General features: G+C 36.2%; 2 protein-coding genes and 1 non-coding gene across 4 annotated transcripts; 2 read left to right on the top strand and 1 right to left on the bottom strand.

Moving 5' to 3' along the window:
- The first annotated feature begins 31,596 nt into the window (after positions 1–31,596).
- On the top strand, positions 31,597–101,960 carry LOC149072367 (SANT and BTB domain regulator of class switch recombination). Of its 2 annotated transcripts, XM_089246552.1 has the most exons (15): positions 31,597–31,662; positions 32,981–33,142; positions 33,756–33,898; positions 42,808–42,868; positions 45,935–46,155; positions 47,449–47,602; positions 56,929–56,988; positions 65,546–65,689; positions 67,652–67,696; positions 72,925–73,210; positions 81,469–81,684; positions 82,986–83,055; positions 87,384–87,456; positions 91,265–91,338; positions 99,586–101,960. In XM_089246552.1, the coding sequence occupies exons 3-15, from the start codon at positions 33,781–33,783 to the stop codon at positions 99,672–99,674; spliced, it is 1,611 nt and encodes a 536-aa protein (XP_089102678.1). In that variant the 5' UTR covers positions 31,597–31,662; positions 32,981–33,142; positions 33,756–33,780; the 3' UTR covers positions 99,675–101,960. The 2 variants fall into 2 exon arrangements, with proteins under 2 accessions (XP_089102678.1, XP_089102679.1); XM_089246553.1 differs by lacking the exon at positions 32,981–33,142 and having other exon boundaries at positions 31,606–31,662; positions 99,586–99,759.
- Positions 101,961–103,436: 1,476 nt separating this feature from the next.
- Positions 103,437–103,508, top strand: TRNAA-GGC (transfer RNA alanine (anticodon GGC)). Its single transcript has one exon. It is a non-coding gene; the product is annotated as a tRNA-Ala (tRNA).
- An 18,823-nt stretch (positions 103,509–122,331) lies between these two features.
- On the bottom strand, positions 122,332–136,625 carry LOC149072365 (uncharacterized). The gene is made up of 2 exons (XM_089246818.1): positions 135,329–136,625; positions 122,332–124,364 (listed from the first exon to the last, which is right to left on the bottom strand). The coding sequence occupies exons 1-2, from the start codon at positions 136,351–136,353 to the stop codon at positions 124,019–124,021; spliced, it is 1,371 nt and encodes a 456-aa protein (XP_089102944.1). The 5' UTR covers positions 136,354–136,625; the 3' UTR covers positions 122,332–124,018.
- Positions 136,626–144,179: the final 7,554 nt, after the last annotated feature.

The raw sequence follows: 144,179 nt of genomic DNA, 5'->3' as shown, positions 1-144,179 counted from the left end.
TTCGATATCAGTAGCAAAAATGAATCAGACTGTAACTAGTCTGAACTGCTGGTTGGATGGACTAAATACTGTTTCATCCTTTCTCGATTCATCCACTAATCAAAATTGTGCCATTTCATCCTCCTATCACCCGATCCGATTCATCCTCTAGTGAAGACAATGCCTGTTCTGATTCATCCTCTAGTGAGACTAAAATGGACTATTATATAGGTATGAAACAGAGGTGGAGGCACTAGAAAAAAACGAAACAATCATAACTCTCACAACATATAAATGCGTTAGGAGTCACGCATACAAAGTCAGGCCGCACGTTCCGATATGTACTGATTCGTTAGAAATTCCGTAGAAGAATGTGTACGAAGTGCATGTATGGTTAAGGAGAACTAATAAAAATGGTGCCTTTTTTAACTCTTCTAGTCAAAATGGTGCCTATTCTGATTCATCTCCTGGTCAAAATGGTGCCTATTCTGATTCATCTCCTGGTCAAAATGGTGCGGTTTCATCCTCTAAATCAAAGTGATGCCGTTTGATCCTTTCCTGATTCAGGTACAAATACAAGGCCATAACAGGCAAAATGCCCAACGAGGTGGCTGAGGAAAAAGATGACCATAACAAATATGGATGTCATGTATTTCTATAAAGTATGTTTCTTTCATCTTTCCATATATCTATAGAAAGATATATTTCTATATCTTTCATCATCTACTCAGAACAGTGCCTCTTCTGATTCATCCTTTAGTCAAAAAATAGTGCCCTTTCATGCTTCCCCGGTTCATCCTCTAGTCAAAAAAAATAGTGTCCTTTCATGCTTCCCCGATTCATCCTTTAGTCAAAATTGTGCCTTTTCTGATTCATCCTCCAGTCAAAATAATGCCGTTTCATCCTCCAGTCAAAATAATGCCGTTTCATCCTCCAGTCAAAATAATGCCGTTTCATCCTCCAGTCAAAATAATACCGTTTCATCCTCCAGTCAAAGTGATGCCGATTAATCCTCTAATCAAAGTGATATCCGCTAATCAAAGTGATGCTGATTCATCCACTAATCAAAGTGATGCTGATTCATCCTCTAATCAAAGTGATGCTGATTCATCCTCTAGTCAAAATAGCGGCGTTTCATCCTCAGTATATACAAAGTGTCCTGTTTTATATATAATTCTTTTTGTTTTTGCTTTCTTTCCCCTCTTCATTTTGTTCTACCTACCCGTCAAGCTTTTAAAAACCTAAAACAAGCCCAACTCGAAAAACAATCATGATCACATCGGATACTTCGGATACCATTGTGGAAAGTCTGTCAGAGGAATGCTTGCAACGTGCATGTCTGGATTATTAGTAATAATTGACGAGAGGAGTTCAAACAAATGCTCAATAAAACAGGACGTTTCCACTAATTCAAATCTAATGAAAACTTTGGTAAAATAACCAAATGTAAATCTTTACTGCGTATATCAAACCGCTTTTAGTAGATTCTACACTGGATAGAGTCCAACACCGATACAGAAAGAAAAGAAGTCGCAATAGAGGGAGTATTACTTAGAAGAAGAGGGCTTGTCCGAGTTTTCTTTTCCGTCTTTTATAGCGCAAAATTGTGTATTTGCTAACGAAAAATTATTTATTGCTCGGGTTTACAAATCCCGTGACAGTTGGAATAGCAGATGAAGACTCGGTCTGCAGAGCACGGGCTATCCTGTCTTTTTTTGCTAAAAAAGATATAGCCCTTTGCCATTTTTCTTGCTTTTTCTTTCTGTTGTGTTTGTTGGCTGATTTTTCTGCTTCCTAGACCTTTTTCTTTTAGGGTTCTTTATTACATACTCTACCAAATATCCAACGGATGTCATGAGTAATATTTATGTATGCTTTTCATACTTCGGACATGAATTCTTAGTCATAATAAATAATATGGTGTGTATGTATGTGTGTGTGTGTGTCCGAATAAGAAAAGCGTCCTTCTGGTACGGGGACACATTTACTCGCCCCAACTCCACCCTGGGCCCCTACCTCCTCATGAATACACACCCTTCTTTCTAGTGTCCAATCATCGCCGTTTATCGAGTGTGAACGCTTCATATTTATAGGTCATTTTTTGGAACAAAAGCAGTTGGAAGAAAAAGATGACGGGCGCGGGGGGAAGAGGGGGGGTTGGAAAAGACAGATTTGAAGAAAATTTGCTTAAAAAAACCTCACTTGAACCATGAGATGCGCTTGCGCAGCAAAGCGTGTTAAGTGACGTGATGGACCCCTGTCCGAAACAACAAAAAATATATGCGCAAGTAAGAACACTAAAATTGTGTGTGTGTAGAAAGGACGTCGTAGAGGTGAAGGAGGGCATTTTTAGGGTGTCTGAACAGTAAAATATCTGATTTGTTTGCTGTAGAGGTGCTTCACTGTCTCCGTCTGTCTATGTTTGAAATCGTATACCCACCGCTACCGTTTTGTATTCCGATAGCACAATATGTGTCCCGTAACCGTCAAGTTTTTTGACTAAAACACAATGAGGCCTGCATCTATTTTTGAAACTTAAATAATGCACTTATTCTTGACCATTTTAGTACCAATATCCAGTGGATACGACAAATAGAACTAGAGATATGAAACGATATACAGTAAAACCTGTCAACTTCGACAGCTCTTGTCCCTACATCGGACAGTTTTAAATGGAACCGGCCATAATCCTGTAACACAGAATGTCCGCAATACAGAATCTCAGTGGTTCTCAGACTCTTGTCACCCGTGACTCCTACCCTATTAAACAATTAACCGCTTCAAAGCACCGAACTAACACCCTATCGCCAGTTCACCACGACGCCCCTGGAAAAGGTTTTAAATTCCCCAAGGAGCCGCGACACACACTTTGAGAACCACTGCTGTGCCTCTATATCAGAGGTCTTCGACCTTTTCCTACTCGAGAGCACTGCTTGTATCCTTCATCAAAAGAAGAGCACTCTTTCTTTCGGCGAGTTTCACGTACAAATGAATGAAATCAGGATGGTTTTAATCTTTGAATGCAGTTTGTACGAGGTGTTTATTCGGGACGTTGATTAAGTGCTCAAGAGCACGAAATCGAACACAGGTATCGAGCACTATGGGTGCTTCAGGGAGCACCGTGGTGTTCGCGAGCAAGAGGTTGAAGATGCCTGGACTAGGGTGTCCTTTCAGTAGGTCTACAAAAAATATATTAAAATAATCTTTCACCTTTTTTTATTGCACAAGAATTAGTTAATATCAAGTTGCGTGCCTTTACATTCTATCTTATTAGTGTGTGTGTGTAATAATGTATTACATATAAATTTCCCCCTTTTTTTATCATAAGTCAATTCCTTGCAATATATATACAATAACAAAAAAGATCAATAATATTTAGAAAGAACAAAACACTTTCTTTGACAACAATCAAAACTATATATTCATCAATACTGTAAAAATAAATTACATCAGCTCTTGTTACTGTTATCAATCATCTGCATTTATTACATGATTTCTTCATAGTTTATACCTTTTGCAAATGAGTAAATGTTGAAATGTGAGCTGATTTTTTCTAGGGAAACGGAAGCATTGTGGGACGAAAAATTTGTCGTTGTACCTAAGTTAGTCAATGCGTTTTCATCGACATTATAAGCAAGGTTCATTTCCATTATTCCCTTTGGAAATCAGCTGGGATCATTGGCGTACGCAGGGGGTGGGGGGAGGGGTTAAGAACCCCCCCCCCCCAAGCCGAGATTATAGTGTTATTTTGCAGGAAAAAACTTAAACCCTCCCCCTTAAAAAAAATTGAAAAATTGAAACCCCCCTTGAAAAAATAAAATTCTGCATACGCCTATGGCTGGTCACCAATTATTGACGTTATAGCCGAGGTATCGAAACGATCGATTAATTTTTGTCGATTAATAGCTGTGTCGATATATTATATTAATATTTTTACGCGGACTCTCTCTGTTTTTCCATTGACATTTCAAATCATAAACTGTTGTAATATTGCCAATGCTGAATCACGATTAGCAAATATGTAGATGATGCGACGCATTCTTCTGAAATAATAGACAATTATATTGTGAAAACATCGATTGCAACCTTTTACATAAAGAATAGCCCATTAACACGCAATTTCTTGTGAAATTTTTTCCACGAAATAGACACATTACCTTTATCTTTTTTCACTCATTTCTTACCTTAGACGATGCAATGAAATTCAATTATTCAGTTTCATTTAGCTGTATTGGACTCTCCAGCAGAAGAAAGAAGATTTCGAGTAAATTTTGCCCTTCACTGTGTAATTCTGTGCTCAGATGGCAAAATGTCATAAGTCACTTTTTCCAAAAAAAATTGAGTTGTTCGCATTCCGGAGTCGCATTCGTCAAAGTTTTGTAACGCGCCAAAATTTTGTCTTTCTCTTTCAGTTTATGAGAAAACAACGGAGGCAAATTGAAATCAATCGAAAAGCAACGGTATCGCATTTTGGCAAAATATGGTTCACAAATTTGCCATTGCGAAATTTCGAAAAAAAGTGACTTATAACATTTTGCCATCTAAGCACAGAATTACACTGACGGAAAATGAAATCCCAACACCAAGAAGAAATTATACTAGATAAACCTAAATTAGGAGACACGTTTGCATTTTTAACGTACCACGCTTGCTCTGCAACATCGCATTCACGTGTGTGGCATCTTTTGAATGTGCAAACGTGTCTCCTAATTTTGGTTTTTATCCAGTATAATTTCTACTTGGTGTTGGGATTTCATTTTCCGTCAGTGTATTTTCTTTTGACATGTCCTTCTTTTCCCCCGTAAAGTACATTTTAAATCGCCGCAGACTTGCAATGCATTTCTCGCCAAGAGTTATTTATAAGCAACGTCTGGCAATTTTGCTTACAATAAGCAACATTTTTAGCGGTATATGGTAATGCTCCGTATTTATTATCCGTATTTCCAGTATTTTTGTCGATCAAATTTGGTCACCCAGAGCACAATGAAATTACTTCACGCACAGTATTTGATTGCATCCGATTATTTTTTCCGTCACAAATAGTTCTCGAAAACGTCAACCTCGGTTATAATGCCACCTCAGTTACGTTAACAAAATTTCGTGGAATCTTCGCGTTATAACCGAGTTTGACTGTTTTTTGAACATCATTTTGAATTATTTTGGATTTCATTCTTGTATGAATGGATGGAATACTGTCCGTATTATACTACAAATATTTATAGTCATATTTTATTTACTCATCTTGTAGGTAAAATGAGACTTAATTTGCTCTGCTGCTTGGTGATGGTGCTTATGGCTTTGATGGCCAGAGATAAGTTTAATTTTAAATTTCAATTACTTTGATATATTAATTATTCAATCGATTTACGTTGATCCCATATTGAACTACATTCTTTTGTGACATGCCCTTTTTTTCCCCCGTGAAGTACATTTTACATCGTCGCAGACTTACATAATACAGTGGATCCCGCTTATAACATTTTTCGAAAAAAACATCGTGAGTAAACGTTGTATGAGGGAAAACGGTTTAGACGGCAAAACTGAAATGAAATCTGATGAGTCGGGTTTTCCTATAGGAGCAGGTTTTTTGTGCCGCGTGCAACGTGAATCGCTCAGCGCGATACGCCGTTTATTTACCAATAGGAAAAGCGGTGCGATAGTTTTCCTGCAGAGCGCAACGTGCCTCACGCCAGCGCTTTACGTCGGACGTGATTGACCGACTGCTTCTGGAGGAGTCAAGTGCGTCGTGCGCCGCGCGTTTCGCGGATCTTCTCTCCGAACTTTTGTTGCGTTTCCTTTCCCTTCCTTTCTGTCTCGCTCTTTTATTGTGCGAAATGGCAAAAAATACGTGGATGTGCAGACGACAGAACAGATCATGCGCCACGCTAGGGAAACGCAAATGCGTAGGGTGATAAAGTTGCACGTTTCTGCCGGCGCGAAATGGTCTTATTCGGTTCACGCGGAGCGGAAAAAAACCTGCTCCTAGGAAAACCCGGCTTAAGAGTAGGTTTTCTGCGTCGCGTGTAACGTGAAAATTCTGATTAGTTAAAAAGAACTGAACTTCAGGTCTTTTCAACCAATCATCGCTTAAACGATCTTGAAATATTCCATGGGCTACTCAAGTGACGTGGAACTGTGCTGCGGGTTACTTAAGTGATCTGGAAATGTGGCGCTTAGTTCATTTTTAACAAAATTAGGTTTGAGGTAGACGCAGGCCACATTTGATCCACCGAGCACAACTCAGGTCTATCACCATCTAAGGGCGATTTACTACCTAGTGAGTTGTGCCGGAAGTGTAACTGTGTCTGCACCTAACGGTCTGAGTGCGTATGTAGTGTTGTTTGATTTTTCAGTGCTGCCATCTATATTTCACAAGTGAAGCGAGTGATGTGTTATGATTGAATTACATGTGTACTGTTTGTAGGTCTGTTGCTATCTGTGGCGAGACTTTTTAAAGGGGAGATCCTATTTTAAAGGGGCCTGCGGGAGAAATGCGGAGTGCCAAGGAGTCCCATCCGGCCCGCGAATTATGTCCCAGTAAAAAAATATCAATACACACAGCACAATAAATACCTACATTAATCACATTTCCTTCATGAAAATACGGGAAATCGGGATCCATACGGGATATATCACCAATTATCACCAAAAAAATTATAAAGTGCAAGTGTAGATGCCATGCACACCCAAACAACTGTCAAATGCAAGTAAAATTGTGTGAACTCCCAGAGGCTCCGCGGCCGCTCGAGGAAAATTAAAAAAAAACCAGTAAATTTGAAAAAAAATAATTATCAATATTTTTGAATAATAAAAATAAGTCAGTAACTTTGATGAATAAATAGAAAATAGGCCTAACGGGGCTCCGCCATAGAAATTATATACCAGAAAGGGCTCCGCGGGTCAAAAATAGGTTGAGTACCGCTGCTATACCCCTTAGTTTGCACCTGCTGGGAAAACGGAAGAGAAAGCCTACTCTATTAAAAAATAGATACGGCATTTTAAAGGTACTTTAAGCCTGGTTTTCCTAGGAGCAGGTTTCTACAGCGCGAGCAGCGTGAAATCGCTGATTGGTCAAAAAAAAAACCTGAATTTCCGGTTTTTTAATCAATCAGCATTTTCACGCTGCACACGGCGCAAACGTTCTACTCCTAGGAAAACCCGGCTTTAGTGATTTCTGCTAGGCCGCTAAAAAAGAATTAAAAAATAAGATCAGAGAATACGCCGTTCTTTACTTTGTATACGGCCTCCAAAGGCCTTCTTCTTTGCCCACCATCGGGCCAGGTATGGCCAAATGTAGGAAAGCGATTACACAGCAGGGTGCTTCTGTGTTTGGTGATCATCTTAGAAAGAGACGTGAAGGAAAGAAGAAAAGGGGTTACACAGAGAAAACAAGATCTTATATAGCAGAACTAATTGATTTTAAATAGGCACAAAAACAAGCAATGCACAAAAATTTTCAACGCCTTCTTTTCCTCTTGATGATGATGATATCTTTTTTTTTTTTATCCTTTCCGTAAAAAATAATACGTACCAATAAAATACAGGGTGGGCGAAAAGTCCTGGGCACATTTTAAAAATTAATTAAAAATCAACCCATTGTGACACAAAAAAGTGAAATTTATACTAAAATGCAGGGTGATTGTAATTAAAGTTCCCGTACTCTGAGGAGTTTTTCTCAAAAACCTGCTTATCCGAATACAGGCAAATTTTTAGGATATCTTAAAGAGACCATGGGAGAGAGATTTATGGAATTAAAAAAGAAAAAGTTCAATGTTCGACCACCTGGTGAAAAAATAGCGCTTTTCTATTGCATTTTTCATTTTCCCATGGTTCATATAGCGCATAGCGTAACTTAAGGCATGGGCCCACCCGGGCACGGCCCGGGGCTTCGAGAGAAAAGAGCCTCAAAAAAATTAGACTTGGTTGAAATTTTCAAGAATTTGCCAGGTAGGGCCTAAGAAATATCACTCGGCCCGGTGGCCCTGATGATCTTAAGACCGCCCTTCCGAGAACTTCAGTTTGCCTGAAGACACATTATATCCACACTGCCCTGCAAAGAACCCCTACAAGAAGGAAACTCACTAAGTCCAGCCTAAGGGCCCACAGATCGAGTTTATTTCTAAAATTTTTGTTTACTATATAATTAAAAATTTACCGAAAAATTTAAAAATTAAATAAGTAAAAAGGGCTTAAGTCACGGATGAGGGGGCGGGGCCACGAGAAGAAAATATGGTCCGTAGGGCCCCTTTGGAAGTGGGATCATGAACAAAAAAAAGATTAGGATACACTACTGGATTTATAAAAGCTAGTATTATCGTGATATAGAACTGGGATTCTTAACCTATGGGTCGCCAGATCATGACCCAAACTTGATTCGCAGGGACTTTGAAGATGGGCCGTACGAATCCACTTACAGCCAGGGATACTTGAGCTATGGGTCACAACCTCGGTTTTCGTAGATGTGTAGTACGAATCCATCTACAGTCTGTTATAAATGCAGTTATATCACGTCAGTGGTTTCATTAATTTCGAAGAACAAACAGTCCCATGGGTCACAAAGCTGATCTTGTTGTTGTTGTTTTTGGGTCGTGGCTGAAAGAGGTTAAAAACCCCTGATACATAAAAGCTTATCGTACCTTAAAATGTCATGACGAGTCACCCTTTCTCTCTTTATTCCTTGAGGTTGTGGCACCGTGCCAGGGAAAGTACGCTCTATCGGGGAGGAGTCGCTCTAAAAGGTCTTGTCCGTCATTGTTATTGCGTCGATCTACATGTTTATGTTATTATTTATTTCTACTGTGTTTTGATTTTTTTTCCTGTGGGATGTTGTTTTTCTGTGTAGTTTCGTTTTTTTTTGTGAGGTTTAGTATTTTTTCTGCGTTTTAAATAATGCAATAATTTAATTATTATATTATTTATTTATTTTTCTGCCCTGTTTCTATAATCAAAGGTTTATTTATTATATTTTCTGCAAGTTTCTTCAGAAAATTCAGAATCAATGGAAGAAATAATTCCAGAAAAGTGATGAAAATTTTCACAATATCAATGAAATACGTGTAATTCCAGAACTGATGGAAATTCACAATCAATATAAAAGAAATAATCCCGGAATTAAAATTACATATGTTGGCCCAGGCCCTCTTGCAAAACCGGGCAAGCATGATAGTATCTACACCACTGGAGACATGACCCTGCTTTCCTTAACCCAAAATTGATGACAATTCAGGACCAATGGATGAAATCCAGAAATTGATGACAATTCAGAACCAATGGATGAAATCCAGAAATTGATGACAATTCAGAACCAATGGATGAAATCCAGAAATTGATGACAATTCAGAACCAATGGATGAAATCCAGAAATTGATGACAATTCAGAACCAATGGATGAAATCCAGAAATTGAATCAGAACCAATGGATGAAATCCAGAAATTGATGACAATTCAGAACCAATGGATGAAATCCAGAAATTGATGACAATTCAGAACCAATGGATGAAATCCAGAAATTGATGACAATTCGGAATCAATGAAAAAATAATAAAAATATATCGGTGAATGCCAGTAGAGTATAGGCTGGTTCGACTCTGGACCACAATCAACATTAGAGAAATATATTTCGCGTTTTGATATTCTATAAATTCTTCAGACGACTGTAATGTCGGCGACATTTTGTTTTCAAGTGAAGCAAGTACACTCTCGTCACAAGTTCGAGTACATTAATGGCATATAGCTAGAAAAAAGCCTTTGCATGGATTATCTAGAAACACTGAATACAGTGCGAATGTGGTTGAAGAATTTGTGGAAAATAATTTTGAGTTAATTAACGCTGATTCGCTTTCAGATATATGTCAAACATGCTCTAGCATGATTTTTATCAAAGAATGAACTACCGTGAATTTATTGGTAAGGAACCAGTTTTCTCTGGTATATAATGTATTCTGTTTGAACCAATCAAAGTCTGTGAGAGGGTTGCTTGCTCTATAAATTGAAAAAAAATAACCAAATCGATTTCATAATAACTCAAGTGATGGAGCGATACGTATTCATATTCTTGTATAGAGCAAATGAAAGCGATAAGGAATAAAAACCATATTTCTACAGTAAAAAGTTATATTCTACAATACTAGAATGCATCCAAGCTGCAACTACGAGTGCAATCGACGTTCCTGAAACGCTACCATTAAAGCTGGGATATTTCAAAATTCTCAGCAACTCTGAGATTGTGAAAGATTTGAATCTTGGTGCTCCTCAATTCAGCAAACAAAGCAAGAAGATGACGGGCTATGATAACGAGTGTTTGATCACCATCTGATAAAATTGAAAGAAATTTTTTGTCGGATGAAGAATTTATAGAATATCAAAACGCGAAATATATTTCCCTAATGTTGATTGTGGGCCAGAGTCAAACCAGCCTATACTACTAATGCCTTCAATAATTTGGGCCATCAAATATTCTGTAATGATTTCTTCTATTGATTGTGAATTTTCATCGATTCTGCAATTGCATGTATTTCTTCCACATTGATTGTGAATTTTCATCAATTCTGCAATTGCATGTATTTCTTCCACATTGATTGTGAATTTTCATCAATTCTGCAATTGCATGTATTTCTTCCACATTGATTGTGAATTTTCATCAATTCTGCAATTGCATGTATTTCTTCCACATTGATTGTGAATTTTCATCAATTCTGCAATTGCATGTATTTCTTTCACATTGATTGTGAATTTTCATCAATTCTGCAATTGCATGTATTTCTTCCACATTGATTGTGAATTTTCATCAATTCTGCAATTGCATGTATTTCTTCCACATTGATTGTGAATTTTCATCAATTCTGCAATTGCATGTATTTCTTCCACATTGATTGTGAATTTTCATCAATTCTGCAATTGCATGTATTTCTTTCACATTGATTGTGAATTTTCATCAATTCTGCAATTGCATGTATTTCTTCCACATTGATTGTGAATTTTCATCAATTCTGCAATTGCATGTATTTCTTCCACATTGATTGTGAATTTTCATCAATTCTGCAATTGCATGTATTTCTTCCACATTGATTGTGAATTTTCATCAATTCTGCAATTGCATGTATTTCTTCCACATTGATTGTGAATTTTCATCAATTCTGCAATTGCATGTATTTCTTCCACATTGATTGTGAATTTTCATCAATTCTGCAATTGCATGTATTTCTTCCACATTGATTGTGAATTTTCATCAATTCTGCAATTGCATGTATTTCTTCCACACACACACATTGATTGTGAATTTTCATCAGTTCTGCAAATACATGTATTTCTGCCATTGATTCTGAAACGAATATATATATATATATAATAATTTCTATATATTTAAAGCGGGGTGGGGGGGGGCTGAGTTTCGCCGCACCCCCTATGGGCGGCTCTGCATGAAAGGTATATGAGAAGGTATTTTATTGCTATCTGTTGGGTCAAACGGGTCATTTGTCTTGTTCTACGGGATCTTTCATGTTTTTGAAATAGTTTTGCCAGGTAGGGTGACATATAAAAGCAATAAATTACGTAATAGACAGGTAAACACATTAATGTACACACCACTGAGAAAATCTTCATCAATTTCTTTATTTATTTCTTCCACTGGCTGTGAATTTTCTTCAGTCCTGGAATTATTTCTTCCATTATTTGTTGACTGTTACTAATGTTCTGGGATTGTTTCTTCCATTGATTCTCAATTGTCATCAATTCGGAGATTATTTCACCCATTGGCTCTGAAAAATATCTGTAATAATTTCTTCAATTGATTCTAAATTGTAATCAATTCCGTAATTATTTCCATTGATTGTGAATTTTCATCAATTCTGTAATTATTTTTTCTATCGGTTCTGTGAATTTGCATCAATTACATGTATTTGTTCCATTGATTCTGAACTTTTCATCAATTCTGCAATTATTTCTTCTACTGATACTGAACTGTTATTAATTTTGGAGTTATTTCTTCCATACATTTTAAATTGTCATCAATTCTGGGATTCTATCTTCCATTGATTCTAAATTTTCCTCCTGGGATTATTTCTTCTATTAATTCTAAATGTTTATCGAGTCTTGAATTATTCATTCGATTGATTCTGAATTATTCATTCGATTGATTCTGAATTATTCATTCGATTGATTCTGAATTATTCATTCGATTGATTCTGAATTATTCATTCGATTGATTCTGAATTATTCATTCGATTGATTCTGAATTATTCATTCGATTGATTCTGAATTATTCATTCGATTGATTCTGAATTATTCATTCGATTGATTCTGAATTATTCATTCGATTGATTCTGAATTTTCATCAATTCTGTAATTATTTTTTCTATCGGTTCTGTGAATTTGCATCAATTACATGTATTTCTTCCATTGATTCTGAAATTTTCATCAATTACATGCATTTCTTCCATTGATTCTGAATTTTCATCAATTACATGCATTTCTTCCATTGATTCTGAATTTTCATCAATTCTGTAATCATATCTTCCATTGATTCTGAACTGTTATCAATATTCTGGAAGTATTTCTTCCATTGATTCTGAGACGAATATATACATATCCCAATAATAATTTCTATATATTTAAATCGGGCGGCGGGGGGGGAGGCCAGTTTCGCCGCACCCCTGCGGGCGGCTCTGCACGAAAGGTATAAGAGAAGGTATTTTATTGTCGTCTCTTGGGTCAAACGGGTCATTTGACGTATTCTACTCGATCTTTTTTGTTTCTAAAATGGTTTTGTCAGGTAGGGTGACATATAAAAACAACAAATTACGTAATAGAGAGGTAAAAAACACACACACACACACACGACTGAGAAAAGGTGATTTTTTCCGCCAAAATTTAAGTGTTTTTTTCTGGTAAATCGCTGCTTCGATTCCCAGGTCGCTCGCCGTGTGTGATGATGGACAGCTGAATTCTTCTGGACTCAGGCTTGCATGACGAAAGCCATCTCTGACAGGATGCGACTAAAATTTTTAAGGGCCCGTCAATCTGGACTTGAAGTGAGGGTTTTTTTTGCTTGGAAAATGAGAGGAAGACTCCCCTTGGAGACATATACAAAAAAGGAAATGGTCATTGAGCTTCGTCAATTAAATCAACGTTACTTTTTTTTTACCCGTGGGGCAACTCTTTGACCATTTTTTTTTCCCCCTCGTTGGGGCCGCCCTGTCCATAAGCGGATACAGGATTTTCGAACGAGAGGGGCGGTTGTTTAGTGAACTGGGGGGGGGGGTGGATTTTCCACCTCCACCCTCTCGCCCATGCAAATAGAGGGAAACCTCGCTACGACGATACTCGATATAACGTTAAATCCCTCTACAACGATATTTTTTAGAATTTTGTTTGGAATTTCCTGTATAGAGAGTCCATTGGCGTATTTACGGGAGGGGGGGGGGGCTTAGCGGGCTATAGCCCAGGAAGGGGCAAGTTGAGAGGGACGGCGAATTCGAGGAATGATTGGCCAAGAAAATTAGTTGAATGGGAGAAGGGCGGCAAAATTTGTATAAGCCTCAATAAATCCGCATCGGCCCAGACAGCTAGAGATCCCCCTCAGCGAGTGAGCGAAAAAGTGATCTGAGAGTTTGAAGCACGTGAGTGAGCAAAAGAGTGACGTGGAGAGTAAGCAAGCATCGTGCTCTCCCCCACATCCTGGAGCAGGTCCCCTAGGTTGGGATCTTTTGCGCCCCCTCCCCCAGACCAGACATTCGCTGGCCACTTTATGATGAATTTATAGCGTGAAAAGACAAAAAAATGATGAGAATATCGTCTCGGGCCCCAGGGCTGCAGCTCTGTCGTTCCCCACCCTTGTGGGGGCCATGGCAAGCATGTGAATTACCAAAATAGAATTACCACTTAGAGTGCGTGCAAGCATATGATGACCAAAAGAATGACATAGAGCAAATGATAAAAATAGTGACCCAGCAAGGAGCCATGTCAGTGAGCAGCCAAAAGAGTGACCTGGAGCATGTGCAAGCATGTGAATGACTAAAAGAGTGACTTAAAGAAGGTGTGAGCATGACAGTGACCAAAAGAGGGACTTAGAAACACGGGTATACTTACAGGAGTGTAGGGAGGCCAAGTGTTATAGGACAGGGTGGTGAATTCGAGGAAAGAGAATCAAGAAAATTAGACTAGAATGGGAGAAGGGCAACCAAGTGTAGCCCGCCGGTGGTAAAACTATAAATTCGCCTCTGCTATAGTCCAATGTTAAACTCCTCCCAATACGACGATATCCTTTACTACGATAAATCTCTCTATAACGATATTTTTAAGAGATTTTTGAAAAACCGCTACAAAAGGATATTTTTTTCCAATTTCCTCAAATTTGTTTTGAATTTAATTTAAACTTGGTCACTTGTTTCCGTTCTTCTGAAGGCGTCTAATAACATAACATCGATAAATTTGCTCCACGGGAAGTGTTATAAAGAATTTACCGCTATTGCTACTTTCTGCGCAAAACATATAAGTGCAACGCAGTAAACAACTTTACAGAGGCAATGTATCCACTTGAATTTTATTAATCCACTAATGCAGTGTTTCTTAACCTTTTTTCCGCCCGTGGCCCCCTTCGGACCATATTTTTTTCTCGTGGCCCCTCCTCATAAAAGTGTGAGACCCTTCTTATTATTTTTTGAACAAATTAATGTTGACGAAGAATTTCATGAGTAAGGTCAACCCCTGATTCAGTTAGGGTTTTCGGGGCGGGGTTCTATGCAGTGCCGTCTTACCTCCCTGGGCCCTCGTACAAAAAGAAAAAACTGAAGTATTTACTTATTCTCGTAAATCATAGTACCAGAGCTCATCGTGTAGGTACCCCTACTAATATCGGGGCCATGTCTAGATTGGCCCATATTGTAAGATGGCCCTGATTCTGTGCAGGGCCGTTTCAGCAGCATCAGTGGCCCCGCATCTTCCTGGGTATACTTGTGTACAAATTCGCATATTAATTTTAGAAAAGAAAAATAGTTCACCGAATCTCATTATAGTGGGGCCCTCCGACGCACTCAAGGCTCCGGGCTGTGCCTGAGTGGGCCCATGTGTTAAGACGGCCCTGCCTCTATGGGCAGTTCCGCTTCATTTGAAATCGGTCTCACACTCTTTTTCCCTACCATACTTCACTTGAAGCTTAACTTCTTTATATCTGATTAGCAGCCCATGACGGCTAACTTCCCTCAACTTGATTTTCACTCATGGGCCCCTCGGAGTATCTCAGGACCGCAAGGGGATCAGATGGTCCCAGGTTAAGAAACACTGCACTAATGATTAACAATTTTTCGCGGCGAATAAATGCACAAAAGCATATTTTCTGATAGTATAGTAACGATGCCGATTTAGAAAAGATGACAACAATAGCATAAATTTGATGACACGTGATGATAATGCTGCCTCCGGATATAACGATAATCCCTCTATAACGATATTTTTTTCTTTGTCCACAGAGTATCGAATATCGTGGTTTCACTGTAATGCAAATTTTTTGGGGAACGGGGGCAGTCGCTTCCTCCGCCCTCACCTGTAACCACCTATTCCCCTGTCTCAGGGCCGCTCAAGTGCTGACCCAGAGGAGGGGAAGTGATGGAGTTGATCACACCTCACAGGAGCAGAATACTATGGGGTAAGGCTGTGCTCATGGTGGAGCGAAGAGGTACGCGACGCAAGAATTGCGACCAAGGAAGAAAAAAGTGCATAGGGGTGGAGGAAGAGATATATCCGCACATATTAATAGAGGAGGAGGAGTAAATGGCCGGAGGGGTTCTGAAATGTAAGGGTGTGATGATGGTGATTCCCCACAGAAGAAGGAAAGAAAAAAGTGGAGAAACGGATCCACAGCAGGTAGCGAAAATCAGCAGATCAAGGTGAAAACAAACGGGTTTGTTCAAATCGCGCACTTCGTTGAGTGGCCCCTTTTTCTCTTTCGAGGATGTCAGCCTTTGCTCCATTCGCAGCTGAAGGCATCTGCTTCGACTCCATTCGCAGCCAAAGATATCTGCCTCAGCTTCTTTCGCAATGCCGTAGCGAGGGGGGCTTGGGGTCAGGTCCCCTCCCCCGAAATGTGAGAAAATTAGAGAAAAAAATGGGGAAAAGATGGCCAAATCTATCGTTCTATCACTTTGGTCCCCCCACGAAATAAAAGTGCCCCCCCCCCCAACGAAATTTCTTTTTATGGGCCTGTCCTTTCGCAGCTGAAGATATAACCGGATCGGAGGAACGTAAATTTCACCCTTTAACCTCTCTTTCAACATTACAAGGGGGGGGGGGGTGCCAAATTGGGTCCTCGCCCCGGCTGACAAAGTATCTAGCTGCGGCTCTGTGGAAATGTACCGTGGGTCACTCAGGTGATCTGAAAATGTGCCGTGGTCCACGTGAGTGACGCAGCACGGGCCGCTGAAGTGCTCTGTTAATGTGCCGATGATTTCATTTTAGCAACATTAGGTTTTAAGTCCCGGGCCACATAATATGACACCGAGGGCCACATTTGGACCGTGGGTCATGGGTTGAGCAAATATGGTTTAAAGTGTAAAGAAACAAAAAACAGGAATGGTTCCGGGTTGGAGCTCTGTCAGTCCCACCCTTGCGAGGCCACGATTGCAGAGCAGTGGTTAACGTTCAAATACCCGGGGCCACGCTCAGTGCTGTCTTAACGCATGGGCCCACCCGGGCATGGCCTGGGGACCTCAAGTGAAGAGGGGCCTCAAAAAATGAGAAGCAGTTGAATTTTTTGAGATTTTACCATGTAGGGCCTCAGAAAAATCACTTGGCCCGGGGGCTCATGATACTCTTAAGACGGCCCTGGCCACGCTTTCAATTTTTCTCGCTGGGCGGTGGATGCTATTGCCCGAATTTATTGCTATTGTCTTTTTCTTATCACCATAATATAGCAGCATTACATAGTTTGGTAGGCGTTTTCGGGTGCTAGTGTGAATCTGGCGAGCACCGGGGTGCTCGCGAATATTGGAGGATCGGGAAAAAAATATTTTAGAGGGCCGCAAAGCTATTCTTGCACCGGGCTCAGTGATGGTAACCTCTTCCAGCGAAATTTCCCTCGAAAAATTCCCTTTTGACAAAATTTTTCCCACGCATTCAGAAAAATGTGCTGCCATCTAGCGGGGGAAATACATAATCAAGTGTTTTACAATAGAAAAGTATTGCACTGCATTAGTTTCTTTATTTTTTGCAAAAATTCTTTTGTTTGATGAACTCTCAAAATTTCCCACAAATGCTAAGAAATTTCCCACTTGGGCAAATTTTGGCCAATTTTTCCCACGAAAATGGGGAATTTCCCACGAGTTACCATCACTGACCGGGCTGCAAAATACTTAAGCCCGGCCCTGTTTTTTTTATCCTCTTAATAATTCATCCACACACAGTTTTTCAACGTTTACTTGGGTATATGTGGCTCGTGCCGCCATCTAGTAGTCACGGCTATAACTATAAACTTTTAAGTTGACGGGCAAAGTTTTCTTGTTCCGTGGATTGATTGATAACAGCGGCGCCGAAATGAAGATAACATTGAGGGGAACCTAAATCATGACCCCCCACATCCTGATGCAGGGCCCCTAGGATGGGACCTTTGGCGGGGGCCCCCAGACCAGACTTTTTAACGGCCCCTTTATAGTGAATTTATGGCGTGAAAAAACAAAAAAATGATGAGAATCGTCCCAGGCCCCAGGGCTGGAGCCCTGTCATCCTCCCCCTTGTGGGAGCCATGACCTAAATGTTGCCAGTTGTCCCAGTGTCGTATTTACAGGGGGGGGGGGGCTTAGCGGGCTGCAATGCCTAGGGCGGCAAATTTGAGGAATGAGCGGCCGAGAAAATTAATAGAATGGGAGTGGGGCGGTAAAATTTCTGTGTATAGACCACCATAAATCTGCCTCTCCCAAGAGATTGAGGGACTAGGACAGCAAGTGACCAAACAAGTGACGTAAAAAGTTTCCAAGCATGTGAGTGAACAAGCAAACGTGTAAGGATGTGGGTGAGTAAAGGAGTGAACAAGAGAGTGTTCAAGCATGAAAATACCCAAGGGACCAGGTTATAGAATGAGCAAAAGAGTGTGTAAGCATGGGAGTGACCAAAAGAGTGACCTAGAGCCTGTGCAAACATGCGAATGATCTAGAAATCAAGGGATCGGGTCAATGAATGACCAAATGAGTGACCCGCAGAGTGTATGAGCGCTGGTACTGACCAAACTTGTGACCTAGAGCGTATGTGAGCGCGTTGGAGAGACAAACAGAATGGCCTGGACCTAGAGCATGTGCAAGCGAGTGAATGACCTTGAGTGTGTGCAAGCATGGGAATGACCACAAGTGACCTAGAAATCGAGGGGGTCAGGTCAGTAAGAGGAAAAAAAACCTAGAGGGTGTATGAGCATGGGTACAAAACCAAAAGAGTGAGCTAGAGTTCTAGAGCGTGTGCAAGCATGTGAATGTCCAAAAGAATGTGCGAGCATGTGAGTGACCAAAACATTGTTACAAGAGCAACATAGAGAGTGTGTGTGAACATGGGACTGACCAAAACAGTGACCTAGAGGCACAGGTCTATTTGCAGGGGGGGGGGCATAGGAGGGGAAATTGACTTGGAAGTCTGGGGGGGGGGCGAGGTCATTATTGCTGGGGGGGGGGGCACGATGATGATGTCAATTCATATATACATATATACATTAGATCAGTCGACTCCACCTTTGACGCTGGGGGAGGGAATGGATACTTGCCTCGGGTGACAGAGTAAATTTTTGTTTATAGTTGCGGCCCTGCCCGGGGATCTAGGCTAAAGAGGTTTTTAGGTTCCGCCTTGGGTGGGGGGGGGTATTACTTTCTGAAAATAAAAATAAACCAATTTTGGGCTTCTTAGGAGATTGATAAAATTTTCCGGTCACTAGATATCATGGGTATCTTAACGAGTGTAATAAAAGGGCTCCTGCGCAAGGGCCCCGACTCAAACAGGAGACGAGGCCCAAAATGTTGAATAATTTGATTAATTCTGAAATTATTTTGGTTTAATATTTTTCAGCATTTCTGCCGTATTTTCCAATTATTTACGTCTTTTTTGTATTCTCAAAACTTGTTTGATCAAGCCCCCCCTACCCCCAAGTAGTGTTGAAGAGTTGGGGGCCTTTGGCAGTGCCGTCTTAACGCAGGGGCCCACCCGCGCACCGTCCGGGGGCCTCAAGAGGAGAGGGCCTCACAAAAATGAGAAGTAGTTGAAATTTTCGAGAATTTTCCAGGTAGGGCCTCAAAAACATCATTTGATTTGGCCCGGGGGCCCATGATGCTCTTAAGACGGCCCTAGCCTTTGGTCAGATTATACGGGCTTGAGGGCCGTATACACGGGATGACTGGCAATTTTCAGCCCCCCCCCCCCCCCAATGTTTTCTTCATGTCGGCACCTCTGACTGCCAGTAGATAAGTACCGAATATAGATGATAATATGAAATAACTATATTGAAATATAGGTGGCAGCACTAAAACTTTGCACACACACACTTCCGGCACATTTTAATTGGTAGTTAATTATCCATGGCGAGATAGACCGGTGTTGTGTTGTGCTCGGTTTGAAAGAAAGAGAGTACTAGAAAGAAAGAGAGTACTAGAAAGAAAGAGAATAATAGTGTTAAGTATTAGATCAGGCATCTTCAACCCGTTGCTCGCGAGCACCACGGTGCTCCCTGAAGCACCCAGAGTGCTCGATACTCGTGTCCGATTTCGTGCTCTTGCGCACTTAATCAACGTCCCGAATAAACACCTCGTACAAACTGCATTCAAGGATTGAAATCATCCTAATTTCATGCATTCGTATGTCAAACTTGCCGTAAGGGTGCTCTTCTTTTGATGATGGATGCAGGCAGTGCTCGCGGCTAGAAAAGGTTGAAGACCTCCGCATTAGATAAATTAACAACCGGCTCTTGTACCGGGTGCTTAAAAAATGTATGCAGAAACTTTGAAGAGAGGTAGATACAGAGTCCCTACATCCTGGATCAGGTATTTAAGAAGGCCTTCCCTATATTGTGAAAACAGGTAATGTAAAAATTAAAAAAACATGTGTAATGTTGATTTCTTGCTGCCCCCTAGGCCGAAACCCAGTCCGTGGCAGGAGGCCACGGGTAGAGAAGAATGTACAAAATGTGACAAAAAAAACATCATTAAGCCTAACTTGATAGACTTTATTAGTACTTTGGCACATGCAGTTTCGAAACAGGTACTGACAAGCTAGGCCTGATTTCTGCATGGGTAAGTGGGGAATTTGACCAGGGTCCTATTAATTACGGGCTGTCAAATTTGAACAACATTGTTTCATTTTTTTCATATTAATTTAATTTCTTTATTAATTAAAAATATTCGACATTAATTTCTTTTTTTAATCAAAGTTTGTTGCCCCTGGGCCTAGAAACTTCCGAGTTGCCCTTAATCATTTCATAGAATCAAAATGAAGTAAAAAACTTCACCCAAAATTTTTTATCACTCATTTGTTTTCAATTGTTTGTATTGTATGGCCTCGGCCAATAATATTACATTAATAAATAAATTTTTGGTCAATTCTCCAAGGGTGCTTGACCCCTAAACTGTTCTGCCAATTATCGACGATAGGCGTAGCAGACCAATCATTATCTATTGATGATTTTTTGAATAGCCCCCTTTCTCTAGCCATTTACCCGAGGGCCAAGGCTTTAGCGTGCCTTCTAGGGTCTCCGGAGCAGACTTTTTCCGCTTTTTCTTTCTCTTTTTTCCCTTTTCTCTCCCTATTTCTTTCCAGGCACCCACTTATGGTTATTATTGTTATGCAAAATAAGTTTACATTTTTTGTGGGGGCTTCCTTTAAGGGCCCTTCGCTCTACGAAGTAGGACCTCGGGGAAGCAATAATTTATAGCTTTCTATACAAAAGCCATAGAATAATGACGGAATGGGAGATTTTTCTCCCCCAACAAGCGTCTTCCTTACTGGAACCAGTCAGAGTGAGAAGCGGACTTTAGGCTCGGGGCTCTAGGCAGTGCCCCGGTTGCTACAGCCTAGTTACGGGCCTGCTCCCTTTCCTTACTCAGCCGTCATTTACCAGCCTGTAACTAACATTTCTCAGCCAAAACCGAACCAAAACACCGAACCCAATCCAGGCCTCCCACTGGATAGCAGGTTACTGCCATTGTCGCTGTGGGCTCGGCGACGCAGTGATGATCGACTGAAGTTGGTTTTCTGTGGTTCTCAACTTCAAGCCACGAATACGAGCCGATTTCTCCGTCAAAAAGTCTCGTCACAGAGAGCAACTGCCCCCTAAGCATCATGTACTCGCAACGCTCTCATGGCAGTTATGCTAATAGTCGTGTGAAAAGTCTAATTACTTTCAATCACTATGTTAGCATACAAACCACACATCAATATCCTCTGCTCGGCACGATGACTATTAACCCCTTCGCGTACAAGCTGTTGGCAAGAAATTTGGATGACCTCTATTTGCGAGGGGGCGCGGTAGCCCAGGTTGATAAGATACTCGCCTAAAGTACCAAAGGATGTTTAGAGGTGTCGCTAGTTCGATACCCGATTCGCCTTGTCAGAAAACTTTCCTGACACAGGGGTACAAGAAAAATGACGACATGACCGCAGAAAAAATTGCTACCGCAGGGAGTCCCCCATCGAGGGGTTAGCGCACCAACCTCTCGATGAGCATAAAAAACGAGCCTGCCGTTCGGAATCGGCAATAAATTATAGGTCTCGGTCTAATTAGCCCTCATGTGCAGAAAATGACCGTGGTGCAACAAAACTGATCTATTCGCGAATCGGCGATAAATATGGTAAACAACTTGTTCTAACGTAACTGCACGTTAGAAAAAAGGAGAAGGAAAAAAAATAGATGAATTAGGAAGAAAAAAAAAACAAATGAAAGGAAAACAATGTAATAGATAAGTTGATAAGAGAGTACATACAAGTACATTTCTCATCTCACCCTCACCCTACCTGTTCTCTTTCGCTCTTATACTGTATTAGGTGGGGAACAAAATTCTTGTCAAAAATTTATTGTTTGGGGGGGGGTTATTTTCTGAAAAGGATTCAAAAAAAAAATAAGCAAGAAATATCTTTTCGGAAGAAAGTCATAGAAGAATATTCCACGATGATCCCACCAGACAGACAATATGACCTTCTTGTGTGTCAATGTGCGTCTGGTGGCCTTTTTTGCCCTCGCACTAGGCAATAGGGAATGCCCATAGTAGAAACAGCATCCTACTGTTCTGGCACTTACAGTGGACACTTCTAAGACGGAATTTATCGTGGTTGCAGTCCTGAAAGCACTAAGTTTGGATTTTCAGTGGAGTCAAATGATGTGACGAATTTTAGAATTTTAGACGTATTAAAAATTCGTCCCGTATTACACCTAAAAGTAGCAAACAGCGAACACAATTTTGCGTACTACTAGAACACACTTTAGAGTTTCCAAAACGATCAGGATTATGCAAATTAGACTGCAAACACGACTACTGCTGCAGCTCGTCTGGCGAGAACTTGGTTTCCCACCTCTAACGTGTATGTAGTAGAAGTATGGATCACATGTGGGGAAAAAAATCACTAATAGGAGTACAGAAATAAACGCAGGTAAAAAGAACAATTTTTTTTTCATAGGATTACAACAAAGCTTCGCGACGATGAGGAGAAAGGAAAGAAAACAGAAAGAACTTGTTTGAATCTATTCCACTGACATTTGCACGCAATATTACATCCTTGATTGTAAAGTGCTTAAAAAAGTTTGGTGACCCTTTCGATGAAGCAGCAATGCACACTTCAAGATCCACTGCATCTTCATACCACCTCACCTATAAGCACTTTTTGAACACTCTCTGTAAACACAACGACTAAAAAATATTCTCGGAACGTTTTTCTGTACCCCATCCACATGAGACGTGAACGAAATACCTACCAGTATCCAACTCAGAGTATAGAAGCCGAACAGTCCACTCTCAGAATATTCCAATTCTAATCCCACCGAAAAAGAATTCGAATACGGATTGCCTGAAAAACGATTGGTCCTCCCACTAGGGATATACACACACACACATACACAACCACACAAGAGTCTCTAGAACTTCTCTCACCCCACCCAGTAAACAACGGAATTCTCGACTATTACAGCCATAGCTTGCAAACAATCATTCTCGGACCTTCTTGTCGTTTCCCCTTCAATAGCGGTTTACTTTGTTGGCCAACCAAAGATAAAAAACAGACTTTTGGGACACGTATTCAACTACCGATTTGAATATCGATTTTTTTTGTGTTCCCGTTATCTATATAGTTTGTTAGAATCTCCTCACAGTGTCCGTAAACTTTTTCGAGTTCTCGGTCACGGTTACGGCAATCGAAAAGCATTTGAACGGGTCTTTTCTCTTAGACCCGTTCTTTTTCTTTTCTTTTTTTTTTTGTTCTTCCTCTCCAGACAGTATTGTTTCCGATTCCTTGTATTGAACTTCCTTAAAAGAGGGGAAAAAAAGGATAAGGAAAAGAATACAGACAGTACAGACGTGCGAAATCTTTGTTTTTTCTTTTGTTAACACTTTGGAAAATCTCCTATTCTGCATAGTGCTTCCCTTCTTATATCCGGTAAGTGTACAGAAGGTGTTGTGGTGTATTCCACAGACTTTGCTTCGTTATAAAAGTAATTTCCCCCGGGAAATTAGTAGCAAGTGTGTATGTGTGTGTGTGTTTGTTATGTTGTTATGCAGTTTTTTTTTGTACCCTGTACCAAACCCCTTTTACAGCAAAACCCACCCATATTCCTTTTTTTTTTTCCAATCCACAACGCCTGGATAAGCTTCACACCGGAGAGGGTGTCGTTTTATGTGTAGCTGACCGTTTAATTTGCCGGGTACTGTACTTCTTTTTTTTTTTCCTTCCCCCGTCTTCGGGTTAGATGTGCTCTGATGAGTTATCGAGCCTTTACCCTGTCTTTTTTTTTTCTTAGGAAGTTTCGTCCGTGGTGCGTGTTAACAAGAGTTCGAGTCATTAGTGAGATTAAATTACTCCTCTCTAGCTGTTCTTTTCTTTAATGTTACTACTGTAGAATCGTTTCTGCTAAAGATTGAAAAGATAAAGTTAAATAAAGAAATCATTAGTACTCCTTACTGGAATCAGATTTCTGTTGCGATTAATTAATGCGATTTTTTTTTTTTTTTTTAATAAATAGGTAGAATTTTGAATTGGTTGAGTGAGAGTCTTCTAATTTGAGCAAGATCAATTAATTATTTTAAGCAAATTTTTCTCTCTTTGACGATAATTAAAATGTTTCAATTCCAACTGAAATTATAAATAGGAGAATATGTTAGTTGTAATCCAATGGTTCTCGAACTTTTGTCACCCGCGGCTCCCCAGAATGTTCTAGAAAGGAATCACTTTGAAGCACTGAACGACTGGAACACCTGCCCGAACGTCCGGGCATATCAGTCCTCTGACCTCCACTTTTTCTCTCTTTCCTTACAAAGCTCCTGAAAGAACAGTCTCACACATTACTTAGCCTCACACATTGAGATTAACCGGTGAAGGACATTATGAAGGATAGTTGTGCTTACGCAGACCAAGGATTATAAGTGCAGCTCTCCGCCATGACAGATGAATTTTCTTTCCTGGATTTATCTTTGCATCAGCCAGCTGTCTAAACTTTCGTATTAATAGCGGAGAGTGACATCATCTTCGGATAAGTTGCCATCTGGTGGCAATGTCAGCACTGTGAGCTTTAGCTTGAGTTGTCTGGCTGTCCACGTATAGTCCCGTTCATCGCACACGAGCTCTAAGGAGAGAAGATTCATTGCCTTTGTAGCGTAGTGGTCCAGCGTGCTCATTCAGTAAGTGAGAGGACGTGGGTTCGTTCCCCGAAAAGGCAGTTGGATTTTCTTTCCTGGATTTATCTTCGCATCAGCGAGCTTTCGAAACCTTCGTAAAATGAGATCTGATTAGAATTCTCGAGAATAAGCATGTAAATTTATAGGCAAGCATTTTTAGTCAGGTAAGGCCTCAGGAAACTCACTTTGCCCTGGGACTCGGTATGTTTTTAAGACGGCCCTTTCACCGGAATAGATTAAATAATGGAATGGCGGAAAATACATTCGTTTAAGAAAACAAAAATTGATGCATTGGTAATGTATGTAATTAATCCTATGGTCCTGGATACAAATATACAGTGAAACCTCGTTTATACAACGTTCAAGAGACCGGATCAAGACATCGCAAGGGGCCGTTCAAGTATTACGTAAGCAAAATTTTTAGCCATTTTTGACCCCCTCTCCTCCCCTTGTCAGCAAAAGTCAGCAAAACGCTGACCCCCCCTCCCCCCCTCTTGTCAGCAAAATTTCGTCATCAGCTCTGCCCCTCTGCATCCTAACTCATATTTTCATAAAGGGTGGTCGATGACGTAAGCATTATCCAAACCCCCCCACCTCCCTTGTCATCAAAAGTCAGCAAATCGGAAACCCCCTTCCTCCCCCCATCGATGATGACGTAATACTTGAATGACCCCTAATCAACTCGCACAACTGAAAGATTTCTTTGAAAAAATTACCCCCCTCTCCCCACAGACATTCAAAATGTTATAAAATTCGATGTGTTTAACTGCATCTCCGATTCGGTTGTATAAAAAAATAATTTCAATCATACTTCAGAGTAAAAAAAATTGAATTTTAAAATCGCATTTCAAATCGCTTCGAGAAATAAAATTAGCAGAACATTACCTTTGCCCAGTGTCGTCTTAACGAATGGGCCCACCCGTGCCCAGGAACCTCAAGCGCGTAAGGGGCCTCGTGATAATGAGATTTAGCGCTATGATTTTCAAGAGAAATCATAAAAATTTATAAGCAGGTACTTTCAGCTAATCAGCTTCCCCCCCCCCCCCCGAATATCACTTTGCTGTTAAGACGGCCCTGCCTTTGCCTACGAAAATCTTTCACTCTCATCAGCTTGGTCATTGATTTTACTCCTGTGCTTTATAATCGTTTTCAAAGTTGACCCCCAGGGATATTCAATTATTTTCCTAGATCAACTTTCGTCATTGATTTAAAATCCTTATCGAATTCTTCCAAAATTTCCAGTTCATCGTGATACAGTACTGTGGATTGCGTTCCGTATGTCTCTCATTTAATTAACTGCAGACCTGTACCAAAGCCTCCTAGATACTACTCTAGGAGGCTTTGCCTGTACCCCTCCAAATGTTTACAATGGACTTTTTCCACCCTCTGCGGATAACGCTGAAAAGAATGGGAGAAACAATTCTGAAGAGGACACATGTGGCCCTCTTTCAAACAATTAGAACCAGTTTTTTCTTGGGAGTGGGGCTCACCACGTCTGCGTATTCTCAGTAACGAACAATAAACAAACCACGCAAGTGTTCACTCTAATGGCCATCTATATGTCAGTCAGTAATCACCCTAAAATTCATGGCTTTTGTGGTGACAATATGCAAGAACTGTTTCAGCAACGCGTTTTCACAGTCTATAGAAATTGTGCACACTTGATGGATAAAAATGATGTTTTTAAAAAAACAGATTTGGAGAGTTCGAGTTGAAATGAAATCGTCGAATAATTGAGGTTGTTTTTGCGTGGAATAAATGAATTATTTTGACCAAGGCGGATTTAATGGCGGGCGCAGTGCCCTGGGCCCTGACTTTTGAAGGGCCCCTCATGGCCTGATTAACCATTAAGCAAAATAAGTTCGTGCTTAAGAGATCAACAAAAAAGGGGCACCACAAAAAATGATCACAAATAGTATGTTTTTTTATGTAATTTTTTTTTTCCAACCATCCGGTGGGAAATTATAAAATTTGAGAGCAATCTTGATTGAGCAGTTGAAGATGTTAATCGAAAGTTGACCAGGGCTGCAACTAAGGGAGGACGGTGGAAGGTGGTCTGGTGTCCCATGGCGCTGCACCAGGAAATTGGATACAGATTCCCAAGTTGACAGAGTAAATTTTTTTTATAGTTGCGGCCTTGAGTGATAAAAAGGCAGAGAAACTCATTGCGAACAACACTCATGTTAATGTTCAGTTCTTGTATTGAGATTTCGCTGAATTTCCATAAAGTAAGCCCAGAGCCGTCTCAACAGCATCATGGGCCCTCCCCCGCTCAAAGTAAAGTTTTCGCGGCCCCCCCCCCCCATCTAACTACAAATACCCCTGCCTACTAATTTGCATGCTTACTCTCTCCAAAATTTTAGCCAGATAAAATTGTCGCGTGAGGCCTCACCAGCACTTGAGGCTCCCGAGCCGTGGCATCATACGCCTCTAGCAAAATGATTTTTCTGAAATTTCCCGCACTTAAAAATACCTGATTACCAATTAACATATTTATTCCCCAGAACTGTAAACAGATCTAATAATCGTCGTAAGGTCGCGTGCGTTTAGGTTAAAAGTGAAGGGCATGAGGATGCACCAATATCACCTGAGTGGAGTGCATAGGGCCATCATAGGGGCTAATCCCGCCCGGACCAACGCAAAACCTCAATTTTACACTTTTTTCTACTTCAAGGGGCCCAATATTTTCTTCTGCGCCAGGGACCTTTACTGACCTTAATCCGTCTCTGACTTTCACAATAAAATGTATAGAACCAATTGCAAACGAAGTCAAACATCGTATAAATGTAAAAGTCACATAACTATAAACGTATAAACGAGGTTCCATTGCATATACATTGTACCAAGTAGGCTAGAAGAATAGTCATAAAGCTTTCATAAGCTTTCATAAAGCTTTCACTATAAAAGTTTCATAAAAGATCCTTTATAAAATTTGAAAAATGTTGGGGCATGAGGGTTGGAAAGTTTAACCAATTATGTTATCGGTTGCATTTGTTCGAATGTAACCAATAACATAATTGGTTAAACTTTTCAAGTTTCATAAAAGTATTTTTATCAAACTTTTATAGTGTATGGGAAAAATTATCGTTGCGGCCGATCAGGATTGTGGCGCCATCTATTGGGAAAATTTGGCTAAGTGACGTCACTAGGGATGAGTGCAGGCGTCCTCTTTTCTCAGCTTGTGAATCTCGTAACCCTATCCATGGCTCCATAGTCTGTTAAACCAGGATAACACATGCAACCATAATCGGTTACATTCGAGCGAATGTAACAATAGGCATATTGGTTGTTTTTTTTTTCAAGTTTCGAAAAAGATTTTTATCAAACTTTTATAGTGCAATCCCGGCCGGGGTTACACTATAAAAGTTTGATAAAGATATTTTACAAAACTTGAAAACAACCAGTAAGAGCATCGGTTACATTCGAGCGAATGTAATTGATACGCTTATTAGTTGTTTTTTTCAAGTGTTATAAAAGTTTTATAAAAATGAACTTTTCTAAACCATAGTGGTTCCCGCTAGACAAAGGTGAATAAAAAATCATTCACACTCAAATCTCTCAATTCCAGCAGGATTTCACTATTCGTATGGCGCCATCTATGCATCATTTTCCCAACTAATGCTGGTAAATCTTAAAACGTTTTTTTGTTCCATATCGCCCCTTGATTCAAAAACATTTTTCTCGCATCGCCTCCAACTCAAGCCAACCAGTGAGATCATGGCCCCTAGGCTGGGATCTTTGGCGCGCCCCCAAGGCAGACTTTTCATGACTTTAGTGAATTTATAGCAAGTAAAAACAAAAAAATGATGGTATTTGTCCCCGTGCCCAGGACAATTGCCATCATTTTATAGACACCCCCCCCCCTGCCTCCCCCCCCCCCCCCCCGGTATTCCGCCCATGATCGGAACCCCTGAGTTGGAGAGGGTGTCACTTGATTGTTCTGGAGCAACTTAGATTTCGAAATTTTGAAATCAATGAATGTAACGTAAATTCAAATGTGTGCAAATGTGTCTCTCCCACATGGGGGCCGAGGGCTCTTGGTAATGAGATTCGGTACAATGATTTTCGAGAGTGAGTATGAATATCGGTAGGAAAGTACAGTATTTCCAGCTGGGTTGGGGCCCTTGGGACCATGATGATGTTAAGAAGGCTCTGGCCAGGCTTCAATACAGGGACCCAGGATGGCATCCTGGGTGCATAGGGAGTCTCATCTTGGTGTAAAATAAATTAATTATAATTTTCAACACCCACCTGGGGTTGGCTTTTATATGTTTTAGGTCTGGTCATGTAGGGGCTTTGAGCACTTCTTTGCCCAGGGGATGGCCCCTACATCCTGTAGTAAGGCCCTTAGGTTATGACCTTTCGCGGAGCCTTCAAGCTGGACTTTTCAGAGGCCCTTTTATTACATACATGTCTACATATTTATAGTATGAAAGAAACAAATATAACTGGCAATTGTCCCGGGCCCCAGGGCTGGATCTTTGTTGGGATCCGGGGGGAGGGCTATTTGATGCTGTCAAGACTGCCCTGACTCAAGAGTTTTGGTTCTCTTACCAGATTTTGTTCTTGCGATTTCATTTATAGACGCACCAATTAAACACCGCATTAATTTGTTAGCATTATGATAATTTACTTTTGGTCATACATGTCAGAGTTGTCGTGTGCGAGACCCCCAGGTTAAAAACATGGAATTTTTACGAGGCCCTTCCTAGTACAGAGCCGCCCCTAAGGATGTGCGGCGGGTACGGTCATACGAGCCTCGAGCTTGTTGGGGCCCGCACTCTCGGTTAATTATTGTGTGATTTCACCAATTCTGAAATTATTTCTTCCATTAATTCTGAATTTTCATCCATATTCTGGAATTTTTGATTTTCATCAATTATGGAGTTATTCCTTTCATAAATTTGGAATTTTCATTGGTGCTGAAATTATTTCTTTCAATTATATTTTGAATTCATCCAGTCTGCAATTTTTATTAGTTTTGGAAATTGTTTCTCTCATTAATTTAAAATTATTTTCATCAATTTTTCTGTTGATATACATTTAGTTGTGTGTTTAAAATTTTTTGCATGGATATTTCTCAGCATTTCTGTATATTATGAAACAATGGATGCCGATTCTCTTTCCCCCCACAAAATATACAAAATCGGGTTAAGGGGGTCCTAAACATTTTGATGCCCGAAATTGTTAAGTCGCACTTGGGCTCGCTATTATTTTCGAACCAGGTCCCGCTTCTGTTAAGGGCGGCCCTGTTCTGTTAAATGCACGGTTTAAAAACTAAACAATGGTTGATTCCGGGTGCTCGGATTAACACTCTATTGGTTTCTTACAATGTGATGCCCATCGCTATATAGATGCTCCAGTGGCTTGTCATCTACAGTGCTCGCGACTCCAAAAGTTGAAGACCCGTGATTTAAAGCATGGATCCACAAACTTTTCACCTTACGAGCTATGTCTCACATGCGATCGTTTTTGCCAAATGTTAATAAAAAACACTGGTAAAATAACCAATTTAAACATAATTTTTTTGTGTTTCTATAAAGGTATTTCCTGAGTACACACACGTGGGTGGGATAGGACGAATCTTGGAATTTGTTTTTTCATCCTATAAATCCACCATAAAGGGTCCCATGAAAAATCTGACCAGGGGCTTGCCAGATATCCCAACCTAGGGGCATTGCTGCAGAATGTGGGAGCCAATCCTCATTAACATACATATTACACTTAATATATAGGCGTACACATATTAAACTCAGCTTCATGTTCTGAAGCGTGTTTTTTAAAATCATCAAATATTTTTTTAAAAATTTGAACTTCTGTACTTTCTCCTTAGAATCTGGAGCCCCTAGCTCATGCGTAGTTACGGCCTTAAGGTAAAATATGGGAATGCCTATGATGGCCATATTAAAATTACTTTACCTAGCTTATAAATGAAATAATGATAATTATGACTATAAATATGAGTATTCAGCTCACAAAAATTGTCATGTTTTTTGGTTTTTTTTTAATCCACTGCAATTTACAGTATCGCTCAATTTCCAATTTTGGCAATATTTTGGTGATTTTAGTTATAATTGGCAAGCTTTTTTACCTTTGGCATCATTTTTGACGACAACTGGTGATTTCCCGTATTTCGAATCCAATTTCCTGCATTTTTCTCTAGGGAATTAGGCCTAAACATTCATGTATTTAACATAATTTTGGCCTTAGTGACATTTTCATAGAAATGTCCCATTTTTCCCGTATTTTGGACAAAGCTTACTTGAATTTGTAATTTTAACTAAAACCGTAGATGAAGATAATTTTCGTTATTAATTACATCACGGTAATCATAATCAGAGAAAGAAATTATTCAGCACACAAAATTTGCATGATCAACGTTATTTCATGAAATACATTTTAATTCACTGCGATTTGCAGTAGCCCTCAATTTTCCACTCATTGAAATTTTTTATTTTAGCCATTAACGGGTACTTTTTCTACGTTCGGGAATGCTTGGAAAAAATTAGTGATATCCCGTATTTAGGATCTGAACTTCTCACATTTCCCCGACAACATATGGTCAGGGATGTTGTATCCCGTAAAGTCTTAATCGTATGGTCACGTGTTTGTAGATTACGTTTTCTTGGATCTAGTAAGTCTCAAGTAAACACCCTTGCTACCTCGCGTACAGCACACCCGCATGCACAAGCCAATCAAAACTCAGGTTAATTCTTGTGTTTCAGTTTTGTATCATCATAGCTCTCTGTGATTGAATTTGCTAGTCGCGCCTGTTAAATCGCCGTTTGTTTTCCCGGTGTTGTGGTTGCCATGACAGTATTGACGTATACACCACACAATAGGAATGAAAGTAATCACTTTCATAAACTGTTATTTTGATTCTCTATGTTTTTATTATGAATTTTTATTAATCTTTTCAATTTAATTTGATACAATATGATGTATGATGATTGATTTTTCTTGATTGTTCAATTGAGAGAGAAAAATTGAATGTATTGGATTAAGTTTAAAGAGCTGTCATATATGAGTCATGATTTCCAACATGAGATTATGCCTGAGCACGTGAAACATTTGCTCGGGGCCGTCTCAATAGCGTCATGGGATCCCCGGGCAAAGTGATATTCAAAGAGGCTCCCTTGGTCCCCTCAAAGAAGGGTGGGGCTGACAGAGCACACAAGTCCTGGTTCCCCCCCACCGGGACAATTCTTGTCATTTTTTTCACTATATAAATTCACGAAAAAAGGTCCCGTGAAAAATTCTGCTTGGGGGCTGACAAAGATCTCAACCTAGGGACCCAGTTGCGAAATGGGGGGGGGGGGGGCATCATGACCCTCCAACCTGGCTGGAAGTACCAGCGTACTTTTGGAAATCATAGTACCAGATCTCATCAGGGCGTCCTCTTCCCATAATGAGACCGGGTAAGCCCATGCTCTGAGACCGCCTTACCCTCCCCCTCATAATTTTAGAGACTCAAAACTCAAACAACACTAATTAGCCAAATATCTTTTACCCCAGTTGTAAAGGGCCCCCTAGCAAATAGCTGCTTTGTCTCACAGTGAAACCTTCCACATATCAAGGCAAGCAAAATCAAGATTTTTTTTACATGTGCAAATTCAAAAATATATGCTGACCAAAAGAGCCTTGAACTCGCTTACGATCAAGTAAATGTCCTTCTAAAAAACAAAAAAGGGCTTTAATGTTGCACAACATATTTGCAGAATAGTTCCTATAAATTTGTCCCAGTACTGGGTTGTTTCTAAAATTTAAAAGAAAAAAAACACAAAGTAAATCTGTATTGATAATTTGTACACCAGTACAGTAGAGTCTCGATAATTTGAGTCTTAAAACTTCAAATTTCCAGATAACCCAAGATGCTGGAGTTTTTCAAAATTCCATTCTCAAAATCTTTGTTTGCCAAAAACTAGTTTCATTTTGTCTGATTTTTCCTATATTTTTCCTTATTCCTCTCTGATATAGTAATTTTATAGTGTGAAAAAAAAAATAAGATTCATATCAAGCACCTAGGACTGGAGTCCCCCTCCCCTCCACACCATCAACATTTTCTATACAAAGGCCTTGTGCAATGAATTAAACCATTGAATTAAGAGCAAAAAAGCTAAAAGTCGATACTACCTCCCCTTGAAATGTCATTTTCTATTACTTTTCAGATAGTCCGAGTTTTCAGTAATCTGAGGTGGTCTCAGTCCCATTCACTTCGGATTATCAAGACTCTATACACACAACACTGGAAGACGGTGAGATAATCGTATTTGTTCCCTTATAACACTGGTTTGCTACAACGATTGGACCAAAGACTTTATCAGCAATAAGTAATGCATTTTATTTTATAACTTTCGAAACTTTTCTTATCTAAAATGGTTAATTTTTTTATAATAATTCTTTTTATAATAAATAAGGTTCTACTATATTAAAATTGTTACCTCATCCCATCAGATGAAAGCATTTGGTATAGAGATAAGTGCATGTAGCAGACAGGCACAGATCCAGTGGGGGTGGGGGAGCAATCACTCCTCCCAAGATCCAGATAATACGGGAAAAATAATGTGAAATAAGGAAGGCAGGGTCGTGTCTCCAGTGGTGTAGATGGTAGCATGCTTGCCCAGTAAGCAAGAGGGCCTGGGTTCGAGTCCTGGCGGAAACAATATGACTTTTCTTTCCGAGTTCACCTCAGCATAATATCCAGAAAATAAAATGTTTCCTTGATACATTCAGATAGTTCAAGCTTTATATTTGCTTTTGCTACGGCGAATCTTGATTTATTAAAAATGCCAAATACTGAAGTATAGTCAGACCCGGATATAACAAATTTATCGATTTAATGAATTTTTTTGAAATTCTGATGAAAATAATGGTCAAACCCTCTATTTAAATGAAAATAATTGCATGAAATGTTGCTAATTATATTTATTTTCATATCTTTAGTTCGGCCAAGTATTTGCTTAGAACCATGTCTAACCCATCATCTTCTACGAAAGGAAAAGGACAAAAACAAGGACTGAAAAGTCAAAAAAAGGAAAGAAAATCATGCAAGAAGCATAGCCAGAAAGGCGAAAGTAGTACTGCAGGTAACTTTTGCTGAAGAATACTTTAAGTGTTATGATTATGTGATGAAAAATTGAAGTTCATGTGTATGAACTAAAATTTAAAAAAAAAGTGTCATAGCAAATGAAGAAAAGTATGTAGTTTAATTTATGCATGAAACATGAAAATATACAGTCAGGAAATTACTTCCTTAAATGTGCCAAGAGTTTGTTCAAGAGAGAGAGAACCTATTGTTAAACCTCAGTGAAGTTTGCAGAGTATGTGGCATAGTCCAGGGCAGCTTGAGTGAGGGTGCAAGGGGTGCAGTGCACCCGGCTGACAGGTAAGGGGCGTCAGCATAGGCTTTTGTTTAGATATATAGGCTACATTTTTAAAATTTTGGAACAATAAAAATTCACAAGACACCACGCACTGCCACTCTTTTGAGCCATACCTTGACAATGAAGATATTGTGAAAACTTGAGAGAACAGAGAGGGCTTGGGCAATATTTCCTAGATACTACAAGCTATGTAGGAAGTTTTGGCCTAGGGTCATAATACTAGGCTGACCCTATTTCCTCGAGGAAAATACAGGATTCAAAATATGGGAAGATACAGGATATCACCAATTATCATAGAAAATGAGGCCAAATGTAAGCAAAATTGCCAACTATTGCTAAAATCACTAAAAATCACCAATGGTGAGAAATGAAGCATTATTGCATATTGTAGCGGATGAAAATGAATTCCATGAAATAAAACGTTTAACATGACAAATATGTGACATGAATATTCTTATTCATAGTTGAAATAATGATAATATAATTTATGAGTTGAAAAATTATTTTGATCCTTGTGTGATTTCAGTAAAGAATTAAAATTCATGTAGGCTTCATTGAAAATATGTGAAAAAACGGTACTTTTCACAAAAAAGTCAGGCTGGCTAAAATTACATGAAAATATGAGAATGTCCAGGAAAATGCATGATGTATAGTCACCTCACATCAGGGCTGCAACTAGATGCTTGGTCAGTCTGGACAAGTTTACATTTTGGCATCTTCCTTGAAATGTTAAAGGGTGAAAGCTATGCCCCCCCCCCCCTGGTCTGGCATCCGAGGCACCAGACCCACCTGCTTCCCCCAAGTTGTGGCCCTGCCTTAGTTAATACCAGAAACAAAAATGGACTCTATCACACACCAGACATGTTTGCATTTTGGTTTCCCCATCCAGTAATTTTTCAAGAGTGGGCAAAAAGGCAAAGAAAGAATTTGGCTTTTCACTTATCTAGGGCCTGGAGCACCAGATCTCTCTCGCACTCAACTAGTCTCTACCCTTAGAACCTTGGAGTAGGTATTTTGGCATTAAGAAAGTTCAACTCTATGATAGAAATTTGAGATTAATTGAAAAATTCAACTCTAGAAGGAAGGGAAATATGATTGCTCATCATCTCATTGGGTAAGTAGTCGGCAAACTCATTAGTCAACAGAGCCAGATATCAACAGTACAACGATTGAAATTTGTTTTGAGAGCCAAATTTTTTTCAAACTTAAACTATATAGGTAGGTACATTGTTATTAACTTAATTAAGGTACTCCCTCAGCTGGCCCTTGCTAAAAATGTCCTCGATCTGATTGAGGTACGTTCGCTGAGGTCGACCCTTTCCAACTCTCCCATCCACACTCATTTTTCCTAACCATCGTTCTATGTAACCAACCATCTATCCAAACCATCTCAACATACCTTTTTCAATCCACGACACTACATCTTCTTTCACTCCAGAACTGGCAGGGTAGAGGTTGACGTTCCTTAGTATAGAAAACATTGCATGTTTCCCCCCCCCCCCCCATGTTCTGAGAGGAGACTCGTCTTCTTAGGAAAAAAAGCCTCGTTTTTGACAAGTTTTTTCCCGAACTTCACAGTTTCGACCCAAAATCCAGTTTTGATTGGTAGCAGAAGTGTCACGTGACAGCAGCATCAGGCTTTCACTCTTTTGTTCAGCAAAAGCTCATGAAAAAGATGACTCAATTGGGGGGAGAACAAAATGGCCAAAATGCATGTCTAAACATGATTTTGCAAAAATCTGGAATTTTCATGAGCCCGCACGTGCTATTTTGTGGAAGAGCCACACTCAAGGGGCCACTTGTGGCTCGCGAGCCGTGGTTTGCCGACCACTGCATTGGGTAAACAATGGTGAGTGGCTATGGACAGATGAAAAATCAGGTTTATCCCAGATTCCCACAGGCTAAAGCCTATTCATCCTCCGACCAGGGTCATCTTTAGGGGCAGCAGGTGAGCTCAAGCCACCCCTGGCATAGTCCAAACTGTAATTTTCATTTGCCATTGATTGGAAAACTGCATACGTTGTAAAGATGAGATGGCTTATAAAAGCAAAGTTAATTATTTATAAAATAAAAATACAGTCAGTCCAGGTGCGAAGGTCCACTTGTGAAGGAGGTGCGTAGGTGCATGCCCCCTCCCCCTGAAAATTACACCATTAATTTAATTCTTTAAATTAATTATCCAATCTTGCATCTTAAAATTAATTTAATAAATTGTAAAAGAAAATTTTTTTGGAAGCATTGATTAAAAAAAAGTCACATAAAATACGGGTCATATGGTCAAGGTTCAGCAGCGCCTTCCATGGAGAGAGCTCTGTATTCTTGTTTTCTCTTTGGCCGCTTTCCGTCGTGCACAGTATCAGATACCCTTTGGTAGCAGTGGCGGATCATGATTTTGGGAGGCCCCAGGCGCAACCTGATCTGGAGGCCCCCCTATCAGGGGCGGATTAAAGGTAGGGGCTGTCGTCACCCCCCCCCCCCCCGAGAGCAGAAAAATTAAATGGAAAAAAAAATGTTTTCTACGTTTTTGACTGAATAACAAACCAAGAAAATAAATTTGCTTAAAAAAGGGGGAAAATTCAGAATTTTTTCCAAAAAAAATCAGAACCGTCCTGAAAAATTGAACACATGGTCACAACCACCGCCCCCACCCACAAATTTGTGTTTATCCACCACTGCACCCTTTTGGCCCTAATAAGAACGAGATGGTTCACTAAAATGAACAATATTATGAAAATCGTAACTTTTTTTTTATTTTTGCATCACCAAAACCATAAACACAAAAATAAGATAAGGAAATATAATGATATTCTCTGGTACTAGATGAAAAATAATCACACTCCCATTAAAAAAAAAAATCACAGTAAAATTCTGCATCATATTTTTAGTAATCTAAGATGTCCGTCCTGGTGCCTTCAGCCACACGGCAAAAATGGAGATCCGTCATAGTTTTAGTAATTTAATATTACTGATTAATAAAGATTTGATAATATCTCAAATATAATATATTTGATTTGATATAAAGATACTGATAATATTTAATAGAAAAACATTTCTTCAATAGAGGGAATAGAGGGAAGAAATTATATCAGAGTAAATATAAGAATTATATTTTTAATGGAAGAAATTAGTTCAGAATGAATTAAATTTAATGAAAGAAATTATTTCAGAATGAATTAAAATTATTGTCAATGAAAGAAATTATTTCAGAATGAATTAAAATTATTGTCAATGAAAGAAATTATTTCAGAATGAATTAAAATTATTGTCAATGAAAGAAATTATTTCAGAATGAATTAAAATTATTGTCAATGAAAGAAATTATTTCAGAATGAATTAAAATTATTGTCAATGAAAAGAAATTATTTAAAAAATTTTTTTTAGAAATTATTATTTTTCATTTGTTTATTCTATTTTATTTTTCATTTGTTTATTCTATTTTATTTTTACTATTATTATATTAATTATTATTATTTTCTCTTTCAGCCACCTCGTTGGGCACTCTGCCTGTTGTGGCCTTTGTATTATTTGTATTCAGAGTGAATAAAAATCTTCTATATTATGCCCCCCCCCGTTTCGTTTAATAACGAAAAATGCCACAGTATAACATTGTGGCCCGCGTACTTTATAAAATGTTTCAATATGGCCTGCTATGCCTCAAAGGTTGGAAGACCCCACTCTCGCTAATCCGGTACGTATTAGACCACGGTGTGCCAGATTTTACCGAAATTGCTGGATTAACTTTGAAGAAACCCATTGAAATAATATATGAAATTTCGTGCAAAGACATAGTCAGGACTTGATCAGCAATTAAGAAATATTAGAACGTGTTAAGGGGTTAGGGCATCAGGAGAAAAGTGACACCACACACCGTGACGTGCTGGATTAGAGCACGACCAAATTCTCGAGAGACTACTGTAGTTGAATTGAAATGCTCAAATAAAAATTTATCAGATAATTTATATATTTTTAGTTTTGCTTACCATTATTTTTGGAGATTCTGCAATCTAAATCCTAAAGGAAATCTTGAGGATCGGCATGAAAATTTTTTTCATTACAATAACACACATTACAATTACATTAACAATAAACACTTTTCGGTCTGACACAAAGATGTTGTCTACCCAAGCCTCCTTGACCAATCCAAAAATATAGCTCTTTTTTTTAGAAAGAAGGAAAAGAAACCCCCTTGATTTTTTTCAGCCGGGGAGGGAGTGTTAAAAGAGAAACAGAAAAATCACGTGATTCAGAATGCATGTCATTCAGCATTCATTTCAAACCCCACTTTTTTTTGTCATATGGTCGTATGGTTCCAGTCATAGATTGCAAATGTATATGTTGTTTGAACCAGCTTATAGTATTTCATTCAAACAAGTGGGAGACAAAATCACAATAAGAGCTCTACTACATTCATTTTAATTAGTATGAGTGTCTCTTCCTGTCGATGTCGCCGCTTGCCGATCTTGCCATCCATTATACTGTATACAAAAGCTTACAAATACAAATACAACGCCACAACAGGCAAAATGCCCAACGAGGTGGCTGAGAAACCACACATACACAATCAATGATATCAAGTTTAATCTCAAATAATATTTTGAATATCCACTACGCCATCAACGTTTTCCATTCCTCTTGCCAACTATTTGCGTGTTTCGTTCAAAATGGCAGCTATTTAATGTGATTGACGGAGTAACAATGAAGTAACAATGACTTACACCAAAGCTGTCGTATTATCGGCGCCCACAAAAGCATTTAATACTGTGGAATGAGACATCTGTTTATGCCTTCACTCCAATTTTCATTTCGGACAGACATTAGGACCTGCTGTTCTCACCCCTCCTCCTGCTTGTGCCCTTAGGGAAATACTGTTTGAAAATGACCCTCCCTGAATGATCGCTTTACAATGTCTCTTCTTTCTTTGTCGGGGAAGAACTGACCCTTGAGAGCTGCGTTTTGTAAATTGTTCTTTTCTTTCAGTTCCCGTTTTTCTTCCATAACTCTTATACGTACAGTATACATAAAAAAAAAAAAATTGCGGTTAAAAAAAAAAAAGAGAGAGCAGATACTGTACTTAGTTCAAGAGATTTGTTGATGCGCATGTAAATTCATATGTAGGATGAAGCACACAACTATTTGGAGGCCCCCCGCTCTGCCGAGGCCCCAGGCGCGTGCCTCATGCGCCTGTGCGGTAATCCGCCACTGTTTGGTAGTATAAAAACCAGAGGAGGAAGAAAGGAGGATGGTCAGTACACACACAGGTTATTATGCTCATTTTGGGTGCGCAAAGAAATTGCCATGGATACTCATGCTGCCATCTGCTTTCTTTTAAATCTGTTGTATCTTGTTAGTTAGAATATATTTGAATAAAAAATATATACATTTTATAACTTTGTCATAGAAATTTATACACCTTTTAAATCAGAGTATAATATTCAGGCGTCTGTCCAGACCTTTTTTGTAAGGTCCAGTTTTTGTGAAAATTCCCATTATTTTTGTGAAAAGGATCATTAATTTTGTGAAAAATAAGTAATTTTGCTGGAATCAAAGTAATATAGTTAATCTACACAAAAGAAATGAAATTCCTAATTTATGGTTTCATTAATTTTTATTTTGTGAATTGTCCATTTTTCAGATTTGGAATTTTGTAAAGTGTCTGTTTTTTAGAAGGGTTCAGAAAATGGGCCCAAATTTTGGCTGGGAACACACCCCTGAAATTTAAAGAAGAGTATGAATTTTCACAATTTGCAAAAACCATTATCGATGGCAACTGCTAAATTTAAATTATGATATTCAATGTTGTCAATACATCGCTTAAGCTCACCGCACAAACTATTTACATAAATGTTGCATTGATAGAGTATTATTATTTTTGTACTGCATAGGTATACAGATAATGTGAAAAATAATTTGATAAACAAAAATAAAAGTTTTCAATGTAGTGCAATACTTTACTAATTGTAAATAATACATGTACTCAGGGCCGGAACTAGAGGGGGCAGAGAGGGCGATTGCTCTAGGCAGAAAAATTTAGGGGGCAGCAAGATTTTGGGGGAAACAAAGAACACCATCATATAAAATTATCAAATTTTAAATTGGAGTGGGGGGACAGCAAAATTTATTTTGTCCTGGGCGGTAAAAATCCCTGCATGTACTTTACTACATATCATCACCAATAGATGGCGGTATATTTTTGGAAATCTGCGCCTCCTCCAAAATATCTGACCACAAGTTGCCACTGAGTCAGCTCCACTTATAACAAAGTCAGAAAAGCAGTGAAACTATTCATTATACACAAACTTTGCTATATCCTTACCAGCTTTTAAAAAATTATGCGTTTAAGCAAAATAAACATTTTACATGCAGATAGGTCAGATGCAATAGAAATCCTAACATGTTTGGGTGCAACTCGTCTGTGAGATTACAAATCAAGTTTTTGCTTTGGCATAAGGGAAAGCTTATCAAACTAAACTCTTCACTCAAACAAGCTTATATTTGTATTTTCAAGTAACTTTTTTATATTTTCTTGCAATTTCCAATAACACTTATTTTTTCCCTGAAAGTTATCATTATCAGTCTGCAAGACTATATAAAAGGTTAGGAGCTGTACTTTCCCCTCCCATGTTGACAAACATTTTCATACACTGTGTTCACAATGTCCTAATTAGACCATAGTAGCAATGCTACACGTGGAGCTGCTTTTGCAACGGCGTTTCTACATTAAATACAAATACAGTGGGACTTTCCATAACTAATACTCTCCAGTAGCAGACACCTCCAATTAATGGAGACTTCTTTGAAATATTCAACAGCTTTAAAGTATTTTACTACCCATTAATGGACACTCCCTGTTAAAGAATAAAATTTTCAGTCCCAAGGATGTCCGTTATCAAGTGGTTCCACTGCAAATGTAAGATATAAAAATAAACCTTCGGTTTGGTCAGTTTTGTCTTATTGGTCAGTTTCTTTTAGTTTTCCAGATTCACAGTTATCGTCTGAAAGACTTTCTCATGGAATCTATGGAACGTACTGTACATTAAAAAAACATATTGTGAATCGTGAAACATTAGGCATCTCAGTTACATTCTAACTCCTCGTAATGGCTGAATAAAATAAAAATGCAAGATTTTAGCTCAACGGGGAAAAAATCCTATTTTAGACCAATCTGAAGAAACAGCACGATTGAGTTATGTGAAAAATAAAAATGAATATACATATAATTTTTATACATCCTGTTTGACTAATGGTCATATGGTCATCATATTGGCTTTTGGGGTTTCTCTCGGATTCAGTTATCAATTGGTTATTGTTATCAGATCTTGATGTGATCTCACTAAGCAGTGTGCATTGCATCTCAGATTTCCAAATGTTTCTAATTTGTTTCAAGGATGAAGCCATAAGTCTACACAGGATTTTGAGACGTAGGACAAGAGAAGTAGGAGTTGCATCGTTTTTTTCTGAAGAGGGGGAGTTTTGTTTTTCAGTGCAGAAAACTTTAAAATTTCAGAGGACATTGGGGTTCAAAGATGTTGTCTACATTAGTGGACAAAGCATGTTGGCAGTTTTCCAGCTATAAAATAATTTTCAGCATTTGTAATCCTAAATTTGATATTATTGTGGAGAGCACCAAACCCAAAATTTGAAATTTATTTTTCATTAACATTCCTTCTGTGATTTACCGTGATGGAAGGATTTTTTATTCACAACACTTAATTGATTTTTTGTAATTAATTAAATCTTTTCAACTTTGTTAATTTGCGAGTTCATTCCCATTGTGTGTGTTTTCTATTATTAGAAATTGATTAAAATTTGTTTTAACGCCAGCTACAGAGCAGATTTTCAATAATTATCTTTAGGTTTTTTTTTCACAAATAACCTCATCCCCTAGGTTCTAGTGCCTATACTTAAGGGACCAGAGAAACGTAAACATATCATTATAAAGGAATTATCCTTATAGATGGAATATATTAAAATTATGAAGAAAGTGTATTGGGATCAGAGAATAATGTCATTATATGTGGGTGATTATATAGGATTTTCTCACCTCACTGTATAAAGCTTATATATGAGCTACAGAATGGTGATAAATTAGCCATCATGGTTCAATTGTTGACCAAATATGGTCATCATAGTTTAATAGAGATGAATTTTTTGACATCATGATTGCTGAATTGTCTTTCTCACTGTCTCAATATTCTCAGTCTTTGTATGGTTCTTACAAGATAGATAATTTTTCAATAACAAGCCTAAAGCTCTAAATTTGGTAACCCAAGTGGTAATGACCTTCTGATCTTCAACATGATCATTTGAACTTAGCTGAAAGTTCATGGGATAATTTAACTGGATGGATTTCCAAGGGTTCATGACCAAATCACTACTTCTTCAAAAATTGTTTTTGTCATAAATGCTTGATGTATCTCAATCCACATCATGTAGGCAAATGAAAACAGCAAGGTAAATGTCCGGCTAACTGTTGATCATTGCCTAAGATCAAAGGAATGGTGGAAGTAGGAATTAACTAAGCCCCATCTGTACTCTAATGTACGTTTTATGTATTCAGTATTTTATATCATCTTCTGTTCAAAATAATTTGCTTTATTAATTTTATTTGATAGCTAAACCAGTGGAGCCAAGTATACCAGATTCATATCATGGTGATCAGAAAGAAATTCAAAGGTATTTGAAGTCCTTGCTAGGGTATTTTGAATTATATAGAAATGTCCTCTCCACTTGTCAATACAAGATTCATTGAGAGACTGGTTATTTGTGGAGATGAAGATCTTCATCTCCACAAATAACCAGTCTCTCGTGGGGGCAGTGACGAATTTTCTTCCTTGTAATCTTCATCTCCACAAATAACCAGTCTCTCAATGAATCTTGTATTTTGAATTATTGTTCCAAGTTTTTGATAGAAGAATAAGTCATGATGTACAGCAATTTACATATTTTAAATCTTGTGAATCACTCTCTGAAATCATTTTAATATTATTAAAAACAACAGTTTTTTAAATATATTGTATTTTAGATATAAAGTATTTAAATGTTAACGGCGGAACAATAAACCACCCTCCTAATAAAATGCTGGTCTTCATATATGGTTAGCTAAAAATGCCAAAAATTTAACAGAGTATGTTGAACTGTGTGTTATTATTATTATTATTTTATTATCCTAAATTCCCCCTTATTGCTTTGACAATGTATAGCTATATAGGCCTATATGTTAAGAGAAATAACTTTTGAGCAAATTACAGATGAGCAACATGTTGGAGATACAGGGGTCATAGAGGGGCATTGCCCCCCCCCCCCCAGTGTCAAAGGTAGAGTAGACTGATCTAATTCATGTGTGTATATATGAATTGGCGTCATCATCATCATGCCCCCAGACTCTTTCAAGTCTATCTCCGCCTATGATGAGCAACTCCAATGTCTTGAATACTCAAAAAAAAATAAAAAATAAATAAATAAATAAAAGAATCACAAAAATGAAATAAAACTAAAAACAGCAAAGTTTCAGGGCATAATATAGCCCCTTCTTCAGTTGAACAAAGACATATGGAACCTTTGAAGAAGTGAGATACATTAGGCCTCAGAATAGCTGTTTGGAGTTTAATTTCATTTTATTTCAGTTTTAGGCATTCAGAATGTTAGATTTTATGTGTAGTTTTATGGTTCTTATTAGAACTGAAATCTGCCTGGGCATGATGGATTTTCGATTACTCTCAAGATTAATTGAATAACAAAAACTCTATTAGCTATTAAAAGCCTGTAATTTTCCCAAAATTTTTGAGACAGCTGTTTTTTGTATTATCAGTATTATAAATATAAAAAAAAAGTGTTATTTTGTAGAAATTGTTTCATCTGTAAATGTAGAAATGCTTTGGGTATTATCCATTGAAAGGTGCTAATTGCTCTTAACAGATTTTTTTTTATATTAAAAAAATTATTATCTAAACCTTTGAGGTGGTCTGGATAGTATTGTTGTACGGTATTTTGCATTAATGATTATGTGTGTAAAAAATTCATTGTACATAATAATAAATCATAACATACTAATTAGATTGTAACAAGCAGTACAGTAATAAATAGAAATACTTGGTGGTGATCTTAATGATTTTTTCCCCTCCCTTGAAAGCATAGTTTTTCAAAAAATGAATTTGAAGGGAAAAAAATGAAAATACCATATACAAACGGCAAGGTCCCTGTCAAATTTGCTGTTGTTTACATAAAATGGATGTGATGCAACTGAAATGACCAACTAAAAGTCCCTACGATTCAAATATAATCTGAACATTGCCTTAGAAACAAAGAAACTTCTTTTCTTAAATTAACTTCTTTTGTCTTAAATACTTGTATTGCGATATCACTAAATCCTTCACTATATTCACTCAAATGCAACCTGCACCTTTTTACCACAAACCCCCCCCCCCCAAGATACTTTAAATACCATTCAGAAAAATAATTTAAGAATAATTAGTTTTAGTATACTTGTTAATTGTTAAAATAACCATTCATCTAAAACAATTGTTTTTTAAAGTGGGTAATGTATTTTTAAGCACAGGGGCAGCTTAAGCGAGGACACAATCGGTATGTTGCACCCAGGCGGCAGGTTGGAAAGGGTGACAGCTTCAGCGCTTCAGTTGGACACAAAATTTTTTAAAAATTTCCAATAGTAAAAATTCATATGACATCATGCTTTTGAGCCTTAGTCTGATGTCAAAATTGTTGAAAAAACTTGAGGGACTTGGGACTGAAATACCAGAAACAATGTACTCCATCACAAAGAGCAAGTGTGCATTTTTTGGTGCCCTCAAATATTAATTTTTTCAGACCAGTCAAATAAAGGCAAAAGAATTCTGAAGCACCAGAAACACCTTTGAAATTAATTTATTAATAAAAGATGCCTCGTTTTATACATAATCTTTACAGGAAAAGTGTATAATAGTAATGATGGCTCACCAATCTATGTTGTTTTGTGAATTGAGTTACCTGGCAATGAGTGAGAGTGGTAAAATAATTCTGGACCAAAAAGTAGAACAACCCCTTTAAAAACGGGACGGTTTCTTCAAAAGTGAGACGTATAGTCACGAACACTTTCTCAGTAAACAATGATGTGCTGCATTTTATAAAACAAATTTTTTTAATTCCAGGGCTTCCTAGGCAAAAGCCATGTCCACCTCCCACCAGGGTCGTTTGTAGGGGTGGCACATGAGCCTTTACTCTTGGGTGTCAAATAAGCTCGAAATGCCCCTATTTAAGCATTTCAAAACATGACATGAAATAAGAGGTTTTTCAATCATTTGAAAGAACAGAAATTAAAACTGAAATAGATTTTCTTGGGGAAAAAGCCATTGTCTGTACAAGTTCATTCTCTTCTTAATGTTTTCCCAATGCTTGTGGGTAAATTGAGTGGTTAATTTGTGGGTAAAGTGGTTAAATTTTTTTGTATTTAAAATGAGACTCACCATTTTCAATGAGATCAAGTATATCAGCCTTTTCTTTAGCTTTGCAAGCCTAGCTGGAATTTGAGCTGAGGCATGAATATCTTTGTCCAATCTCATTTATAAACAGCTATTTGTCGAGTGTAGTTCTTTAGTCTACTTGTATCACCTAACTCAGATTCTTCCTAACTTTTCTGTTTCAGAATCATAGGTGCCCAACTTAGATGAGTTTTACTATATTTATTTTTTTCCTTTTATTTTTCTTGAATTTGCTTATTTAATATTTCTTTTTTTTTCTTTTCAGAGAAGTCAGTATACTTGTTATAGATGATTGCAGAAAAGTAGAAGAATGTTTCACTTGTGAGCATAGCTTACTGCTACAGAAAGTTCCCTTCTTTTTTGAAGCTTTAAAAACAGACCAGCCAAAAATTACCATAAATATCCATTGTGATGTTGTTGTTTTCAAAATGATTCTCAACTATATAAAAGGCAATGATAGTGGTGAGTCAAAGAGCTTTACAATAGGTAAGCCTCACCTCTTTGGATATTTTTCTTGTTATGGTTTTGGTCTTTATATTTGCTAATTGTTCAGAAGGTTGTCAAACTAATTAATGCTCTTTTATTTTGCTGAAACATATTGTGATTTATCTCTTGGGTCTATTAGTTTTTTCCATGTGCTTGTTCATAATTTTTTTTTTTTTTTTGATTCAATCCTTGTATTTTTGAAATTTTAAATGCACACTGTCGCAAAAAATATATGCATCCATAAAAAATTGAGCTGCAACTAGGGCCTGTTCTAGGCATTTTTTTGTCTGGGGTAGATACTGTATTATTATGCGGCCCTCAAGATATGGTACATATTTTAAAAAATTCTACTTTTTTCACTTCTCTGGTAATTTAATGAATAAGATATGGTGTATTCTCAGCCACCTCGTTGGGCATTTTGCCTGTTGTGGCGTTGTATTTGTAGTTGTATATTTTATACTGAATCTGTGTGATATATATAATGTATACAACAAAAAATCAAATTAGTAACTATATTTCTATGTTTAAACATAAAAAGTTTAAAGAGAATAATCATCAAATTGAAATAACATTCAGTAAATAAAAATAAAATAAAACCTTCACACAATATATTTAATTCAAAATTATTTTCTATAGAAAATTCATAGTTGAATATGAATATCATTCTATTTTTCAAGGTGCTTCGTAGAATTAGCAATCTGGCATTACAAAAACCTAAAAATTGTCCAAATCTGCATCTTATGTTGAAAGGTCAGTGGTAGGAAATGTTGCCTCTGATTTTTTTTTTATCTGTGTGGACTTATTTTTATACACAATGTAACAATATATAGTGAGATGCCATTATATACACCAATGGTGTATGTGGTGATTTTGTGTGCATAGGATTATTTTTGTTGTGAAAAAAAAAAGCTTTATGAAGCAACTTCCACATCTCTCTGATCGAGATGGCTGCTGATGCATCGGTTTGATCAAATGGCTTCTCTTAAGCCAATGATAAAATCTTTCTCAACATCAGACAATAATAATGATTTATTACAACAGTTATTGCTGCAATGTTGCAATGTTCAAAGTAATTGATTGAAATTAAAAACTAATTGTAGCTTACCAATCCACTTAGAATATTCAAATTATGTTTCCTTAACATATTAATTAGGAACAAATATTGATTCACCGCTGTATTCTGATACCTCTTATGTGTTCTGATGTGAAAACGAAAATGTGTGGGTAGTTTAATCATGTGAAGAGGAGTTGATGCTTTGAATCTCATATTTTTTTTCATAAATTTCTTTTTAGAACCAAAGTATGCAGTTCATTTATTGGTATCTGCAGCCTATTTAGGCATGTCTGAACTTGTTGAAGAGTGCTTAGAATATTGTCATAGACACATGAATAAACTTGTAGAAAGTAATGTGCAAATAGCTGCTCTTACAGAAGATCTACTAAGCAAGTCAGTACTTATTTTGATTAATTTGCTATGTGCACATGAGAAATACAACATAAATAAACCCTAAATATGAAGAGAACAACAGCTAGATGTGTTTCAGAACTATATCAAGTTACTTATTCAGCAGCTAAGAAAAATAGAAAGATAGCAAAAAGGCAAAAACTCCATACAGTGGGAGTTACTCGCTGTTCAGGACAAAGAGTCCAAATGAAAAGACCGACCACATGAGAAGGAGGAGGAAAAAAATGGCAGAGCCAATCACAGATGAGAATATAGTAGTGGTGATGATGGAGAAAAAAATTATTGCAGAAACTGTTGCCTCTCGAAAATATGGCAACAGTTTCTACAAGAATTTTTTTCTCCATTACCACTATCACATGTTCTCGTCTGTAATTGGATCTGCCATTTTTTTTCTTCCTTCTCACTTGGCTGGTCATTTCATTTCGACTCTTTGTCCTGAACATCGAGTAACTCCTGCTATACAGAGTTTGTGCCTTTTTGCCATCTTTCCATTTTTCTTAGCTGCGGGAGAAGTAACTTGATATAGTTCCGAAACACATCTAGCTGTTGTTCTCTTCATATTTTGGGTTTATTTATGCTGTATTTTTCATGTGTATTATCTCATCCAATAGGTAATTTATTTTTAATTGCAATATGAATTACTGTAAATGGGAAATTGAGTTTTTTAATTCAAATATCATTGGGTGCAGTAGCCTAGATCCATAAGATGCTTGCCTGTATTACAGAAGGATGTTCAGAGGTGTTAAGTTTGATACCCATTCAGTTCTTGGTATAATCTTTCTTGACACAAAATTACAACCAGAGTGTCATAGCACAGGGGAATCCAACTCCTTTCTGTTCAAGGGCCAACATGATGTTCAGCTGCAGTGTTGTGGGCTGCATTAGGGTTGTCACTCCAGTGTATAAGCTGCACCTGTAAAGTGACCCAGAAAACTTTCAGATTTGTATACAGCATGAGTAATGTGGTGAAACACGGGAAGTTTAGTCGCTAAACTTTTATCCTGGGCTTTGTACTCCACAGCTTCTTCATAAACAAACACATGTCCATTGTTTATCTGATCGCATTCCTAGCTAGATATAATGCGTCAAAAATTGTATTTCATCTGCTAATTTTTCCATCCAATATCCATTACATTCATAGTCTGAATTTTACAGACAAAAAACTTTTTTTTTAAATTTTTCTCCAATTATAATTTTTTACCCCCTGATTTGACACCCTCCTATAGCGGCACCCAGTTTGGCTGCACAGATTATTATGAGGAATTGTTGGCACAGGTATACTTCAAGAGGAATTATATTATCAGGATAAAAATTGTGCAGAAAGCCAGTTTCTGTGGATCATAGTGACTATCCCCTTCGAGGGTGCCCGAATGGGTAGACATGTGATGATATATCAAGATAAGAAGGTCCAGCTTCACATGGACCGAACAGACTACTTGTACATGAGAAAGGATGCACTCATAGTATCACCTGGTACTCCATAAAATTAGAAGTAATCAGATTTGTTATGCATGTATTTTTATTGCTCTAGCTACCTTTTTCAACCAGAACATCAGTGGTTCAGTTTGAAGAAGTGCCAGTCTGTTTCAACGTGGAATGCCAACAACCTACCAGGTCAAGAGTTAGCTATGAATTCTACCGTGTTTCTGGTACAAATAATCTTGGTGTTCAGTGGAGGACTCCCTCGGTCAAAGACGCACTATGAACCCCACTATCGAATATGATAATTTTTTTCTTTTTGGAATTATTAGGGTCTACATTGCTTAGTTGGATAGTTGGTTTCCAGGTCCCCACGTCACCACAGTGATGGTTGGCTGAAGTTTGTTTTCTGTGGTTCCCAACTTTGAACTGCAAAGGCGAGCCGATCTCCCCTTTAAAAAGTCTCGCCACAGAGATCAACAGACCTATAAAGGTAAAATTATTCAGTCATTGCTCTTTACTTATAATTTGAAAAATTGATGGCAGATGGCAGCACTACACATAACAAACATTACACAGAAACAAACTTTGCATTAGGTTCCCAACACATACACTCCAACATGTACCAGTTTGTTAGATATTCCTCAGAGGAATATGGATGAGGTGCATATGTGGTTTAGTAGTAGTCAGTTTTGAGGTGCCATTGTGAGTTGGCATCCACTTCAAAATTTTTGTCCCAGTGAGAAGAACATCAAATATACATTCAACAACAATTACAGAGGCTACAACACTACTTTACCGCACATCAACTCCGGTCATATCACCATATGGCAATTTCCAACAAGTGGAGTTGGGTGGGAAATGAAGGCTCCATCTATCAGTGGTCGCCACAGGCTTGGTAGGTAAAGAACTTGTTTCTGACGTTCTATGCCCGGATTCGAACCCATGGACTTTGAGAGTAACCTTCATAGTTGAAGATGAGCATCTTACCACTGCCCCACTCAGGCACTAGAGGGCACTAGAGGTCACATAGGCAACTTGTCAAAAAAAAATTGGAGAAAAAACATGTCCATAACAAAAACTTTATAAGCAATTTGTGTGTTTGGAAAGGCAGTATGGACAATAAAACATAGTATAAATTATTTTCATTATACTAAAAATAATGAATACAAGTAGTTTATTAATCAGAAAGTCTCTGCTGTTGGTACCAATAGCTGAAATAATGATCACGAATTTAATTTATATTCATGGTATTTTTACCTTTTTTGGGGGCTGCACAAAATCACCTTGTGGGCCAGCTGTTAGCCATCCCTGACATAGCACATTGCTCTTACAAGACGTCTTCTCACTAAGTGGTTAGGACACAAACCTCTTGGTGAGAGGAATGAAAAGAAAATAAGAAATTGTGTAGTACATTGCAGTTTAGAATTGACTAACCTGCAGGTTCCGACAGGGGCGAATCTAGATCTCGCTGTTGGGAGGGGGGATTTTACAAATCGCTAAAAAGTGATCTCAGCATATGGTGACCATATGTCCTGCATTTTGTCTTGTATTTTCCGCGACAGTCTCGCTTTTGTTTTTTTTTCCTCCATTCCAACCCCTGGGTTCTGGTTTAATTAGCTCTTATATACAAAAAAATGACTGTAGTATGACAAAAATGACCAACATTTATTTTAAATACTACTACGTTTTCAATTGTGCATTTCACTTGAATTTGAAATATTAATTAGATATTGCTTTTATAAAATAATGAATAAAATATTTCAAGTATTTCATAATTTTTTTTGATTATGTTCAAAACATTGAAAATCATGTGCTTGATAGAAATGTTTCTGTAATTTGTTTAACTTTCTGATTAGTTAAATGGCCAAAAAAATATTGAAACATTCAAAATAAATGAACTTTATACTAAAATACTAAAAGAAGAGATGAATTTGATCAGCATTCTGATATTAAATATACATATATCTCGTAGAACATTTGACAATCAGCTGAACAGAAGTTAGGAAAATTTTAAAAATTAGAAATGATGCGATCAAATGAAGCAATAACTTTGGTTTAATAAAAACAAAGTTTTATTTGTTATACATGATTTTTGCATAAAACTGCTGTATCATTTGACTTAATAGTTACTTTATGATGCATCCTAGAAGTCATAAATGTGAACATGTGTGTTAGCTTTTTCTTAAAGGATTGTCTTGTATAAAAATATATCTCACTACCTAGAAAACAGTGTATTTGTTGGAAATAATTTTGTTTCCTATTCTATATGCTTAAAAGTTATTTAGACTTCATCCCATTAATTTAAATCTAATTCTGGATGACTGGGGTGACATCTTTGACTGAGCAACTCCCATGCAACATTTATAAATTATCTGCTACCCCTCTACACTCATTTGATATGCATTAACTTATGAAGATAAATACTATAGAACCACAAAAAACATAATAAATTCTTTGAAGTTTTTCACTTTTGTCACTTATTCCAATCAGTTTTCTTGTATTCATCTTTCTGGTATGAAAGTCTATGGGTTACCATGTTAATAACTGAAGATAATAACATGAGTGAACAAATATTTTAAGCTGATTTTTGAGCAGAAAAAAAAAGTAAATTATGTGAATGACTCTGCAAAAAGGATTTCATTATTGAAAAAAGTTTTCAGTGGAAGGGTTCTTATTATAGGCAAACTTGGCTAATTCAAACTTCATTAATTTGAATTTTTGAATAATTTGAATGTAAGGAATTCCCCTTCAGTTTCCAATTCAATTTAATGTTGAAATTACCTGTTTAATTTGAACTTTTTCCCCTAATGTTTTAGATAATTCAAAGTTTAATTCAGATATGTCATTTGCAAAATGTCTTTTTTCTCAGAATTCCTGGCTGACTTTCGGTCATCTTTTTCATTATTTGTGATGCCCTACAGCCAAGGGTGACTTTTTTTTTGAATCAAGCACAACTCTAGTCTATGGCCAAAGCCAATTTACTACCAAATTAGTGCCGCCAGAAGTGTGCATGTGTACCTAAGCCCGCGTTCACACTGGACTGATACAGCAAACTATATGATCCATGATGCATAAAGAATTCACCCAGATTGGTTAAAAACATGAAATCAATACCAGTTCTATGTTTTCAACCAATCCATATCAGTTTTATTACATATTGTAGATCGTATTGCTTATCGTATCAGTCCAGTGCGAACCTGATTTAACAGTCTGAGTGTGTATCTAGTGTTGTGTATACATTTTTCAATTTGTGAGGGAAGGGAAATTATTGAATAGTTGTACTGTTGTAGATTTGTTGCTTTCTGTGGTGAGAATTTTTAATTGAGAGATTGGCTTGCATTCATGCCTCCAAGTTAAAAACCAATTTCAGCTGACCACTATTGTGTCACCAGTGGATGGACCCATTCTGATGGTGATATTTTAGTGAAACTTGGTATATAGGGTATATGGACCGGGGAGGGGGGGGGAAAGAAAGATTTAATAAAAATAGTTCACTTTTTGACCGCCAGGTGCAAAAGTGGTGCTTTTTATCACTGTCATATTTTTCCTGTGGTCCAAATAATGTATATATTGAATTTCAATGACATACCTCCACCACAATGGGTAATACGTAGGTTGGAGTAGTCAGTAGTGTCATTATAATTAAGCTACGTAGTGTCCGTTTATTTATAGCCACCCTGTATAAGACCTACACACCCAACAGGAAAAAAAGACACTTGCATGTAGTGAACTGCAATTTTAAACTGAATGCTGTGTATGTGGTCAGTATTCAGGAGTCTTATTGACATTATGAAACACCCATAAATATTGATGTTTATTTTATTTTTTTAAATTTGATCTGCAGTTTGAATAACTAACTTCTTTCTGAATTTAATACTGCATGTGTACTTGAACCAGGGCTTGACAAATCAAAAACTCTAGGGATATAGGTATACCTTCTTTTTTAAACTAGTCCAAAACAATGTTTCTTTCAATTTTCTTTTTTTTTAGAATAAAATTTTATTTAGAAGTAAAAAACTACAGAATGCAAATATTATTATACACATATGTAAAACTTAGTTTTAGTTTGAAAAAAAAACAAGTATAAGTTGCCAAGGAGTAATAATACCCCTACTGTGGCAACCAGAGTCAATGAAATTTACAATCAGAGTTTAAAAAAATTATTATAGTCATATAGATACATAATATTAATAGCAGTTATAATGCAGAATGGCAAAGTTAAGACATGTCACAGTATATAAATTTGTTGTGCCAAACTGGGAATTTAATTAAGAAAAAGTTTGAAAAGGCAAATGAGAATTTTATGCTAGTACAGTTTCTGTATAGTCTATGATCAATGTCTAATAGTTTCAATATTATAAATTGTTGCAACATAATGAAATAATTACGTTTCAAATTTAGAATATGAAGTGATATTTGTTAATTCGAATGATAAGGTATTGTAAATTTTGCGAGCTAAATAAAAGAAGTGGTTTTTAAATATCTCTTTTTTTAGGTGAAGTCATGTCAAAGATTTCACCGGATACCTTTAAAGAAATTAATTTTTTAGAAGAGCATGATTTTTTGTTTTTATGTAGTGTTAATATCAGTTTATAGACAACCAAATGTCGTAAAGACAAGAAGTCTTTAACCGTTGAATGAGAAGTCAAAATCTAATGACCTAAAAGTTTGAGAGATATATTTTGAGTAATCACGATAGGAAGTATGTAGTCTTATAATCCCATCCCCAAGCTGTTAATCCATATTGTAATGAAGATTGTATCCATGAATAGTATAACGTTCATAGGAAGGAAGGATAGACAATTTTATGTAGATGATGGACCCTGTAGAGAAAGTATCAAAGTTTCAGGTTAGTAAAAAGCAACATGAGATTTCTACTTCAAGTTTGACTCTACCTGGAATCTTTGATATTTCTAAGAAAAAACTCTATCTAGATCAGGGTAGTTGCAATCATTTCTTGAGCAATCTATTCGATGGGATTTGAGTACTATATTTGAATCGCAATGTTCAGTCAAGCCAAAATAAATGAATTTTGTTTTTTGGAGATTCAGTTTCATATTGTTATTATTAAACCAATCATTGATTATTAGAAGATCATGTTCAAATTCGTTTTTAAGTGATTGTAAATCATTGCAGGAATAGAGAATGACTGAGACATGAGTGTATGTTATCATTTTACCAAAGAATTTCAATGAACAAAAGTCATTAATAAAATTAATCAGACCTAAAATAGAGCCCTGAGGGACTTCTTTATTTATAGTCAGGGCCACAACTAGATGATTGGTCAGTCAAGGCATGTACATATTTTGGCGCCCCCTTGTAATATTGAAGAAGAGGTTACAGGGTGAAATTTGTGCCCCTCTGGTCTGATGCCCGGGGCACCAGACCCGCCCCTCCCCCTAGTGGTGACCCTTGTTATAGTTGTATATTCACTGAAATATTTTTTATTCTAACTCTTGGTTTTCTTTCATTTAGATAAGACTTGAACCAGTGTAACATTTCAATTCTAATACCATTAATCTAATAATTTGTATAGTAAGATGTCATGATTGACATTTTCAAATGCTTTTGAGATGTCAAAAAAGAGAAACAGTTTGTTTATTTCTGTCAAAACTTTGTAGAACCTACAGAACTAAAATAACACATTTTTTGTACCATGACCTCCCAAGAAACCATACTGATTTGGGGCGAAAAATTTGCTGCTATTTAAAAAAAAATAAGTCTACTTTTCATTGCATAGTTTCAATTAACTTAGAGAAGATAGGAAGAATACAAATGGGGCAGTAATTATACACTACATTTCTATCTTCAGCTTTAAAAACAGGAATAATTTTAGTGTATTTCAAAGGATGAGGAAAACATTTTTGATTTATAGTTTTATTTATAAAACTTGCAATATAGTCAATATTCTTAATGCTAAAAGCTTTAAACATTTTTGTATTCATACCATCATGATCTGATGTTGTCTTACTACAGAGTTCTTACAAACAAAAGCAAAATGATCTGTTGCATTACATTAGAAAGTACCAGGGAATACATGCATACAACTTTCTGAGGGATGTAGAAACAAATGATCAATACATGTTGATCAATACAAATGATCAATACATGTTGATCAATACAAATGATCAATACATGTTGATCAATACAAATGATCAATACATGTTGATCAATACAAATGATCAATACATGTTGATCAATACAAATGATCAATACATGTTGATCAATACAAATGATCAATAAATGTTGATCAATACATGTTGATCAATACAAATGATCAATACATGTTGATCAATACAAATGATCAATACATGTTGATCAATACATGTTGATCAATACATGTTGGTTGATCAATACAAATGATCAATACATGTTGATCAATACAAATGATCAATACATGTTGATCAATACAAATGATCAATACATGTTGATCAATACAAATGATCAATACATGTTGATCAATACATGTTGATCAATACAAATGATCAATACATGTTGATCAATACAAATGATCAATACATGTTATATATGTGTAAAACTGTAACTCTGGTTGGATCATTGTGTAGGGTGGCACATATTCTTCATTCATATAAATTGTTAAAGTAATTAATGACAGGAGGTTCATCGGATAAAGTACTGATATTACCTACTGCACCAAATTAATAACAGAAATTTTCAGAAACTCAAAAATTCATCATTAAAATAATCTATTGTAAAGTCATGTGAGCGATAAATAGCTAAAACAGAAAAATTCATACACTTACTTTGCATCAAAATACATTTGGCAGGTTGGACCGGCCATTTTCAATCCGATCAAGCTTCAACCATTTTTTAAAATAAACTATCACACCACCAAATCTGGACCAATCCCTACAACAGTAAACTTTATCAAAGTTATCTGTGTTATATAAAGTTGTTTCATCTTTGAAGATCCAAATTTCAGACAAAATTTAAATATCAATGTTAGGCAAGCAATTGCGAGTTGAATAATCAAAGTTGGCTCGCTTACTTTTGATGTTTAAATGCAATAAATTTATAGAAACATTTGAATCGAAATGTGTGTAGTTAAAAAATTAATGTAAATTCATTGATAATATTGATAACAAGATTTGAGTCAGATTAACATCATCCGAGAGACAATCATTAGCAATAATGTTAATTGGTTAAACATTTTCAAGATCACTGATTGATTTTAACTCTATAAATTCTAGATGATTAATTTTTATGTAAGAATATTTTACCTTCCTTGAACCAACAAAATTGGAAATAATATTCTACTTTAAATCTTTTAGCATCGTACAGTACCTTTTTCAGATCAGAAGCCATATGTTCATTGATGTAAAATGGTAGATCCATTTGTCTGTAATTGAAAGTTTTCATGTAAGAGCTCAATGTGGCCAATCTAAGAACTTTATTGCTGAGAAATTTTGATTCAAATTGAAGCACTATATTCTTCGGGGATCTTTTCTAGTTACCGGTATGTCTGTAGGTTGTACAGACATTTTCCTTGACTTTACAGTCTATAATATCCTCAATTTTCTCTAGTACCATTGTTAAATTTTTGTTGCATTCCTGTAACAAGCTTTTAACTGTATTTTCTTGGACATCTTCCATGTTGGTAGATACACTGATGCAAATCAGACAAAATTGTCTGTTTTCCTTATACTCTAATTTAGTAATCAAAAATAGAAAATTTTGTTCTGCAATACCAATTTTTTAGTCACCATTGCAACCTGGGATTTGTAAAGCCATGATTTAAACTAGAGACTAAACAGATATTCTCTACCTTTATAATTTATACATAGCTTCTTTATCCTAACAAATTATATTTTTTGATCTGCTTGCCAACAAAATATAGTGATTCTATAATTTGAAAATTTTTTCAGGTTAGTTTCTCTATTTACTCATAGAGAAGTGGAAGCTATAAAAGAACGAGTGATCAGAGAGTAAGTATTTGAAACATATTTTTTTATTGTGTTCAGTCTCACAGTGTGACTTTCTTCTGTAACCATCGTTACTTTTCCCTGTGATTAAGATGGGCTGGTAGATACATGCTTTCCCTCCAAGGTGATTAAAAATTACTAAGTTGAAATATATAATATTGAGAAGTATTTTTCCCAACTATCAAATTATTAGGTTCATATTCAATAGGCACAAAATTTCTCATCTGAGGTAGGATTGTAGAATGAAGCAATTTTATTATTTTAATGCATTTAACCAACTTTGAGACTAAGTATTTAATAGTTGTATTATCATATTATATACTACTTATTTAACAATTTGCTGCAAAAATTTAATCAGTTACCTTTGATTTAAATGCTATCCCGACCTAACAGTGGACTGAAGGGTTGGTTTTTTCATACATCCCTGCTTCCCAACTAAATCACCTCCAATTGCCACTGTAATTAAATAGTGTCCTTCACTGGAAAAAATATGTTGTATTAATTGAAAATCTCTCCCCTAAAGTTAACAAAAAGTGTTTGTGCTGATATTTACAAAGAAATGTCAATGTTCATTGATCCCTTTCTCTTGTAAATGAAGACTAATCTCTGCAACTTCTTCTATCATAGTTAAATTATTACTATTGAAAAAAATCAACTTTTTCTCTTTAATGCATTTACCTTTTTCGTATTTGTTTGAAATTGAACATCGTTTTTTGTTTAATAACAAGACAAATTTCAATTTCAGAACTCATTCTTTATGCTTTTTAAATTCAGAAAAAAATAATAAATTTTTCAAATAGAGATGAAACTCAAAGAATCATGTTCCCTGTAAATTCATTTTAGATAGATTTCTAGCTCAGTTCACAGGGTTATTTGCAAAATATATTTTCAAGATTTGATTGGCTGAGAGGGGTGGAGGTTTGCGTGCAGAATTATACAAATATGTACCCAACAGATTCACCAATACAGAATGAATGCCTTTATCTGTTACTATGCTATCGGCTTGCATCACTCAGTCATCTATCGTGAATGAATTAATGAATTAATGACAATTGCCAATTTTGATATCACTGAACCTCCACATATACTTCCTATGTAGTAAAAGAAATTGTGAAAAATTCAACAAAAATAATTTAAAAAAAGAGTTCTAAAAATTATTTATTAAAAATAATGATAATTGTTGTCATTTTCGTGCAATCATTGGCAGATCTATAGATAACTGGAAACCTCATCACTAATTATATTATTATGAAGTGTATTTTCTTCAAGTTTGAGGCATATCAATCGTGACTGAAATGAGATTATGTATATATTGTTATATTGAAAGGTGGTATCATTATTATCATGCACCACCACCAAATCTATGTTTTTGTTTGCATCTCTTTTTTATCAGTATAATTAGTTCCACTAGTGAAAAATTCCAATTGTGAGCATTTATTGGCTGCACAAAATTATAATAAATTATTTAATTAATAAAATCAAGTTATGTTTCACCATGTGAAGAAATTTATTATGTCTTACTCAGCAAGTAGCAATATAGCAGCAATTTCATTAACACTTTCATGGAGCAGGTAATACAAAATACTAATGTCACTATATGCAGGGGCAGCTCGAGCTGACCTGCCACTCCTAGAAACGACTCTGGCAGGAGGCTGACAGGGCCTCAGTCTTGGGGGACCTCGAGATAAACCTTTTTTTTTTCAAAAAAAAGCCGCACACCATTGTTTATCATGCAAAATATTCATGACGATAAATCTTGCATTTGAAGCAGAGTTTTCTGCTTTTTGGTCCAGTATTATTTTATGATTCTTAATAATGCCAGATAACTCTATCCTCAGAACAGAACTTAATGGTAAGCCATCATCACTTGTACTTATCCTTTAAAGATGATGTATAACGAGGTTGATTTTTATTAAGAAATTTATTTCAAAGGTGTTTCTGGTGCTACAGGGGCTGGACAAGTGAGAAGCCAAATTTTTCCTTTGCCTTCATTAGACCATTCTGGAAAAAATACTAGGTGAGGGAACCAAAGTATACACTTGCCTCCTTGTGATAGAGTACAGGGGTTGCGGGGTTGCTCCTGGGCCATGCAATCCATTGCAGCCCCATGCTGTGCTGCGTTTTCCTAACAAAAAATGTTTTTTTATTAGGAATTGTTGGGTCAAGTTGTGAAGGTGGGACTGACGGGAATCCAGCCCGGGACTATTCTTCTCATTTTTTCACACTACAAATTAACTGTAGGAGGCCTCCCGCATGAAAAATCTGGTTAGGGGCCTGCAAAAGATTCCAGCCTAGGGGCCCTGTTGCAGGATGTGTGGGGGGCCATGGTTAGGGGGTAAGCAGAAAGCGCAAAAAATACGTCCTGCACTGGTAGAGATTCTGTCTCAAGCCACCCCTGGTAGATTGCTTTCTTGTTTCTGGTATCACGATTCCAGGCTCTGTCTATTCCCTCAAGTTTTCTCAACATCTCCAATGTCAAGGTATGGCAAAAGTGTGATATGAATTTTTACTGTGTGAAATTAAAAAAAATTTTGACCAAACTAAAGTCTACGCTGCCGCCCTATATAGCCTGCCACCTTTCTGCACCACACCCTTTACACCCTCACTTAAGCTGCCCTGACTATATGCCTTCAGAAGAATAGAAACTAGCAAGTTTAAAAATGTATTGAAGATGATTTTGAGCAAAATATGTAACAAATATTGTTCCCAGCACTATAACTAGGCAGGTGCAACAGATGCACCCACACAGAGCCCACTTGGAGGGTGGGCCCAGAATGGGCCCCCCTAAATTTTCCATTCTGGGCTCAAAAATGGACCAGAATAGGCCTAAATGCAAATTCTTGCAAAGGGTGCAGGAAGGGCTAGTTACAGCACTGATTATGACAGTTTCAAAATTGCTTCAAAAAATATTATAAAGAGATTAAAGAAATATTATTGTAATAAAGTATATTATTGTACCAAGAGTATTTTAATATTACATTAAAGACAGTTCCAAATTAAATTACAGATCTCACTCATAAACCTTGATAAGTCGTCACCTCATATTATCAAAAAATTATGATGGCTTAAGCGGAGTGAGAACTTAAGCGAAGTGTGTCATTTTCAATGTGTAATATTGTGAAAATCATATAAATTCATTAAAATATGAATTAAAATTACAATATTAATAAAATTTATAGATTGCAGAAGAAAAAAAAAATTGAAATTTTTATCTTTTTAAAGCTCTTATTACTTGAGATTGTGTTATCACACTGATTACACTGATTGTGTTAAAATATACTGGTACACTTCGATTTATACTAGTAATTTTTATTTTAGACCAGTCAAAGCAACTGTTAGAATCGTCAGCTTTTCTTCACAACAGAACTATTGCACATTAATTTTGCATACACATGAAATTTAATTTTAGTGTTTTAATTATTTATCAGTAGTTCATGAAACAACTACAAGGTAATCTTGGTAAAATTTATCATGGTACTCTTTCACACACTAACTACAAGGTAATCTAGGTAAAATTTATCATGGTACTCTTTCACACACTAACTACAAGGTAATCTCGAACATAGGGTCCACTTTGATGGACTTGGGTGGGGGTGGGATTCCCTGGGTAGTGAAAAGCACACATAAGAAGACCTCAACTTTGGAAAAAGTGTCTGGTCTTTCAACAAAGATAATTTGTTAAAATTTGAAGACATTAATTAGTGGGGCCCCATGCAGATGCCAGGTCTAGCTTGAACAGTCCCTAATGTTTCAAAAAGTTTAGTCATCAAATGAACTTCCCCAACGTAACTTTCGTTACTTGAACTGTTCCGTTTTGGTAGATAAGGCTTTTATGGTGACTTCTAAGCATGTGGCAATGCTGTTAACAAGTAGTGATGAGTCAACCGAAATTAGCAACGAGTAAACACGGGTTTAATAACATGATGATAAATATTAAAGAAAAGTTTTTTAAAAAGCATAGGAAATATCTCAACATACTTCCATATAAAATGAAGTATAGAAGCTGTGATAAAATTTAAAAAATTCAGATTAAAAAAGCTAAACAAGAATATAAAAAAACAAAACAAATTTATTTAATGCAATAAAAGCAAACAAAAACAATGGAATTGCACAAATACATTCGTACTCAATAAAAATAGTTAAAATTAAATACTCCCAATTCTTCATGATCCTGAAAATTTAGCAAATAACTTCAACAAGGAATTCTTGGCTCCATCTTTATCCACTGAAATTCATGGTTTTTTAAGATATATTAATTTCTCTCCTGTTTCTACTTTTATCCCCATTTATTCTTTCTGGCCTTGGTGTTCAACTAATATCTACTCCATCACTGATTCTCTTCCTTTTCAAAAGACTAACCTTGACATTCCCTACCAAATTCTTTTTCAGGAATATCTGGACTCTCTTAACCATTCATCCATTATCATTACTACAGATACTTCAAAAAGTAATGATGTTGCCATGGGTCTTATAACTGCTCTTCTAATAATATTAACACTTGGTTTATCCACAGTGACTCCTCTGTTTTTACTGGAGAAGCTTTGGCAGTTGATTTAAGTTCCATTGTTCCCTTTAATAAGTCTCTTATTTTTATTTTCTTTGACTCTAAATCCATTATCTTGGCTACTCAGAATTTCTCTAGTCATTCTTCATCAGTCATTCATACTCTGTATGTGCAACTTATGCATATGAATAATCTCTCTGAACATATCATTTTAGTCTGGGTTCCTGGTCATTCGGGTATTTCAATAAATGAGATTATTGACTCACACGTTCGGTCTGCTTCTCAATCGTCCCAATCCCTCACATTTTTTTTAATTATTTTGTTTACAATATCCTTGTGAATTTGATATCTTCTATGACTGTTGTAAATTTTTTTTGTTTTTTCTGCAACAGAAGGATGGAGGTCATCTTCTATGCCCTTATTTGTGAAAGAGCTCCCCTTATACATTTAGAGCATATTTATGTAAAATTAAGAAAGCTGATCACTATTTTTGCTCTTACTGCAACATCCCTGAAATTTCTAAACATTTTCTCTTTTCATGTCTCAATTACTCAAGCATTCAAAACACAATCTTTCTTTCACTTCTTTCCCCCATTAAAAATTGGACTCAATTCTGTTCTCTTGGTCCTTCTGTGACTATCCCATGTTTTGAGCAATTCATTTACTTGAGTTCTTGTTTTTTCTCATTTTTGGTATTGCTGCCTTTTTCTTTCTGTTTTGTTTATTGTTGTATGTTGTTATGTCTATTATTTCATGCTGTTATGTCAATTGTTGCATGCTGTTTGTCAATTGGGGTTTTTTTTTTGCGAGCTGTTTTGTCATTTGTTGCATGATACTTCATTATTGGGGGCATGATGTTTTGTAAATGGTTTCATGCTGTTTTGTTGGGGTTGCATAATATTCTGTTACTGTCACATGCTGGCCTGTTAATTGTTAAGGGCTGTTCAATATATTGTACTCATGCCATGTCAATTGGAACATGCTATTCTGTCATTTATTGTATGCTATTCTGTCAATTATTGCATACTATTCTGTCAATTATTGCATGCTGTTCTGTCATTTGTTGCATGCGTTTCTGTTTGTTGTATGCTGATTTGGCTATCATCCCAAGCAGTTGTGCCATGCTATGTAGTCAAGGATCTCAAGCTGTTTCCTGATATCATCATGTTTTATGTCCTTAGCATATTTTCATGTTTTCATTTTATACAAGAGATGACCTTGTTGCATAAAGCCTTGTATAAATAATAATAATAAGAAGAACAGGAAATGTATTGAAAGAAACTTGAATGTTAATACTACAGGATACATGTGTCAGTATGAGAACAGATATAATGTCATATACTGAATAGCAATAGTGGAAATTGACATACCTACTCTGAAAAAAAAAATGAATTAAATGAATTTGAAACAACTGGTTACAATGAATTAACTACAAAAATTATTTTATTTCATCACACTGAAGCACCTAATTAACTCATTGATCAGCAAAAGTTTCTTTTAGAACGAAAAGAACCCCCCCCCCCCCAAAGGAATATAAATGAAAATATTCCCTTATTTACCCAATTTTCACAAGAGAAGACTCTAATGATATGGCTAATTACAGACCAGTTTCAATTCTCCCAATTTTTTCCAAAGTAATAGAGAAACACATGAACAAGCAACCTGTAAATTTCCTAAATCAATATTTTTTTAACACCAAACCAATATGGATATCAACAGAATAAAAATACAGAAAGGGCAATCATCAAACTTTGTCAATATATGAATACTGGATACAATAACAATGAATACTCTATGATTATCTACCTTGACTTAAAACAAGCATTTGATAATGTTTATTTAAATATACTAACACAAAAATTACATAAATCTGGTGTTCAAGGAGAGATACTAGAATGGTTCAAAACATATTATTTCAAAAGACAATAAGGAGTCGTCATGAATCATAAAATAAGTGAATGTGTACAGATTCAAAAGGATGTCCCTCAGGGATTGGTTTTGGTCCTTATATTATTCTTATTTTTATAAGTGGAATCTAAACGAACAATTAATATCATTCACTGATGACAGCTCTGTATGGGGAAGATGAAAGTATTGAAATCTTATAAAAAAAAACAGAAGATAGCCTTGGATGTATTAGTCAATGGTTGAATGAAAACAAATTCAAAATAAATGCAAAAAAAAAAACCAGTATCAATGCATTAAAACAAGAAATATAAATACTAATTCAGTAATCTCCATGAAAATATGCATTTGCAACCAATAAACACAACAAAACTGGAACTGTCATGAAATAAAAAGAGTACATCTATATGAGTATTTAGGAATTACCATACAGGAGAATTTAAAATACAATTTTTACACATTGTGACAAATTGTTAAATAAAATCCAGTTTTATACAGTTATACTCTATAAACTTAAATATTTAATAAATACAGATTTTTTGAAAGACATTTTCTATGCTTGAATTTTTTCAATCATAATTTGTGTACTGTACTTGTAGGATGTGTACTTGGGGTGAAACTTACCAAAGTGATCTAACAAAATTGAATAACACATATAACAAAGCAAGAACTATAATAATACAAACATGTAATGCAAATGACAACAATATAAACTTATAATCTAGATATTATATAGCTATACATTTACAGCATTATAAATTTTATGATGAAAAATAACAATCGGGTATAAAGGAAAAAAATGGAACATCAGTAAGAATCAAACATGAATTTGAATTCCCAAAAACAAGTAAACAAATTTTTCAAATTTTTTTCCTTTACTGCTCCAAAAATAATGAATTCGTTTCAGTCCACAGCTTGTAATTGTAACAATAAATATGATACTTTTATGTATGCAAAAAACATAAAAAATTATGAAAATATATTTTAAGACTGATTTTTTTTAAATACACTATGTATAATCAATGGAAAATATTAAAAAATTTAATTTAATTCAAAATAAATCAATCAGGCATTTTTCACGGTGTTGTGTTGTGTGATGAGTATATATGTACTTGTATATGCATATCTCTGTATGTGTGTACATGCATGTAAAAATAGTATATAAAACCAAAAGCTATATTTACTCCATAGACTCAACCGTTTCCGACTCATTCATCTATGTAAAATATTTTAATATTTCAAGTGTGATAATTCATCAAATTTTTTGTTATGTATACATTTTGAAATATTCATAGTTTAATATACAACATTTGCTAATTCAACAAAGGTTCTGGGGCATTGTGGCAGCAATATACATAACAATTTAATTTATGGGACTCCATGGAAGGTTGTTATGTCCCTTGGGGCCTAACAGGCTTTTATGTTGATGTCTTTGTATGTTTTTTGTTTTATAATTTGTAAATATAAATGCATTTTTGTGCTTGTTTTTGCGAATAAAATTAAAAATAAAATTGAAAAAAAACAGTCATTGTAGAGATTTATTGTTATATCAAGTATCATTTTAGCAATGCTTTACTGTAATTGATTAACACAGCTGTGATTTTATAGAGCAGTGTTTCTCAAAGTGGGCAATATCATTCATTAGGGAGCAACAAAAAAAATTAGGAGGGGGTGATAGAATCTGCAGATACAACATGGGACCCTATGGGTTGATTCAGCAATGGCTGATGGGAACAATTTTTTTGTAGGGGGGGGGGGGCGATGAAACAGAAAAGTTTGAAAGACTAATATAGAGTATTATTTAGAAATTGTCAAAGAATTCACTTTCATGTTTTTGATCTTGTATGCCTTACTACAGGAAGTAAACTTTGTGAAATTATGTGCAAGTCTCTGGTTCTTGGACAAGAATAAATTGCACATGAATTTCTAATAAGCCTCATCATATGGTGTGAAAATGGTCACATATGAAATGTATTTTATTTAATAGCATATCACCAAAATGTCATGCAAGATTCAGCAGTGAAAAAGTTAACTTTTTTTTCTATTTCATGATTTATTGCTTGTTTGTTAACTGATTTGTTAATGAAGTCCATTAGAACATGTAATGAAGGAAACACTTGAAACAAGTTGACTCTAAATTATTTTCTATAGAAAATTTTACAAAGTTCTTCTTCAATTAATGCTGAAGACACCAGAACCTAAGCGTAGGGCTGATGAAATACTTTTCAAGTGCAACATATGTGAACAAGTTTTCGCCACGAAAATACAGCATGCCATAAGCTGTAAAGATAAAAAGTAAACTTTTTATGCCCATTATTTTATGTTTATTCCATATGCTCACTTTTATAAATTATTGTTCAAATTTTTTATAGTAGAAACTCTAAACATTCATTTTTATATGTAAATTTTGTCAGCTAAATATATAGAGTGACCAATCTCAATTATTAATACCAGCTCACAGTATACCATTGTACTAACTTTTCCCTCAATATTGCTTTAATCTCTTAAAAATTGACTCATTCTTTCCAGTTTTTAAGATTTGAGTACCATTTTCAGTGTGTATGTGAATTGTACTTTCCAGTTCTTCAAGATTTGGTGTTTCTTGATTAGGAGCAGGAATCAATTAATTTGCCCATACAGTGAGAGGTTGGTGGTGCAGCTCCCCACAGAAGAATGTAAATTTTCTTCCCAGAATTCATCTTTGTTTGATATCTAGGCAATTATACTGTACTTTGTATAATTGGTAGAGAGGTTCATCATTATGTTTAACTCTGTGTTTTGCGAGTGTAAGGATCATCACTGGAATTCGTCCTTTCCCATGTGTTTTGTTCTTTATTTTTGGGAGAAAAATGCCCAAAATCAGAGGATAAATCAAAGATAAAATAAAAATCATAAAGTTGCCAGAAAAAGTGAAAAATGTATTTTATATGCCTAATTAACCATGTTATATATACTTGCTATAAGCATTATATTTCTGAAATTTCATTTTTTCCCCCTCTGCTCAGTGACCAGTCAATGAGCAGTTTCTCTGGAAATGAGCTCCTCATTATAAGCGGGTTTGAGTGTATATACAGTAAAACGTTGAGTAACTGGGAAACGGATTAATCATGCTATGAAAATTTCATTTTCAGCTCTTCCCTATTCATGTTGTTGTTTTTATTTTTTTTTAATTGGTTAAAATGTAAGATTTTGTGAATGTTTTTTTGTAATGAGAACAAACATTTCCATTTCGTAGAACTGGATTTCTTTATCTTTTTATAGAATTGCCCTTCCCCCCATATATATTCTCAGAGCTTAACTCCCATGTCAATGTATTGAAACGGCAGCTCCTCCCTCCCCAATAAATAAGAACCAGACATTGTCCTGGGGCGATCAGTACTTGAAGATTTACACCCAATTACACGGAATGCTGTGAAGTTAGTCGAAATGTATTGCCTTTTTTTGCAACTGAAAGATAAGGCACAAGAACAGTGTAACTTTAAATGTGGTCATGTGACTGCATGGCTCATCAGCTGGGCCAGCACTATTCCTTGTTTGTGTCACTCTTGTAATGTATTTTATAACTGTGCAGAATATAGGAAAAGGATAACCATGGTTTTCACTGGCCTGTACTGGGCACTTCTTTGGGCCTCTGGGCAGACTTTATCTTGTGGCTCCCTCTGGAAAAGGTTATTATTATGCAAAATAAGAATTCATTTTTGTGGGTGGGACCCCATTTGTCTCGGGACACTAGGGCAGTGTCCCGGTTGCCCAGCCTAGTTATAGGCCTGGTTTTTATGGTTATCTAGTGATCACCTTCCTCAACGTTTGCCAAGATAATTGAGGTTCTACTGTATTTCTGCCATCAATGGAACACACAGTATATTAGTAGTGTGACTGTTCTTCAATAAGCATAATTTTTTATTAGATTTTTTTTTCACTCAAATAATACATATATACAGTGAATAGTCATTTTAAACAGGTAAAATACATAAATACTTTTTTTTTCAATTTTGTTATTTTAGATCGTTATTTTTACTTCAGCCCAGATAATCAAGCTTCTACTGTTGTTGAATTGAATGGCTATGAGTGGAATAGATAAATTTCATACTGGTAAAATTGTCGGGTTAACTGTTTTTATTTCACTCACATTTTTTCTTCTAAAAATATTCCATTATGATCTTGTCTGAGAATTCATGTTGAATCTAACTTGAAATTGCGAAACTACTTTTTATTAAGTAAATATTTTCATTATCTAATAGTTTTTGCTTGTCATAGATCAGTTATTGGACCACAAGGTGAATTGATGTATGTCCATAAAAGGTACGCATAGCATGTGTGCTGGAAATTAAACTTTTTATTTTGTATTTGAAAGTGGATTAACATGTAACAATTTTATCACATTATTTCCAAACATAAGTATTATAATAAAGAGATGAACATTGATCATAGGCTGTCAAACAATTAGAATTGGTCTTTTATGATCAATCATATATATTTGCATAGTGATAAAAATTAGTGAGAGACTTCAAAGGAAACAATAAAAAAAACCAAAAAGAATGTATGGATAATAATGATGAACCAAATGCATGGTTTGGAAAATTGTGTATGTATTTGTCTTCATTGATGCCTTGGTTCATTTTGTTATTTGACTCTGAAGCTTTGTATATTTTTGAAATTAGTATTTTTTAAATATTTTTTCCTGTATAAGGTAATTTTTTATCTGAAATTTTCTTTAGAAGGCAGGCATCTGGGAACACGGGTTGGCATTTTTAGTGCTATTAGACCTAGCCATCCATCAGAAATATCTACTTTTTCAAACCATGCAAGGAGTTCCCTCCAATGACGATCCATTCATTTAGTTTGACATTATTATCTATATATCTTTTTTTTTGGGTTTCTTGTTTTCTTTGAAATCTCTCACTAATTTGTATTATATATATATATATATATATATATATATACAACTGTATTTTTAGAAAGAACAAGTGAGCAGCACTAGTGCTTTTGTCATTCAAAACACCAATATTTCTATCTTTCTATGCTACAATTTTTTGATTATTTATGTATATATACATGTATAATTATATAGGCTAATCTTTCTAAGCAAATAGTCTTAGTCACTTGAGTGTTTTATCAGCATATGTCATGTGAAATTACAGTGAAACTTCCATAGGTGACTACCTCTATTCTATGGCCAACTTCCCTTTGCAACCAGTTTTTCTCGGAATGGACAATAGGCTCCATAGACATAATACAAAAATTACCCTTATTCTGCGGCTACCTCTGTATGCAGTCAGTGGCTAACCTGTCCACGATCACTTTCTTACAGTTAAGAGTTGAAAAAAACAAGTTTTTGTGCTTTTTTTCCTTCCTAATCCATTCAGAGCTCATAGCTGTCTTTGCATAGCCATATAATCTTTACACATCAGCATAAATGCATTTTCGAATCAATCAGATTTTCTGTTCATATACAGAATATCCATACAACAATACCAGGTTGGACACATTTGTAAATGGGATGGCAAAGGCTAATAATGCCATATGGTTGCTGCTAGCTGGTAAGACAGTTTGAAAATTTACTCCTGGGGTGATAGAATAAACCAGACAAATAACCTATCTTCACTAAATAGGTAAAGGATGTGGAAGATCTGACTTTGTGGATACTCTCTTCACTTTTGAGCACACAGAGATTCAGTAGAGCAACAGTGAGGGAGTGAACAAAATGTGGGGAAAGAACAGACAGATCTCTAATAATACAGATTAACGAATTGATCAGATGATCTGGTATTTCAAGTTCTGCATAAAATACAGTGAAGCCTTGATGTACATAATGATATCGCAACAAGAAAAAGTACTGTAGTTGAGGGATTATCATTATATCCAGAGGCAACATTATCATCACGTGTCATCAAATTTATGCTGCTGTTGTCATCTTTTCTAAATCAGCATTGTTAGTACCACCAAAAAATGTGCTTTTGAGCACCCTAGTATTTTAATTGATTAGCTGATAAAAAAAAATTCTGTTGGATGTATTGCCCCTGCTAGGGGTTTATCACAACATACTTTGGTGTATGGACAAAAAGTAGCGGGATACCGAATGCATTTGGTGATGCCCAATACCGATATTACTAGACATTTTTGGAAAAACTGAAATATGTGACAAGTTTAAAAATATATTGCAGGATATTTTGAGCAAAAAATGAATAAAAATAACATTAGTTTCTCAACATCCTCAAAAAATATTGCTACAGAAAGGTTTATCATAGTAAAAGATATTGAATTGAGAGGAATTCATTGAGAAGATTAACATTATATACTATAGGTGATTTTTCACAAACAAGATTTAAAAACACTCCTGTAGAGGGATTTGTCATTATATCAAAAGCAAACTTGTAACGAGATTTCACTCTATATGTATCTGGTTTTTTTTTTGGGCATTGTAAAAAAGTTAAGCATACAATTTTTTGTGACACTGAAAACCATTATTTTGAAAAAATCCTCTTTAAATATGTTTTTCGTGTCATACAATCTCTATTCGGCAGTCACCTCTGCAGATGGCTACTTTTTTATTTAACATCAAGTGGCTGTCTTAGAGGAGTTTCACAGTACTTTATCTGAGTGTAAAAGAAAACAGTGAGATCACAAAAAGTTCAATAACTTAAAAGCTATAAATGAACAATATTGCATTCAATAGAGCATTAAACAAAGCATAATATAAACATTCAGTGAGTTGAGTCACAAAATATGCACAATAGAGCATATTAATTCAAGCATAGTCCCACCTCCTTTTATGCAAGCACATTTTTGACGTGCCATTTGTTTGGTCTTCTCAAGCTACATAAATAAAACTTGAATACTTGATACTTGTTTAAAAATTGACTTCTAAAAAAGAAAAATTTCACAAAAATTTGCAAATTTTTATAGATAGTCTTACCCATTTATAACGAACATGGATATTACAAATTTTCAAAGTTTTTCCGTATCCTGTGAATTTTGTATTGCATCTCTATGTTATTTTAATTGTCTATAACAAACAGCAATTTCAGCAAAGTATGCTTGTAATGAATTTTTAGCTGGTTTTGAAATACGAATTTCTTTGTTAAAAAATCTTCTTCTAAATCTTCTTATCTGTAAATTTACTTTTCTACAATGAGCTTTTTCCTTGGAAGAAAATCTATTTGAGTGTTAAGTATTGTAGAAGTGGTAAAATCTCTTTGCTTCATTTTTTTTTTACTTTTCTCTGTTAGATCCTTAGAGAAGGGTTAGAGCCTCCTATACCTCCTCTAAAGTTAAATCCTATTTTTCTTGCAGGAAAACTTTTATGAAGGAAAGATTAAGGCTATTTGTTCTCAAGAATCCAACCTTCAAAACATCTTTTGTGCACATATGCCCATCTTTGGCTAGATTCAAAAGCAGGTTGTGGTGGAGTTATCATGTACGAGTTAATTTTGAGAATGCTAAAGTGCATAACACTAACCATTTGCTTCGAAAATTGGAGCCATATAGTTAGTTGATAGCCAAAAATTGAAAAAAAAAGTGAGGTATCAAAAAAAATTTGAGATTCAACAGTTTGTTATCAACGATTTGGGAACAAAGAGAAACTGAAAAGAAAGTTCTTGGATGGTTCAAGAAGAGGTTCAGAAAAAGTAAAGCACATTTTGAATGATTCAAAGAAGTCAGGCAAAAATATGGAAGTGACCTGGCCCTTGCTAAAAAGAAAAGACATCAAATTTTGCATGATTATTAGGCAAAAATTATTTTAGTCCAAACATTCATCTTACACAATCATATCAATTGAATTAAAAAAAACAACAAAAAACAATAAACAAATAGTTTCGTTGAATTATAAGTACGATTTTAAATAAAATTTAAACTTTTTTTTCCTAAATATATTAGTTTATTTTACTTTATGTTTATTTACTTTATTTTAAGAATGTTTAGAATATTGAAAAATGCTTATAGTGTATGTAAGTTATGCTTCATTTTGCTTGAATGCAAAATCAAAATCCAGTTTCGAAATCATTAATTCGGTTTTGAAATCGGTACGGATATAACGAAGTGTTCGCATATAATGAATAGTTTTATTGTTTTTTCCGACTTCATTATAAGCAGGTCCGACTGTATATGCATTATAAACACCAGAAGAATTATAGAAAATATCAGCAGGAAGAAAGATCAAGAGATAGGGAATCAAAGAAAACTGCATATCCAGTGCTAAGAGTCATCATGCTCAGTGACAGCACTTGAAAGTTGGAGCATTAACAAATGCCTGATGTAATTGTGTCGAGTACTTTCACAGCTTGGTTTGAAATTAACATTCATTATTGAGTGATGAAGTTCACCCATGGAAGTCAATAATGAACCACAATCATCAGCATTAATGATAATGATAAATGTAGTGAAGTCAAAGCTGTTTCTCACATGGGTAAACGAAACATATGTCTAGGGCCTCAAAATTGGCTGCTTTTTGTATTTTAGGCACAAAATATATGCCCTTCCCCGGTATGCCTTTGCCTCAAAGAACATTGTATATAAAAATTTATTATTGCCCATTTCCAAACTTATGAGGAACAGGCTCTAGGTGAAGTGATGAATATTCAAGATTTTTTGACAATGCTAATTTGTACTGTATTATTGGTTGTATAGATGGATTGGAGCTATGCTCATGATCATGTAGGGTCATCTACTTCTCTTGCCTAGACTCAGAAGCTTTTTTCTCTCCTTAAGACAATACAATCTACTGTGGAATCGATGATGTTTCAACGTCGCCCTTTGTCATCAGTGTACTCCAATGAATTAAATTTATGATGTGCATGCTTTCATCATTCTTTCCATTGATCTACTAAGATGTACCACATATATTCAAACCAAATGCTAGTGTCATGATGACTACCAGAGAGATTAAAAGAAAGAAAGGATTATTCAATAGTAGTTTGTCCCATTAGTAATGTTTGACCTAGTGGGTCATGTACGTCTCAGTAGTCAAAGGGCTATAACAGAAAAGAAAAAGGAAATGATAAAGTGAAGAGGATTCTGCAATAGCTCAAAATACTCTCTAGAGACTTATGACCAGTTTAGCAAAGCCAAAACTATGCTGATAAATGTATTCCAATAAAAAATAGGGCATTGTTTGTAGCAAGGTATTTGTAGATAATACTAGATATATACTAACATTATTCACACTAATGTTCATCATGTATTTGTAGATAAGATTGAGAAAAGCTCTCTGTTCAAATGTTTTTGGATTGAAAATCAGTTTATTGTAGCATAGTTTTTGTTACATGCATACTTCCTATAAATTAATTATTCATTAAAAAGCAATTAGAATAAAAGGCTTGCTCTAGCAAGAATTATTTAGCATACTTTTGCTACATATAATGTGAACATCTAAATAGAAATAGAAAACTTTATCAATGCCAGACATACAAAAATAAGTTACAGAGTATGGGCACTTCTCATCTAGTGAATTTGAACATTTTTTAACTTTATTTTAAATTATTTTTATTAATTTTTTTTATATTTTTGAAATTCTAATTTCTATTTTGCAGAGATATTAACTGGACTATTGATAAATATGTAGAAGATATCTATCAATGTGAAAAGTCCTGGAGAAATGCGTATTGGAAAACATGGGGCCTTGTTAACACTTTGCGTTGCACAACCTGCAGACTTGACTTCCCATGCTCTGAATTCACAAGGTGTCGATACCACAAAGAACCTATTGTTTTTCCTAATCAAGGCACAGTTGGGAATGTTCATGAAAAAGGTGTCTTTCCATGCTGTGGCTTACAGTCATTTAAGTTTGATCCTATCAACCCACTGCAGCTCTCTATGGTAACTTATATTGATTCATTCATTGATGTTTCTATATAGAGCAATGTTCAAAATTCTTTTGATAAATGCAATAATGCTTGTAGTGCCAGCTTATTTGCATGCACTGGCGTGACTTTAACATATGTAAAGCAGAAGGAAGATATTTATCAACACTTATAGCAGAAATTTGTTTGTTTGGGGTAAATGAGCTTTTATTGTCTAATTTTATTTATATATATATTTTTTTTTTGGCAGATCTAAAGTGTTTTGAAAAATGTAGTTTAATAAAATTTTGAAACAGTTAATTCTTATTTAATATAAATTTATGGTAGGATTATGAACACATAATAAACACTCTATAATGTAAGAAATAATGAGTGGGTTTTTTTTCACTGAAAATGTAATTGAGGCTTTAACCCTTTCCAGTGTGGTGTCCCCATTGTGAAACCACCTTTTCAAAATTCCATCAAATAATAACTAATATTCACACAGAAATAATTTAAATCCTATTAACTAGCTTAAGATTTAGATTTTCTGTCAGAGATGGCAGCATTATACTGGTTTTGTTTTGCAAATGGTAAAAAAATCTGCCATTTTCTCTATTTTTATGATACTTGTTTTAAAATTTATTTCCTAATAAAAAATTTCTTTTCAAAAATTGCGGATGGTTTTTTATAGTTTTTGCCCTATTTGTTGAAATCAAGCCATTCAATAAACTTAAGAATAGTTTAAAATCAAATTATGGAAGTTTTAAAAAGGTGGTTCCATACTGAGGACACCGCACACCTAGAACAATGAGATACCCCAAGTGTCATCAATATGAAACCACCACTCTGAGATGAAGCGACCTTGTTTTTCTTCATTTTCTCCCCTCTTTCTTGTTTACTATAAAATGGGTGACAGCAGCAATGGTATTGAAACATCTCAGATGTGTATTTGTGGAGGAATTTCTGGGGTTAGAATGGAAGATACAATATGCTATTTATGCTATTTTTTGTCCTGCACATAACTATTCTTTCATTCTAGTGGTTCTAGAGCAGCTGTTGATGACTACTTTTGATGCTCTCTCTCTCTCTCTCTACTGTTTTAATTTTTGTTTCCTGGAATTTCTTTTGCCGTGAGCAGGGACGGGCTTAAGTATTTTGCGGCCCTCTAAAATGAAGTTTCGCAACTCTCCAGTAACCATGGTGCACGCCTGGCTCACATTTGCACCAAATAATGAATATTAAACTACTATCTCGTGGTCATAAAAAACATTTGAGAAAGCCATTCGACAATAAATTTGAACAATAGTGTTCACTGACAATACCTTCTAGAGCAGACAGCTCTAGATGGTATTGTCACTGCCCAGCGAAATAAATTTCAAGTGTGCCCCCAGGCCTGACAGTCACAACCTTTATCTACCCAGGGCCACAACTAGATAGTCTTTCAGTCTGGCAATCATGAATAACGCCTCCCTCGTGTAATTTGAATAATTTTAAAGGAATTTAGCGTCTCCATCTGGTCCAGCACCCGAGGTACTAGATCTATCCCGCATCCCTCTTTCGGCTTGACAAGGAGGAGGAGGTTCTGTGGAAACCTTAGGCCAGAGGGCTCAATGCCTGAATTTTAGATTTCTTGGACAGAAATTTTTAAACTATTTGCTTTGTTAAAAATGTTTAAGTCGAAATGTAATCAAGGTATTTTTATCCCGTTTTGCGGCCCTAAAATTTAGTGGCCCGGTGCGCCCGCACCCTTCGCACCTGCCTAAGTCCGGCCCTGGCCGTGAGTTCCCCCTCCCCCAAATATTGTGCATTTGTTACTTTTATTGGTGATGAAATACCTATAAAATTCCATAGTACAGAGGAAGTAATATTATGCTAATTTTGGAGATTCCCTCTGATTAGGAGTCTAATGCATCTGATGATACCCCAGATGAAGAAAATAAAACAAAGCTGGATGATGATGAAAATGATGCTGATGGTGATGGTATACACTCCCCCAATGCCTGGATCTTCTTTACAATTTCAGATGGTTCCAGACAAAAAAAGCAAGAACCAAAACCCAGATTTCAAGGAAGAAATCTCAGGAAATTCTATCAATGCCAGATACATTGCCAATCTCGATGTTCTTGTTCTTTTTTTTAGTGTCACTGATAGAAAATTTGGCATTTCGAACAAATTTATACGCCACTAAAGAAGGAAAATTTACACTGTCATCTCATTGAAAGAGATGTACCAGCTATCTACCATCACTTATGTTGATCATTTTGGCCTACAAAATCTGTGGGAAAGGAATTTTTTTAAACAAAATATTGCTTTTCCTGCATTACACCCTAGAAAAGCTTTCAGTGTTCTAGGTGGGTAGTGTCCTGCTGTGTGACCACCACTGGTGTTTGCTGGATTTTGATAAAAATAAAATAAGTTTCAAAATACATTCATATGAGTCCTATGAACCGAGTATATGAAGTTAGTTTGGCCAAAAATTTTTTTTTTTATATAGTGCCCCTCAAAGGGCTAAGGAAAGGGTAAAGTCAAGCTTATATATATGTGACAAGTGATTTTGATATTTCAAGACAGCTAATAAGTGTGTGGAACACTTTTCAATAATCTCAGGAACATGTAAAAAGTAATTTTCTTTCAGCATGACTCAAGAAAACAACAGATAAGATAGATAGAATAATAAAAATGTGCAAGGAGAGAGATAGTAAAAACTCCACTAAGCAAACTACCTAATGAATTTAATTAGAAACACAGACCGAATGTGAATCGCTTGTAAAATGTCAACTGAACATTATGAGTTTCTTCGGTCATAGGCTATGCAATATATATAATACTTGTATATATAAATTTGCTATTAAACTCACACTTAAGGACATAAAAGCGGGAAAAAGAGAGAAATCGGTCCCAAAAAGCAAAAACCTTTCCACTCAACGGCGATAACCAGCTATTCAGCAGGAGGCAGGGGTTGTGTTCTGGGTTTTAATTTGGGTTCAGTGTTTTGATATCAGGGCTGAATTGTGTAAAAACCTCTGTATTCAAACTATGTGGTGTGGAATCTCTCTCTTATTCAGATTTTCTCAGATGCAACTTCCATATAGCGGTTTGTCAATAGCAGTACTTGGGAACATTATTGTCCAGTGGGATTGATTGGATTAAAATAAGTTTTTATATTTATTTAAATTTTTTGAGAGAAAAGGAAGTTCATGATTGAGAGTTTCAAATCTCATCACACTGATTTTGACTACTGATCAGGGAATGAAACTTGTACTTTCACATTTCCTCTTGCCACATTTGAAAAAATTTGATGTAAAGACCATTTTCAAACAAACCAGAAAAATAAGTGAGTGCTCAGCTAAATAGTCTCAAAATAGCTGAGGTACATCAGATTCCATGCAGTTGTGGAGAAGTTTGTACAGTAAAACCTCCCAACAATGGCCACTAATGGGACTTGAAAAATGTGGCTGCTATTGGGAAGTGACTGTTATTGGGAGCATGGCTGTTTTATTTCTGTAAGCTACTAAAATTTGTGATCTATATAACATGTAAAATGATAATCTGTTCTGCAATTGATTATGATAATTATATAATTGGTTGTATTAGAACATTGGTTGCATTATTATATTGATATTGTCATATTATAATAATTGATTAATCAACAGAGAGAGAAGGCTGTAACTAGAGGGAGATAAAGTGGGTCTGGGGGCTCTCTATGCCAGAAGGGATGCAAATTTCACCCTTTTAACTCACCTTCAACATTACGGGGGACTCCAAAATGTGTGCTTGCCCTGGCTGACCAAGCATCTAATTGTGGTCCTATTCTACAACACTATTTGGGTATCCTAAAATTTAGACTTGCAGTGCTGAGAGATAGAACACAACAGAAACAGGTGAGGAAAAACTGATATGGACCAAGACGATTTACCAGCAACCTGTAAATACTGTAGTTCTTTATTCCCATATAGATCAACTAGACCAGTGTTTCTCAAAGGGGCTAATAATAATGTTTCTGGTGGGTGATGGAATGGTCCAGGGGGTCAGTAGAAGCTACGAGTATAACATAAGATCCTATGGGTTCGCTTGAGTCAGGGGGCGATGAGAGAAAAAAAAAGTCTCTTAAGAAGGGGGGGGGGGTGATGGAACAAAAAGTTTGGGAAACTATAAAATAGACCATACATGCTCAACACATGCCTTGCAAGCCATATGTGGAAATTAGAGTCATCTGCTGTAGCCTGTGATCTCCAACCTAATTTTGAAAGAACCTAATGTGTGCTAAAGCAGCACATTCTCAGATCACTTAAGTGACACATGGCACATTCCCAGTCCAATTAAGTGGCCCACGGCACATTTACAGATCCCTTAAGTGACCTGCAGTGCATTTGAAGATCACTTAAGTGGCCCATGGCGCAACTGTAGATCACTTAAGTGGCTCTTTTTCCCTCTCCACCATCTTCAATATCCAGGAAAAGAAAGCATACATGATTTTAGCCCCCCCCCTCCCCCCATAGAGTTTTGGGAAAAAAACTTCCTTAAAATCAGCTTGAAAATTATTTTTCTCATATCAATACATATTTTTTTCCTACTCTGTGTCCAAAGTGGCCATTGTTCAGAGGTGGCCATTACAGAAGTTTTACTGTATAAGCAATATACAAAAAGATTGGTATCTGTCAGTTTATGTGAGTATGTATACAACATTTTAGACTGGGCCAAGTTGAAAAATTAGCTATAGAGGAGCATACCTTGACCAATGATCATAAAAATTCTCTTCAGCAACATTCAAGTGTTATCCAGTGACTGCAAATACTACCTGTGTATATTCAGGAGAGCTAGAAATCCAAAAACAAAAATTGTATCAAATAGGAAAGAAAAAAATGAAAATTTGCAGTGTTTGGTCTCCGATAATAAATAAGATAAAACTACACCTTGATTCTGTCCAGAGCCAAATTGTAATGAGACATTAACCAATCAAATAACTTGTGCTCAACTGTCCAATACTGCCAGAGCAAAGGGAAAGACAAACAGGGAAAATGTGATAATGCAAGCTGTGTTTCCCTCAGGCATGGTAGAAGTCCATTTCTTGAAAATTTCTGTGATCTATTTTGTCAATATAGATGGCAGCATCTAATAGACCTTATTCTATGCTTTGTTTATAATGTTCAAGTGATTTAAGATTGCTGTCTGTTCTGCTTTTATATCTCTCTTGAGTATTCGCAATCATGTAGCCAACGTGTTAACATCTATTTCTTTTGTGCTTCTTCCTTTATCATGTCTGTATGTGTATTAAATATAATAATTCAGTGTTTACTTTGTCTTCTATTGTCTTCCACTCGGACAAATGTTTCAGCAAGTATGAAACATGAAAAAAAATTTCATCACTCATACGAATGGAACGTCAAAAAAGAAAATTTTTTTACTACATCAACCTAATATCCCAAAAATAATTATAATTCTTCTTTAAATAAATAATTTCTTTTTTTGCACGTTTGTTTTCTTTTGTTTGTCTCATGGTAATCAGTACTGCTGGTATTATATTTATTTGCACCATATTCCCTTTCATAGGCCATTTTTGGCAATGATATTTTAATAATGTGGTTCTGGGGATCTGGATATATTTAGCAAGTATATTCATATAAAATTTCAAAAACTATTTATTTATTTTTTTAGTTTTTTTTTTAATTTTTTAAAGTGTCTTTTCCATTACTTGTAAGCAGTAATCGTACAAATTTATCATATACAGCAAAATCCCGTTTTAACGAATACCGTTATCGCGAAAATCTCGTTTTAACGAACACTTTTCTAATCCCTCAGATAAGTTTACATAGGAACAATGCAAAAACCTGGAATTCCTTTATAACGAAATTTCGTTGTAATGAAGTGATTTCTCCGGCTTCTTGGAGTTCGTTATAATGGGATTCGACTGTATTGTTTGATGGTACTTTGAAAAAAAATCATTGCATAGTCTGCAATGGTTTATAGGCATACACATGTTATTAGGTTATACACATGTAAGAATTCCATTCATCAAGAATGAGATATTAAGGAATGGAAGGTGTTTGTCACATTTTTGTATATACCCATATACTGTATTCCTGCCATGGCCCTCACAAGGGTGGGACTGACAGGACCGGAGACGATTCGTCATTTTTTGTTTTTCACACTATTAATTCACTATAGAGAGGCCTGCTGAGGATCCTAGTCTAAAGGTTCTACTTGAGGAGAGAGAGAGAGATGTGTGGGCCATAATTCTCTCTCTGCCGTGCAGAATCCGGCATGCCCAAAAATTTGAGGGGCAGCAGTTTTTGACTTGAAAGAGTTAGTGATTTCCAGTTGCTGGATAAAATGAGGTTTTGATATGTTTATACGTATGATATTGAGGTGTATCTAGTGCATCCTGGAAATGCGCAATGCAGATCCAGTGGTGCCGGGAAGAAGCCAAGAAAGAAGAAGAAAGATCAAGTACAATAAGGGGTTATCTGAACACTCAGCCAGACTATGCAGTCCTAAAAGCACACTTTTTATCCCTCTCTCTATTTCTCAAATATAACCTCTTTATTATTAGTAATTGTTTCATTATAAATTGTTTCTTAAGTTTAAAAAAACTTAAGAAATAATTTAATGAAACATAATTAATAATAAGGTGCTTATATTTAAGAAATAGAGAAAGGGATAAAAAGAGTGTGCTTTTAGGACTGCATGGTCCAGCAGAGTGTGCAGCTGGTTCCTTGTTGCCAGTTATTTTATTTACTTATTTATTTTGTTTCTTCCTGGCACCCCACCGGATCTGCATCACATATTTCTGGAACGCACTAGGTGTACCACAATATTAATAATGAGTTTTGATATTGTTCAATTTAATAGAATTATATTTATTAAATTGAGCTCACCTTATTAATAAAGCATATTTTGTTTCCATTTTTTTTAATTTATTTTTTAACATAAAAGTAGTAATTTCAGACAGAACTCCTTTGCATGATTTTTTAATTTTCATCCAGTACTGTCTACAGTTCATTTTATGTGACATTGTTTTTAGAAAACTTCTGGGACCCATCCATTACATATTTGAAGAATTAAAATTGTAATTAGGCGTCTATGTCTTCAATCTGCCACATTGCCACATTGCGCAGCCTTTAATATTTGCTCCAGTCAATAGTTATGCTGATTGTTTTTCCAGTTCCGGAAATTTTTGTTTTATCTTCTGACCATCAACTGAGAGAGAAAACTGGATGGAGAGCCTCTTTTTCTGGCCATTAGATCTCTCCTCTGTTCTTCAAGCATTTTTCTAATTGGTCTTTCTGTTTTGATGTATCTTGAACTCTTGTCCATGGCAAGCACTTAAGTTTGCCAATGATATCACCTTTAAATTTGCAAAATTTTAATAAACATTCAATTTGAATTTGATCATATAGCTATGCACCCCCATTCAGGATAATATAGTTATGTTATGGTTATTAATAATATTATTATGATTATACAGGAAAATATGGTACATGTTTTTCTCAGGTGTCAATTTACATGATGTACAGTAGAACCTCATTATAATAGTCTAATAGGGACTGAAAGTTGTCCATATTAATGGAAGTCCGGTTTATAACAAATAATTCTTATAGGAGTGTAATGCAACAAGGTGTATATCAATGAAAGGACAGTAGTTAGCTATAAAAATGGATATTAATCAAATATAAAACATCCTTTAACATAGGTTGAATTGAAAATGTGATGTAGGTATAACACTGCATAATCTTAATTTTTCTAGCTGGCCAGTCATGCAGCGCATCCATGTTTACGCAAAGCAACACAATGATTGATGTTTAATTGCTTGCTTGGAAATGCTTTATAAACAAGTTAATATTTTTTTAAATGCTTAAAATTAATTTTAAACTTGTTAGATAAAAAAAGTTATATGTTATTAAAAATTTTTTAACTGTCCAATATAAATGAAGCCTGTTATAATGAAGTTCTACTGTACTTATGAATGAATAATATTGAGTTTCTGAGCCAATATCATTATCAAGAAATGAACATTTTTTGTTCATTATAAAACTTCCTGAAACATCAGTGTTTCTTCTTAAAAGTATAATTGAAAATACTCAATCATTTGGGAAAACCTCTTCTTCCCGTAGCCTGCAAAAGGGTTGAAAAATCCAAAAAAAATTTTTTAATGTTTTTTGAAGTTATAAGCTGACATTAAAATTGTGAATGTATTCATTTTATCTACTTAATAAACATTTTCATTTGAACAGTACTGAAACATATAAAGCCAATGTCATAAGATAATATTTGTATTATTATCTCTCATTTCAGGGATGTGCATATAGAAATCATACTGTTAGTTCAGCAGCTCGAGCTTCAGATGTTTTCCAAGATATGTTGACCTACTCTGATCTCATATGTTTTGCAAGTGCTGATGTTCAAATACCACGTTGCGAAAATCAAGGGCTGAATAGGATTCATTTTTGCTACAGTGAACGTGTTGTTGAACAGTGGTCCCAAGCTAGCAACTTGGCATTTTTGATCAAAGTTTGTAAATTTCAAACTTTTCCCCCTGATATGCATGCAAAAACAAAAATAAAATAATTATCATCATCAATGCCAAATTTTGTTTACCTGAAAAATCCTAAAAATGCCCTAAGAATGACAAAAAGTGCTATAAAAAGAAAAACAATTTAAAAAAAAACTGATTATGCTCAAAAGTTGAAAGGAAAAAGTTTTTATAGTATTTGAAATCAGATCTAAATTTATTCTCAACATTCCTGTCTCGCAGGTGTTGTCACCTTGTCGTGGTGAGCAGGCTAGTGTGTGTTAATGATCTACTGAGCTATGCTGGTGGTAGCATTTGCTACTGGTAGGGTCACCCATGTCAGACAGGTCAGTAGTGAAGCACCAGACTAAGAGCAACACTGAAAACCCAATTCAAGGTTTGAGGAATCATGCTGATAAATGAATGGCACCTGGGTAAGGTGGTTACATTCAGTTTCCTCAAAAAACTAGGCAAAACCTCATTATAACTGAGCCTTGCACTTGCACAGGGAGGCTATGCGGGTGTCAACTAAAAAATTCCTCCTATTTTCTGGTTTCTGTATGGCAGGGTTACGATACCTCCTCATTTAAGAAGATTTATGCTACTATATGCTATGTTGTGCCTAAAAGAGACTATAACAACATGCTTTTACCATTACAGCTAAAATTTGCCCACATGAGAAGTGTTAATTTTTTGTTGTTGTTTTTTATCAGTGGAGAGAATATTTTGAGAGTATGGAGGGGAAATTAAAGAGTTGTTGGTTGGATCGCAGTGAAACACTGATATCTTGCAACCACATTTCCTGCAATTGTTTGTAAGCCATTTAATGTCATTGTCCATCATTGCAAAGCGACCCCAAAAGGAAAAATGGTTTACATACGCTTGAAGAGTGGAATATTTTAGTACAGTACTTACCCATTATTGGGGCTGACTAGTCTTTTTCAAATTACTGTACAGTACTTACTTGCATTCTCTCGAAACTACTGTATGATGCATACTTGCATTCTTGGAAAAAAATTTAACAAGTCTGGTTCTTAGAGAGGAAAAAAGTAAAAAAGGGTGAAAATAAGGTCTCTTTCTCTTCTCTAAAGAAGGAAATTCGAAATTTTTTTTTTGTAATTCTTTAGTGTAATTTTTTATTATCTTAGCTAGTGTATGCACAATGTAAAGAAATTTAAAATATTTATTTGACTGTTGCTATGAAGTATTAAAATTATGATTTTTCTTCCCTTATAAATGCTTTCATGTGTGTGCTTATTGCATCAGTTTTTTCTATGTTATTTCAATTTTCTAACTGCAGACAGGATCAAGGCAAAGTATTTCTTCTGATGGAAGCGGATCTGTAACAAAGTCATCTGAAAGCCTTAGTGGTGAATTCTAATTTTGTTCAAATATATCAAATTTCCTACTATAGTCTAATTTCCCTTATCCAAAATGAAGGGGGGGGGGGCCTCGAAGTCGAAAAAATAAACTGTTAAAAGTAAATATTTCCATTGTGCTGTGAATGGGCTAAAATAAATGGCTTTTGCTAAAAATTTTGAAAATTTGTTTGATTTATCTACACTTTGCAATACAAAGATAACAACAGCTAGACACCTTTTGGAACTGTATGAAATTCCTTCTTGGGTAGCCAAGAAAAAGCAAATACTTTATATAGCAGAATAATAAATATTGAAGCGAAATAATCTTTTGTCTGATATATAATCACAATAGGGGAACAACAAAAAGGCAAATACACAGAAAAATATTAAATTTCTAATGCATAGTGAAATAATCCTTTGCCTGATATAATCACAAAAGGAGAACAACAAAAAGGCAAAAACATAGAAAAATATAAAATTTCTAATGCATTTTGACACACTGTAGGTGCTGTCTCCAGAAGAAAAATATAACCACTATCACACTGACTGGGGATCCCACTGTAGGTTGGTTGCCAAATCTTTACTCTTCCTGATTGCTCAGTGGAAAAAAATATGTCTGTTCAAGTTAGGAGAGGTTACATTTCTAAACCCGTGTCTATCATAAACCTTTCGCAGTCTTACTGCCACCTCATTTTAGATCTTGACATACCATGCAACAGAAACTCTCAGCATTTCACACTTATGTAGCAAGAGCATTTAACTTAAGAACAAAAATGTCAACACTTCAGTTGACTTTTCAGATCGAATCAGTTCTGATCTTTTCAGATTGAAACACATTAGACAGTGCACTAAAACCATCAGAGCAATTGCTAAAGGCAGGGGGTTCAGCACCAAGATCATTGATGAAATGAGTATAAAATTCATGAAACTGACTTGAGAAACTACTTTGGAAAAAATTAGAGAGAGACCACTCAAAGAAAGTGTAGTTATACCCTATGATCCAATAGTCTCACTGAAGATCAAACCGATTCTCCAAAAATGTAATTGAACAACCATAGATGTACCTATTGAAAACTTATGTGTCAAGCCCCCAAAGATGCTATACTACAGAATAAACAATGGGCATTTATTATTCTATGTAGTGATTGCCCTCTAGGTTACAAAAGACAGACAAGGAGACCCGTATAAACAAGAGTAAATGAGCACGCTCATTGTGTTAAGAATTAAGAATTTGAGAAATCAACCATCGCCTCTAATTGCTGGCAAGAGGGCTACAGATTTGAATTTCATGAAGCAAGAATTTTTTTACAAAGTAAAGTCCATAGCTGATTTAGACTACTAGGACAGCAAATATACTCAGACCTTCAAAAATATAGTAGTAAACAATAATAAATCAACACCATGGATCCCAGTGCCGTGGCGTAGGTTCATTACGAGCGGGATTATTAAGAAAATTTGAATAGACCAATCACAAATAGCTCTATTTTGCAAGCAACCAATCATCAAAACATTGCATTAGACATGCATGCAGGCTCTCAGCTTCATTCTGACCACAATGTCTGACTTGTACAGACATATTTTTTCCACTGAGCAGCAAGGAGTTAAGATTTGGTAACTAACCCAAGTGTGATCAGCGTGATAGTGGCTATATTTTTCCTATGAAGGCAGTATCCATAGTGTGTCAAAATACATCAAGAATTTCATATACTACATGTATAAATCTGACAGAATTAGCTCATTGTTAGCACCGTTTATTCTGTCACTGACTTTACATACACCATCTCTGACCATAGGAGGTTTATTTTACTTTAAAAAAAATCTTTATTTTTTTTATATACTTTCATTTGTTAATGTACTAATAATGTTCATGTAGTGTTTTCTTAGTAAAAAAATGTAGCTCCAGCAAATAATAATAAATTACTATTTGAGATTTTTTCAGTATCATGGGTGCCATTTTCAAAGAGCAAATTGTAACTCACAGGAGAATTTCACCACGAGACAGAAAACATGCTCAAAATGAGTGTCCTTCTGCAGAATCAGTGGTGCCTGATTCTACAAATAACATTTTCTTCTTGAAAACGACTTTTTGGATGCCGGAATGATTACGGATAAAATTTATCATTATTTGCTAGTGCTACATTGTTTTCTTCCTCCATTCATAGTCTTAGGCAAAATTTTTGATTCAAGCATTTTCTTTGAAAGTTTACAGAAGTTTGTCTGCAATTAGATCCTTGCCATCATCATAAAATTTATATAATTCATCTTCATTCATTCGATTACTTGTTGTACCTATCAACAAAAAATGTCAGTGATGTATCAAGAAAATAAAATAACTAAAATTTTGTCAAACTCTATATCTTTACATTGAGATATTAAGTTTAATCACATAATTTTTTACTTTGAGGCATAAATGCCAGCTGATATTCCATTTGAAAAGTCTCTCCACAGAGAGCAGGCACACTTTCAACACGATACTTACATAACATAAAAATATAGGCATCTACCTCTTCCAATATGGAAGACTGATGGAAACAGTTTTTGAATATGAAAACATGTATAACTCTGACATCATAAATACATCAAGGACACACGCAATATACACACAAAACTTTCTAGCATGCACTAATTTTTTAGAAATTCCCCAAAGGAAAGTTTGCAAGGCACTTTGATGGCTTAGTATTATCTTTACATGTGTGTGATTTTAATTATTCCTAATAGTAAAAGCACTCACAATTTTACCATCAAAACAAATAAAACAAAAATTATGAGCAATCTGCAAAAGAAAATATTGTGTATTATAAAATAGAAGAACCTTCATGACACACACCATTATCTGTTCTCAAAGGAATAAAAATTCAAACTGAAAGCCATGAATAGAAGAGATGAAAATGAAAAATGCTGGCTATCAAACACGTGCTAGCAAAAGGAATGAAAGGCATGAGTGCTTAGAGGGTGGAGTTGCTTTCTTCACTTCTAGAATTTTCTGATTGGTTTATATTTTGGGTGACTTGAACTAACAAATTGAGTTACAAAAAATTGATTATATGGAAAAAAATAGAGTTTGCTTTCCTTCATTTCATAAAAATATAAAATAAAATATTTCGTTCATGATTGATTCCTTTGCTATAGAATCAATATCTTGTATTTAAATTAGTACTTTATGTCACCAAACGCATAAACTTGTTTAGTTCTTAACTCTATATTGGATTTTCAAATGTTATTTTTTGTTTTATTTATTCCTTGTAATACAGTGGAATTTTGATAGCTGAATACCCCAAAAGTATCAAGAAACTTGACAACTTAAGCTAATGAGGTTTCATTTGATCTCTCACTAATAATTTTTAAATATCATTTATGCATGTACGCATTAGCGTACGCAATGGGGGGATTTGGGGCTCTAACCCCCCCCCCTCAAGTCGAGATTATAGTGTTATTTTGCAGGAAAAAGAACATAAACCCCCCCCCCTTAAGAATAAAAAAAAATTGAACCCCTTGAGAAAATTCTGCGTACACCTATGCATGTACGTGTACTTTTTTTTCAACAGAAAACATGACAAACAGCACAAAAGACAAAAACAATAACAAAAAAACAGGAACATAAAAAATATATATAAATAAGGTACATTCACTTTGTATCTCAAGGGACTAAGGTGTCCTTCCAGTACATCTACAAAAATATAATCATGTGTTAGTTCAATGGCAACCGTCATACATGTCATAAAAATTTGTTAATTTATGGTTAGCATGTCATAAAAAACTTGAAAGTTTCAATCTTTCTTAATAAATCATCCCTGTCTCTAAAATTGCAGATATCATTCACACCTATCTGTGATTTTTGAAGTCCCCAGGTTGAGTTTCTGGTTCAAAACAGTGGGAAGTGTCCCTATCTTAAGGTGTGAAAGAGAATCTTTGACTAACAAAACAGTGAACCAAAAAAATGTTGAAATACTCATCATTGTGAACAATGTTGTGAAAATTTATTAACTGGCCAATGCCTGAGCGAATTTGAAAAATTAGTTGTGATAACACTGTACAAATCTTTGTCGACTTAAGCTGTGTTTAGCCATCTTGTGTCGAGTTAGAGAAATTTCTCTTTATTGAATTTAGTATTGTTCATTTATTATTCCACAGGTTACCACAGTAGGTGAGTTATCTATGAATCAAGTTATCGAGATTCTACTGTAGTACATAATAGGTTTTCCGTTTTAGTATTTAATCATGCAAAAATGTTGATTGAACCACCTAGAGTAAATATAGCTTCTATAAACATGTATTTCCTACTTCAAAATATCTTATTTTGTTTAAAATATTGTCTCAATTAATTTCTTTTCTTACAGCTGGTCTGCCAAGGAAAGAAATAAAGCCACTTGAATCATTTGTTTCAGTATTAAATGCTGTGGGAGCTTATAAGTGAGTGATTTTTTTTTAATGTGTTACAGTTCTTATGTTTACATAGTTATATTACCATGACATATTTGTGCTATTTTTGTAATTGTGCTTTACTTACTACTCAGAAGTATAGTGTGTTTGTTAAATCAATATATATTTTTTTTATGCAGAAGCCCACAGTTTTTTTTTCTGCTTATATATGTCAACCACAGTTCATGATATCTTTTTATGCTTCAATGGTTCTTTGGTTTACATAGTTATATTACCATGACATATTTGTGCTATTTTTGTAATTGTGCTTTACTTACTACTCAGAAGTATAGTGTGTTTGTTAAATCAATATATATTTTTTTTATGCAGAAGCCCACAGTTTTTTTTTCTGCTTATATATGTCAACCACAGTTCATGATCTTTTTATGCTTCAATGTACAATAAAAAAAATTATCTTTAATTTTCAATGTATTAATACTAGAAGGACCAAGCCGGTCATTTTGACTGTTTTGTATGTCCTTGCTCCATTTTCATTTCGAATCAGATTGTTTAGAATGTTGAAATTTTGTGAATTTTCCTAAAAGCACTAAAAGATTATGCTGTCCAATCATTATCAGTTTTAAAAGAAAATCAGCCGAAATATTTTTAGTTTAACCTAGAAAGACCACAACCAGTCAATTTGATTGGTAATATTATAGCAACTTTAATTGTATATACATCAAATATTTTGTCAAATCGTGACATCAAATGCCCTCTGACATAAATATACTCACTTGGGCTAATTGAAAGCATTCTCACTCGCAAACCAACAATGAAATAAAATTACTAGTTTGGTCAAAACTCTAGCAATGCAAATCACTGAATCTTATCTGAAAGCTAGTAGAAATGTGACCACTTAATGATTGTTTTACTTCACTTATACTTACTGAAAAACTGCAGCAGAATACTACTATAGATTTAATAGTAAAGGATCAAAAAGAAATTTCATGTGAAGTTCAAAACGAGCACCTTTATATGAAACACACAGGGTTGGGTTTTTTGCCGGGACAGTGGCAAAATCGGCACAAATTGGTAAAAATTATTCTTTTTACTCAAAACATACCAAGCTTGGTTTTTCAATCACAAAATGTTATTTTCAATATAAAAATTTAAACGTATGAAACTTATAAAATTACATGGTATAAAAATGAATATTCAGAAACCAAACATTTGAAAACATAAAATCCAAATAAAATATGCATCATCCAGATTTGTTATAAAAAATTTATAGGTAAAAGACTTCATGATTATTTATTTATAGAATTCAAAACAGATAAAACCAACTTTTTAATCCCATGAATTTTTGCGAAATACTGGCAAAAAATTTTTTTGCCAGGATTGGTTTTTACCATGGTTCTTTCCACTGCAGCAAAAACTTGTCAACCCTGGAAACACATAAGATTAATTAACTCATAAAAACCTTACATTGTGTATTTTCCAGGGCAAGGAAAAGAAAAATATTCTTCTACCAAGTTCAATTCATTGATATATTAGAATATATATTCTCAAAATGAGAAAAACATTTCTTGAAACAGTTTAGTTTTATAACGAAACAGACTAAAGTGTTGATCAGATGGCTCAAAAGCACTCTGTGTAAGCATTTGCCAAAATACGTTTTCCGCAACATCCAACTTGGCCTCAACATATGCTTGGTCAATTTGTCAGAAAAATATATAAAACCAGAAAGGTTATTTCCTTTTTGTATTAGCTAGAAATCTTAGAGTTTAACTTTAGCTAAAAGGCTTGCAATTAGGTAGAAAGCTTAAAATTAGCTAAAAAGTTTGGAGAACCTTATTTGTTCAGAAATTTGCTGACAACAACAAGCACTAATGTATAAAAAAAAAGAGAGTGATGTCAGATTTCGCCATGTAATAACAAAACAATTGATATATTTTCAATGAGTAAAAATTTTTTGAGTGGAAAATGTATTTTTAATTTATCAAAGGTACTGAAAAATGTAAAAAGTGTTGATGTGCAAACTGCAACTGCAGTTATAATTTTCAAAATATCAATATTTTTTATTGGTTATGCAGGGAGGAATTTTTGGGGAATTTATAATAACATTTAATTGCATGGTTTATTTTAAAAAAGTCCAATTTTCTATATTATATTGCTTACCTACAAACTCAAACATTAATTTAAACATATTAAAACTTAAAAAATTGAAAGTAAACATTGAAAAGCAACCTCCAGTCAAAATGACCAGTATTGGCTCTGCTAAAGCAAAACATCAGTTCAAATAATGATTAGTTGTACTATACAATTATTGTATAGTGTAAACACTCTGTTGATTCTAACTTTAGTGAAAAAATGTTTAGCTTGAATAAAAATACATTTTTATTTTGAACGAAAATTAAAGAAGATTGGTGGTTGAGAAAACTGTAAAGTTTTTATCATGTTGCATCTGAAAGTTTATAATTTGTAATGGTACAGTTACAGTACACTGATAAGAAATTATCCAATTTATTAAGATATTGCATGCTTTTCTTCAGAACTCTAATAATCATAATGTCTCATATCATTTATCATTAAACTATTATGTAAAAAAAGCATGCTATATTGCCTATGAACTGCTTGAATAATACCATCAGGCTTATCTCAGCGTTAATAGCTCTTCCAGTCAAGCTTTGTTAATACCGCCTGGAAGTACGTATCCAGGTTGTTGGAATCCCGTGAGCTTTCCACTCTTTTCGCAAACATTTGCTGAAAGCAAATTTTTATTAGAGCATTTGTATTTTCGTTTATTTTCTCTACATTGAAAATGATTCCTTCAGTAACAAATTTTATACATGACAAAATTTTTGATGGGGGCAAAACAATTTCCTTATAAGAAGACTCAACTGCAATACACACTTAACTTTTAAACTAATAGATATAATTGCTACAAGTAAAGCAATAAAAACTTTTCCTCATAGACACAATTGAAGATTGTAGATAAAAAACAAGTTATTGTAAAAAAGGTTATTAATTGTGCCCCTCCAATTAATTAAGCAAACTTTCAGAGTGGTTGAGCACATCATTGTGAGGGGAACTTTTGGGACCCATACAGCACATCACAAGCAGAAGACTGAAATTTCAGTTCAACCTCATCTGACCAGAATGCCCTGCACCCTTAGCTGCAGTAAGTTGCTGAGTGTGACAACTATTCTTTGTTCACATTTTGGAAACAGGAGAAAGAGATAATGTTTGAGATATAGATAGGCAGATATATATTTGTTTCTATTCTGGTTTATATATATCTTGTCTTACACACAATGTATACAGTACAAAGTATAGTGTACCATCTATATATATACTGTATATACAGTCAGGCCCAAAGCCAGAAATTTCATTTGTAGGGGGACCAATTTCATTTCGGGGGAGACCAAAGTGATAGAACAATAGATTTGGCCATCTTTTCCCCTTTTTTTTTGGTCATTTTCTCACATTTCGGGGGGGGGGGGACCAGACCCCCAAGTCCTCCCCCCTCGCTATGGCCTTGTATACAGCACATAAATAACATTTCAAGAATGCTGGAAATATACCGATATAATAAAAGTAAGAATGAGATGTGTGTTGAAGAATCTTGTCCTCAATGATGTTGCAATGTAGTATCATGACAATGTTGTGTCCAGAAGGAAGGATATAATACTTAACACCATTAAGGCTGAAATTTTAGCCCACATAAGTATTAATCTGCCTCTGCATAATCAAAGTTCTATTTTGTTTCATGTTACATGATCAATTTTATTATTTTATTACTGTGAAAGCACTTGATATGCACACTTCACTCATTTTTTTCTATTCATTTGTTTTGAAGTGGTCCTGACATGAAACAAATATGGAATCCGGGAGCATCTCTTTGGGTCAATCAAGATGCAATGAGAGAATATGGTGATTAAAATCTCTTTTTTAATCTGAATTTAAATAAATATTTTTATTTTTAAGGCTTTTTAATATCTCTAAAATTTTAATACATTGGTTGTCATTTAGGATTATAATGATGTCTTAACCAACAAAACATTTAGGTGATTCACAATTACAATTGAAAAGGTGATTTTCATCAGGTGTTTCAAAAATTATAAATTCAAAATATTTTCATTTTCAGGAACTGTGATGAAGTTTTAATTTAAAACTGAAGTTATCTCTTATTCAGGTATTAGCTTGTAAAAATGAAACCCAACAATATATGTGCATGCATGACATATTACATCAGAATTCCCAAGAGTTGAAAAGTTTACCTGTACCAATATGCTATGTTCCTTTCAAGCTGCAAGGCTTACAGAGCAGTGCACAGTAAAAATGTGCATGCAAAATCAACAAATACACCATTCATGTATGTGGCATACTGCCATATCATCATCATCAACCATTTTCAATCCATTGCTGAATATAGGTTTCCTCTAAATTTTTTCATTTTACTCTGATGCTTTTGCCATCCAGTTGACTCCAACCACCTTTTGGATCTCATCATTCCATCTTGTTTATGGATGCCTTCTTGGGTGTTTAACACCACAGTGGATACCACTTCAGAATACTTATGATTAGGGTTTCTAAATTCCAGACATTTTGACGCCTTCGGGAACGGGAAATCATATTTCCCGAGAATTCTCGGGAATTCCCAAAATCACTTATTTACAGGGAAACCCTGTTTATACAACTCCCTTTGTTTATACGTTGTTATTTTTGTAGCAAGCACTATTCAGGGTTGCTAGTGCAGTTTACACTAATTGGAAGCCCTCTCCCCTCCATGTTTTTTTTCAATCTGTTCTTCCACCTCCCATCGCTTTCCCAAGCAATGCTATGCTATAGGTATAGAAGATTAATTAAATTTTCAAAAAATATTCTCATTCTGTGTGATTGGTTTTTAAATCGTTTATATTTCATTTTCAGTATTAATGTGCCACAACAGTAATTTTTCCGATTTCGCAGGATTTTGGGAACGGGAAATCTCAAAAAATTCCTGAGAATGGGCGGGTGGGAATTCTTGCGCAGAAACCCTATTTATAGTCCACCTATTGTCCTGTCTTCTTGCAATATTTCCAGCCCATTTCCAATTTAAACGCTTAATTCTTTCCATGATATCATATACTTTTGTTTGGATCCTTGCATGAATAATGAGAATTAGGGGAAAGTTGATGGCCAACAAATGAAAAGTAATCATAAATTTGTAAGGATGAGTTTATATATATAATTATATTTTTATTCCTTATTTCTGATTGGAGATAATTTTTTGCTTTCAATTCTTAAAAAATATGCATCTTGTACTGTACTCTCAGACTTCATAATAGTAGTCTCTCAGACTTCCACTTTAAAACTCAACTCCATTATCTCAAATTTTTTCCTCCCTAATTAGTCTCTTTCATCTCTTTTAAAGATTATAAATGTAGGCATAACACATCTTATTGTCAGAGCAACTCACTATCTCAGCTTCATTATTCCCATCACAGTTCATGATCTTCAGGAGAATCAAAAACATTTTACCAAACTTTCTTCAATTACAAGAATAATTCAAATTATTCAAATTTCAAGTGTCCCAGAAATAAAGGAAGAACTACAAAAGAGACATGCTTGTGCATTTAAACTTTTAAAACAATTTTGTGATGTTAATTTAAAGGATTTAGATGATTGATTAGGATTTATTTATAGCATATATATTAAGGTAAATGTGATAAATTTGATAATTATATGCATAATCACTGACCATTTTGGTAAGTTTGATAAATATTGCAAATTTATGACATTTACTGGTGATTATGTGCCCCAGCTAATATTATTAAACATGATAAATCCCCAATGAATTATTTCATTTTTCTGTGCATTATTCTCCTCAGTCCTGGTGTTCCCTGAAGGAGACACGAGACAGCCCTTTAAAAAAATCCCACCTAGCTAAATGAAATGCTCACAGAGTTCCCAAAATTAGTTTTAACCATAAGTTCTAGATGTTGTAAACATCCGATAGTCAATTATTCATGCTCATTTGGGGACAAAAACTAATTTCAGGCAGTTTCACAGTTATAAACTGTTACCGATGGTACAATCTGTAGCATGATGATCTGTTGCACTACAGATGTGGGGTTCGAATCTACACTTTGCTACACACAGGTTTTTTCCCCCGTCCTGTCATCTTTGATTTTTTATGGCTTTTCATTTATTTTTTCATTATAATTTTTTTAAACGATTGCATAAGTCAATGCGGTTCATTCGTAAATGCTGGCATAACCAAGTTTAGGTTCACTGTTCTCAAAGCTGATACTAAATATCCAAAACCCCCAGAGGACCACTTTGGGTAACCTGGACGGGTGTAGGACAAATCTGCATTAAGAGTCAACTTTCGAGCAGCTTTGGTTCAGGGTCATGATGCTCTTGCTGCGTGGGGAGGCAGATCAGTGAGTCTGCCTGTTCCGCGTGATATCAAGAGCCATCATGACAAACTAAAAGCAATATTGCATCACTCATCTTTTTTTTTAGAGATTTTTTTTCTCAATTTTTATCATTCATAAAAATTGTTTATTTGAGCAAAATCGCTAATCAACCTTCACATTTGACGATAAGTTGCCAATCATAGCAGCCCAAACACACATTCAACACTGCAGCAAGACTCTTGTGTTATAAATTAAAGGAATGTTTCCATATTTATCAAACTTACCATCTTCATTTAGCAGTTATGGATAGTCACTGGCAATAGTGATAAATGCAATGAAATTTCTAAAACTCAACAAGGTAATTATGAATAATTACCAATTTATCACATTTACTGCAACATATACAACAGACCAAACATCTTCCAGATATTTGCCTGCAGAAGATAATATCCTCAGCATCTGAATAAGTAGATATACATCCACACTTTCTATTTGTTCAGTAGTTATGGCAAGAACATGTACAATAATACCTATTACCCCGGGTTGCACAAATTCAGAGTTACACAATTTTCTGTGAAAAATGCTAATTTCTTAAATTTAAGCATAATCACACGGGATTACTGTTGAGATAGTAAAAATCATCAAGTGATAATCAAGTAAAAAATTTTTATTCACTAAGAACATCATTTGTAATAAAAGAACACTGATTTTTTTGAGAGGCTACAGTATATAAAGATAAAAATCTGATCTGATTTAGGAATCTAATCGCAAGTCTTGTATGGTATCTGACATTTTTGCAGAGAAGGTCAAAATCACCTGGTCTGCAAAACTCAATTAACTTCAACCCATGAGTAGAAGTTGTTTTCCGGCCTCCAAACACAAGCAGCGTATTTCTGTCAATGGACCAAGGTATTATCAAAAAATTCAAAGTGTGACTTTTATTTACACACATTTTAGGGAAATAAAGCTATTTTTAAAGACCAGATTGCATCACAAGGTAGGTTAAATTTTATGAAGTCATAGGAAAGTAGCATAATGATACATTTATAGTAAGAGGGAGAAAGATGTGTTTTTCCTGAATTTTGGTCCCAATTAAACTAACGTTTACCTGTATATGTATGCGATGCGAAATCATAGAGACTGTATCAAACAGAACCACCGCATGAAAAAAACATTGGAGTAGGGAGGATGAAAGTTGCTGGTCATCCCATATATACGGGAGTCAAGCATGTACACAGGAGAGGGAAGGTGCAGTGCATTGTTTTTTCAGAAATTATTGTAGGGGGCTCAGCTTCCTTACAAAATTTATATATATATATATATATATATATTGGGGACCTTAAATTTCCTCAGCCCCTAGGTTTCAATGCCTATGGTCTCAACTTAGTCACTAGGAGAAGCAAAAGGGGAATAAAATTGTCACATATCCAGTGTGTGTAGTGGGAAAGCCTACAAATAGGAAGGAGGGGGGGGGGTAAAAATTTTTATGTTTCTGTGTCCATTCTTTGTTAGAAGTATCTCAGAGTAATCTCATGTGTGATGATAAGTGCCATCCTCGGTTTAATTCTTGAAGAAAGAGGAAGGAAAAAGCTGGCATTTTTTAGAATTATTTTGATGTCATATAGTGAAAGCCTTCTATTTTTCAATTTATATAACTGAACATTTTTTCTACCTTTAATATTTTAACATTAGCTCTTCGAGAATCACTTGTTACTGCGAGATTCTCACTATAAGCCGCACTTTTACTGTAATTTGATTTTGCAGGCAATCAATCAAAAATTTGCTTTGGGCTGATCATGCAGACATTCTGATGATCACAGAGTCTGACTTGCAATAACTTAATTTTTTTTCCACTAAGCAACAGAAATTAAGATTCTGTAATGAAGTGGGATTCCCAGTCAGTGTGATAGTGTGGCTATATCTATCTTCTGAAGATGACACCCATAGTGTATTGAAATATGTAAGGATTTATCGTTTTCTTTGCTATTTGTCTTTATTGTTGGCTGTTTTTTATTGTGTTAATATATAAGGCAAAGGATTCCAACTTCTCGATCTTTGAAAAAATTGATACAAATAACGAAACTTGTGATGTCATAAGTAAAAAGTTATAGGAACTGGTTGTGCTTTGAAGGTAAAAATGAAAAGAATAGTGATATTGCATGGAAGACAGCACAATTTGTCAGAAGTAAAGGAGTTGATGGAAATAGCTGAATGGATTTGAAGCACTATCATTTTAATGTTCTTAAATACAGATGTTTATTTGTTTGACAGTAGAATTAATTTTCTTCAATTTTCTGTATGTACCGTAATTTCAAACAACTATGGTCCAAACACCCGTGCTCACTAAAACATTGATAATCAAAATGCTAACAACATCTAATGGACTATTTAATTACTAAAGCAAAGAGCATAGATAGTGTAATATGGTGCATGTGTGGTGTAGCAGTAGTAGGTAGGGCCTCCAAAAAATGGCTCAGGGATCCATGATGTTCTTAAGTCAGCCACCTCGTTGGGCAGTTTGCCTGTTGTGGCATTGTATTTGTATTTGTACTTATATATGTTTAATAAACATTTTTACTGTTACGTGCGTATAAAAATATTTATAGGAAAAATAACAGAAAATTGTATTTTGCTCTCAACTATGGTCTAAATCCACCCACAGCGTCGTTTGTGTGGATTTGGTAATCTGAAAATTACTCGTCGATGATTCCCCCATGTAACATTTGAACCCTTCATGACCCCCCCTTGGGGGGATGAATTTTCAGAAATCAGTGGGTATCTATTTTATAAAATATATTTTTGACTAAGTTTTATATTTATGACTTCCATGATTTCGGCTCCTTATAACCTTTGAACCTCCCTCTCTTAGGGGGGGGGGGTTGAATTTTGGTTTCAACAGTTTCGGCTTGGCTGATTTCTCCATTCGACCCCCCCCCCCCCATGACTCCCTTAGTGGTTGAATTTTGAAAAACCCCTTCGTAGTTAATCTTTACGTCATAAAACAAAACTTCTGACCAAATTTCACGATGATGGCAATCTTCAGCGGTTTTGGCTCGGCGTGATTTCTCTATGAGCCCTCCTTTTTGACCCCTTTAGGGGTCGAATTTAGAAAAACCCCTTTTTTATCTTCTAGCAAAGAGGATAAAGATGAATATAGTTGTAGTACACTATTTTTTTCAACTATGGTTCATAAGCAATTTATAACACAAAATATTTGATGGACTATAGTTGGGACTTCGTAACACAACTATGGTCCAAAATTAAATTTTTTAAAAATCCATATATTTGAGCTACATAAGGAATAAAAAAGTGTTTAACATTAATGCTTGATCTTTCTACAGGCAATATCAGCAAAAAAAAATTTTGAATAGCTTGAATACAGAAGTTACGGTGATTAATGTAGAAAATGGTGTTATTTTGGACCATAGTTGTGTGAAATTACGGTATGCATTTTCAGCTTTGTGATCATGAAGCATTTACAGAACATAAAAACAACACAATAGAAAGAATATCCAAGAAATTTAAAATTAAGAGTTGTTCATTTTCTTAATTTATTCTTCCAAGCTAAATTTTACACCTTATAATAAAAGATTGTTTATGTTAGTGGGCAACACTCAGCATTGAACAAAAATATTCAAATTTGATTAATGTCTTTTGATTCCGAATTTCACTAGAAAAAATAAGTTTTAGTGTTCAAGCATACTAAATGTTTAAACTCTCAGCTTTTTGATCTTAAAAAGTGATTTTAAATGGTATTTTTATAGTGTTCTGAGGAAATTACAAATAATAATTATCTCTGCACTCAAATACTTTGTATTATATATATATATACAGTAAAACCTGTCTTCAACAGAATCGCAAGGAACTGAGATTTTTTTCGGTTGAACACAGGTTTCCACTTAATAGAGGTTCAATTGATATAATGTGTAAAATATGTAATGTCTCATGTGTGACTGAATTAAATTATAACTAAATTGAAGATAAAGTAAATAATTTTGATAATTTTATAATAAATAAAATAATTAATAGATAAAATAAATAAATTATTAGTCTAATAAATAATTCATACTATAATTACTAAATACTGTATTTAGGTCTTGACAGCATCTGTATGAAATTCCAGCCTACACTGTTTTTCTTTTAAAATAACAGTATTTACATTCTTTTTTATAACTTCCTCAAACATTTTCAATTAGGGAGTCAATATCTGTCGTGCCAGGTTCAGTTTGTATATTATTATCTATGTTTATGTAATCCTCAGTATCAGGGCTGTAACCAGGAATTTTGTGAGCGAAAGAGCAACATCATTTTGCCACTCCTAACACTAAAATTTGATGATTTTATTACAGTGTTTTTGCTCCCACCTAAAATTTGCCACCCCTTAAATTTTGCCGCCACTGCTGTGGCCCCTTTTTGCCTGTCTCTAATTAATTCTGGTCCTGCGCAGCCTTGCGATCACAGAATGCACACAGCTTACCGACAATTTTGTAAGTATATTAAAATGTCCTCTCCACTTGTTAATACAAGATTCATTGAAAGACTGGTTATTTGTGGAGATGAAGATTACAAGGAAGAAATCCATCACTCATTGATTTCAATGAATCTTGTATTAAGAAGTGGAGAGGACATTTCTATATGCATGTGGCCATCTGGTGGCTATGTCATTCACGAGCTATTAGTTGATTGCTGCTGCCGTCCATGTCTGAGCCTTTCAACATATATATATGCTCCAAGGTTGAAATATTCTATCTGCCTCCATAGCTTAGACCATAGTTTCCCAACCTTTTTTGTCCCACCGTCCCCTTCTTTAGGAATGTTTTTCTCCCATCACCCCCCCCCCAACGCAATCTAACCCATAAGATCCTATGTTATGCCTGTAGCTTCTACCGCCCCCTGGAACATTCCATCGCCCCCAAGGGGGCATTAATGTCCACGTTGGGAATCACTGGCTTAGACAGTAGAGCACTAGTGTGGCAAGCGAGAGACCAGGGTTTCGAGTCCCCGGGGTGGGGGCAGTGTTGGATTTTCTTCCTTGTAATATTCAAATCCACAAATAACCAGTTTTTCAATGAATCTTGAATTTTGTAAGTCTTGCATATCATTTGGGAATCCAACCTTTACACTGATTTCTAATGTGGAAAAGCCTGCTTTTAAGAAAAGTTTTGTTACAATTTCAGAATGCAACTGATTTACTACATATGGCTTATCAAAACCACAATGTCAAGTACAGAAACTGTTTTTTGCTAATCTAAGGGTGAACAATGAACTCACATTTGCAAGCATAGATTGCGTAAAAAATTTCGGTGGAGCACTTTTATGGTCGCCAAACACTCACAGTGTTTGTGTGAAATTTTCCATTAAATGATACAATTTTCCTTTCTGTTTGTGTGCTGGGCATAGATTTTTTAATGTGCATTTTGGTATTGAAATCATGGGACCACAATTTTTTCCATTAAATATATATATATATATATATATACATATACACACACACACACACAAAATACAAAGAAAATGTTTAGTAATAAAATGCTCATTTTTTTTTTCCTTAAATTGCTTTGTGATTTTTTTAAGGATCTTTTCAATGTTTTTAATGTTTAAATTAATACACCTATCATAGTAAAATTATCTCAGTTGGTCTTTTAATTCATAGAATCATATAATTAGGAAAAATAGAAATGCATTGTTTTTTTATGGAGTTCCAAGTTTTGGTACTCAAAAGTTTCAATAGATGAACTTGGCTTTTCTTTTTGAAATTCTCATATTTTAATTACAGATTCTCGGCAAATGGATCTTATGATGTTGCAGTTCCAGAAGGTGCATGGAGTGCACCGATTACGGGGAAGCTATTCTAGGAAAATATAATATCTCACACACACACACAGCTGACACACTTATCTTTTTATTATGATGGGTCTTTCATATTTTATTCTTCATTTTAAATTATATCTACATCTCACTAATTTTAATTTCACTGATATGCACAAACTAATTTTAGATATGCATATGGATTATTCATCTAGTAGTGAAAATGTGTGCGAAGGAAAATTAAATTCTCTAAATGGTTTATAATATCACGTTAATTTTGGGTGCTTGTTAACCCATCACAAATATAAGGAGGGGAATTAAAACATGAACGCATTTGAATGCAAAATTATTCTGTATCTTGTGTAATAGTTTACATCCCAAGCTGCAGTACAATTATTTACAAGTTATTTGAATTCACATATTTCAATATTGCCTTTTGCTTACTATGCTGGAATATGCTGGAATTGAAATATATGACATCCATATTTTTATGGGCATCTTTTTCTCAGTCACCTCGTTGGGCATTTTGCCTGTTGTGGCGTTGTATTTGTATTTGTATAATAATTCCTAGACACCTGTTGTAGACTAATTATATCCCATTATGAGTGATTAATAATGACACCAAAATTATTCTACTTTCTGTAAAAATTCTAGGTTTGAATATATGATAGAAAAGTTTCTATAATTACGTGATATTGCAAGTCAGATGAGAAAAGTATTTATATTCACATTCTGTATAGTTAATTTATCTATTGTCTTTTGTTGTAATTACACTACTTCTACATGATCAACATTTTTTTCCATATGCCAAAGAACAAGTTTGTTTTTTTTTCAAAACTTCTAAAATTGCATAAAATTTCACTAGTGAGAGAAGTACTTCCAAATTGTTTGTTACAATGTTGAAAGTGTTTTCAGTAGACTAGTGATGTGAGCTCTACATTGTCTATAACAATAATTTCATTAGTATTCACTCTGTCATGCACACCAGTACTCTACCACTAGACTAATCTCATTGCAGAGATCTCTTCCAGCCCAGCTTTGTGGTAGAATCTGAACTGTCATGCAAAAAGTGAGTGATTGCATACTGTTGAACATATTGCATTTACATGTCTAAAGAACCAGTTAAAGTTACTATGCATGTGTGTGTGTGGCATAATGAAATTTCCAATTCTTTTCACAGCCAAGTGACCCTTACATTTGAATTACTCCCTTGTTAGTTTGATACTCTTGTTTTACAATTAATTTTGTGAATTTTGGAGCACTCGGTAGCAGATCAGTAAATTTTACTTGCAGTTTTTAAAACATGAGAATTTGAAATTGATACTAATGTTTTGACTAAACTACCAAGGACAAAATTGCTGAGGAAGTGTGCGAAATAAATGTGAAACATTATTTTTTCAATCATTCGTGCAAAGCAAAGAATCAAAATATCAAAGACAAAAAAACCTCTTTTGATGACTCAAACTCAGGCCAAAGCCAGAAATTTTGTTCAGGGGCGGGGACCAAAGTGATAGAACAGGAAGATTTGGCCATCTTTCCCCTTTTTTCAGTCATTTCTCACATTTCAATGGAGGGAACAAGCCCCCCCCCCCCGACCCTTCCACTCAAGCTATAAACATTCGAGAAATGAACAATATTTACCTTCTTCCTTAATTCATTGATTCATACATTTTGCAATTACATATGATAATGAATCTCCAAATTTTTTTATGTGTCATATATTTTTAAACTATTTATATTTGTTTTTGGTCGGCTTTACATTACATTACATTGTTTATTTTTCAAAACAAAAAATGGTTTGGCCCTCTGAAAAGTGTTACCTGGGGGCCGACCAAATCCTGCCTAGGGACCCTGTGGCAGGATGTGGGGGTGGGCCATGCCTTTTGATATACATTGGTGATACCAGGGGCGTAGCCAGAAATTTCATTCGGGGGGGGGGGACCAAAGTGACAGAACAATGGATTTGGCCTTTTTTCCCCCTTTTTTTGGTCATTTTCTCACATTTCGGGGGGGGGGGGGGAACCAGACCCCCAAGTCCAACGCTACGCAATGATACTCTAAAGAATCTAGAATTGTCATATTTCCAAAGTATATTCAAAATTCTCTAACTTTGCTTCCAAAGTTTTTATGAAAAGACAAAGAATGCTTCTTGTCAGCTAAATCTCAACCGTTTTCAATGGGGTGGCAACAGCCATGGAATGAAGTACACACAAGTTTTTTAGTAGTTCTGAATTATTATTTTTTTCTCGTTTAGGCACTTATTTAATTTTGAAATTGTTGTTGACTTTTCGAATTAACTAGACCATGAATACATACTTTAACGTTCATTAACATTAAAATTACAAAAAAAAAGGGAAATGCAATTATGAGAAAAGGAAAAGTTAAATGATCGTCAATATCTTTTGTTTATGTATGGTGATGTACAGTAATTGAAATCGACGGAACTGCACTGAATTGATGACGATATGGATATATATTGCAAGATTTGTAAAGGACAAATTTTTGACTTCGTGGAGGTTTTCAAGTGCTGTGAATGTGAAAATTTATACCATCCAATGTGTGTTGGCATCTCTGAAGCAAACTTAAAAAAAATCTTGCTATTTTTTTGGATTTATGTAAAGCATTTGACAGCGTTGACCATAAAATACTTCTGGACAAAATTTATAAAGCTGGTATGAGAGGAAAAATACACGATGGTTTAAAATCTACTTAACAAACAAAAATTAAAATTGAAACAGAATATTTTAAGCAAATAGTAAACGTTGTCCCACAGGGGTCGGTACTTGGAGCGGTACTCTTTTTGATTTATGTAAATGATATACAACACTTACAAATGAATGGAAATATTATAAGTTATGCAGATGACACAGTGCTTTCCATTTCAGATAATGATAACCTAAACCTTAAATATAAAGCTGAAAATGATACGACAATAATTTCACAATAACTAAAATACAATAAATTGACTCTTAATCTAAATAAAATAAAATTTATGCATTTCCAATTATATAATAACAGAAACATAGAATCAATAACAATACAATATCATGTAGGACATTGCTCACGTAATAATTGTTGCTGCACTTAAAAATAAATTATCTAGAAATTGTTTTCAATAAAAAACCTTAAATGGAAGTCTCAAGTGGTGATAATAAGTAATAAACTAAAATACATCAATACCAAGATTTACTGCTTGAAAAATATTATATCCCCTAAATTTTTTTTTTCTCCGTACAATTTATTTCGCATGGATTTTACCAGTCATACAATATGGTATATCGCCATGGCCCCCACAAGGGGTGGGCTCGCAAGGCTCCAGCACTGGGGCCCGGGATGATTTTCGTCATTTTTTTGTTTTTCACACTATAAATTTATCATAAAGGGGCCTGTGAAAGATCCCAGCCTTGGGGCCCTGCTTCAGGATGTGGGGGCCATGTATATTGGTATGGGATGGTGGATATAAATCTTATTATATTTATATTTAAGTCATAATGACTCAAATATAAATATAATTTGTGACTATTAAATATAAAAAGTATCAGGATCTATATATATATATATATATATATATGACATGAATGTCGCTCTTCACTTGTTAATATGTTAATACAAGATATACGGAAGACTGGATGTTGTGAAGATATTTATTATTTGAGATGTTAATTATTTTTTTTATTAACAAGTGAAGAGCGACATTCATGTCATATATATAGCCATCTAGTGGCTCGTCGTCCATGAGCTATTGGCTAATCGGTTCACCGTCCATTGCTCGGTTCCGTTTGGCACATATATACGCTCTAGCGAAGGAAAATCTCTATCTCCTCTGTAGCTTAGTGGTCAGAGCACTCGTCTGGCAATCGAGGGACCCGGGTTCGACTCCCGGTAGAGGCAGAGATGAGTTTTTCCTTCCTTAAAAAAAAAAAAAAAAATTAACATCTCAAATAATAAATATCTTCACTACATCCAGTCTTCCGTATATCTTGTGTATATATATATTTAGTCATATTTAACATTTAAAAATTATTAATTCATTTATTTGCAATTTAATCAACATAACTTGTATAAACACTGAATCTATTGCCATGGAATAAAAAAAAAAAAACTTAAATTTTGATGTTAAGAAGAAACCAAGGCCTAATATCAGTGCTGGAGCCAGGCATGAGGCAATGCGCCAGAGTGGCACAGTGGTAAGATGCTTGTCTTGCACTATAAAGGTTACTGTCAAGATGCACGGGTTCGAATTCCGGCATAGAACACCAAAACAAGTTCTGATGGTGATGATGATCAGAAACAAGTTTCCTACTGAGCCTGGGGTGACCACAGATAGATTGCACCTTCATTTCCCACCCAGCTCCGCTGGTTGAAAATTGCTGTGTGGCAATATATGACTGGAATTTGTGTGCGGTAAAGTAGGCATGAGGCAGTCGCCTAGGGCGCCATGTTTAAAGGGGTGGCATTTTTTAATGAAAGATTTGTTATGACAGTGTTTTCACTTTCACAAATTTTTGCACATCAAAATCATTTTCACGGGGGGGGGGGGGGGGGTTGTGAAACTTTTTTACTTCTATATATATACCATTATTTGGAACATCCGTGTTACAAATAAAATGGCAAAAAATGCTATATGGACGTGACATCCTCCGTGTCACTGTAAAGGTGGGCATGTAGAAATTTTGCAGTGAGTAAAAAAAACGGAAACCTTCTTTTTCAAATGTTTTAAGCGTTTTGCCTCTATTTTAAACAGGTTTTTAAATACTATTTTCAAAACAGGTCCAGACTTCTGGACCACCCTCTGTGGTGTCAAGGGCTTAAATATAGTATGTTGTGAAAGTGTTTCCAGCATGTTATTTTAGAGATCATATAGAAATTGTCTGAAATATTTCTTCTTGTTGGCAGGGCCGCAACTTGGGGGTGCAGGCAGGTCTGGTGCCCTGGGCACTGGACCAGAAGGGTCACCAAATTCACCCTTTAATTGCTTGTTCTACTTGGCAAGGGGCCAGTTTATCCCGGGTGTGTCTAGTTGCAGCCCTGCTTGTTGGTGTAGCAGGAGAGTATATTCATATAATGTATTGGGTGATCGAAAATTTGCAAAGAAGGAAACTAAAAAAAAACTTCTAGCCCAATCAAATGTATGAGGTGTATCATATTTTACATAGTTATTACACATGGTTAATTGTAAATTTACGTAGGAGAATTTCTTTTAAAGAGTAGAAATAATTCTTACCTCATGGCTCTTTTCTCATCCTTGTAATTTATAATATCTATATCTCATACATATTTGTTATGTTGCAGGGTTATTATATTATACAGCCTATTATACAATTTTATATTTATTGATTATTTGAAATATAATTAACATGCCCCCTCCTCCCACATCAGGTGCAGGGCCCTAGGTTTGGATCTTTGTTGGGGGCCCTTGTCAGATTTTTCATTTGCCCCTCTATAGTAGATGTGAATGATATAGTAGTGTGAAAACATTGTTACACTTTACCCATAGTTAGGAAAATTGATGGCAGATGGCAGCACTACACTTAACAAGCATTATGCAGAATCACACTTCATGTTAGGTTCGGTTCACAACACGTACACACATATTAAAACATGTACCAATTCTTTAGAAGTTCCGCAAAGGAATATGGACGAGGTGCATGTGTGGTTTAGTCAGTGTGACTGGGAGCTCTTTCACTTCAATCACTGAACTTAAATAAGAAAATCAATATACCTAATTTCTTGCTATTTATGTAGACTTATCTCATGACTATTTCTTTTCTACAAAATCCTTATATGCTTAATAAATTCTTTTACGGAGAGAGAGATATTCTAATCAGTTTCGAGATATCAACTGAAAAATTTATGAATTTTTTTTCCTGTATGGTTTTTGGAGTTTGCCTATGTTCATAGAAACAACATTAAAATTGAAAACAAACAAAAAATTAAATTCTGTTCTTCCTTAAAATTAGGTGATTTCAAAAAATGAAATTTATGACAGAAGTACAGAAATATGAATGAAAATTTTGTTTTTATCTTGAAATCTTACACCTTCCAAACAAAAAAAAAATCAAGTGTGCTTTCATGTACAAAAATATTTTTTTCTAATTTATAAAACCGATGATAAAACCGGCCATTAAAAGGTTAATTGGTATTGATACTCACAATTTTGTGTTTAATAAGTCACTTTTCTAACCACCTAAATCATTCAAGGGCTTTGACAACAGTATCATGCTAAATCTGGCTTATGCTTTAAGCTACCTATTCCTTGAAATTAAACCCAATTCTAACACATATCAACTGTTATAAATGTAGATTTTTCTCCCATACCATTGGGAATACCCCTATCTTTCAATCTTTCAGTTATCACATCTTCAACATTTGATGCTTTTCAATAATTTAAAACTCCTGAACACACTATATTTTAGCTCACACAGCTGTATCTACTCAAGTAACATGGAATAAATAAATTAGACTGTACTCCTTCACTTGTTAATACAAGGTATTGTGAAAACTCGCTGTGTTTATGCAGATACTGATTTTTTGAAAAATTTCATCTTGGCCCATATGGGAATTGAACCCGGGTCATTCGTACGCTGGATGAGTACTTTACCAGTTAACATATGAGAGACTCGGGTTCAAGTCCCGGTAGAGGCAGAGATGAGATTTTTCCAAAAATCAGTGCGTACATAAACAACCAGTTTTCTCTATATCTTGTAATCAGGGCCATAACTAAAAGTTTTACTGTCCCCACAACTTTAATATTTGATTATTTTACAACGGTGTTCTTTGTTCCCGCCTAAAACTGCTGTTTCCTAAATTTATTCCGCCCTAGGTAGTTGCTCTCCTCCCCCCCATTTCTGGCTGTACTTGTAATAAAGCTCAGTTACATGTTTCACCCATATAAAAGTGTTGCACAAAAGTGTACTGCTGTACAAAATCCACCCACTGACACTGCTTTTACAAAATGTTCCCCAAGGCCAGGATTTCACTAGAAAAGTTTGATAAAAGTACTTTTATAAAACTTGAAAAATGCCACCAATAAGATTATTGGTTACATTATAGAAAATGCAACCGATGATCTTCTTGGTAGCATTTTTCAAGTTTTTTAAAAGGACTTTTAAATGTATAAAACAAATTATGGCTGCTGGTAAAATAAATACTTATTATTATACAGGGTGCATAGCAAACGGCGTATGGCATCAAACCGTTGATCCTAGAGGTATACTTCCAATTATAAAAAGTTTTCAAATAACATGTAGTACTTAGATATGTCACTCATGTTTCAAGGGGTTGTATAGTTATTAAACTTAAAAAGAATTAACTTTTTATACAATCCCAGTGTGCCTAAAAACCCAATAAGAAAGTTGTTGCCCTGTCTCTCCTGATGCCAAAAAAAACCAAATAAATAACATAAAAAAATTCAACGTTTTTATAAGTGCAGTATTCACTGCACTTAGAAAAATATTCAAACACGAAAAACAGAGGAAAGATAATCATTTTGATCATTTACTGCGCACGAAGGCTAATTAGACCGGGACCTACAGTTTATTGCCGATTCCGGAGGGCAGGTTTGAAATGTGAGACTCCCTACGGTAGTAATCTTTTTCAGTGGTCATGTTGCCGTTTCTGTTGTACCCCTGTGTCAGGAAAGTTTCTGATGAGGACGAACCGGGTATCGAACTCGTGACACCTCTAAAGATCCTTTGGTACTTCAGGCGAGTATCTTATCGACCTGGGCTACCGCGCCTATGAAGGAAAGTTGGGGAAAAACAGCTCTAAATGCGGAAAAACCATTTTACCCAAATTTAATGCTGTTTTTCCGTTTTTGAATTCAAATATCTCAGTGAATACACTTGGAAACGTGTAATTTTTTTTGTTGGGAGTAAGAAAGAGAGATAAAACAGCAACTTTCTAATTTGGGTTTTGGGGCGCACAGGGACTGTATAAAAAGTAATTTTTATTTTAATATCTATACAACCCCTTGAAACATGGGTGACATATCTGAGTACTACACGATATTTGGAAACTTTTTCTAATTGGAAGTATGCCTCTAAGACCAATGGTTCGCCAGTAAAATGCGATACGCCCTGTTTGCTATGCACCCTATATATAATTCAACATATTTGAATTGGTATTTTTATTGTAAGCGCATAGTGCAGACTGGACTTTCAAGTACCAGTTTAAGTAATTTGTTGTGTACTAAATAATTTTTTGAATTTTTTTGTTTTTGTTTTTAAAGCTTTAATTGTAACTAAAATGAGATCTACCAAAAAATTTACATAATTATTTCGTTTTTTCGTATTATGGTAGCGAAAGGGTTAATCAATTTTTTTGTTTTGTTTAAGAGTAAGAAAGTATAAACATGAAGGCGATTTTCTTTGAAAACAAATACTATATATGGTTAGGAAATGATGTAGGAGTATTATATATGTGTGTGATAGAGATATTTGGGCTTAATATACACAACTCCCCCCTCCAAAACACCTCATTCACGACCCTCCTATCTCCTATTCTTCCCCTACGTTTGTCGTTGGCATTCTCCTGGCAAGCAGTCGATTGTAACTGGATCCGAGAGCCAGCAACAGGAGTGATTAGGCTCTCCGAAACCCGAACCCGTAATGACGGAGAGAAGAAACTGGAGCTCGTAGGAACGATTTAATAACAGTTTGGAGCTCCCGGTTGCGCTTCTCTCTACAATGCTTATGGCGATAGGTAGGGTCGGTGGGTGGTCATAGTAGTAGTGTGGGACGTTCTTTTCCCGAAAACTCGGGTTCGAAAATGGGCGATGGAAGCGCGAGGAAAGGAACTCTTTCTCTCTCTCTCTCTAGATTTCGTAGGAGAGGTTTTACGAAATAGTAGTTTGTCACCAGGGGTACATAGTAGAAGAAATTCGAGGGAATTTCTCTTGTGTTGGAGAAGTTTGGCTGTGAGAAATTTTACTTCTTTAACTAAAATGAATTTTCTCTCTTTTTTTGATAGAATACATTATCTCTCTCCCGCCCGTTTCTTTTTTTTTTTTGGCGTTTTAGGAGTTTTCGTTGGCAAATAGATTCCGAAATTTCGAGTCATTATTTAGAATAATTATGGAAATGATTTACACACACACACACGTATGTAATTCGGTGATTGATGAAGAGCGTGAATAATTATACTTAATGGCTATGGTAATCAATGTAAATGAACCGATATGTAAGAAATGTATATACTGTAGCATTTATACTTTATGATTTCGATGTATTCGCGACGTTGTCTTTTGATCAGATTTCGTTACCCCTTCAATGCATAAATTTTTATTTTATAATTTAGGACTCACTATACAGGGTCCTGTTAGTGCTAATGCGGTCTTTATCTCATCAACTGTCCGTCGTAGAGGTATAGTTTCAATTTAAAAAATGCTCAAAAGACGTTCGAAGATTATACTGTACCAGTTTTGAGAGTGAAAAGTTTGTAACAAAATAGAAAATCTATATTTTTATACGGTCACACTGCCATCTAACTTCAAGTTAGAAAGTTGTTGGTTGCCCTGTCTCTCCTGAGGACAACACAAAAAATTCTTTGTTTTTAAGTGCAATATTTGCTGAGATATTCGAATTAAAAAATGGGAGAACAGTTGTTAATGACAGCATAAGTGAGGGAAAGAAGCGTTGTACCTTAGCTTTTGCTGTTCTTTCATAACTTTTCTCCAATTTTTGAATTCAAATATCTTAGCGTATATTGCACCTAGAAACATGGAATTTTTTCGGTTTTTGCCTCAGAAGACACAAGGCAACAACTTTCTAATTGGAAGTCAGAGGACAAGAGGACCGTATAAAAGATTTAGATTTTTTTATTTTGTGACACACTGTATTTTCACTCTGAAAACTGGTACAGTGTGATTTTTGAATGCCTTTTGAACATTTTTTCAACTGAAACTATACCTCTACGACGAACGGCTGATGAGATAAAGTAAAGCACTTACAGGACACCCTGTATATGTTTAATCACATTTACGATTGTAATTTGGCATCTTTTATTTGCCATGATTTCAATTCGAAATTTAGCTCTACGGCAATGCCGTCTCATAGGCCCATCTGGGCCTCACAAAAAAATGAGATCTGGTAGAAATTTTCAAGAACTTGCCAGGTGGGGCCTCAGGAAAATCCCTTGGCAAGGGGACCCTCGATGCTCTTAAGACGGCCCTGTTTTACGGACTTGAACACAAGTGTAATTGAACATTTGTTTTTCCTAATGAAAATTAATTATTGATTATCAGCTACGCCATGCATTGAAGAGTTAAATCGTTCTTAGTTTTGTTATTTAATGAGGTTACATAATTAATTTATTTTACATTTGTCACTATTTATTGTGATTGACTGTGAGAAATTTTACTTCTTTTAAAACAAATTTTCTCTCATTTTAGTAGAATATATTATCGTTCCCGCCCGTTTTTTGCGTTTCTTTGGAATTTTCGTTTGGTTCGTATAGATTTTGAAATTTCGAATCATTATTTAAATTTAGAATAACTATGGATTTACACTCAGATACGTATGCAATTCGGTGATCGATGAAGAGCTATTAATTCTAGTAAGTGGCTATAATAACCAATGTAAATGAGCCGATATGTAAGAAATGTATATAGTATTACACTTTGTTTTTCTGATGTATTCGCGAATTTGTCTTTTGATCAGATTTCTTTAACCCTTCAATGCATGAATTTTTATTAAAAACTTAAAATTAACCGTTGTGAACCATATATCTACAATGTTAGTTTGGTATGCTCTATTTGCCATGGTTTCAATTCAAAATTTAGTCCTACGCACTTACACACAAGAAAATACAGTGATTTAATTTTTTTCCCCGATGTTAATCAATTATTGATTATATCAGCTACACGATGCATTGAAGAGTTAAACCGCTCTTAGTTTCATTATTTAATGCGCTTACATAATTTTTGCATTTGTTACTATTTATTGTGATTGGCTGTAAGAAATATTTTGCCTTTAACTAAAACGAATTTTCTCTCTAGAACACATTATCACTCCCGCCCGTTTTTTGGCGTTTTAGGGATTTTCGTTGGCGAAAGATTTTGAAATTTTGAATCATTATTTAGAATAACTATGGATTTACACTCACACGCGTATGTAATTCGGTGAGTGATGAGGAGCCTTAAATAATTATACTTAATGGCTATGGTAATATAAATGAACCGATATGAAAGAAATGTATATATTGTAGTATTTATACTTTGCGATTTCGATGTATTCGCGACGTTGTCTTTTGATCAGATTTCTTTAACCCTTCAATGCATAACTTTTTATTTTATAATTTAAAACTCACTGCGTTAAATCACATTTACGATGATAATTTGGCATGTTTTATTTGCCATGATTTCAATTCAAAATTTAGTTCTGCGGTGCACACAAGAAAATAATTGGACTTTTTCCCCGATGTTAATTAATTACTGATTATATCAGTTACATGATGCGCTGAAGAGTTAAATCGTTTCTAGTTTCGTTATTTATGCGTTTACATAATTAGTTTATTTTATATTTGTCGCTATTTATTGTGATTGGCTGTGAGAAATCTTACTATTACGAATTTTCTCTCATTTTAGTAGAATACATTATCGCTCTCACCCGTTTTTTTTGGTGTTTTAGGGATTTTGTTAGCAAAAAGATTTTGAAATTTCGAGTCTTTATTTAGAATACCTATGCATTTACACTCATACACGTATGTAATAAGGTGATCGATGAGGAGCTATTAATTATACTAAATGTGTATGGTAATCAATGTAAATGAGCCGATATGTAAGAAACGTATATAGTATTATATTTTGGTTTTCTGATGTATTCGCGAATTTGTCTTTAGATCAGATTTATTTAACCTTTCAATGCACGAATTTTTTATTAAAAATTTAAATTTCACCGAGTTGAATCATATGTTTACGATTCGGCATGTTTTCTTTAAAATCATTTCAGTTCAAAATTTAGTTCTACGGACTTGAACACAAGGAAATAATTGGATTATTTTAATTAATTATAGATTATATTAGTTACTAGATGCATTGAAGAGTTAAAATGTTCTTAGTTTCGTTGTTTAATGCGTTAACATAATTATTTTATTTTACATTTGTTGCTATTTATTTTATTTAGATTTCATATATTTATTGTGACGGCATCGAGAATATTTTAGTCATTTGTTGCTCTTTTGTTATTTACTTTATACAAAATCGATTTTGATTATTAATAGTTTTGATGATATTTTATACACCTAAAAGTGTGTGTTGTGTGAAAAATGATAGCAGATCATGAATAAATGAATTATATTAATCATTTTCGCTGTGGTAAATGATTTCTCGATTATATATTGATGAGGCTTAACACAGGACTGAATTTTTTGGATTATTGTCGATCGCCTTGTTCCTTATATGAATATGAGACCAATGTTGTCGGACGAATGTCTATGTACTGGTAGATGTTTTTGTCGCTCTGAGCATTGAACACGAACTGAGCAACTTTCTATTGTGTTCCAACAACGGACGAGAGTCTATTATGAGCAACCCCATGTCCTTTTTATCCCGGCTCAACACCTTCTCGGTATTGTTGGAGGATTGACAGAAATCTCCATGTCGAACATGCCGATAAAAAAAATACGAAAAAAAAGTGCGTTTTAGTATTATTCTACCTACAGAGGATTAAGTCAACAGTTCACCACATCAAAGGGGGCTCTTATACCCACTCCAAGTACTCTCGACTCTCTGTTGTTGGGATTCATCTCCTTTGTACTGAAGACTCCCCTCCGAAATGGAATGGATTTCTATAATACACCGAAAATCGGTTTTTGAAGCAAATCTTAATTTCTGATCTTCCCTTGCTTTTTTTTCTCCTTTCTTTAGGTTATATGTAACAACAATAATTCTATAATTTAACTAAAATGATTCTTTCGTATCTGAAGCATAGTCTCTTTTGTTAAGTGTGTAGTAACTGTAGAAAGTTAGTGTTGAAAGTATCCGGGCTCGGTTCTGTCGAAATTGGGGGATTCTTGTTGGGATTTCTTTTTTAGTTCGAGTTCAATAAATTTGATATCGTTTTTGTATCATCTAAAAATTAATATTTATCATGGATATAGTCAAGCTAATAATTCAGAACTATATAATCATGATCTAATTAAATACGAAAATATATTCGTGTTAGAGGGGGATTACCAATATACGTATTGTACATGAAATATAAAACTATTGTCCACTTCGGTTGCAGTATAAATACTACTTTAGAGGGCTGACTGGTAGCCATGTTGTCGATACCACCAAAACCTCGTATGTCAGTGTATTAATCTCTGATTCGAAGGATATGGTTTCGGGTGTGTGTGGATTCGTGTAGCTGCCTATTTGAATGCTTAAAATGACTTGGTGACAATAAAGCAAAAACAAGAAGTGATTAAAATGGCTCTAGTTCGGAGGTTCCTAGCGTTTTAGTTCACATGAAATCATAGATCAGTGTTTCTCAAAATGTGCGTAGCGGGCGTCACCAACCTTATAATCGTGGCCTTAAATGCAGAGGAGGGGCCTCGTGATAATGAGATATCGTAAGATTTTCGATATTAAGCATCTAAATTGTAGCAATCTAAATAGCAATCACTTGTAGTCAGGTAGGGGACTCAGAAAAATCAATTTGCCTGGGGGCCCCCACCAGGACCGGACTTGGACAGATGCGAAGGGTGCGGGCGCACTGGGCCGCTAAATTTTAGGCGCCGCAAAACGAGAGAAAAATACTTTGATTACATTTCGACTTAAATGTTTTTAACAAATCAAATGGCTCAAAATTCTGTTCAAGGACTCTAAAATTCATACATCGAGCCCTCTGGCCTAGGGGCTCCCCACGATGCTCTTAAGAGGACCCTGAAATGAAAAATGCATAATGTAAGATTTTCTCCATGAAATATCTTACAATAAATCCTTTTTTTACACTCATACGAGCAAAATCATTGATAATGTTATCAAAATCTGATTCTGGAGTCTCGGCTTCAATGCACAATAAATCTGAAGAGATGATAATTTTTCTTGTAAAAGACTGGAAAGAACTCATGATGTAATCCTTTTTAATAAGAAAATGATTTTTTTCCTTCCTCTCTCTCGTGAAAGAAATGGTTATTTTAATTTCTTGCACCACAGACTACATCAAACTCTTTGTTCCACCTTTCTCTAGAACAATTTGATATTGGTTATGGTGTCAGCAGGGACGGTTCTGGACATTTCTCAAGTGTAAGCGAATGACATTTTGATCATAAAAAATCAGCCCTCCCCTTCAGTTGGTGCCCTAAAAAATCACCTCCCTTCAGTTGGTGCCCTAAAAAATCACCTCCCTTCAGTTGACGCCCTAAAAAAACTTTTCACCACCAGGTGAAAAAAGTGGCACTTTTTTTAATTGAATTTTCCTTTTCCCCATGGACCATATAGCGTATATATACTAAATTTTAATGGAATACGTCCTCCAGAACGGGCGCTACATAGGTCGGACTAGTGTTAGTATACTGACGGGTTACACTGGGTATACATTGGTCTGAGCAGTGTCAGTATACTGAAACTATTCGGCCCTATATAGCGCACGTTCTGGTAGACGTATTCCTTTGAAACTTGGAAGATACGTTATATGAACCATGGGAAAATGTAAAATGAATAGAAAATAATAATTTCTTCACCTGGCGGTCGAAAATTAAACTATTTTTTTATTTCATGAATCTCTCTCCCAGGTCTCATTAAGATATCCTAAAAATTTGGCTGTATTCGGATAAGTAGTTTTTGAGAAAACCTACTCAAAGTATGGGAACTTTAATTATACTCACACACTGTATTTTACTATCCATTAACGGACTCCTCGTTAGCGAAAAAAATTTTAGGTCCCATGGGTGACCGTTATCAAGAGGTGCTATTCTAACAAAAAACATCTAAGAACGAGTGAATGAACGAGGTAGATATGTTTGTTCCCTTTTGGTAGAAAAAACTGACTTTACATTGTAATTTTTACCAACAATATTTACATTGGAATAAACTCTGTTGCGCAATCCGATAGAGCTAATCCAAAAGATTCAGAAATCGTTGAAAAATGAATTTCGGAAAAAAATGAAAATGTTTCATTTTGTGAAAATGAGCTCAATTATTAAACAAAAAAAATTAATTTCTACAAACTTTTAACGTCAATTCAGGGCCGGATTAACCATTAAGCAAAATAAGCACGTGCTTAGGGCACCAGTAGAATAGGGGCACCGCAAAAAATGATCAAATATAGTACATTTCTTTTAATGTAATTTAATGTAATGTAACACAAAAGCAGAGAAACTAAGTTAATTGCCAACAAGAACTGTGTTAATTCTCAGTTTTTGTGTCAAGATTTCACTGAATTTCCATGAAGTAAGCCCAGAGCCGTCTCAACAGCATCACGTCCATCTTCCCCGGGAAAAACAAAGTTTTCTGAGGCCCCTTACCTAGCTATAAATACCTGCCCTACCAATTAACATACTTACTCTCTCCAAAATTTTAACCATATCAAATTGTCTCATGAGGCTTCCTCGGCACTTGAGGCTCCCAAGCCGTGGCATCATAAGTCTCTCGAGTGAAATTATTTTTCTGAACACTCTTCCCCCTCACTTAAAAATACCTGCTTACCAATTTACATACTAACAATTTACATTGTAAACAGATCTAATTGTCATGAGGCCTCGTTAAGGTTAAAAGTACGTAAAGGGGACGTGGAGGGCACCAAAAACACTCTCGAGTGCTCAGGGCCTTCGTATGGGTTGATCCGGCCCTGAATGTCATGCACTGTCTTAAAGCCAATGTTTCAAGCTTTATAATGAGACCATATACAATGATGTTACTTGACTACATCCCGCTTAAATTGCATTTCAAGTTACAGTAGAGAGAAACAGCAGGTATACGATTTTATTAAATCCTACCAATTGGCAATTTAGAATGAATTCCGTAAATGTTGTCGGGGGGTGAATATTTGCTCCATATGTCTATCCTGCGGTACTCGTGCCCCTCATCTATCACCAGTCTGTCATACGGTCGCGTCTTTTACCCCGTGATCACGGTAATAATAATGATGAAGAATATATATATGTATAAAAAAACGGCAATCACTCGCCCCGTTTAGCAGTAATAGACTCATTGGGCCGCGTCGGGAGAGTTTCGGATTAATGCACCTTTTAGGGTTAATCTGAGCGATCTCTCTCTGAGACCATTACAACGTCCCCACTAAACCATGTACTGATTTGGCGGCCTGCCTCATATACAATCGAATTGGCTCCCCTCACCCACCTTTAATAGTGGGAAAGGGAGGGGGTTTAGCACGTGGTACCCCAAGAGACAAAACATTTCGGAAGAGAGATGGCCATAGATTCTTGTCTCTCGATCTCTCCAACAATAGAGGCTAATTCGGTTATGTACCCGTAACAGGTACCATCCTCGATAGAATAGTCATTGAAAAGAGAGATTCGAGCATTTCTTTTCACGGTTCGTATAGCTTTGTAAATGCATGAGAATAATAATACTGTACCTAATGAATTTTGCCTCTTGTTAGAGGTTATATTCGCGATTCCGTCTGTAAAAGTTAGTGGAATTTCCGTAAATTTGTTATCACGTTGTTACTGTCCCCTAAGCCAGGATCGGAACTAGTGGGGGGGGGGGGGGCAACTGCCCCGTGTGGCAAAATTTAGGGGAGGGGGTGGGGTTGTTTAGATCGGAACAAAGAACACCGATATAAAATTATCGAATTTTAAAGATGTGGGACAGGCAAAATAATGTTTGCCCCCGGGCAGCAGAAATCCTAATTACGGCCCTGCCTGGGCTTCACGGGATCCCACGATGGGTATTATAATCAGATGAAGGAAGATGTGAACGTCTAAGATCAGATGGTAATCTGACCGGTGGCATTTGCAGGTCTGGGGGGATACGACTCTGTTCACAGAGGTTTTTTTTACATTAATGCAATTTTACTAACTCATTATCTACGGCACACATACTCAATCCGTGGCTCGCGGACCAAATGTGGCCCTCCGAGTCATCTGAGGTGGTCCACGACGTCAAACCTAATTTTTTAAAAATGAACCAAACAGCACATTTTTCCAGCCGCTGTGGCAGTCGAGTGGTCATAGTGACGAACCCGGGTTCGAACCCCAACGTCGCCACAATGGTAGATAGCTGAAGTTGGCTTTCAACTTCGGGGAGCAAATGCGAGCCGATCTCCCATTTAAAAAGTCTCGCCTCAGAGAGCAAAAGGCCTACAATTATTCAATCATTGCACTTCACTCATATTTAGAGAAACTGATGGCGGTACTACATAACAAGCATTACGCAGAAACAAACTTCACGCCAGGTTCACTACACGCACATTCCAACATGTACCAGTTCGTTAGAAGTTCCGCAGAGGAATGTGGACGAGATGCATGTGTGGTTTAGTAGTAGTAGTAGCACATTTCCAGATCACTTGAAGAATCCGTGGCACAGCTCCACATCACTCAACTGATCATTAGAGTGTGATTCAACTCCGCTGAAAATTTTTAGATCGCTAAGTGCATAGTTCGAGATAACTTAACAGTTTCCCGCGGCGCATTCCCAGATCACTTAAGTGGCCTGCATAACAGTTCTAGATCACTTAAGTGGCCCGCGGCATATTTACAGATTACGCGGCACATTCCCAGATCATTCAAGGGACCTGCGGCACAGTTATAGCTCACTTTAGTGACCCCAGCATATTTACAGGTCACCACGACACATTCTAGATCACTCAAGGGCTCGCAACGCGTTTTTTAGATCACATAAACGTTATAACACACACAAACGTTATAACTGTATAACTTTTATGAACAAATACCATGGAAATTGCTCGAAAGCGAATTCCAATTCATCTTGGATTGCGGATTCTTCGAAAGCGGATTCTTCACCCTCTCTTCTTCCAGAGCCGTCCCAACAGCATCACGGGTCCCAAAGCAAAGCAATATTTAGCCGTCCCTTACCAGCAGTGCCTGTTTTTCTTGCATGGGCAAACAGGGTACGTATGTGCCCAGGGCCAACAAAATTAGCATTGGCCCCAAAATTAGCATTTCCTTTCCATATTTTTATTTCCTACAGTAGTGTTTTCCAAAGTGGGCAATATCGCCCCCGGTGGGCAATGGAATGGTCGAGGAGGGAGATAGAAGCTAGGGATTTAATATAGGATCCTATGGGCTCACTTGAATTGGGGGCCGATAAGAGAAAAAAAATTTCTGACGAAGGGGCGATGGAATAAAAAATTTTGGAAACTGTTTTACAGGGATATATACAGTAGACTGTCGCTAATCCGGCACGCATCGGTCCAGGGTGCGTCGGGTAATCAAAATCAGATTTTTTTTTTAATAACGTGATCATCACGTATTCCCAAGTGATCAACACAATCCGTCTAGGGAATTGGTTAGTGTTAGTAGACATCCACGCCCGAGCCGGGATTCGACCCCAGACTTGCACAGTCAGAGGCTAGCTCCTCTAACCACTGAACTGCCAAGCGGCGAGGAAGTCTATTGAAAAAGCCCATTTAAATATGTAATAAAAAATTCCGGATTACTGAACGGGCCGGATCATCGAGAGTACTTGTATTAACTATTTTTATATTTTCGATCGTCTTTGGACGGGCACGGGCCCTCCATACCTCCTCCCTCCGTACGCCTCTACCTAAAAGACCACTATATATAAGGGGCACTTCAAAAAGTCGCGTTTGCCCAAGGCCCGAACTTATGTGGAACAGACCCTGTTCACTAGGCTGAAAGTACATAAAAGCTTACCTATCATGTGGGTCCGTTAAGCATTCGAGGGACGAAAAACCAAATTTTAACCCTTCCTACAGTTGTTCAAATGAAAATGTCGCCATAGCAGATATCGATCACGGAAGGCCATAAACTAAGCCCAATATCGCGCGACGAATCTTCAGTATTAACAATTCGGCTTGTCCAATCCATCATCGTACTTCAAAATAATAAAAAAAGAAACCATATCAATCAAAATAATGTCACACTCTATATACTTTATATCCCTCTTTCAATCATTATTATACATATTATAGTACTTGTCGCGAGGGGGGCCCCATCTGTTCTCGCCATACGATCCCTTCATCATGAACTGGAGGGCTCGGATTGCCCTTTTCAAAAAATGAAATCACGATGCGTAGTTTTTGAAATCAATGTTTTCAAAGATGATAATTCTAGCCACAATGGTCATTTTCAAGGCCACGGATCGAATATGACCATTCTAAATATTTCAAAAATTTAGATTGAGTGGGTGCCGTAAGAGTGGAGTCAGGGCCACCCAGGGCTGGCTGGCTTTGGGGTGTGTGACAGGTGCAGTCGCACCGAGCCCCGGCACTCACGGTAAGTTATCGGACGCTTTCGCCAAATCTGAAATTATTTCTCGCATTAATTCTGAATTTTAATCAATTCTGGAATTTTTCCTTCCGTGAAATCTGAATTTTCCTCAATTCTGGGATTTTTTTCCTCCCGTAAATTCTAAATTTTCATCAATTCTGGAATTATTTCTTTCATTAGTCCTAAATTTCTATGTAGTTAATAGAATTATTTTTTCAGTTCCTCAAGTCTAAAATTTTTATTTGTTTCGGGAAAAAATTGTTTCTTTCCTTAATTTTTGAAATTACTTTCATTGCTGAATTTTCATCAATTTTTGTGTTAATATACATTTGATTGTGTTTAAAATTTTTTGCATAGATATTTCTCATCATGCCTGTACAATGTACATCCTAAACGAATACATGCCTGATCTCCCACAAAATATATTAAATCAGGGCAAAAAAAGGGGGGGGGGGTCCTAAACATTTTTGTGCCCCGAAATTGTTAAGATGCACCTGGCCCCACATCTGATCTGGCAGGGCCTGGGGCCACCTTCACCAGAAGCGGGCTGGTGCTATAATATTATCACAAAAAATGAGTAACTTTGCTTTAAATTGGTGCTATAATATTAGAGAGGCAAATGCATCTCTACAATTTCGGGACACCAAAAATGTTTATGACTTCCCGATTTCGTATACTTTGTGTCGGAGGGGAATCGGCATCTATTATTTCAGAATAAAAATACAAGAATGCTGAGGAATACCTATACAAAAAATTTTAAACATACAATTAAATGTAAATGAACACAAAAACTGATGAGAAATTGAGCACTGAAAGTAATTTTAAAGTAATGACAGAAAAAATTTCACAATTGATGAAAATTCAGAAGTAATGTAAGAAATAACTCCAGAATTGATGAAAATAACTCCAGAATTGATGAAAATTCAGAATTAATGGGAAAAAAATCCCAGAATAGGCCAAAATACAGAATTAATGGGAGAGATAATTCCAGAATTTTCATGAAAATTCAGAATTAATTGAAGAAAAAATCCAAAAATTGATCAAAATACAGAATGAATGGAAGAAATAATTCTAGAAAAATAAAAGAAATAACTCTCTATATATAGAATTAATGGAAGAAATAATTCTTTAGTATATTTAGGAAAATTCAGAATTACTGTAATGGAAGAAAAAATTCCGCAAGTGACGAGAAAATTCAGAATTTAAGCCAGAAATACATAATTTGAGAATTAGTGAAACCCTCTAATAATTTACCGTGAGTGCGGAGCCCCCTCAAAGCGCGCGAACCAGTGCGACCGCACTTGTCGCACACCCCTAAGGGCGGCTCTGAATGGGGCAATCGAATTCTTCTCTGGAACCCCTTTCGGTTTAATATAAGGGTTCGCGAAATTACTTCGTTAGCTTTTGAAAGAGGTAGGTATCAGGTTCAATTCCCTCCAGGGATGAGAGTAATGGGGGCCACGTGGCCGATCGTTGGTTTTCCCCCCTCGAAGTGTATAATAATCTCCCCCTTCAATGATGCTTATTATCTTGATGAGTTTTTTCAACACTGATTTCCCCCCCCCCCCAGAATAATCGGGGTTATTGGAGACTCCCCACCACCCCGAATCATCAAGAGAATACAAATGCTTCTTATATCTCGATACAATCCTCGAAAATATGACCAGAATTTTTCCCATTTAAAAAAAAAAAATTGAAGGGCCCAAAGGGCTCTAGGATATAGGCGTGGTCTCAAACGCCATCCTCTACAGGAAATACGCCACTGCGCATGTACGGATGTTTTGTCAGTTACCTGCGCAGTGGCGTCGGTTTCTTAGGGCACGCCTTAAAATCAATGAGACGAAATAACTGAGAAATTTTCCTGGAAATGTAGGAGAATAACATTGATTGAATGGGGGCCCCCAAAAAACACTTTGGATAATATGGGAATGGATTGGACATATCCATGCAATCGCTAGTATGAAAGATAACTCTGGGCCCCTTTCCTTCCGGTCATTAAATATTTCCGGTGTTTTCTTTAGGGGTCTGTTTCCTCTTCTTTTCTAGACGATGGGGGACCTCTGACCCCTTAGGACACTATACAACTACTTTTTTTACACTTTCATACTTTCGTTATTGCATTAATGTCTAGTGGTCATTGTCCAGAATGACGTAATGAGTTTATGTTGAGTGGAGGGTCCGGTTTGGGAGATGGATGTTTCCCCGAATTTGAGTGGCCCCCATTAAGATCTTCGTAAGGATTAGAGCCCCCACTTTAGAAAATACATTTCACCAAATAGAAATAGAACCTCTGAAGGGCCTATTAATTTCTTATCCGGAATATTTTCCTGTACACCTTATTTAAGGGGCTTCTTCCCTATAGGGCCAATTTTTTCTTCGCCTCTTTTAATGGACCACTAGAGTGTGGCTCTCTAATGAGAGACTTCATTGTAATTCATTACTCCAGCTATATTTTACTGAAAAATTGCTTCATTTAATCTATTCATTTCAACATTTTTTTCTCTGGAGACATTGTTGAAATGATTTTAATTGTATTGGAAGTACATTGTGATAAGTCTGGAGTCGGGGCATAAGCTGGAGGTGGGCCTCTTAGGCCAGGACCACTATTTGGAACCATTGTTTGAATTATATAGAATATGAATTGTTTCTTATCGATATATAGAGTATATATTTGTGCTTTCGAAAGCATCAAATAACGAGAAAACACTGTCCACTGCCTCGAGGGCCGGGCGTTTCGTAGCCCGACAATATTCGTATTTATTGATGAAGCATGTGTTTCTTTATAAGGCCCAGACCAGGACGTCTAGCGAGCCCTTCTATTGATTTTATATTATAGGGTAAAAAAATTGAAAAATATGATTCTCCTAGCCTCCTTGGACCAAAACCACCTTTTCTGAAGGGGGGGGGGCGTCCCAACAACAGCGTAATAGGCACCCGGACGAAGTGATGTTCTGTGGCCTTCTACTTAGCTGGAAGTACCACTTATCAATTGACGTACTTACACTCGAAAATCAGTGCCATATCTAATTTATCATGGAGGCCCTCTATGCAACTGAGGCCTCGGGCAGTGCCCTGGTGGGCCCATGCGTTAAGACGGCTCTGAATAATCTTTTTATATCCATAAATTGATAGAATTTCAAGTTTTGCTTAGTTAAGCAGTTAAAATCAAGACGAAATAAGTAGTCAATGTGTATTTTAATCCCGTTTTACCGCCCACTAATATTTTGCAGCCCGATGACGCTACATCCTACGAAGCTGCCCGAATCCGGCTTTGCCAAGGAAAGCGAAATATTTGGCTAATGTTAAATGATGTTGACCATTTTGAATGACTAGTTAGTGAGACTGCACGTAGAAACAAAGACCTAAATGATATTTTATTGAACATTCAATTGTAAAATTTACTTGTATATTGCATCCACTACTATTATTTATATATGTATATAGTACTTTTCCATGTACATTAATAATATTAATTACATCCAATGACATACAACCCATGGCGAAAAGTTTGGTATCGTTGTTGGTAACTACGTCCAGCGCATTGCGAAAATTTCATTCAAGGCCAAAAAAGCCCCGAACGTGTCCGAATTGGTTAATTTTCAAACTTTTTTGGCAGTCTTTGGTTGATTTTGGCGCCATTTGGAGAAAGTAATCACTCGCCTCCATCACAACACCACTGACTAAGAAGAAAAGCATTGGAGAACCAATGAAGGATGGAATTGAAATTATCACAAAAAAATACCTCGAGAAACATTCTAAAGCATACATGTTCAACCCATAACCCGCGGGCCAAATGTGGATCTTAGAGTCATCTGATATGGCCGCGATAAATAACCACAACACTCAAGGGGCCAACGGAAGATTATTAACTCACTTAAGTGACCCGTGGCACATTTGCAGATTATTTAAGCTGCCAACATCGCATATCCAGATCAATTAAGTGACCCCAAGCACATATCTAAATCAGTTGAGCGACCTACGGCACATCTTCAGTTCACTCAAGTTGCACGCGATACATTTGCAGATTACTCAAGTGGGCTGGCTGGCACATTTTCAGATCACTCGAGTGGCCAGCGGCACGCTTCGAGATCACTTAAGCGCCCCGTTGCATTTTTATAGATCATTCAAGTGGCTCTTGCCATATTTCCAGATTACTGAAATTGCCCGCGACACATTTCCAGATCATCCGAATGACTCGCGGCAAATTTCCAGATGACTGAAGTGGCCCGCGACACATTTTCAGATCATCTGAGTGGCTCTTTTACCACATTACTCAAGTGGCATGCGGTACATTTGCAGATTACTTATGTGGGATGGTTGGCACATTTCCAAATCACTCGAGTGGCCAGCAGCACGCTTCGAGATCAATTGAGGGGCTCGCAGCAGACTTACAGATCACTTGAGTGGCCTGCGACACATTGACAGTTCGCTTAAGCGGCCCGATGCATTTTTATGGATCACTCAAGTGGCTCTAGCCCCATTTCCAGATCACTTAAATTGCCCGCGACACATTTCCAGATCATTTAAATTGAGCGCGACACATTTCCAGATCACTTAAATTGAGCGCGACACATTTCCAGATCACTTAAATTGAGCGCGACACATTTTCCGATTCCTCAAGCAGTCTGCGGCACACTTTCAGATCGTCCAAGCGACTCACAGCAGATTTCCAGATGACTCAAATGGTCCGCAGCACATATCCAGAGGACTCAACTGGCCTGTAGCACATATCCAAATGATGAAGTGGCCCGCGGCACATCTTCGTTTGACTTGAGTGCTTGAGGCACATTTCCAGATAACATAATTGGCCCGCGACACGTTTCGAAATCAATGAAGTGGCCTGCACTTCCCAAAAAAGGTTGAGCGCTCTTGTTGTAAAATATTGCCAAAACATAAAAAAAATATTAAAATTACACGCCATTACCGATATGATTCCAAACTTTTTTTTTGTTTTTGGTTATTTGACGACAGGTTGTAGTCACAAAACGACATAATAAAATAAAATAATAATAATTATTATTAAAGTCACTTTTCATATAATATTAGGAATGCGTCGCAGCGGCCGCAGCGGCGTGCAGATGCGTCAACGTGGCCGCGGCTTCGTAAGTCGGGGAACAAGTCGGATAAACGAAACCAGGCGGATACATGCCGGGTTCGGTTTTGACCATGGTCATCAGTGACAGCTCGTCCATGGGTTTCTGCATGTGCAGTGTCGTTAAATCACGATTCAGTTCGTCCGGGTAGTGGCTGCAGATCTGGGGCGGCGAACACGACGTCGGTCTTGGCACGGAATGTGACGCCGGGTGAGCCATCGGGTTACCGGGTCCGACGTAGAGGTGGTGCTGGTGGGGCGTCGATACCCGGACTGTGTGTGGTAGAGACGAGTCACTGCAAAAAAAAAAAAAGCAAAATATTTCCAATCAAATATACATTCTATTGAAGATTATCGGATAAAGAACAAGCATTATCGACAGTAAAATTACATGGGCAAACATACACTATTTCTTGCGGTGATAACTCTACAACTGCGTTTCTCCACATGGCATGGAGCCATATGGCCCACCTTGCGCTACTGAGATACAATGGCGTATTTACAAGGGGGGGGGGGCTCAGTGGGCTATTATAGCCCAGGGTGGCAAGTTCAGAGGGGCGGCAATTCTGAGGAATGAGTGGCCAAGAAAATGGGCGGAATGGGAGAAGTGTGGCGAAATTTGTATAACCCTCCATAAATCCACTTCTGCCCAGACAATAAGAGACTAGGTCAGTGAATGACTAAAAGAGTGACCTAGAGGGTCTGCAAGCACTTGAGTGAGCAAAAAAGTGACCAAGAGCCTGAGCAAGCATGTGAATGACTAAACTTGTGACCTAGAGGGAGAAGGACCAGGTCAGTGAGTGACCTCAGAGCGTGTGCAAGTATGTGAGTGACAAAAACAGTGTGCAAGCATGCGAGTGATCAAAGCAATGCGAAAGCATGTGAGTGACCGAAAAATTGACGTGGAGCATGAGCGAGCACGTGAGTGACCGAAAAATTGACGTGGAGCATGAGCGAGCACGTGAGTGACCGAAAAATTGACGTGGAGCATGAGCGAGCACGTGAGTGACCGAAAAATTGACGTGGAGCATGAGCGAGCACGTGAATGACCAAACGAGTGGCCCACGTCAGTGAGTGACCTTAGAGTGTGTGCAAGTATGCGAGTGACGAAAACAGTGTGCAAGCAAATGAATCACTAAAAGAGTGACTTTAGAGACACAGTGAACTTGCAGGATTGGGGGGGGGGGGGTGGCAGGCCAAGCACAGGGTGCGAATTCGAGGAAAGCGCAGTAAAGAGAAAATTAGACTAGAATGTTAGGAGAGCGGCAAAGTACATGTAGGCCACAGGTGGCAAACCATAAATGCTCTTCTGCTAAGATACAGCGAAACCTCGCTACAACGATACTCGATACAAGAACAAATCCATCTACGATATTTTGCTCAAGTCTGTTTGGGAAATGCCTATAATCTAATACAGCGTTTCTCAACCTTCCTGAACTCAAAGACAGGTGGAATTTTTGAAACAATTGGACGGACCACTTTTTCTTTTGAGGGTGGATATTCCTGTATTTTTAGTTGTCCCGAATTTTTTTTATATATTTGCCTCGTATTGCCAATTTTTAAGTCAAATGGTTATTCGAATTTGCAATATTTAATAAAAACAGTGTTTTCGTCACTTAGTATGATAATTATAGCTATATGAATACAAATATTCATCTCATGTTTGTTAGGGTCAACGTTTTTTCCCCTCAATTTTTCAGCGATTAAAACTTACAAGGGGGCAACTTCCCCAGGCGGAAAAATGTAGGGGGATATGGCAATTTTAGGTGGGAACAAAGAACACCGTTATAAAATTACCGAAATTTAAAGCTAATGATTGAAATTCGATGAATTTCATTATACTTTAAGACATTAAATTCTTTAATGTCTTAAAGTTTAATTTTAAAACGACAAAAATCCTAATTACGCCTTTATTTATCTACCCTTCAGCAATTTTAGCAAATTTTTCTTCAATTGCATTTTTTGGCTACAATTAGTGATATCCCGTATTTAGGACAGCAATTTCCCGCATTTACCTTGATGAGGTATTGTGAACCTAAGTATGAATGTATAATTTTTATTTGAACTCGTATGGATATTATTAATATCTAGAGCCCGGAAGTTTAGGCACTAAAAATGCCTAAAATAGGCACAAAAAAGGCATTCATAATTTATGCCTTAAGATGAAAAAAATAACTGAAACCCGAGGTAATTAAGGGTCTATTATTAATTTTAAAAATTCTTAAGAATTTTGAATTTTCATTCATTTTTGTTTAGTGTGTTCATATTTTTGAAAAGATATTTTTCAGAATTCCAGTGCATTCTGTAATAATGCTATATATTTTTCATGTCAACCCTCCCCCATACATATAGGCTCGAGGGAGCCCAAAATCCTATCTCGGTCTTAGCCCAGTCCGCTGAAATCATTAAGATGACCCTGAAAACAATGGCACGTTTCATACCATGCACCGTCCAGGCTCTATCCACCATTGTCAATTTTAGCCATCCCCGGATGAGGGGGGCTCGGCGGTGTAAACAGTGACACAACAAATGGACTTATAAACCGATTGTGCTAGCTTTTTTCAATATGGTGGGGGTTTTTTTTAGCCCACCAGTAAAGAGAAAAATGTTCATACGTGAGCTTATGAGTTTTTCAGTCTTTCTGTCAATAAATATGGCACTTTTGAATGCTCTTTCTTCAAAGTGGCCACCAGTTGGAATTCCTTATAAAATGGCCTTCGATTGTTGGTTGATTTTTACGACCCATCTCAGAAACCCCAGTGACCAAAGTTTGTTTCGCGACCCATGGGTTAAGAACCTTTGTTCTAGAGGGAAGGTCTTATATGTTGCTTGAGATCGCGTATATCCAAGAACCACGACTACAAGTATAGCTCAAATCTCACTTAGCGAGATTTTGGACATGCACAAAAACAGAATGGTTTTTTGTTATTTTTTTTAAGTATATTATTATTTAGATCTTAAGAATTCCACTCCTCTGAGAAATCGAAAGCTCTAATTGCGACCGATCTCACGGACAATGGACATGGGATGGGGGAGCAAAAAGTTTCTCAAAAAAGCCAATGAAAATCCGCAGAATTTGAGCCCCCACTTGGAGGTCCTTGAAGCAAACAATCAGACACGACAGTAAATTAAAGATTTGCATCACTGAGTTTTATTTCATTTTATTTTTATCTTCTCATTCTTCTTCTCTATCTTTGTTTAGGATTAAGGCCTAGAAAGATAAAAGGGTGGAAAAGGGCAGTTCGTTGTCCAGAATGACCTCTAGAGTCTGTTGTTGTCCCTGCAATTAAACAGACAATTAACCACAAACTACTTGGGGAGCAAGAAACTGAATTAAAGTCTCTTCATTAATTCTAAATTTCCTTTTTTTTTTTTGTTCTTCCCTTCCAAATTTCTTTCTTCTTATTTACCCTTATTTAGTTTTTTTGCATGGCCATTGATAAGTCTGGACAATGGTCAAACTGGTCATAGTCGAATCGTGATCGAATTTACTTGAAAAAAAAAAAATCACCATCAATCCTTTTTTGATTGATTCAAGTCGGGAAAATTGAATGAAATTAGTATTTTGAATCATGGATTTGACCGCTCGTGACTACTACTCGTTGTGATGATTAATGCTGAATTAATATCAATGAAGCCAATCTTATCTTTTATTCGTGTATGTTCTGGTCATTTTTTGGTGGATTGTTTAATCGGGATATATTGGTTTTATTCTGTTAATGGCAATTTTTTTTAGGAAAAGGAGAAAGATATATATCAAGCAAAAAATGGACTTCGCGGAAATTATATTTTCCAGAAAATATTCGAATTTACTGAATTTTAGTAATTACCGTATTTACTCGCATATAAGACGAGGTATGATTTTAGAGATCATACTGAAGTAAACTAGATTTATTGATTCAACTCCTTATTTCGTTTATTCAAAGATAATAGCAGAAGATTTTTTGGGGCACGACGATGTAAATGTAGGTTGATGCTATCCGCTATATATAAAGCGGATTTCTGAATGAATTCTGGAGGGTGCTTGGAATGGTGTCACGAAATACTGTGGGTTCTTGGACTCCTACTGCACCCCCGGATCTGACAGGATCCCTGTCTGACCCAGGGCCCTGAATCAAATGGGGGGGGGGGCTCAAAATTATTGAAAACTTTCACAAATTCTGTAATTATCTTTCATAAATTTTAAATTTCAATTAGTTCTGGAACTATTTCAGTTTTTGATTGTTTTGTTTATCAATTTTCGATTATTTTACTCCGATTCTGACTTTAATTTTTTCATCAGTGTTAAATTTTCAATGAATCCCGAATTATCATTTTGAATCAGTCAAAATTATCATTAGTTCTGGAGTTATTTAATAAATTCACATTTTCGATTTTTTTTTTTGTCTTTTAGTGAAACTTTTTGTTTAGATATTCGCTCCGCATGTAGGACGACCTACGTTTTTGAAGCAGTGAAAATTGAATAAAAACCTTATACGGAGTTGCACGATATTTGCTGTTAGATTATTTACGTCATGAAACGGTCATTGAGGAGGTCGAAACGTTATTGGAAATCAGAAATAGAACGGCATTAAGGAATAGGCTCGAAATTCATGAGGGTTTCTATGATATTCTCATCCATTCCAAATGAAATATTATAAGAATTTTGGATAGATCCGTGTGTTAGGTTTTGGTGCTCGTGAAGTCCTGATGCTATAAATGTTCATGATGAAAAATTGAAACATGTTGACTTTCCGGCAATTAGCTAACGGACTAATTCGTAAATAAAAGAAAGGTCTGATATGTCCTGGATTAAGTCTTCACATGGGCAGGGCCGATTTTAAACAGATACTCGTGATGTAGCCAAACAATCAAACCTAAACGGACACAAATCGACCGTTAGTCGACCAGCTCTATTAATACTAATAATCAATAACAATAAGGTAGCTGCCAAATCGCTTAAGATGTCTACAGATGGAGGTGGATTTTGTTATAAAGGAATGGCTAAAATTCACAACTGTCGATAGAGCCTGGTCCGTGTACGGTTTGAAAGAAACCAAAAACACGGCCCAAGCAAAATCCAATGTTCAGACTTCTGAACAATGGAATTACCCAGGGCCGTGTTCATAGCCTTGAAAAATCGCTTCACACAGTTGCAGTTTTGATTATTCTTCGCCAACGCTATTCTCGATGTAATTCTGACATTTCATTGCCTTGAAGGCAAAAATAATGTTTCCTGATGTAAGTTCTGAGTGGTTGGTAACCAAATCTTTTTGGTTAGAAATAATTTCGGAACCCCTCGGTTCTCTGTAATCATCAAATCATCATTTCCGAGAATGGTAATTTTTCATTTCTTTTTGGAAATACGAGAGGACCACTTAAATTAAGATTTTCATTCTAAGTTATTAGAAAAACAATTGAAGTAATGGAAGAAAAAGAAAATTATATAGCCTATATAATCCCTCAACATAATATTATTCCCAAATTATACACACGGCGATTCCCCATAATTCCTCTTGCCGCATTTTACTAGAGGCATACTTCGAATTAGAAAAAGTATCCAAATGACGTATAGAACTCAGATACGTCATTGACGTCGCAAAAGGCTGTATAGTTATTAAAACATATTAAAAAAAACTTTTTATACGGACACCCTCTCCTCAAAAACCCAATTAAAAAGTTTTTACCCTCTCTCCTGAGGCTAACAAAAACGTTCCACGTTTCCAAGTGCAATATTTGCGGAGATATTTGAATACAAAAATAAGAGAAAATTTGGGAAAGAAAACCTGTAAACAAAAGAAAGTAGTATTGTCTGTTAGTTTCGCTGTTCTTTCCCAACTTTTCTCCAGAGTTTGAATTCAAATATCTCCGCGAACAGAAACGTGGATTTTTTTCTTGTTGGCCTCAGGAGAAACTTTCTATTTGGGTTTTTGAGGACAGGGTGTCCGTATAAAAAGTTAATTTTTATATTTTAATAACTATTCAACCCCTTGCAACATAAATGACGTATGTGAGTTCTACACGTTAATGGGATACCTCTTCTAATTGGAAGTATGTCTCTAGGGTCAACGGGTCGCCAGAAAAATGCGGCAAGGGGAATTATGGAATCACCCTCTATATTTTTAGAAAAATTACTAATATTTGTATGTTCGTAAAATTATTCACAATCTACGAAAGCTTTTCTTCTTACATAGAGAGCCAATTTAGATTTTTCTAGCGAATTCAATCTATGAATCACTGATCATTTATTACAGACCGCGTGTTATGTCACAACACTCACAAACGATAAAAGCTCTATTCTCGGCAATTTATAGCATTATTCTGATAGAGGTAAGGTGATGACGAGGTGTGGGGCATAAAACAATTGACCATTTCCTGACGAAGCTCGATGACGAACAATAATAGCGCTTTAGTAATCAAATTTAAAGTTCCACGAGTTGCAGACGGGCAAAGGTCACGTCAGCAATCAATCGGGTGATTTGTTCGACGGCGAAATCGCTTTGTCACGAAATAATTGTGTAATTCGAAAGGAGACTTGTTTATTTTCACTTTTACAGCTGATTCGTGTCAACACTGATGTTTTCCCCCAACAGTTCCATTAGTGCAGAAAGAGACAAGGACGGTTGTCTGAAACTGTCAGATCGACTTTGTTGTGTGTTTAACCTAGAAACGTACATCGCGGAACAAAAAAGAAATGTATTAGTTATAGATTTAAATGATTGATTAGAACTTAAGAAATATCAAAAATATTATGTATGAATCAAATTTTTCATTCTTCATTTGCTTCAAATCAGAGATAAATCAATGCCTAATTTACGAATATCGTAATCTTATACATACTCTTTGCATGTCCCGAGACATTAATTCATCATCATTCTTCATTTGTTTCAGAGATAAATAAATGCCTAATTTACGAATATCGTAATCTTATACATACACTTTGCGTGTCTGGAGACATTACTATATTCCTCTTAACTCGTCGGAAAGACTTATACCTTAGGAGTTATGTCAGAAGCTAACATGTGCCTCAGCTAAAATTATTCAAAGTCTCTAACATGAACCCTACCCTCATCAGAGAACCCATCTTACCTCATCAAAAAAGCATCGAGACTCATCATGATCACGAAGTTAGATAAGGCATCTTCAAATTCTTGCTTACGATCACAGTGGTGCTCACTGAAAGAACTTAAGAGTATTCGGTGCTTGTGTCTAATTTTTTTGCTCCTGAGGTCTTGATCGACACATCCAGGACCGTCTTAAGGGCATCATGGGGCCCCAGGTCAAGCGATTTTTCTGCAAGTCCTGGGTTGAAATCTCGGCAGGGGCAAGAAAACCTTCGTGCAGTCGTTCAGAATCTTCTAGTTTAACATTATATCCCTCAAGTGAGCAAGGTGATTATGATCTGATTAAATGAAAGTAAATTTTTCAACCCCATTAGGAAAGTTTTACTCTTCGAAAAGCTTGGCTTATCACTGAGTTAGAAAATCCTCAAAAAATTTCCCATCAACACACCGTACTTCCCCAACATGATCTATATTCGGGTAACCTCAGAGCTGCTAACAGGGCTTATCTTAACGAGTTTTAGGAGCCCAAAACATAAAAATTTTGTGAGGCTCTTTGAGCCAAATTTACGCATCAAAAATTTTTCATATGCGTATCAATAAAAACTTCAAACTTCAGATGCCATTCGCACGAGTCAGTGATTCACCATGTCACTGACGTGACGTGGGACCACGTCAGAGTGGTGTGTAGGCACCGTAAAATATGCACTTGTTTGATTCAGTGCCTCATTGGCCCACCCGTCAGGACGCCACTGACCGTAAGTATCGTTCAAAACCAACCCAATAACCTAAAATTAAGACTAACGACCATGTCCCGATAAGAAAACAACTATCTGACAGAAACTGCAAGTAGTGTTTACGGGAAATCTCATATTATCGATGAACGGACACACATAACAATTATTATAATCATAATCCAGACTGTGGGAGGGATGCAATAAAAATATATCAATCAATACGCTATAATATAAATAGCCAAAAAAAAAAAGGAGGGGGGAAAAAACAAAAACCGGACATTAGTTGAAATAAAAACTGACCACCAAAAAGAAACTGAAACTACCCTTAATTATAAGCTTTACTTGAATATAAAATAGTTTTAAGGTAACTTATTGTTGATTGGTTTTACTAAGATGGTAAAATAAAAGTAAAGGGGAGGGATGAGGCGGGTGCTCATTTTTCGAAGAAAAAATTAAGAAAAATTCACCCGACGGGGGTAACTGGACCGTGTAATCACCCCGTCGTTTAACTCTTTCCTCACTATTTTTTTGGCTCAATTCCAGACCGGAAGTTGATTTAGATTTTTTTGATGAAAAAAAAACAAACCATGAAATTAAAGAAAATATAAGAAAACACACTTTTTTTATTATTATTTAAATTAGGAATTTAAATACCGATTCATGGGAAATGAATGTTCTAGAAAGTTCCTAGGCTATAAAATAATGGCTTTTCTTTATGCTTGTTTGACTTGAACAGAAATTTGAATCGTGAGATCCATGGGTACGAATGATGAATGATTTTTCTAAGATCGGGCATAGACATTAGTATCAATATTAATTTGATTTACTGACCAGTGGGAGGGAGAGGATTATAATAATCTCTGTTTGGACTCTTTTTTTTTTTTTTTTTTGAATGTATTACAATTTTAGTGTTTAAGTTTCATTTTAGTTTATTAAGTTATTTCATACCTTCTTTTATTATTGTTAATTGCATTTTTAATTGGGTTGCTATATTTTTGAAATATATGAGATCCATATTTTTTATGGGCATCTTTTTCTCAGCCACCTCGTTAGGCATTTTGCCTGTTGTGGCGTTGTATTTGTATTTTTAGGACACAGAGAGCCTTGTCTACTTCAACCAGGGCCAGAACTAGAGGGGGGGGGGGGGCAGAGGGAGCAACTGCCTCTCGGGCGGAAAAATTTAGGGGGCGGCAGTTTTAGGTGGGAACAAAGAACACCGCTATAAAATTATCGAATTTCGAAGTTGTGGGGAGCGGCAGTGTCATGTTTTCACAAGGCGGCAAAAATCCTACTTACGGCTCTCCTCTGACTTGAGAACTATCAATTTCAATTCAATTTTATTTCTGCACATGGAAAAATTTTACAGAATATTTTAAAAGTTGAATAATTGTAGACAAAAGCAAGCATTAAACAATATCTCATCATAATTCCGATTGCAGTTCAATTTTTCAAATAATTCAACTAAAGTTTATGAGAGCTACAAAGTCACTGATGGCATTGATTTAAGACATTTTAGTCCCTCCGTCAAGTTTGAAATGTCAAAAGTTTTATTATTAATTGAAAGTTTACGCAGGGGGTTTTGCGACCGAATGAAAACATCTGATTATAACTTTATTTTGCCAATCCCTACCTGGTTTTTCGTACGTTACCAGTTGTTGAATGTAATGTATGTGTTTGTGATATTTCAACACCTGTCAGCTTGAAAAACCATGGGAATGAAGATTTTCCTTATCAATAATTGAAATTTAACGGCAGATGTTTTTTTTGAGATGAAATGTAAACATCTATTAGACTTAATTTGCCAATCCCCCATCTTATGTTTTCGTAAAGTACAACATTACTGAGTATTTTGTGTATTAGGACATTTCATCTCCTCTGTCAGATTGAAACATCAGATGGTATGGGGAAGGATTCTTTACGATAAATAAAAGTGATTTTTGCGATTGAATGTAAACATCTGATTGTAGCTAAATTTTTGCCAATCCCTCACCTGGTCTTTTCGTATGGTACTAGTTAATGAATCTTTTGTTTTGAGACATTTTATATAACACACCTCTGTCAGCTTGAAAAACAGTATGTCTGCGTGTGTGTGGGCATGAAGATTTTTCTCATCAATAATTGAAGTTTTCGGCAGGTGTTTTTTTGCCAAATGTTTACGCAGGGGGTTTACCTTACCAATGTTTACCTTTTGCCAATCCTCACCTTATGTTTTCGTAAAGTACAAAATTACTAAATGTTTTGTTTTAGGAAATTTCAGCTCTTCTGTCAGCTTGAAACATCAGTTGATGTCGAGAAATGTTCTTATCGATAAATGAAAGTGTAGGACAGATGGTTTTGCAATTAAGGTAAACAACTGATTGTTTTGGAAATAATCTAGATAAGTGAAGTTATCATTGAGAATAAACATAAACGCCATCGGTTGCAGCTTAATTCTCCACCTCCCGTTCAATGTTCCCGGGAGGCTCTGTTTTGAAAACATTTGAGCTCCCCACAAGGGGCAATTCTTTTGTTTTTTTTGAGGGGAGGGGTTAACTTGAGGGGAAAAAATCGTGTTATTTGATATAAACATAGCTCAAATAATGGTTCTTCCCCTTAATTTTTTAAAGTAATATCATACTGAGGGGCCCCCATGACCCTCTAATAATCCAAAAAATGCAGAAATATATCCTAAGGTTTTCTATTGTAAGAAATTTTGTGATTTTCAGGTGTTTTCTTTCTTCCCCTCGGATGGTCATTCAGGTGTCCAGTTACAAAAATAAGGATCGTTACGAAGAGATTGAAATATGAAACCGGGGTTTTTTTAAGGTATATTCTGATCAGGGTTTTGCCGGCCCAGTTAAAAAAATAGGGAAATTTATGGATATAAATCGGGTTTTGGAACGGGCCTATTCTTCGGATAATAAAAATGACCATTGACCACCAGTAACGATTAGTGTCCGCTTTAAAAAATAGTTTTCTTTCATTGATTTAAAAGATTTTTCACTTCCTTTCCATTTATTAGATCTTGATTTCAAACAATCTTTTCGAACTAATTTTTCTGACATTTTGCTTTTTCGATATTTTCTCTACTGACAAATATCCAGTTGAAGTAAAATAAACAACATGATAATGACAAGGGAAATAATTTTGCATGATAATGAATCGAAAATTATAACCTATTTCTCGCTATGATAAAAATGGGGAAAAGTTCTGCCTTGACAAATCGGGGATAGGTGGTAAATCTTGAATTTAAGGGTTGAGCGGTAAATAGTAAATTTATAAGGCGTGGGAAAGATATTGGCAAGTGCCGCCTGACAGCCGAGTGGTTAGTGAACCGTAGCCGTTCGGAATCAGCTTTAAACTGTAGGTCTTCCTGTGCATGAAATGATGCGATGAAACTGATCGAAAAAGTATTGAATATTAGGTAATGACGGGGTATATGGTATAAAGTTTCAGACATTGAAGAACGGAGTACTTCAATATTTCATCGAAACAACCACTTACTTTCTATAATGATGAGGAGTCCGATCCCTTTGACGGCGATTCTTGAACCAATTACTGACCTGTGTAAGGGTCAGACCAGTCTTTTTGGCCAAACATCTCTTCTCGTCTGGAGTTGGATATCGATTCTGTTTGTAACACTCTTTCAAAGCCATTCTAGACTTTTCCTTAAAACAATACACAGTCTCTTCCCCATCCCAGATCGTCTTGGGTAAGGGGAATTTCCTCCTTAATCGATATTTGTCCACTGCACCTAGTGGTCGGCCACGTATTTTTTCGGCCTCCCGATAATGTGCTTTATACCACATCTGTTGAAGTTCGGCGTGATACTGACCACTAAAATTATGGCTTTCAAGAATGTTATATAAGTCCTTGTAATTGGCTCGATGGAATGCGACTACTGCTTGGGCTCGTAAAACCGATTCGTTGGACCTTAGGACATCGTTGGGTGGTAGTGACCACAAGAACCTCGCTAGACGGTCGATATTGCCGGCTTGTTGAAGAGCTTCACACATACAGGCAACTTGTTCGGGGGAGAAAGTCAAGCTTTGTGTGGATAGTAAATCCGCTATCTTACTCGGAGACTTGACCTGTAGACGAGGGCTACTGGCCGAACTCATCGGACTTGGGAAATCACTGACCGTTACTTGTCCAAGACGCACAGGTGGTGACCTCCCGCTGTTGGAATCATTACTTGTCTCTGGACCGACACTACTATTACTCGTCGTGCTGCTAGTGGTGCTGCTTGGACTTGTGGTCATCTTGCAGGACGGTAGGGTCTGGGGACGAGCTATCGGTGGGCACCGGCGGTTCCCACTGCCGCTGCTGATCGTCTGAATACAACTGCTGCCGGGAATAGGGGTCAAGATGGAAGTTCCGTTGATGTCCTCTTCACCACGCGAGCTGCTGTTGTCCATCGCAGCACCACCGTAGGCGATGGTCAACGAAGATGGACGTAGGGCCGGCACGATACAACTTGCCGATTCGCTGATCATTGCGCACATGCTTCTGTTGTAGATACTATACATCTGATTAGGACATTAGCATGATAAATGGTCAATTGTTGATTGAAATGAAAAATGAAAGCTGAACTTCACTTTTTCTAAGAAATTAGAATAATTATCCTCATGTTTTCCATGTATCCGGCACTTGAAATATCACACATTAACAAGGACAAAAATTCACTATTTGAAAAACCAAAACTAACCAGTTAAGATTTTTTTTTCTTTCTGTCAAAATTTCGGACAATTTGTCCAGAGAGCGTTATTCCAGCTCTTGCCCGAACGACGAACAGAACGATTTTGCTAAAAAAAAAAAAAAACTCCCCCCCCCTCCTCCTCTCTCTCTCTTTCTCTCTCACTCTCAGCATCCCCGACCTCCGCTACTATCCATGAAAAATCGCCAAATCACTGAAATTATCGCCAAATTATTTTTTGAATTTTAAAAATTGTATTGAGAGGCGAAAGTCACACGTGAAATAATTTTTTTTTTTTTTTGGAATTTAAACAATTCTGAAGAGGTGGAGCATCTAGGAAAATTAATAACAGTTTTCAACAATTTTACTACTTCAATATCATTTCATATCGAATGACATCCATGGGGGCTCTTCGATGAGGAGGCAATTGTTTTGAATGGGAGGCTTTGGTGGGCAATTAATAATAACATTTTTTTTTAAATTAAAAATTTTGGGCCCCCCCCCTCTTCTCTAATGACATTTAAAGTAAAAATTCACATTCATTTGATAAATATATGAATTTTAATTATGTAAATATGTGCATCTTAATCTCTTTTCGCACCCGGCCCCTTTCAGGGCCATCTTGAGAGCATCATGGCCCCCGGGTTTTCATGAGGGCTCTCTCTGCACTCGAGTCACCCGGACCGTACCTGGATGGGGGCCCATACGTTAAGACGGCACTTGCCCCCCCCCCCTTCCCGTGGAAGCATATTTTCCTTCTTGTGGCTTCTCGTCATGTCCAACCCTCATCCACAAGCCAGACCTTTTCTATTTATTGAATTGGTTTTTCAGTAAATTAATAGATTGAATAAAAGATTTTATAAATAAGTTCGGTCTCTGGATCCCCTGGACTAGAGATTAGTGGGCGTGAGCTTTCCTCTTCTCCTGGTTCCATGCAGGACCATATTAACATAACATGGGGGCTCCCCCTGGGCTAGAATTAATTCTGTGGCCCTGTGCTTAGCTGGAAAAGTAACACAGCTTACATATTTAAATCCTTACTTTTATTAAAATCATCGTGCCAAATCTCATGTAGGCCTCTTATGAACATGAGTCCCATCAGGATGGCCGAGTTAAGATGGCCCCTCGTTTTATGGGCGATTTCTGCCCATTTTCCCTCACCATATTTCACTTGAAAATTCTTCCCTTTTGAATTTTTTTCACAGCTGTCGACCGCCATCCTCTTAACCACCTATCATGGCTCTCCTTCATTTCCACCCGTGGCCCCATAGAATATCCCAGGATCATCAGGATATCAGGAGGCCGGCCATATAGCCCCCCGGTTGAGAATCACTGATGTAAATTATCAGCTTCCCGGGGAAGAAAGGGGACAACAGTAAACTCAAATACCATAGGTCCGGGACAATTCCTATCAATTTTATGTTTTTTGCACTATAAAGTCACTATAGTGGGGTCCACCAATGATCCTTGCTTAGGGGTCCGGCTGCAGTATATGGGGGGGGGGGGAGAGTGCCCAATACCGTGTAATTATCAGAACAAATTAAACTATAATATAGAAATCTCGAATATTTCTGGCAAATGATGGTGAGATTTTCAAAAAAATTTCTTTTCACATACATATCAGTGATTACACATTTTAGCTTTCTCTCGGGCACCATTAAAGTCCTCTCATTTGGGAAGGTAGCCTGGGCCTCAGTCCGGGGGCCTCGGGATGAATCTTCCTTCTTTATCCGTGAAAAATTCTGGTGCTTAGAGCAGCAAGGGAACCGCAGGTGACAAAAGTTCCAGAACCACTGCCATAAACGGATATAGGGGAAGGGTGAAGGGGGCAATCTTCCCCGTTCAGTGAAAAAATTGTAAAATTGTCAGAAGTGGAAAGGCGGAGGTAGACATTCTTCATTCTTCTCCCCTCCAATGTACACACCCTTAGTGATTCGCCCCCCCCCCAAAGAGTCTGTATCCGCTTATGCTAGAGCCAGCATAAGATCTCTGTTTGCCTACCTCCTTGCTCCAGAATCTATGAACCCGGCTTTGACAAATGGGGACCCCAGGGCCATCTTGAAGCGTGGACCCACCCAAGCACGGTCCGGGTGCCTCATAAAAATGTTATCACGTTAGAATTTTTGAGAGTGAGCATTTCCCACCCGCAGCACATTTATAGATCGCTCAAGTGACCCACGGAAAAGTTCCAGATCACTCAAGCGGCCCGCGGCACAGTTCCAGAGCACTTGAGCGACCGGCGGCACATTTATAGATCGCTCAAGTGACCCACGGAAAAGTTCCAGATCACTCAAGTGGCCCGCGGCACGTTCACAGATCACTTGGGCGACCTGTGGTCAGGTTCCAGAGCATTTAAGTGGTCAGTCAGTGAGGCACATTTTCAGATCACTTTAGTGACCCGCTGCACATTTCTAGATCACTTTAGTGACCCGCTGCACATTTCTAGATCACTTTAGTGACCCGCTGCACATTTCTAGATCACTTTAGTGACCTGCGGCACAGTTCCAGATCACTTAAGGGACCTGCAGCGGTGTCCTGGATCACTTAATCAAGTGGTCCGCGACCCGTATTCAAAGCAATGAAGTGGCCGCACTCTCCTAAAAGTTGAGCACCCTTGCCAGAAGACCCACTTGCCCATGGGAAAATCAGGTCCTGTCTGTTATGGGGGCGACTTCGGTCCCCTCTATCTCTATGTATCAATCGAGAAGTTTATACTCGAAATGATATCTCATCAATAACGATAGAGAGGATAAGCAAGATGAGATCGGAGCCAAATCCGAGATAAACTCCTAACACGTGGTTTCTCTATCTAAGCTCCTCCTACTAAGGACGTCATAGTTACAGCTATAGTTTTCATTGGCTCTCACGCTCATCAAACTATCCAATGACGTTTCTTGAACGAGACAACTTAGCTATTGTCATTCAGGGGGTTAAAAGGGAGATGGGCGGAGCTAAGGAAAATGAAAGAAAATACATAGCAGTAATGTTTATATATATAGTCTATTACACAAGACTCGGAAACTATTTCCAAAAAATGAAAAAATTAATTTCGAACTGCAGTCCGCGTAGCTGAAATAGGTAGTAAAGGTGCACGTGGTGAGCCGTAAGATACGCGTAGGGGGCCCACATCTTGCAGTAGGGCTCCCTAGGCTGGGATCTTTCGCAGGCCCCTGACCAGACTTTTAAGGGGATCCCTTCTATACTGAATTTATAGCTTGAAAAACAAAAATGATGAGAAACGTCGTGGGTGCTTCGGCTGGAGTTCTGTCAGTCCCACGCGTGGCCGGGTGATAAATAGTATATTTTGTGGGGAGGAAAATCGACATAAAAAGATTCATGAAGTATCACAGAATATACAGGAATATACTGAAAATATGTACTCACTAATGAAAAATTCAGAATCGAAGAAAAAGTCCTAGAATTTTGATGAAAATTCAGAATGAATGAGAGAAAAAATCCCAGAATCAATGAAAAATCAAAATTAATGAGAGAGAAAAAATATCAGATTCGATGAGAGAAAAATCCCAGAATCGATGAGAGAAAAATCCCAGAATCGAGAAAGGAATTCAGAATACGGGAGAAAACAAATTTTAGAATCGAGATGGGAATTCAGAATACATGAGAGAGAAATTCCAGAATCGATGGAAATTCAGAATTATGAGAGAAAAATCCAGAATTATGAGAGAAAAATCCAGAATTACGAGAGAAAAATCCAGAATTATGAGAGAGAGAAATCCAGAATTATGAGGGAAAGAAATCTAGAATTATGAGAAAAAAACTCCAGGATCAAAAGATAGAAATTCAGAATTATGAGAGAGAAAAAATTCGAGATGGATATTCGGAATGAATGGGAGAAAAAATCCCAGAATCGATTTAGATTCAGAATTAATGAGAGAAAAAAATCCCAGAATCGAGGGGAATTCAAAATTGATGAGAGAGAAAAATCCCAGAATCAATGAAAACCAAAATTAATGAGAGAAAAATGTCAGAATCGGTGAGAGAAAAAATCCCAGAATCAATGGAAATTCAGGGTTATAAGAGAAAAAAAAAATCCAGAATATTTTTTTTATATGGATGGAAATTCAGAATTATCAGAGAAAAAAAATTCCAGAATCGAGATGGGAATTCAGAATTATGAGAGAGAAAAATTCCAGAATTCGAGATGGATGTTCAGAATTAATGAGGGAAAAAATCCCAAAATCAAGATAGGAATTCAGAATTTGATGAGAGAAAAAAATGACAGAATTGAATATATTTAAAATTAATGAGAAAAAAATTCCAGAATTGAGATGAAAATATCTCTATGGGTTTCGGAAAGCATGCCCCCTCCCCCATCCTGGGATCTTTGGCGGGCCCTTCTATAGTGAATCTTTAGTATGAAAAAACAACAAAATAATAGTAGTTGTCCTGGGCACTAGGGATAGGTACGCACAGGCTTTTCACATATTTCTACGGTAACGCAAGCCACGCATGCCTAGGGGTCAACAAATCTCGTACACATTTCTTGGAGGTGAACCACGCCTCGTACGCATGACTAGGGGTACGCTACTTCTAGGCATTTGAAGTGGTACGCATGCGTTTCTACGCATTTCTAGAGAATATGAAAACCTCTTGCGTATTTCTAGGAATATGGAAGCCTCCTACGCATTTCAGGTGATACGCATGCCTCGTACGCATGTTTAGGCGGTAATCAATCTTATGGATTTCTACGCATACGCCTAAACAAGTCTTCTACGCATTTTAAAGAGTACGTGCATTTCCAGGAGTAAGCAAGCCCCCTCGCGTGTGTGCTCATTGCACGCCCTAAATATAAATCAAAAGCACGCCCTAAATATATTTTTAATGGCACGAAACTCACTTTTATTACGTATATCTAGGGACACGTAAGTCCAGTGCGCATTTTCAGGGGTTACACGAAGCCTGAAAACTTGGGGAGTCTTATAAGACAGAGTAATTATTTCAGGGGCTCCACAAGGATAAAAAATTTGAGATACTGATTTATAGATATTTCAGGAATTATATAAATCCATGAAAGCCTTATTAACGTACAAAAATTATAGAGGGCCGCAAAATCGTTTTTCACAATGTGCCGTAAAATACGCAAGCCAGGTCCGCGGACACCTCTTTTGGGTCCTGTAGGAAACAATAGCCTTAGAAAGGGGGAGATAGAAAAATATGGAGGCATTTCGAGTGCGTGTGTGTGTGCAAAGAATATGCAGTCGGAAAGGGCCGCAAAATATTAAGGCTCGTAAAATGGGATTGAAATGCCTTGGTGTCAGTGATAACAGAAACTAAGTAGGTAGGCCAAATAATTGTAAAAAATTAAATTAAATTACTATAGAGTCTAAAAATCAGTTTTTCTTCAAATTACGCCACTCTTTAAGGGGAACCATCGGGGAGTGTGTGCAAAGGATGCGGTCCGAACAGGCCGTAAAAAATAAAGGGTCGTAAAACGGGATTAAAATGCTCCATGATAGTAAAAACAAAATGACTAAAAAATATTTTTTAAAAATTTCATTAAAATTTAAATGAAGTCTAAAAACTTCTCTTGAAATTACAAGACAGTTTAAGGTGGTCCGGCACTGTGTGTGTGTGTGCAAACGATTAAGTCGGAACGGGCCGAACAAAAATTAGGGGCCGTAAAACGGGATTACTATTGTCTTGGTGCTCCATGATGACAGAAAATAAGTGAATTGGGGGGCCCAAAATAATTATTGAAAATAAAAATTAAATTCATATTAGGTCTAAAAATCTGTTTTACTTCAAATTACGCCACACTTTAAAGGGTCCCGCAGAGTGTGTGTGCAATCTGAGCGGGCCCCACTCCCATCCTCCGGGAACTCTTCAATATATCACTGAGATGGGAAGCGGGGTGTGTTTGGTCTTCAAAGTCTAAACGGACTGCAAAAAATTAAGATTCGTAAAACGGAATAATAATGTCTTGGTTCTCCGTGATAGAAGAAACTAAACGAGTAGAGGGAGCCAGTAATAGTTACTAAAAATTTTATTTAAATTTAGTTAGAGTCTATATACAGTCGATACCGGTTATAACGTTCCCACTTATAACGTTTTCCTTCTTGGTGCGACTTATTTTTTCGGGATCTCAACTCTAAGTAATTCTCATTAGGATTTCCCGTTTAAAGCGTTTTCCCGCTTACAGCGTTTCTTCATGACGGTTTTTTGAAAAACATTATAAGCAGGATCCACTGTATATAAAAATCTTCTTCTCTTGAAATTACTAGACCCTTTAAGGAGGCCCGACACTGTGTGTGTGTGTAAAACATGTAGTCGGAACGGGCCGCACAAAAATTACGGGTTTAAAACGGGATTAAAATGCATTGGAGCTCCATGATAGTTGAAACAAAATTAGTAAAAAATAATTATTAAACAAACACAAATTTTATTAAAATTTAATTAGAGTCTAAAAATATCCTCTTGAAATTACGGGGCACTTTAGGGGAGCCCAACACTGTGTGTGTGTGTGCAAAGGATGCAGTCGGAACGGGCAGCACGAAAATTAGGAGCCGTAAAACGGGATTACCAATGTCTTGGTGCTCCATGATGAAACTAAACGGGTTGGGGGAGGGGGCAAATTAATTATTGAAAATAAAAATTAAATTCATATTAGGTCTAACAATTTGTTTTACTTCAAATTACGCAACACTTTAAGGGGTCCCGCAGAATTTGTGTGCAAAGGTTGCGGCCCGAACGGGCCGCAAAAAATTAGGGATCGTAAAACGTGATTGAAATTCCTCGGTGCGCCATGATGACAGAAACTAAACGATTGGGGAGGACTACTAAAATATATAATTATTAAAAATAAAAATTAAATTCATAATAAGTCTAAAAATCTGTTTTCCTTGAAATTACGCCACACTTTAAGGGGATCCCGCAAAAAAATTCTTCCGGGGAGGGGGGCCACCGTGGGAAAAATTTTACCCCAAATACCATTTCCTGCAATCATTCAAAAGATCTCGACAGTTCTAATGGCCATTAAAAAAAGAAATAAGGGGCTTTTTCCCCTCTGGTCATTCCGTTTTCTACGACCCTTCGGGCTATGGGGGGGGGGGGCCTATGGGTGAGTGGTGGACTGTCATCGCCTACTCACCATTGTGGTCAACCCTCTTCCCGGTACCAGAGAAGAAATTACCGGCTATATACTTTATTCCCCCCTCCCCCCCAACGCTATTCCTGGGGCCTAGACACCATGCCTATGTGGCCGAACTTTGTTCTAATTGTTTTTTTAATGTGGAATCTTGATGGATATTGGTTTTCCCATGGCCCCCACGGGGTTGGTGCTGACAGGACTCTGGTCTATGGAGTAGTCCTAACATCCTGTACCGGAGCCTCTTCGGCTTGCCTTAAGGAAAGGATTTCTCACAGGCCTCTTCAAAATAAATTTGTAGTCTCTAACAATGAGATTCATCCGTGGCCGACGCCGACGGGCTTCTGGAGCCCTGTCGCCTGCTTCTGGAGCCAAGTGATTTTTCTAAGGCCCTAGCAGACAAATACAAAAGTCTCGAAAATTTCAACCAGATCTCATTCCTGTGACCCCCTACTTTTGAGCATCCCCCCCCCCCCCCAAGTCCGTACCCGGGTATGACCCTGCGTTAAGACGGCACTGGCAGTGCTGTCTTACGAGTATCATTGGCCACTTTA

This window comes from Pholcus phalangioides, unplaced genomic scaffold, assembly GCF_987345545.1.
Source record: "Pholcus phalangioides strain wild (caught in Gottingen) unplaced genomic scaffold, Ppha-v1.0 ptg000017l_1, whole genome shotgun sequence".
In the NCBI taxonomy this organism is placed as follows: Eukaryota; Metazoa; Arthropoda; class Arachnida; order Araneae; family Pholcidae; genus Pholcus; species Pholcus phalangioides.
This window is presented reverse-complemented; position numbering and strand designations above follow the sequence as displayed.

Coding starts and splice junctions, on each gene's coding strand:
- LOC149072367 (XM_089246552.1), top strand. CDS start 33,781: ATGTCTAACCCATCATCTTCTACGAAAGGAAAAGGACAAAAACAAGGA. Junction 47,603..56,928: donor ACAGAAGATCTACTAAGCAA/GTCAGTACTTAT, acceptor AAATTTTTTCAG/GTTAGTTTCTCTATTTACTC. Junction 67,697..72,924: donor TTGATGTATGTCCATAAAAG/GTACGCATAGCA, acceptor TCTATTTTGCAG/AGATATTAACTGGACTATTG.
- LOC149072365 (XM_089246818.1), bottom strand. CDS start 136,353: ATGTATAGTATCTACAACAGAAGCATGTGCGCAATGATCAGCGAATCG. Junction 124,365..135,328: donor ACTCCTCATCATTATAGAAA/GTAAGTGGTTGT, acceptor TTTTTTTTGCAG/TGACTCGTCTCTACCACACA.